Source organism: Pinus tabuliformis, chromosome 2_1, assembly GCF_031772625.1.
Source record: "Pinus tabuliformis cultivar Carrire ecotype Pingquan chromosome 2_1, CPIR1, whole genome shotgun sequence".
NCBI classification, from domain to species: Eukaryota; Viridiplantae; Streptophyta; class Pinopsida; order Pinales; family Pinaceae; genus Pinus; species Pinus tabuliformis.
In genome coordinates this window covers 844,594,358-844,738,536 of record NC_142299.1, presented here as the reverse complement: position 1 = coordinate 844,738,536, position 144,179 = coordinate 844,594,358, and the positions used below count along the sequence as shown (strand labels likewise).

The 144,179-nt window shown below is 37.9% G+C and overlaps 1 protein-coding gene across 1 annotated transcript; it reads left to right on the top strand.

Annotated features, from left to right (window-relative positions):
* The first annotated feature begins 44,632 nt into the window (after positions 1-44,632).
* Positions 44,633-102,359, top strand: LOC149203291 (DNA-directed RNA polymerase III subunit 1-like). The gene is made up of 6 exons (XM_089400171.1): positions 44,633-44,784; positions 44,963-45,079; positions 45,307-45,374; positions 84,769-84,973; positions 101,335-101,537; positions 102,056-102,359. The coding sequence occupies exons 1-6, from the start codon at positions 44,692-44,694 to the stop codon at positions 102,105-102,107; spliced, it is 738 nt and encodes a 245-aa protein (XP_089256297.1). The 5' UTR covers positions 44,633-44,691; the 3' UTR covers positions 102,108-102,359.
* The last annotated feature ends 41,820 nt before the right edge of the window (positions 102,360-144,179 follow it).

Genomic DNA, 144,179 nt, shown 5'->3' with positions numbered 1-144,179 from the left:
TTGATGGAGTATCAACCTTAGTTCGAGGCACAATAGTAGGAGCACTTAGACGAGGAGGTTACTATATGTTTTAGTGAGCAGTGGGAGGTAGAACGATAGTTCACCAGTGTTTCCTTAGCATTAGCCCTGCATGAGCAAAGTGGGGATGACCTTGGCCTATGCCCGAGGTTGGATTGGATAGAGGTGATGAGCTGGTACACAGTTGGTGGGGCAACATTCATAGCTAGAGCTATAGCATAGCAGGAGCCATGGAGCATTTATGCTCCTTCTTGGTGGCATTGGGATCCAGGTATTGGAGGATCTAGTCTTGTTTCGATAACTTGGAGGCGTGACGTAGACCCGTGCTTTGTATGGGATCCGGGCATTGGGTCTCAGATGTGTTGGGCCACATATTTGGATTCCTTGAGGGCAAGCAATCTTGGGGTAGGAGGACTATCATGTCCCCATTTTTATTCTTCTTCATAGTACAACCAGGGTGGATTGCTAGTGTAGGGGATGGCCAGGTCAATGGAGAAGGTTTATGTCATTAGAGGTCCTGATGGAGTTTTTATGGGATTTGATGGCATTCACTTGGCATATTCCATCATCCGCACAGTTTTCCTTTCGTTTCGTCGCATTCCGACAACTTTCAAAAGCTAGCATTATTATGGAGCCTAACTTAATTAATTATGCTCGAGGTGGCGTTCTGAGGAGATTGATTGATGGAACCGAAACGAGAAGATCTACAGGATGGGATGCTGAGAAGTGACATCCAGTGGCCGAATAAAGTATGGTGGGCAATTTGCCATTTTCCTTAATTAAAAATGACTTTTATTAGTCATTTAAGTAAGGAAAAATAATTAATTGGGAAAAAGGGCCAAACGTGACTTAAGTGAAATAAAATAAAATTAAAAGGGTCACTTGATAAAGTCAATGGAGGAGCTTCTAGAATAATAATAAAATAATAAAATAAGATGCTTCTAGAGGCTTGAAGATCTATCTATTAGATCTATAAAAGAGGAGGACATTTGGAGATATCTTGGAGTTCAATTTTCTTTCTTGTGGATAGGTTTGAGAATGTGGTTCTCTACTTTAGTAGTATCCCCAGGACGGAAACCCTCGGGTAAATTCAGTGAGAGTGGGCGAGTGCCCATCTCTTCCCTTGGTGGATCCATTCAGGGTTCACAGGTTTCAGTTATTGATATTCAGTTGTTTGGAGGCCAATTGCGCCATTATTGTAGATCTATTTGAGGCCAGTTTTATCTCAGCTATCTCAGCTATCTCAGCAATTTTGTTATTCCAGCTTGTAAAACCCCAGTTTATATATTATAATAAAGCTGAGATTGTTTTCCGCTTATCGTGTTATGGAATTGCATGCATTTTATCTGTTATATTTTACATGGCAATCTTTTGTTAAGTGAATGATAATTTTTTTGAAGGGTTGTTCCAAATTTTCTTCATTTGGGACATCGCAAAATAATTAACACACTGCTGTTATGTGGCTGTTTAGAGAAGCCTAACTACCAGCACCTGCTAATAATAGAACACATGCTTACTGCTGTACATTGGCATAACAAGTAGAAAACAGTTGATCCTTTGTTTGCATGGTAGTACCCTCTCACTTTCCAAAAATAAGTTCTGCATCAAATTTCAATGCCTTCAGTGCACACCTGGGCAGCCTCTTGTGGGATGATCTGTAGCCAAGAACAGTAGAATTCCTTAAAAAATTCTGTTTCATAAACTCTAAAATGTTAAACCATTCCCAGATCTGTTTTAAGGCAAATTTACTGGATAACTGCTTTGGGAGGTGCAAGATAACTGGCTGATCTGCTAGAAGACTTTCTTTAATAGGCTGTTAGCATACTGTTAACTGACAAATATGTCAGTAAACAACTAACTACTAGAGACATAGTGCAGTCACATATATGGATGTCAACTCATAAAGTAGTGTGCACTTATCCTCAAAGTTCATGCCACCAAATTAGAGTGCCAATTGATCTCCCTTGAATCTCTCGAAAAAATTCCAATTACAAAGGAAGAGGTCGGCTTAGGGTTCCTCATTATGGAAAAGGTAAATAGGGTTTAGGTCTTATCTCACATTCAAGCTGAATGAAGAGTTTGAATTATTGAAAAATACCAACGTGCCAAGAGTTTTAGAATAGCAAGTATGCCAAATTCTCACTTGAAAATAACACACATTTGAGTTTCTTCAAATATACCAACGGGGTCACATTAGGGTTTTGGAGATGGAGAAGCTTAACATCAGTCCGACCTAGGGTTTGGCTCAATAGACAACCCTCTCAATGACTGCCACATGAAACACTGAAATACTTCTACTAGCTCAATTCAAACCAATTCATCACTGCACAATGTGCACATTGGAACAAGGAGTTCAGAACCCGTATCTACCAAAAATACTAATGCTAAATAGAGCCGTGCCAAAAATGGCAATGTGACTACTTAAAAATAGGAAAAACGGAAAATGAAGGGAACTGCTATGAGATTGCTGTCAATTATAACAGACATGAAAATAGCAGGATCTCACTTGTCAATTAAATAAGTCATTACTCTTTTTGTTTTGCTTGGAATCCAAATATATACTCAGAATCGACATGTGAGCTTTAAAACCCTAACTACTAAAAATAACAGTGTCATGAAAATGCTTGCATGTTGCCAAGAAAAAGATCATTGGCATCATGATCTCACAAGGATGAATAATATGTGATTTACTCAGACATTAGAACTTTGATGCCTGTTATCGATCCGATTAGCAGCGTTACTAAGGTCCTGGCAACCTGCTGGATGGGTACACATAGGGCATGGGCCCACTATCACCTCGGCCAACGCCCCCACTATTTAGGCCCAACAATCTCCTAAATTGCCCAAAGAGGAGTCCCTAAGATAACCCCAAATGATCCTAAACAACATCAGTGCCTTGTATGGGATCACTTGAAGTGGAGGTGTTAATCTCCTGGAACCACTTAGCTGTAAAAGATATGACTGTGCAGAAAAAAACTAAACAGTGGTTTTAGTAGCACCAAAACATAAAATATATGGCGTGTGACCTATGGATTTTGGCTTACAAAAAATAATCTAACCAATTATGCAATTAGTTTTGACTTTGGGTTATTGGTTGGAGAGTTACATATCAAAACAATTTGCTGCCCTATGTAGTAGACTGTAAAGTCTGCAAAAAATGCAGGGACAATAATCTATTTAGTCTATAACAACCACACTACAAGTGCCTAAGAATTTCTAGATTGCAAATCTAGCAGTGTCGAGAGATATGAGGGTAAATCTTGACACCTCCCCTCATCTTAAAATGGCTGAAAAGGGTAATTTCCAACAAACTGGAAATCGCTTTTGAGAATTATGGGTGAAACCCTCTTGGATAAATTCACCCAAAAATTTCCAGATTTAGATCTATGCTTTCAATGTGGCTGGAAATTATGTAAAATTTACTTTAAACAATGAAAATGCAGAAGTATAAGAGTAAATGGAAGAGGTTTGTTGATGGAATAACTCACTTGGATTGCATGAAACCTCTCTTTCGCTGCAGATCCCATCTATTACAGTCACGAAATCTTTAAATCTGTAATGCAAATGAGCTAGATACAAGTGTAAAATCTACTAGGAATGATACTTTACTTATTCTTTGTTAGACCTAACAATTTTGTGTAATTTTCTCCAAGGAAATGTTTCCTAACTAAGATAAATAATTTAAAACCAGCAAGCTAATTTATGCTAATTTAAAGCGCAAAAAATAAGAAGTTTTAGATTTCTAATAAAAGAGGTGGTTGTTGGGTTATACCTATGCTTTTACTTACCTTACCCTTGTTGAAGTGCAAAATTGAATCCTTAGGTCGATATAGCTTACTAAACACAAGGGAGTGGGTTTGTTCTTGAGCATAAATAACCCCCACTATTGACTTAATCTCCATGATAATTTTCGAACCCACTTAGGAGCGACCTCTCTCAAAGTGGCTATTAAAAATGTAGCGAGAAAAGGTCTTCTGGCTTGTGCCTTAGCCAGTGAAGACCTCAAATTGTCCTTCTCCTAGCATGAAAGCGTGCTCATGAGTTAGACTTCAGTTAAGATGGGTTATTTCCAGTTTACTAGAATAATCAAGTTAACATGCGTAGAGTTGAAGCTTCAGTTAAATATGAGTCTTCATTAGTTTAAACTTTAACTACAGAAATGAGGTGGCAGTCAGAAGTTCAATTAGAGCGATTTAGTCTTCAATCTTGATTTAAGGAAGGACAAGTTAAGAACTGCAGTGTTGATTGGAGAGAGAAAGTGTATCACTCTCGGTTAACTCGCTAATCAGCAAGTCGAGTTCTAAATTTGAATTGGGTCTCCTCGCATTTTCAAATTGGGCCTATAAAGAAGAGGACGAAGGCACAAGGAAATTCATTGTTTTGTGCACAAAGATTTGTGACAAGACAAAGCTCACGAGTTTGTGAGAGAGCCTTGATTATGGAGAGCACAAGAATTGTGTCCTAAGAAATAGGAGGCACAAGTGTGTTAGGATTTAGGATTTAGGGGCCCTTTGTGCACTAGGAAACAAGGACCTAGTGCATGGAAACCAAGCAGAAGTGAGTGGGTTTTGCAGAGCAAGTAAAGGAGGCAACAAAGGAACATTTGTGTGCTAGAGGGTCGATATCAAGCAGGATCTAGGCCAATCGAGATCAATTGTATCAACTGAGATTTGCATGAGAAGTAGAACGCTTTCTCAAGAGAGACAAATTTCCTTGTAATAGATCCAAGTGCTCAAGAACAATCAATAAAATAGCCACATCAAACAAGTAGGTTTTCCCTGTTGGGTTTCCTGAGAAAAGTAAGTGTTAGTTTGTGCATGCATTTTTATCTCTGTGTTTTTATTCCACTGCTTATAAGTTGTTAAGAAGCTCTGTATCTTGGTGAAAGTTAACTAGATTTTAGTTTTTAGATATTCATCTAAGTAGTTGTAGAGTTTCATGGAAATTTAACAGTGGCATCTCTAATCGTCAAATCTTGTGTGATGAATACAAGATCCTGCATAATCCAAAGCTCCCCATCGAAATAGTTTGCTTGCTTGGATCAATTCACTTGCAAAACAAATTGGCAAAGTGGGGTTGCACCCTAGTTTTCCCCTTCTATGTATACCCTCAATGGAAAGATCCGTTAATCTTATCATGGTTTTACTTATTGCCAAGAAAATTAAATTAACACTCGAATAGTATATATATCAAGAAAAAAAAGTAAAAAAAAATCTTTCTACACAATTATATATAGAATAGCCAAAATTTTGCAATGATTGCTCTCTTTTATTATGATGGCACCAATCTCAAATGACAACAACAACCTCATAAACAAGGGGAGGCTATCCTTTATAGAAAAAATTATAACAGTTAGAAAACAACTAATTGATGGCTAGTTTTGACTCTCTGTCAAGAAAATATTTTACTAATCGTCCACCTATTGGAGACTTACTAAATAATTCATGAAAATTTACAAAATAATTTTTAATCCATCCACTAGGGTGTCAATTTGGACAAATTTCCACAGATTAGCTTAAGATTCCCTTTGCTCATGGTCCACGATGGTCATGTTGAAGAATGTAACTAGTGTCAGTCTTCATAACTGTATTTGAGTCATGATGTAATGTACTTATCAAAAGAAAGAAAAATAATTTTTTATTATGAAAGAAAAATTATTTATTAGCATGGTTTTCATGGTTTTTTGTTTTATTTTTTGGTCAAAGCCTCCATTGTAGGCTTCTAGGGTTTATGTGACCAGCCCTAGTCCTTGTCATTATTTAGTAGACCCTTCTTGGGCTTTGTAAAACGAGAAAGAATTTTTTTTTGTGTCAAAGTGTCGTTTGTGCCTCCTCCACCAAGTCGGCCTAAAAAAGGAGCCAGAAACCACTATAAATAATCAACTACTCTACTCATTTGAAAGAGACACACAATCAAGTTCGATCTACAGTTGCAGGTGAAGAGGAGTGTGAAATACCTAGTAGAGCAAACAAATACGTTAGCAAAGAGGAAGGAGCCCTAGAAAAGAAGTTTAAAGACCATTTTCTCTCTCTTTTGACTCACATGTGTGAAATTCTGAATCTATAAGAGGGCCAAAGTTGTAGGTCTGCAATAGGGTCGAAATTCTGAAGCTGGAGGGCCAAAATGCTGAGTTGAAGTACTTTGACTAAGATTGATTATTGAAGTTTATCTATCATCTTAGGAGGCTGAGTTGGTGGATGAAAGAAGTTTAAAGACCTTTTTCTCTCTCTTTTGACTCACACGTGTGAAATTCTGAATCTACAGGAGGGCCGAAGTTGCAGGTCTGCAGTAGGGCCAAAATTCTGAAGTTGGAGGGCCGAAATTCTGAGTTGAAGCTGGGTTGAAGTAGTTTGACTAAGATTGAATATTGAAGTTTATCTATTCATCTTAGGAGGTTGAGTTGGTGGATGAAAGGAGGATCTTTGTCTAGGTCTAAGGTCTTGGATTGTCTCAATTTGATTTGAATCTGATAGTGGAAGAGTTTCACTGGGTTTTCCCTTTCATAGGGGTTTTTCCCTGGACGAGTGCCAAAATATGGTGTCATTGATCTTCATGTTTTTGATTTGATAATTGCTTGATGAGAAGAAGATAAAAGAAGAACATAAAGAACGTTAATAAGAACATAAAAATATCACAAGTGATTGTCAAGACAAGAAAATCTTTCTGCCTTTCTGATTTTTTAACGAGTCAATAGTCAAAATAGTAGGCTTAATTGGCTCAACATCCCACTTGTTTGGTCCATGATGAATTCAACTTGGTCCTTGGAGGAGTGCGACTTGATGAAGGAATCTGAATTGGTCATTTTTTGAAATTTTTTATCTTGCAAGTTACCACAACTACTTTCTTGGTCTATTTTTCAACATCTTGGTCCATCTTCCTTCTAATGGCTAATTCGACTTGACCTTTTCTTTTCAAGAAATTCAACTTACCCACCCTTCTGCTGGATCCTCAGTGCCCTTGCCCTTCTAGCAATTTTGGGACTGGGGTATTACTCTGCTGGTCCGTATTTGTACCAGGTTTTTCTTAGAATTTCCATATCTTTTAGGGCATTTCCACATCCTTACCCTCTATGCTATGTCATCACCTCCATGTGCTAGTCCTCTAATGCCCTAGCTAATCTCTGAAATATGACATATGGGTATTGTTTGTCCCTTCGCACTTATCACTTTTGACATAATGCATGTCTAATTTTACCCAACACTGTGCTTGTTCTACCCCCTTTGAAAATTATTTTGACTTGTTGACCATGTTTAACAAAGTTGTAACTAGCCACTACATGCTTTGATTGGAAAAATTCCACGTGGTGTGGAATCCTCATTAAATTGCATAATCTGGGACCAAGTTGACTTGTTGACCCCCGAGGTCACTTTGTATTGGGAATTATGACTTTCCTTGGGAAATGTTAAATGTCGTCCAAGGATACTACCATGCTCTTAGAGCTTTCATAAGGATTACTATATCAAAGCCAAGGCCACCTACAGATTCAATGGACCCTAACCTTTGGAATGACATAGGTGCGCCTTGACGTAGGCTGTATTGTTCCATACATTTTTTATTATGCCTAGAATTGCAGGCTCCAATAAAACAATGAGTACACAAGAGAGTTTACCTAAGGCCCTTCAATCCTATACAGGACGAGAGTAACTCAAAATTAAACTTCAAGGAATCAACCATGGTTTGACAGAGTAAAGAAAATAACTCAATGACAAAGACACAGGTCTAGGATATCTAATATAGGGCCTCACATGGTTTTTACATTGCTTTTGACTTGTGACTTTGGGCTTACAATGGTGGTGAAAGATGCTCCAAAACTTTTTATGTATCCTTTTTGACATGTAAGGTAAAAATTTCCAAAAGTTAGAAAAATACTAAAAATAGAAATTTCCCTCAAATTTGGTGGATATGCCTCTAAAATGGGCTTTGTTCTTTGTGAAACCTGATGCAAATATCATTGAACACTAATTTGAGGAAAGCTAGCTAGATCTTAATCGTCTAGTTGTATAGGAAAATTTGGAGGTTAACAAATAGGATAAATGATTATCATGGAATGCGATGTTGTGTATGAGTATACATTGAATGATCAACTGCTTGAACCAAGGTTACTTGGGAGCGGGAGCGTGAGCGACATTTTCAGAAGTTCTCGGTTTGGATGCGATTTCGGGAGCGTTTTTTATATAATATATATTTTTTGTATTTTGATGCATATATGTCAACAAAAGCATGTAGAATGATGAATTAGATATAAAAAACATAAAAGACATAAAAAAACATAGATTGAACGATATAACAACAATCATCTAGAAGTTATGATCTTCATCAAACATGTCCACAAGTTAGTAACATAATAACATACAACATATTGAGTCTCGTGATTCATCAATCTTAAAGTTTCAAGCTTTCCAAATTCAATATATAACATTTATCATCATTGATCACCAAAGTTGTACTTGTAAGCTAAGTGTAACCATTACAACAAATAATATCTAACATGAAATGAAATGAAACAACTTTCAACTTTCACGAAGCATCATAATCATAATTCATTACTAATGAGTTATAATTGCCAACTTCAAACTTCAAACTTAAACTGTCATATATTGTTTACAAAAAATATCATAATAAATATGAAAGAGTCAATAGTTGAAAAAACTACTAGAAACTAGAAAAGACAAGTAAATCTATTATCTATTGCTAATGCTTGGGCCTCTTGCCACCACGAGAAATGTCTAACTTTTTAGTCTTGTTGGAAAAGCAGGATCTTTGTCATTAATATCACCCTCTAAGCATTAATATCCAGAGGTATCTTTGTCATTACCTTTGGATCCGTATAGGGATCTTTGTCATTAATATCACCATTTAAGCATTAACATAAGATAGAAAAGGCATAGCATGTCAAGTCAAGATTTTGTTTGAGTGATGTGTACATTTTTAGGAGGGTCATGAATCATGATAGAGGAGTTCGACAACCAATGCCACTAACATCAAGATACATAGAGGGATTGGTGCTCTTGATTAAATATGAGTTCCATACCCTAATACATGACAAAATCCAATGGAAACATTGCAATCCCCCCAATCCTGAAATCCTAAAAAACTAATAAGTTTGTTTGATTTTGAATGAAATCTAAAATTCTACTTTCTCCATATGAAAACCAATGAGGTCGGAACCACTCTCAAACATCCCGAGTCATTTCATGTTAATGTTAAAAATTTAAGTAAAAGGATGAAAATGAAGATTAAGGAGAATGTCACTTTTACTTTAAGAATTTAACATTACCATGAATCGCATATCAAAACTAGGGCCATAGGCTTGATCATTAGGCTGTCCCACTCAAAATTTTTTGTTTCTTTGAAAAAGAATTGCATTTGGAATATTACTGTAAAACAAAACTTGCAAAAAAGATTAAACGCTCCCGAAAAAGTAGGGAGCGTTTTTTTTTGCCGAGAGCGCGCTCCCGAAAAAATAGCGAGCATTTTTTTTTTGCTGAGACCGCGCTCCCGAGTCGCTCCTGCCAAGAGCACAAATTGGGAGTGGGGCATGAGGGGGGGCGGGTACTCCCCCGCAACCCTGGCTTGAACAAATGCATTTTAGAGATGTGGCTTTTGATTATTATTATTAGTATTATTATAGGTTTGTTTATGTAGATTATGTCACACATTGACATACATGGGTAACCCTAGGGTAATATTTTTTCTCCTATGATGCAGCTTGCCAGCCAACAACTCCTATTAAGATCCACAAATAACCAACCTCAAATGCCTCTCATCCATTCTTTAGTCAGTGAACTCATTAATCTAGTCTACTCATACGATGATAATGGCTCATCTATTGTGAGGTACTTTAGCCATTCTTGCATTTAAGTGTTGTCATTTAATGTTTAAGGAACTTTAGTATAAATCACAAGTTAAAATTGTATTGTACACTTGTTAATTTTAGATAACAGTGGTATGTTCTATGCTTAGCACAATTTACTTCAATGTTCCTTTAACAACGCAATGACAATTTCCAATTATTTCCAGTAGCATTCACATTGACAGTAAATGCAGACGCAATTTACTTCAATGTTCCTTTAGCAGGCCAATGACAATTTCCAATTATTTCCAGTAGAAAACACATTAACTTAATCACATTGACAGTAAATGTAGATAGAACATAAAACAAGTGCAGAAGACAAGCCAAGACTAGAGGACACAAGATTTGGCGGATGCCAAGGAAAAACCCCAATGTGGGGAAAACCCTTTGATCAAATCTTCTTATTATTATTCAATAGTTCAGTAGAGAGAGAGAGAGTACAAAGATCAAATTTACTTGCCCAATACACAGTCAAAACAAGCCTGTCAAAATCAGCAGTCAAAAGTAGTCAACTGCAGCCCTGACTAGAAAGTCAATGCTGGTCAAATCAACACGAAAATGTCCTCCAAGCAGCTCAGTCAACAACAGTCCAATTTAGCCTTCAAAGAGAGTCAAAGTTAGCCCAAAACAGTTCGGTCAAACCCAGTCAAAGGAGAGAGCAACATTGCTGTAATTTTCTGCAGTCAAATCTGAGGTCAATGCAGAAGTCAACCTTGGTCATCCTGCCTGAAACACCTTGGTTTCTGTGCCCAACAACTTGGCCTAGAAAAATCGGAATTATGCCCTGAAAACCGATGTCAAACTTGGTCAAATGAGCCTTGGTCAATGCTGGTCTGATTCTCTAAAATTTTGGCCTGTCCTTGTCCTGAAATTTTCAGCCTCCTATTACATGTGCGAAGAAGAGAGAGAGGCTGCCCAAGCTGTACAAACCAATCAAGAGAGGAGAGGGAGATGAATGATGTCCAAATGAGGAGAGAGGTCACTCCTATATATACAATTCGTTGAGAGTTAGGAGACACATCCATTGGGCTTCTTGAGCCCTACATTTGATTGAGGCCAACCTTGACAATTTGTGCATGAGAGAGATAAATTCAAAATTCCACTTCTGCTTGTCGGAATGAGATAATCTTTATATCAAAATTGGACCTCTCGAAAAGAGGAATCCAATGCAATAATCATCTCCATCATATGAGTTGTGCTAAGGTTGAATTTGGCCCTAGTTGCTAATTTTAACACTCCCTCTCAACTAGGGAGAATTCCAGCTGCCAATCCATCTGTTATCATCATGTCATCCTGTCATCATGTACCATCTTTGTCATCACTGCTATGCTCTGCACTGCTCTGCTGAACCATGAAGTAATAATGAAGAAGTGATTGAGAGTGAATCATAAGACCTTACCACTCTCCATTGACAAAAGTCAGTCCTTGATCCCAGATCAAGTTGTTGAACACCATGCATCCTAGTCATAGGGAGTACAACAGTACACGATGCATCCATCGGTAGTGCTATGGTCCCTAACCATCTTTTCCCAACTCATTGGCCAGATGAGAGGTACTTCCCATGAGCCCCAGACTCCATGGGTAGGATGTGCGCTGGGGCATCGGCAGGAGAAGGTGAACCACTCATCCTGCTCATATGCCATAGGAGAAGGTGAACCACTCATCCTATGCCTATGTTGCAGGAAACGTGGTATAGAGGTCCGTTTCCGTATGAAAACGGGTACAAAACGCGGAAACGTGTTTGGTACGGCCGTGAAATGCGTTTCTGGCCATACTGCCATGTTTCCTGAAATGGAAACGTGGCCAGTACGACCGGAGACGCGTTTCAGGGCCGTACGACCCACGTTTCCTCATTAACTTGTGTTTTTTTTAATTTGTTTTTTAATTTACTTTTAGGGTATGTTAGTGACTTATTGTTGCTTCTAGATGCGTGTCTAAAGTTATAAAAGTGAATTTTTGCCATAGTGTTGATATGCAGTTCATCAGGAAGTTTGAGGGATATGCAGTTCATGGTAATGTTAAATTCTTAAAGTAAAAGTGATATTCTCCTTTATTTTTCATTTTCATCCTTTTACTTAAATTTTTAACATTACCATGAAATGAATCAGGATGTTTGAGAGTGGTTTCACCCTCATTGGATTTCATATGGAGAAAGTAGAATTTTAGATCTCACTCAAAATCCAGCAGACTTATTTGTTTTTCAGGATTTTAGGATTTGAGGGATTGCAATGTTTCCATTGGGTTCTATCATGTACTAGGGTATGGAACTTGTATTTAATCAAGAGAACCAAGCCCTCTATGCAGGGGGAACTCCCAATAATCAAGATCATGTAGGGTACTAGGGTATGAAACGTGTATTTAATCAAGAGCACTAAGGTCGTTCGACTATGTAGGAGGAGACTCCCAATAAAATAGTGGTCCTTCTAAGGAATGGGATGTGAATGCAGGAAAATCCTGATTTGGATCTCTCTCTTGTAGCGTTATAGTCTTTATTGTACTTGCAACCTCATATATTAATATAAATAAAGGCTGATTTTGAGATTTGGATATATAATAAAGGTTGCTTTTGGATATTCCGATATTTTTATTTTCATTATGTGATCATTCATGAGTAAATGTGATGTAAATTAAATCTTAATGTTTAAGTGTAATAAATTATAATTTATCATTTATGCTTTATGATTGCGCATATATATATATATATATATTTAAATATTTTCAACATATATATATATATATATATATATATATATATATATTTAAATATTTTCAACATATATATATATATATTCGCGTTTCCCCGTTTCCAAAATTTGGGGAGGTCGCGTTTCGTATCGCTTCCCGTTTCGGAAACTCATACCCGTTTCCCCATTCCGTGCAACTTAGTCCTATGCATATGTCAATCGTAGGGGAAGATGAGCCACTCACCCTACATACATGTGTCTGCAATCGTAGGGGAAGGTGAACCACTCACCCTACACCCATGTCAACCATCATGTGGTATCACAGGGGAAGGTGAACCACTCACTTGTACATAGCGCACCAGTAGGGGAAGGTGAACCACTCACCCTATGGTCACTCATAACTCCAAGAAGTACCCCAAACGAGCTCCTAGAGCTCAGTATTCAACTCATACGTGACACTCATATGAGGGTTTTTCAACGACTCTAAGTCTCTCTTGGAAGGTTAAGAATTTGACCTTCCCCAAGGGCTTTGTGAGAATGTTTGTGACTTGCTCATCCGTCCTGATGTGTTGGAGCCTTATTGCTGCCCATGGTACCATATCCCGAATAAAGTGGTACCTGATATTAATGTACTTGGAGCAGTCGTGGAACACGAGATTCTCTGGTAGGATAATCCCACTCTGGTTGTCGCAGAAGATCATGGTGGTATCTAGCACGTGATCAAACAACTCACTGAAGATCTTTCTCAACCAAAGAACTTCACAGCAAGCCATACTCGCAGCAATGTATTTGGCCTTGGTGGTGCTTAAAGCAACCGATTTTCGCTTCCTGCTCATCCAACATATTGAAGCAGGCCCCAAAGAGAAACAACACCCAGACGTGCTCTTACGATCCACCACATTGCCAACCCAATCAACATCTGAATATCCATGCAGCCTCAAATTCCTGGTAGTGTATCTCAATCCTTAGTGGATTGTGCCCTGGAGATATCTCAAGACATGCTTAGAAGCAATTCAATGAATGTGATGAGGCTCAACCATAAAATGACTTAGCGTGTTCACATCGAAGCATATGTCAGGACGAGAGTTGACCGAGAACATTAGGGCCCCCAGAAGTTGACAATACTCGGAAGGATTCACTAATCCAGGCCCAACAACACTTCCACATAGCTTCTTAAAGTTGAGTTCCATCGGAGTAGACACAGACTTGCAATCCATCATCCCACATCTCTCAAGCAACTTCACAATGTATTTTCCTTGAGAAAGGAAAATCTCACCTAGCTTTTGCCAGACCTCCAGTCTTAGGAAGTAGTGCATTAGTCCTAGGTCCTTCATCTTGAATTCGGAAGCCAACTCCCTCTTGCATTGATGAATGAGAGGGTCATCACCTGTCAGAAAGAGATCATCCACATAAATGACTAGAATGAGAGGCTTGTCCTTTTCAACCTTGAAGTATAGGTTCGGGTCAACATCGGTCTTTGTAAATCCCAGCTTTATGAGATAGCTATCAATCCTCTCATACCAAGCCCTGGGGGCTTGCTTCAACCCATAGAGGGCTTTCTTCAACCTGCATACATGTGTCTTACGATCTTGAACTTCGAACCCCTCGGGTTGTTCTACATAGACTTCCTCTTTAAACGAGCCATGCAAGAAAGCAGTTTTGACATCTGTCTGGTGTAGGCTCCATCCTTGTGAGGCAGCAAGGGCTATGATCGAACGGATGGTGGTATATGGGGCAACTGGTGCGAATATCTCATCATACTCTACTCCTTCCTTTTGAGCTAAGTTGCACTGAAATCAGTGTTGTTAAAATCGCGATAAAATCGCGATTTTATCGGAAAATCGCGATTTTTTCCCCTTCCCGCTTAAATCGCGATTTTTATACGAAAAAATCGCCTATTTTTTTTTGCCGATTTTTACTGAAAAAATCGCGCTTTTTTCAAAAAATCGCGATTTTTTCGAAAAAAGCGCGATTTTTAACGAAAAAATCGTGGGGGCTCAGGACAGCATAGTTTTATAACTTTTTTTGGGTTTTTTCATGCAATGTTTTTTGAAAGAAACAAATAATTTTTGAGTGGGGTGGCTTAATGATCAAGTCTAGGCCCTAGTATGGATATGCTATTCATGGTAATGTTAAATTCTTAAAGTAAAAGTGACATTCTCCTTAATCTTCATTTTCATCCTTTTACTTAAATTTTTAACATTACGATGAAATGACTCAGGATGTTTGAGAGTGGTTCCAACCTCATTGGATTTCATATGGAGAAAGTAGAATTTTAGATTTCATTTAAAATCCAGCAGACTTATCAGTTTTTCAGGATTTCAGGATTGGGAGATTGTAATGTTTCCAGGTGACACCACCTGCCTGGGCTACCCCTGCCACCAGTAGAGGACATGGTCTACCTCCTATAGCTCCTACTTCTAGTTCTTCAACGTCTAGATCACATCAGACTCCACTGCCATTTCCACCTGCACGGGCACCAGCATCTACATCTAGAGGGAAAGGGAAAGCTGTGGCATTTTCTCGCAAGAGGGGCAGAGGAAATCAATAGGATTAGACTTTCATTTTATTGTATATGACATTATGACATGATGAGATACATTATCATATTTTTTGTTGATATTTTGAGGCTGAGTTGGGACTTACTATTCAGGACATGATTCAATGTTATGTGTGATTTTAGCGCTAGAAATGATATTAAACATCTTATATATTAGTTTTTTTATCATATTTATGTGTCAATGTATTTATTTTATGTTGTAGATGGTTTAGATATTAAAAAAATTGAAAAAAAATGAAAAAAAAAGAATATTTTTGTGCCAAACGCTTTTTTCCCGCTTTTTTCCGCTTTTTTCCCGCTTTTAACGATTTTTTCCGCTTTTTTCCCGGCGCCGATTAAATCCTGCTCGCGCTTTGTGCAACATTGACTGAAACGGATACAGATATGGGGTTTGAAACGGATACGACAAATTTTCAAAATATTTGGATACGATACGACAAGAAATGACACACACACACACACACATATATAACAAAATAAGAATTTCATATTACCATTCATATTTTAGAATCTAGATTATATCTAAAAATACATAATCAATTATGATCTATGATAAGAAGAGGTTGAAAATATCCAAGGTTGATCCATTTGTAAGAAAGGGAAAAACATAACCCAAATGCTAAAATGCAAACAAATGGCAAGGGATATAAAGAAAGCAAAGGCCAATTATAGCTTGAGCTTTACCCCCTATTATATAACAACTTTTGTCCTAAGCGTATCCATATGTATCAAACCTATAAATGATGAGGAACTCTCAGTGAACATCCCTACCTCATGACGTGATAAAATGCCCATCATTGAAGGGGTTGTTGAAGAATCTAGGGCAATGTAGATAATGAGATTCTTCTTCTCATGATAACTATTTGTGAGTTATTTAACTTCTTAGCACAATCTTCACTTGTTATTGTTGGACATTGGATAAACCAACGCTCCCGATGTGTTTCATGACATGGACTAACTACCTCTCGTGGATCCTTATCTCTGGTGATGTGATCATTGACTAAGACCTACGGGTTTCGGTCTAACGGCAATCGTGATTCCCAACAAGTGGTATCAGAGCGTAGGTCACGAGTTCGATACACACGCAACTCGTGTTGGGGGGAGATTGTTGGAAATTGGATAAACCAACGTTCCCCGTGTGTTTCGTGACATGGACCTCGTGGATCTTTATCTCTGGCGATGTGATTGTTGACTTACACCTGCGGGTTTTGGTCTAACGACAATTGTGATTCCCAACAAGTGGTATCAAAGCATACGTCACGAGTTCGATACACACCCAACTCATGTTGGGGGGGAGATTGTTGGACATTGGATAAACTGACGCTCCCCGTGTGTTTCGCGACATGCACTAACCGCCTCTCGTGGATCCTTATCTCTGGCGATGCAATCATTGACTAAGACCTGCGGGTTTTGGTTTAACGACAATCGTGATTCCCAACGATTATTATTATTAGAGTGTGTCTTCTTAGTTCATCAAATAGCCACCAAAACAAAGAGACAAGAACACAAGATGTTTGGATTTTGCCAGGGCCAAAACCTCTCCCTCTTGGAGAGGAAAACCCAAACAAAATTCTTCTTATAGAGATTCCAATTGATGAATACCAAGACCATGACCCTTGACTTATGATGCCACTCCAAGACCAAGACACCAATCCTCTTCTTCGTTGCTGTTGAGATCATCATCACTGCTGCTTCATCATTGTTCCATCATCACTTAGATCATTGCAACCTTCTCACCGAAATCATCTCTACAACACCATCATTACTGTTACATCATTATTGCACCTTGTTGCACTACCACCGAGACCATGATTGTGACTGGGATCATGACTATATCTAGAAGGTATACCGAGACCGTATGATCATTGAGATCCTCTTCATCATGAGTACACCAAGACCGTGAGAGAGTGATTACTGTGACTGTGTTTACAGTATATATGCCGAGACAGAGTGTTGAGATCATTCTTATAATTATGTCGAGACTGTGAGATAGTGACTGCGTTCTTTCTTGTATCGAGATTATCATTACACCGAGACTGTAACTGTGCTTACGAAGTTTTAGAGACCTCTGAAGTTGTGTCCTCCTATAGTGCAAATTGCAGACCCCTGTACGCATTCGAAAATTATCCCGTGGCAGACATCCGAAAATCTTAGACAAATATGAGTTATGTGTCTCTATTTTGCGCAGACCCTAGCTGTGTATATATAGTAATTTGTCCTCCATATTGAGCTGGCATGACAGTGTGAAGAGGTGTGTCTGTTAATGCAAGCCGACATGATTTATATTTAGTTAATTTGCTGCCTGACTTCTTCAAGAGGATTGTGCTCGTCTTTGGAGGGCAATTGTATACTCGTATATATATTTTTCTCATGCACAAGAAGAGCTTCATCCATGACATTGACTCTTTGACTTTCTAGAAGCAGTTAAACATGTGCTTAACCTATTCAATGAGTAAGAAACTCATTTGTATAAATGAAAAAATAATATTTCTTTTCTTTTACAAGTACAAAGATCAAAATTACATTTATGAAGACCGAACCTACTTACACTTTCTTTAACACTCCCTCTTAACGAGGGAGGTATTCATAATGTTATATGGTCATTCCCAATCTGAAAAATTTCTCATAAGAAGAATCAGATTGGTAACTTATCTGTATAGCGTCATAATAACCAACATTGTTTCCACAATAAGGCCTTGACTGACAGCTCTATCTTTCATTAGATCAAAGCACAATGTTGGCAAGATCAATGTCTATAGACACCTTCATCATTGTCTCTCAAGGTACATACCCACCCAAGTGTTCACTGAGTATGACCTTCTAGGACTATTCTTATCTTGGGTTCCCAACCCTCAAAGAATATTGGTCCTCTTGCCTACTCTTATCTTGGATGCCCTACACATCCTCAAAGAGCATCAGATGCCAAATGATTATCCAATCCTTCCATTCTTTCTTCCCATGTGAATACCAAAATGTTGTGGCTATCTCTCCCTCTCAATTAGGGAGGATATGCCCATTCCTGTAAAGGAATGTACCCAAGTTCTCTCCGAACAGAAACTTGTCGAAGCTCCCTCTTAATTAGGGACTTGTCAGAGCTCCATATTAACTAGCGACTCTCCTTTTCATCAGCAACTTCTTCTTCGTGGGTCCTTCAGCTGCTTAATCAATTTCTTTCCTTGATGTCATGAAATTTAGTCGAGCTTCTTCCTTGTAGGGCATTAGCCATCCATCACTTTCCTTCTTGGTTCGTCATGTCATTCCTTTCTTCATGGAAAGTGGCCTTCTTGATACATATCTGGAACCTTCGTCATATGGCTACTTCTTCCTCATCATGTTTCTTTCAGGGATTTCCATCCACCACATGAATGCTAGTTGTACTTGTACTTACAACTCTTGTTCCAATAGCCTTGCATGAACTCATCCAAATATTATTCAAGAAATCAAAACATAACATTAAATCAAATAGTACCTTACGAGATGGCTCTTCATCATGACATCTTCCTGTAGGTATCAACATCCTGCATACATGTTGACACATCTCCCAAAAATATCCATTGTCAAGGGTCTTCATCTTTTTAAGACTTCCATCAGAGTCTTCATATCTTTCTGGGAGATTTCGTAGTTAAATTTTCTTGGTCTTTTGGATGTTGATTGCCTTCATCATGGTTGCATATCTCATGATCTCTTCCTTCCTGACACATTCCATTCCCAGGAGCTTTCAAATAGAGTTTCTTAATTGTAGTCAACCACCTCATACTTCATGTGAGGACATATTATGTTGATTTCATCTAGTGTGATTTATGCCTTCCTACATCCTTTCAGAGGAGGAGATCCTTTTTCTCTTGATCATGCTTCTCAAGATAGAAGTAGTGATCCATGTTACCTGCAACCATACGACATGACTTTATAATATTAAATACAAGCATACATACCTCATTTTACCTTTAGGTCATCTAGGCTTCTTCCAACAGCTTCCTTGATTGAAAAGATCTTCAATCCCTTGATCTGCTTCATTTCTCATGTCATCATACCATCATCTCATGAATTCCATAAGTTGGATTTCCTGATGAAACACTTGCTTCCTCTCTAGATTAGTGAACCCTCCATTGAGGATTCCATCAGAGAATCTTGAGGATCTTGCATATCCCCATCTGGCAGATGTTTCTTTTTTAACTTGATGTATGATGAGCATTGTCCTTGATGATTTCTTTCTTTCCTTTAATGTCCAATGAGGTTCCCAAGAGCTATATCCTTCATGTTTGATTGTCATGGATTTTGTCCTTCATGATTCCCATGGTGATGTCACAAGCTTCCTTCAATGTAGATCTTGATCCTTTTTCTTTGATATCTTCAACTTGCTTTGATGTTCTTTTTGAAGCTTGATCATTGAATGTCTCTTTCTTGCCCTTCCTTTGACTTCAACACCTTAGCTTTGATTCCATGTTGAAGAATCTAGGGCAACGTAAATAATGAGATTCTTCTTCTCATGATAACTGTTTGTGAGTTATTCAACTTTACTTCTTAGCACAGTTTTCTATTTTTATTATTATTAGTGTATCTTCTTGGTTCATCAAATAACTACCAAAACAAAGAGACAAGAACACAAGATGTTTGGCTTTCTGCTAGGGCCAAAACCTCTCCCTCTTGGAGAGGAAAACCTGCACAAAATTCTTCTTGTAGAGATTCCAATTAACGAATACCAAGACCATGACCCTTGACTTATGATGCCACTCCAAGACCAAGACGCCAATCCTCTTCTTCATTGCTATTGAGATCATCGCTGCTGCTTCATCATTATTCCATCATCACTTAGATAATTGTGGCCTTTATTACTATTACATCATTATTTCACCTTGCTGCACTACCACCGAGATCTTCATTAGAATATCACGAAGACCATGATTGTGATTGGGATCATGACTGTATCTAGAAGGTATGCTGAGACTGTATGATCACTGAGATCCTCTTCATCATGAATACACCAAGACTGTGAGAGAGTGATTACTGTGATTGTGTTTATAGTATATATGCCGAGACAGAGTATTGAGATCCTTCTTATAATTATGTCGAGACTATGAGATAGTGACTGCGTTCTTTCTTGTACTGAGATTATCATTACACCAAGACTGTAACTATGCCTACGAAGTTTCAGAGGCCTCCGAAGTTGTGTCCTGCTGTAGTGCGGATTGCAGACCCTTGTACCCATTCGAAAATTATTCTGTGGCAGACATCTGAAAATCTCAGACAAATCTGAGTTCTATGTCTCTGTTTTGTGCAGACCCTAGCTGGGTATATATGGGTGACCTCCCGGGAAGTCCTGGTTACCGGGTGCAAGCCCTGGAAGTGATGATTGATGCTATGTGACTTATTTTACTAGTTTCAATCCGACTTCTTCACCCCTGTGAGCATCACCCAATGCAATGAGTGCTAAGTGGACTATTCAAAAATCATGAGAAATTAGTCAGTTACGACTACCTCTCATGGAAATGGTCATAGATGAATGACTTACTTAACGCAATTGAATGAATGATATCTAATATAATGCACTGCGAAAACCCCCAATACTTAATATTCCAAATGCAATTTTTTTCAAAAAAACAAATAAGTTTTGAGTGGGGCAACCTAATGATCAAGCCTATGTCCCTAGTATTGATATGCGATTCATGGTAATGTTAAATTCTTAAAGTAAACGTGACATTCTCCTTAATCTTCATTTTCATCCTTTTACTTAAATTTTTAACATTACCATGAAATGACTCAGGATGTTTGAGAGTGGTTCCGACCTCGTTGGATTTCATATGGAGAAAGTAGAATTTTAGATTTCATTCAAAATCCAATAGACTTGTCAGTTTTTCAGGATTTCAGGATTGAGCGGATTGCAATGTTTCCATTGGATTTTGTCATGTATTAGGGTATAGAACTCATATTTAATCAAGAGCACCAATCCCTCTATGTACCTTGATGTTAGCGACATTGGTTGTCGAACTCCTCTATCATGACTCTCCTAAAGATGTACGCATCACTCAAACAAAATCTTGACTTAACATGCTATGCTTTTTCTATCTTATGTTAATGCTTAGAGGGTGATATTAATGACAAAGATCATGATTTTCCAACAAGACTAAAAAAATAGAAATTTCTCGTGGCGGCAAGAGGCCTAAGCATTAGCAATAGATAATACATTTACTTGTCTTTTCTAGTTTCTAGTAGTTTTTATAACTATTGACTATTTCATATTTATTATGATATTTTTTGTAAACAATATATGACAATTTAAGTTTGAAGTTTGAAGTTGGTAATTATAACTCGTTACTAATTAGTAATGAATTATGAATATGATGCTTCGTGAAAGTTGTTTCATTTCATTTCATGTTAGATATTATTTGTTGTAATGGTTACACTTAGCTTACAAGTACAACTTTGGTGATCAATGATGATAAATGTTATATATTGAATTTTGAAAGCTTGAAACTTTAAGATTGATGAACTGTGAGACTTAATATGTTGTATGTTATTATGTTACTAACTTGTGGACGTGGTTGATGAAGATTATAACTTGTAGGTGATTGTTATTATATGGTTCAGTCTATGTTTTTTATGCTTTTTATATCTAATTCATCATTCTACATGCTTTTGTTGACATATATGCATCAAAATATAAAAAAACATATATTATATAAAAAATCACTCCCCGAATCGCTCCCAAACGAGGAGCTTTTGAAAATGTCGCTCACACTCAGGCTCCCCGTTTTCGCTCCCACTCCCAAGTAACCTTGCTTTGAAGTAAACAAGTGATCTACATGAGTACTATTGTAGGTTTGCTATGAGTAAGATACTCAGTCGTGTCAGGTCTAAGGAAAGTGCACAAAGTAGGAAAGGAGATCCAAATCAGCTAGATTGAGGGCAGATATAAGGCTTGATCTGCTGGATTAGTTTCAATGTAATTGTTGTATATGTAATTTCCTCGAGGGCCATTATCTTAGTAAGGGAGCTCGAGTAGGTTCTAAGAAAAATTTAATGAAGAAGTGTTGATTGGGCAAAATTTGTGTATAATATGTTTACTTTGCATGATCTAGTTGCTGGTTTCATGAGTCTGGTATGCTAGATTTGTTTATGGTTAGACACATCAGTGTGTTTCATTTCATCAACTGCGTAAAGTTAATAGGAATCTATTACCAACTCTGGTGTGTGGGGGGTGTGTGTGTGTGTGTGTGTGTTTGCACTGAGTCTAGTGCCCACTGTTAGGGTCCTATAATTTATAGGATCTCAAGGTGATTGAGTATTTTATCTTAGATATCTTATATTGTAAATAATTATCAATCTACAAATGATTTCCAAAAGAAAATAGAATAAAAATGAAAAAAGGTATAAACAGAAAAACAAAAAAAAAACATTGAAAAAAAAGAATAAAAGATAGAACCCCATCAAAGAAAGAAAAACAAAAAGAAAATAATACTAAAAGTGTTGCAAATTTAAATGCCACTACTGATAGATAGTTTTCTTCATGATTGATAAATAAAGGTTGTGTGCAGCTTGTTTAAAATGCCACAATGACTAGTTATTTGTTTAATCATACAATATAATCATGGTTAAACATGTTTGAATTTCTGTAAATTAGATTAGAGAATAAAGATTTGCCAAACAATTTAATCTTGGTAAATCAGTAGTTAGGTAGAAAATGACATTGGTTCAACTGTTTAATCTGAATCAATAGGAGAAATAAGTGATAGGATTTAAGTAGTTTTTTATTTTTCATAAAAGAAAATAATTATGGGTTTGCTAGTCTAAATGCACCCCTTTAGAAAAAAAAAATGTTAGCTTAGTTAAAGGGTAGGCAGGAATAGTTTGGTTTTATAAATGTATTTATGTGCCTTTTACCCTAAGTCTCAGTGACATTATAAAAGAAAGGCACGCTGGGATAATGTATATTCATGACATGTTTTATAGTCCAACTATTATCCTAAGTTTCAAAAGCAAATATCAAAGGCGCATATGGACAAAAATTTGTTTGTCGTTTATGGTTAAAGGGGCTGCAATCAAACACATCGGGATCCTCCTACCTCTCAGATCGATGACACTCATTTATTTTCGGCCCCCACTCAGTCAATTCCCGGCTGATAACATCCATGAGCAGTTTCTTAGATTTCCAACAGAATAAGTGTTTAATTACACTTCAATTTTAGTTTATATGTTTCTATATTATCAAGCAGACAGGTTCAGTTTTTCCATGCAGAAGCTAGATGAAGAGGGAAACCAACAACTTGTAATATTTTGGACTTCTTTGGTGATGAAAGAACATCAAGAATTCTCCTATAAACAGTTTATTGAAGAGTTTGTTCACCCAGCTATGAATATCCTAAACAGCTCAGCACAACCCAGAATCAGTGAAGACATCAAAAGGATTCTACATTTGACAGATCAGGATTGGAGACTGGTATTTATACCAGAATTACACTGAAATCAGAGTTTATGGATGCGAGTTAGCACCATACAAACTCCCAAAATACCTCCCCATGAGGATTTTTTCCCTTGAATATATCAGACAAATGCTAAATTCAGATGATATTCACTTTGTGGTGGCAAAGAAGAAGTCCCAGTTTCGGATAAAGACATAGGTGGGCCCTTTCATATGCAATACCAGGTTAGCAGGAGAAGAAGCAGATAAAATCCTTAAAGAGATGAAATTCAGCTTGAGTTTCACATGGTCTTATGACCCTTGGGGTATCATTTCTAAGCTGAGAGTAGAAAACAAAACTACTCCATATATCCATACCTCAAGGCCTGAGATAGAGAAATATGTGAACCAATCAGAATGGGTAGAGAATACATTACAAGAAGCTGAAGAGCAATTGTTTTCTACTTCAAATTTACAGACTCCCACTCCTCAAGAGAAAACAAGTAAAAGACAGAGAGAGGAGGGATCATCATCAACAACAGGTAGTGAGGCCAAGGATTTCAGAATCAGTTACAGGAAAAGAGCTAAGATGACTCCTAGGACAGATGCAGAAAAGGAGGTAGAAGATCAAGCTGCCATCATAATTGGAGAAACACCATCTACAAGCAGCAAGTTTGTTACATCTCCTACTGGACCTTCAATATTACACGGTAAAAAAGAAATAGAGCTAGCTTCGCAGGATGTCCAAGGAGAAAAGGAAAAAAGTATTTTTGACAGGTACCGAGAGATCAAACTTAAGAATGAAATTCTTAAGAACAACACCTACACTCAGTTTTGGAAGCAGAATTCCAGTTCATAGAGCAGATTATTATCAATTTTTGATACAGAACAAGGAAAGATGCAGATGGCCTTCCTTGAGGCCCAAATTCCACATCCTAAGACACCAGTAGATTACAAGAGCACAACATTTGAATTCAGCACCAAAGATATCCATCCCATTGATCAAATGGAGATGCATAAACAAACTGGTGAGATGATTTCCTCTACCTTAACTAATATTGCCATGTCATTGTCAAAGCTGCAGGTTTCATATGCAAACATTCAGTCCCAGTTAAAAATGGAAAAGGTATCTTCTTTAGCAAAGGACAATAGGATCAAATATTTGGAAGATTTGGTAGTCAAGATAGGATATGATCCTAAAGATATAAATGCTGCAGAGGAGATCATCAAGAAGAAAAATCTTGACATTGCAACATTGAGAAAGCAGCTGAAACTGCTAGCCACAGAGGATCCCTTGACTAAAGATATTGAAGAAAATGAGACACAGAAGGCTGACATGATGAAGTTAATCATAGAGAAGAATGTTCAGATCAGACAAATGGAGGTAGAAATGGAGAAAATGATCAAAGAGAAAGAACATAGTCAAAGGGTAGCCATAGTCCCCCTGGATGCTATACCCATCACTCAAGTCCCAGCTACAGGAACAACAACTACAACTTCTTCAACTCAAGCTACAAGTGTTGAACAGGTGACAAAGACATTGGAAAATATGTCAATCTAGTCAGAAGAAATTAATAATTTGCATGGGCAGCTCAAAGCTCTGCAAGAACAGAAAGCCAGAACTGAAGCTTCTCATTTAGTTGAAGTACAAAAGTCACAAAGGCTGCTAGAGAGGTTACAGAGGGTGGAGAAGGATACATCAATTGGTCAAACCTTGGCCCAAGCCAAGGAAACCATTTGGATGGGTATTCTAGACTCCATGAATGAGATTTGGCCATGCATCCAAATCATTTTTGAACAAAAAGAACTAATACAAAAAGCCACTGAAACCATTGTTGAAGTAAGGGAAAAGTTGGGAGACATGCCTACAAAAGCTTCCAACATCATCAAATTCCTGAATTCAAAGAATAAGTATGAGCTTGAAGAGATAGGAATTAGTGACAGGACTGCCACCATCTTGGAAGTCAAGAAGGTTTTGACTAAAATAAATCTCATTAATCAATTAGAAGAGAAATGTGAAACACTGGAGTTGGGAGTAAATAGATTCTTCAACAAGATTGAAACATTAATTCAGAAAGGATTTCCTAGCATATATGTGATTAATGACAAACTAATTACTCAAGAAGATTATGTTATGAAGATGAAGGAAGTGGCCAGAAGCAGTATTAAATTCAGTGGTATAAAAGGCAACATGACAACTAGAGCATTCTTAGAGACAATGGGAAATGACTTCTTTATCCAACATGAGGTAAAACATATCTTCATAGTAAAGCCAACATTTGCAAAGTATATTGAGGTTGATGAGATTTACTGAAGGGTAATTAAGTTAACCATTCCAGATGAAAAAAGGTGGGAGGAACTATGTGATTTACTGGATTAAAAAGCAACTCGAATGCAGTAAGAATATCAGCCAACACATCATGGAACACAACATAGTTATAGGCTGATTTAGCAACCGAATCCACCAAAACAGAGCCACCTCTTCATGTAGTTGTCCACCTTGCCTATGATTCTGCAAAAGATCGATTTTATTGTTTAGGATAATGCTAATAATACACTGTCAGTTGAGACAATGATTTTGTAATTATTTTTATAAATACTTCATAGTTTGAAGTATTAAGGGTTGATTGTTGAATATAATTTCCTCTGTGAATTGTAATTTTCTAAGTTGCTGGAAGCATCAATAATACAAGGACATTCTTCACAGGATTCATGTGGTGTACGAATTGGTGATGTTTTTCTTCTGTTCATGTGTTTAATCATTGTCTCTTTTCTCTGTCATAGGAGATGTTATACAAAACACCGTATTCTGGCTGTTAGTAATTTATATGTTTTCTGCTGAAGTCAAATTAAGGAATTCTTCATTGCTCCTTAATTTCTACTGAATCTTACTTTTCTTCTGTTTCATAATTCATTTAAATTCTGAAAGATCCAACTAGTGAAACCTAGTTTGCCCTGTGAAACTCCTTCAAAATTTGATGTAGATCTAGTTAATCTTTAGACTCCATAGCCCAATGGAATTATAACAATTTAATCAACCAAACAATCCAATCAAAACAATCAGTACAGTAATAACTAGCCTAAAATTTACACCAAACATAGCTAAAATTTACAGAGAGATCCCTCGCTGAAGCTAGTAGGGCTAGATCCTAGCTTCCAAAGTGGTTTTGATGATGCCCTATGTGTTTACTCCCTCAACCTCAAAAATACATAATGACAACACCCACAAAATCTAACAAATATATCATGGGAAACCCTTTTGAGAGAAAACACATCTGGAAGGTGAGGTCGCTTCGTTCTCTTTCTTTGAATAGAAAATCACTGCAATGTTGAAAATGGTTGTTATTGATGTCAAAGGATGTCCAACTAATCCCCATTTGGATAACCTATATTTTAAGGCATTTTTACTCCAATTACCTAGCTCAAATGGGAACATAGAAAATATGTTTAGAAAGATTATTCTTAGACCTTTCCTATGATATATGACATTCCTTCTAACTCCTCACGGTTGAAGAGAAATGACTTTTTGAATATTTGTCATACATTCTGCTAGTCAGCCTAGCTAGTGGATAAGACGCCTTAGCCAATGGACAAGTTGATCCTACCCTAGACCCTAGATGCACTAGAAATAAGCATATGAAGTAGCACTTCTAGGTATCGCTCAAGCATTTGGATTTGTGTTTAAGAGAGCGAAGGAGTAGTCCTGAGGTTCATAGCTTAGGAATCAGCAAGAGGTGAAATGAAGCTGAGTTGGAGAAGCTTTTTGTGAAGATTTTTTGGTATAATTATGGGGAAGAGTTTATTTTTTGTTTAAAGCCTATTTGTTAATTTTTCACAATGTTCTATGTTGTAACAATCACTTAAACAATTTCTTCTTCCAGTAGCATTCACTTTTCAAATTTATATTCAATCACCTAATAACAATAAGCAACTGTAGACAAAACAATAAACAATATGCATAATAGACGACAACCAAGATCAATGAGACAAAGATTTAGGTCAAAGAGCATGGTAAAACCTCACAATGGGAAGAACCCAACCAAATTCTTCTTAGATATTCAACAATTGTTTAACAAAGAAATAGTACATTCGTCAACAAGTTCAAGTCAATGCTTTGACTTTTCAAATCAACAATCCAAAAACCAATCATTGATGAGAGATAAAGTCAAATTTGGTCATAGTACCAGTCTACAATTTTTACCCTTATGGAAGTACAATTAACAACAATCAATGACTTGCCCTAACTAGTGAAGGTCAACTGTCGAACTTGGTCAAAAAATTTCGGTCAGGACAACAATGAAGGCAACCTTCCTCAACCAAACCTAGTTAAAACAGATCCAAAAACTTTCTGCAATTCAGTCAAATCCCACAGTCAACCTGCGGTCAAACCCTAGACAAAATCTACAGTCAAAGCTAGTCAAATTGCCCATAACAATTCGATCAAAATCTCCTTTGGCTCAACCTCCAAGAGAAATAATGTTTTTTGTCAAAGTAGCTCCAACAATCCAAAGTCAAATAGAGTCAACGTTGGTCAAAAGGGGCCCGAAACAAAAAGTCAATGAAAGTCGAACATAAGCTCTTCTCTGTCCTTCACACGCGTAAACTTGATTCCGCAATTTCAAAAGATATTGAACCATTTGATGAAGATGTGATGTGTTGGATTATGTATCCAAGTGTGGTCAACGAACTCATATTTATATGGGTTGGAGGGTCAATTTCTCTGTCTAGGTCGACTTGACCTTTTTCATGTTGACTTGTCATGTTGACTTGGACCAACATAATAATAATATTTTTCCATGTGCAAATTTGATTTTTCTCAAGTAGAAGAGGGATCCCCTTAGGGGTTGTTGGGCTTCTTCGAGGAGGAAATTGTTCCCTCAACTGCCAATTTTCAACACTATTGAGGCCAAGCTTTTTTGTATTTTCAACATTACGAGTATCACTATGTATTTTCAACATACGAGTACAAAGAAGTAATGTTTGTGGCCTGTAGGCTACTATACTACATAAATCCTCTCTGTGTACTCTTTCTCTATCCCTCTTGGCTACTCTGCTAATCAATGGAGCAAAATGTTCTCAAAAAGAATGTAATCCCTTTTCCTCCTAGTGGCCTCGTTATAACACAACTTGATACCCTACTACTGGTTAGGTTTGACTCCTTCAACTCTTAACTAGAGTTACAATATGGACTGTTCTAGAGTCTTATTCATCATGATCATGTGGATAGCCACTTTTCCATTAATAATGGGGGCCAGTATGGCATCCTCTCGAATTATGGAGGTAAAAATTGGAAGGTCAACTTCTAAGTGACATACAAATTTTGCATACAAACTCCGATTGAGGCAATTCTTGCATTGTTGGAAAGGTCTATGTGTAGTATAGGAAGAAAGGGTGTTGCACTAAAGTGGCAAATTTTTACCCCGAAAAAATGCCTTTTGATGCCTCAACATGCTCCTAGATGGTTTTAAACACCAATTTGACAAAATGGGTCCCGACAGTAAAAATGGTCTATGAGCTGATTCCTCCATTTTCTCCACTTTATAAGCATCGAGATGGATGACAAACAATATAATGATCCAATTTGCATCAATAAATTACTTGGTTGGTGCTTGAATGCTATATACTTTATATTCGATTTCATGGAAAAAGTACTAAAAGAGTTCAACCAAGAGTCCCCAAGAATTTCATCAACTCCATTGGTATGTATGATGTCAAATTATCATTTTTGGGAGTATTGATTGATGCCCAATTCTAAATTATTAATCTTATCATTATGCTTTTGCTGTGAGTTGTTTTTAACCTCATTTGAAATTTGTAATCTACTTGCCAACTCTATATCAATGTAATTTTATTTGAAAGAGAGGTTGATGGCAATGCTTGCAGGCTCATTCTCCTCGCTAGTAGGTGTTGTTGCCCAAATTGTATAGGAAAGATGCGACAATGCTCAGGACGGGGGTTGTCACTCTGATCCCTGCCCTCTCCGTTCTAGCTATCTCCCTACAACATGCTATGGGGTGTAGTCCCTATGGAATGTGAAGAGGCAAGACCCGTCAGCAACTGACAATTCTGGGAGACACAATTGAATGGTCTAGCAACTTGGTTAATTTAGCAAGTTTAGAGATTTGATTAGATTATCTTGAAAGACCGTTGCCTTAAATGGAGTCAAAATACTTGCTTTATGTGAATTATCGACCAAGCCACTAGATGAACAATTGTTGTTTTAGGATGTGTTAGGTCCCTATACTACTAGTGTAGCCCCTTATTGCTATTAGTGCAAACCCCTTATTGTATTATTGTGCCCATGTAGTCCTCATGTTGTTATTATTGTGCCCCATAGAAGCCCACTATTGTTATTGTTGTGATGTAGGCTCGGATTATATTGGGACCACTTAGACTCCTACATATAGAAATGAGGTATTGTCATTTGTATCATCCAAGAATTGTTCATTTGTGTAATGCAGGGGAGGTTTCCCCCTCGAAGAGGCTGATTTTGAAGTCGTTGATCTATCTTTTCTATCTTTTTGTGAGTTGGTTTCATAACATTTGGTATCAGAGCCTTGGATTCTAGGGTTTTGCTGCTCCAAACAGGGCATCGTGGCATTTTTGTTATAACTTTTTTTCTGTAATGTTTCAGAAGCTAAAAAAACTCATTTGAGAAAAAATCTTTTTGAACCTCAGGTCCGAATTTCAGATATTTTCTCGCTACATTTTCGAAGATATGATCCAAGGAAGTTAGGGTTTTTGTAGGATCCTTAATTATATCTCAAACAGGTGACTAGGGAAAATTGACATAATTTTTTTTTTCTGAGCATCAGATTGAAATTTCATAAGTTGCAGAAAGAGGACAACCTGTAGTTTTCTGTGTATCGGTTTCAGGTCCTAAGGTCGAAACAGTGACACATGGCACTTTGTACAAGTTTTTTGTACTGAATTAGTCTATAATCAAGCCATTGTGGGAGTTTGGCATAACTCTTCCTTGGTGAATCCAATCTTGATCAAACTTGCAGGGTTAGAAAGAGGACTCAGAGGGCTACTGCAGGACGCAATTTCAGGCCTTGGAGATCCGAAATTACAAAGATACAATAGATTCAATATTGAGCTCCTACAAAGTGAAAAAAGATGTGTAGTTTTTTAAAAATTTTGCATAAGTCTGATTTGAAAAATTAGTTTGAAGGAATTCAAAGGGCATAGTGAAGCATTATTATCATTAATTGATGTCCGAAGAAAGAAAATGGAAACACCTAGTAAGCAACCTGAAAGCTCTAGCATGACTCATGAAGAAGAGGAATAAATGCAACATGATATATCAAAAATTACGAGACCAAGTGCAACAAATTTCACTCTCATAAAAAGTAACAAAAGCTAAGATGGATGGTTTAAAGAAAGACATGGAAGATAAGATGGATGGTATGAAAGACAACATTGAAGATTGGAAGGAAGGTTTGACAAAGTTACTACAAGGAAGGCTTCCTAATGGTGAAAAGGTAGTAGAGAAAATGCATAATGAGAACAAAAGAAATGTTAATCATGATTCTAAGAATGACAACATTGAAGATTTGAAGAAAGATGTGGAAGGTTTGAAGGAAGGTTTGACAAAGTTGCTACAAGAAAGGCTTCCTAATGGAAAAAGGTAGTAGAGAAAACTCACGATGAGAACAAAAGAAATGTTAATCATCATTTCATAAGCTCTAACATTGGAATAAAGACCCACCAAGTTCCAAAGATTGATATAAGAAAGTTTGATGGCAAGGATCCTGTAACATGGATACTACAGATGGAGCAATATTTTGATCTCCATAATGTGAAAAACACACAAAAGGTATGCATTGTAACTTTATATTTGCAACCCAATCAATTTGATTGGTATCGATGGTTTTGATCTCGTAAACAAATTGTCACTTGGGCAATTTTTACGGAATAAATGATAGCACATTATGAGGATACAAAAAGCAACACTTTTTTTAGCCAATTGATAAATCTCAAACAAAAAGGTTTAATGGTGGAGCACATTGAGGACTTCCAAAAATTGAATATAAGGGTAAAAGATATTACAGAGGAGCATAGGATTGATGTGTTCATAGGGACATTAAATGATAACATCCAACATGAGGTTCGCATTTGGGAACCTGATTCATTGGAGAAGGCATTCAAGTTGGCAAGAAAAATTGAAAGCAAAATTATGGCAACAAGGAAGCCTACCAATCACAACTATAAAGATGGAAGTGTTGTTGTCCCTAGCCTTCCACAACCTACAAGGTTGACATCACTACAATTGGAAAAAAAAGAGCAAAAGGGCTTTGTTACAGTTGTGATAGCAAATACACTAAAGGTCATAAGTGTGCTGAGTATTGAAATTTCTAAGTCTAACCCGCTAGAAATCCTTCTTGTATTATCTTGTTTATTTCTCCTACTTGTTTAATTACTTAACAAGTTATTTACCATGTAAATACTGAAAATAAACACAAGTACAGTATCAATATCTACAGATCATCAACTAAAAGAAAACAAGCACACAAGTGACACTGTTATTTTTGGACCAATGTCCCTGGAAAAACCCAATGCAGAAAAATCGGTGCAACTATTCAGAGGCTTATATTATTATGCAATTTATTTGAGTACAACTAGGTGCCTAAATTGGTTCACCCGACAGAGAAAAATACACGGCAGCAATACCTCTATATTCAGAAACAGGTATTCAGAAAATCTATCCCAAGAAACTCTCTCCGACACAACTAAAGCTTAGCACTGGCCCTTTTGGCATTTGCGTCAACCTCCTGCTGACCTGCATGAGCCACAGGACTCTCTGCGTCAGGCCTCTAGGGCATTGCGCAACCTTTGGGAGCCTCTGTGTCACTTCCTCTGCCCTCTGCATGGATGAGACAGTCTCTTTGGGCTCTGTGCTACCTCTGCTAGGCTCTGCATAGCTTGGACTGACTGCTGCTCTGGCTCTCTCCACTTCTATGTAGGTCTCCCAGTATTGTCCCTGCATCTCTGCCCCTCGCTGTTGATCATTGATTCACCTTTGCTTAGCAATCCCGCTCTAGCAAAATGAATCACTGATCACTCTAATGTTTTCTCCAACTGATCCTCAAGCCTCCTCTTATACTTTTCTCGTTGGTCTATCAATGACCAAGATTAAATCTCTAATCAACGACTAAGATTAGATTTGGCTTGATCCATGACTTTTGCAACCTTGTAACCCAACTTTATATTAATACCCATTAATATTTTATTTTTCCGAAGTTTAGACTTAGGAACTCCATAAAATATTAATTATTTTAATATCTCCCGACCGGTTAGAATCTGCCCAAACCATTTCTGGGTCTTGGAGATCTCATGTGCTTTAGCTTCTCCACCAATTTCATGGCTAGAGCACATCCGATGCTACCCCAAATCAACACTCCCTCTTAGCGAGGACTGTGCCCTAGTAATTCTCCACACTGAGCATCACTTTGATTATCTGGCATCGGTCCCTGTGCTAATGCTAGGCCTTCCCGCCCAACATCCTCTACCCTGCTGCATCCTGTACTGCTGCCCATGGCCCTGCCACTGCCACTGCTACATTCGTACGACAACTCCCTCTGCATTTGTGCTGCTGCTGGTCCATCTTCCCAGCACTGCATCTGCACTGCATCCCCTCTCATCATGCTACATCGTGCTACTACATACTGCTACTGCACTGCAACTCAGTTATTGAGAAGTAATTAACTGATCCACCCAATTCTGACATCCATGTCAGGCTAGAGACACTCCCGATGCTGAAGCTCCCTCGGTCGCTAACAAGAGCTCCCTCTACTGATCTCTGCGCTGTTGCAACAACTCCCTGCATCTTGCACCTTTGCATGCCTCTCTGTGCCATCCTGCATGGGTGCAACACTCCCGTGCCTATCGCACTGTTGCAGCCTGCTAGCCTCGCACTGTCTGGGGACTCCTGCACTATAACACTCTCTGCTGCTTCATCTGCATCCGTCTCTACCCGCATCCACCAGTCCTGCTACTCCTCTTCGGGCCTCCCGTAGCAAGGTATAATCCAAGAGGTTGGGTACCTCAAGGATCCTGCCCCTCATCGCCTGTAGTCCGTCTGACTATAGCTCGATGTCTCCCCACTTCTTCTCAAGTGGCACATGAGCACTCATGGCACAATCATCCTCCTTCTCAACTTCCTTCTCTGCCTTTGCAGGCGTTGCCTTTGAGTCTGAAGCCTCTCCCTTACTCTTCTTCCTAGGACACTGGTTCACAAAATGACCCAATTCCCACAATGGAAGAACTTGACCTTGGAGAGGTCCTTCTTCTTCCTTTTCTCCTACTTTCCCGCAGATGCTAGAGTCGCATCCTCTTCTTCCTCCTTCTTGATCCTGACCCCTTTTCTGCTACTTCCCACCTTGGTGAACTGTCTGATCTCTTCTTGACGAAGAGCCACCCATAGTTCTTCCCAATTTGGAAGACTCGTCCTGCCTAGTGTGCTCTGGACAAATACCCCCCAATCCTCGGAAACTACGTTTAGTGCGGTCCTTACCATCAATTCCTCATCCGGTGTGGCCTCTATGTAAGTTAGTTGGCCATAGATCTTCAAGCGATCAATGAAGACATCTGTTTGCTCTCCCTTTTGCATTTGGTATGCCCTTAGCTGATTCTCTAGGAGCATCTTCCTCTGCACAGAAGTATGTTGGTACAATGTCTTCAAGGCATCACATATCTCCTTTGTCGTTTCCTTCTCGACAATATGTGGTACCACATGATCCTTGACCCCATCAAGGATGATGCACTTAGCCTTAGCCATTGCCTCCTCGTACCTTTCATTAGCTACCGGGTCAACTAGGATAGCTATCACTCTCGTGACAAAGCCCTTGAGGCGATGTATGTCTAGAATGGACAAGATCTTGGCCTTCCAGACCACAAAGTTGGATGCTTCGTCTAGCCTATCCTGATCTCTCAGCCCATTCACGGCCATCTCATTGCTCTTCTTTCGACTCCTCCGAGTCTCTCTACTTCCCTCCTGGAAATCCTCTGTTCGACTCCTGTTGAGTCTCTCAACTTCCCGTTAGAAGTTCTTGGTTTGGCTCCCTCCGAGTCTCGATTTTGCTTCTGGAAATCCCTTTGCCAACGTCAAGTTGCCCCACTTCGATCGTCTGTGCAACTGCACCATTGATTCAGATTCCCTGGCTAGAAATCCGCCTCACCAGCAACTCCCTCAAACCTAGTCTTGCCTTGTTAGGTACTGTTCTGACCACAATACCCCACCAGCTTCGTTCTACAAACTACCCACAGCCTCCTATGCCCCAGCAACTGAAGGATTGAGCCACTTGGCTCTGCGCAATCCCGGCACAGGCAAATCAGCTCCCCCAGCCAACTGCGTCAGCCCTCCTGGCCTTTGCATGGCTCTGCGTGAGCCTGATTCTGCCTCCCTTAGCCTCTGCGCTGCCTTTCTCTGGCCGAGAATGATGACGCAGTCCCTCTGTGTCATTCCTTCTTGTGTCGCCTTCTGCAAGGATCAACTCTGTCACTCAGGATAGTGGAATCTGCTGCAAATGCTCTGCTTGGCTGATGCCTTCAATTTCCCTGTGATCTGCAACCACGCTTTGATACCATGTTGAAATTTCTAAGTCTAACCCATTAGAAATTCTTCCTGTACTATCTGGTTTATTTCTTCTACTTGTTTAATTACTTCACAAGCTATTTACCATGTAAATATTGAAATAAACACAAGTAAAATATCAAACATCTACAGATCATCAATTGAAAGAAAACAAGCACACAAGTAACACTGTTATTTTTGAACCAATGTCCCCAGAAAAACACAATGCGGAAAAAACGGTGGAGCTATTTAGAGGGTTATATTATTGTGCAGTTTATCTGAGTACAATTGGGTGCCCAAATCAGCCCCACCCGACAGAGAAAAATACATGACAAAAATACCTCTATATCTAGAAACAACTATTTAGAAAACCTGTCCCACGAAACCCTCTCCGACACAACTGAAGCTTAGCGCTAGCCCTTCTGGCCTCTGCATCAGCCGCAGGACTCTCTGCGTCAGCTTCTGAGGCACTGCGCAGCCTCTGGGAGCCTCTGCGTCACTCCCTCTGCCCTCTGCATGGATGACACAGTCTCTCTGGGCTTTGCGTTGCCTCTGTTGGGCTCTGTGTAGCCTAGACTGACTGCTGCTCTGGCTCTCTCTGCTTCTGTGCTGGTCTCCTAGTATTGTCCCTGCCTCTTTGCCTCGTACTCACTACCCCTCGCTGCTGATCACTGATTCACTTTTGTTTAGCAACCACGCTCTAGCAAAATGAATGACTGATCACTCTGGTGTTTTCTCCAACTGACGCTCAAGCCTCCTCTTATACTTTTCTCGTTGGTCCATTAATGACCAAGATTAAATCTCTAATCAACGACTAAAATTAGATTTGGCTTGATCCATGACTTTTGAAACCTTCTAACCCAGTTTTGTATTAATACCCATTAATATTTTTTTCCCTAAGTTTAGACTTAGGAACTCCATTAAAAATATTAATTATTTTAAGATCTCCCAAACTGGTTAGAATTTGCCCAAACCATTTTTGGGTCTTGTAGATCTCATGTGCTTTAGCCTCTCCACCAATTTTCATGTCTAGAGCACATCTGATGCTATCCCAAATCAACACTAAGAATAAATTATTTTACATAGATTGTGAAGAAGAAGAAGAAAAGGAACAAGAAACATCAAAAGAAGAGGATACACACCAGGAACAAAGCCTAGAGAAAGAAGAAATGAATCCGACCATATCTTGTAATGCATTGGCCAGAATAACCACTCCTAAAACTATCAAGATAGAAGGACATATCAAGAAGAAAAATGTAATAGTGTTGATTGATTCGGGCAGTACCCATAATTTTATTCATTGCAAGATAGCGAAGGAATTGAATTGCTTCCTATATCCAGCACCAGAGTATCAAGTGATGGTTGCAAATGGAAGAACCATAAATTGCTCTGGAAAGTGCCATAATATCAAGCTATCCATGGGAGAATATGTGTTGAATAGTCCAATGCTTTCCATTCCAATGGGTGGTGCTGATGTTGTACTAAGAGTCCAATGGCTACAATCTTTGGGTACAATAACTTTTAATTTTCAAGAACTTTCTTGAATTTTTTTCAGAAGGAAAGGAAGTTGAATTAAGGGGTATCGCAGGGAAACCGAGAAATATAATCAACTCTAACGGCATGACAAAGCTTCTAAAGAAAGAACAATGTGGCATAATTGCACAATTATGTTCTCTAGAGTTTCCCACGTCGAAATCATCTATTTCTCCAGATCTCCAAAAAGTCTTGGACAATCATTCCAAGGTATTTGAGACTCCCAAAGGCCTCCCACCTATTCGTGATCATGATCATGCTATTTATTTGATTCCAGGAAGTGTTCCTTCAAACATCAAGCCTTACAGATATCTATATGGACAAAAGAGTGAAATTGAACATATGGTTGCAGAAATGCTAGAGGCTGGTATAATTCAACCTAGTCAAAGTTCTTTCTCTGCTCAAGTAGTATTGGTGCACAAGAAGGATGGATCATGGCACATGTGTCTGGATTATAGGGAGCTCAACAAGCTCACCATTAAAGATAAATTTCCCATTCCTCTCATTGATGAATTATTGGATGAATTGCATGGAACAATTTACTTCAGCAAGTTGGACCTTTATGCAGGATATCATCAAATCAGAATGAAGACTGAAGACATTTCGAAAACAACATTTAGAACTCATGAGGGACATTATGAATTTTTGGTCATGCCTTTTGGCCTTACCAATGCACCTTCTACATTTGAAGGTTTTATGAATTCCATTTTCAAACCCTTCTTCAGAAAATTTGTGTTAGTATTTTTTGATGATATACTAATCTACAACAAGCCTTGGAAGGATCATGTTCAACATGTTGATAGAGTGCTCAGACTATTGGAGGAGAAACAATTATATGCAAAACCCTCCAAATGTTTCTTTGGAGTACAAGAGGTGGAATATTTGGGTCATATTGTATCTCATGAAGGTGTTAAGGTATACCCCCAACAACAACAAGTTATCCAACTCTTAAAGGATAACCTCACAACAAGTTCTCCAACTCTTGGCACATAATAGGATGAAAAAACAGGCAGATCAACATTGCAGCGAAAGAAGTTTTGATGTAGGCGACTGGGTATTTCTACGGCTACAACCATACAAACAAATGTTCCTCAAGCAAGCTAATAAGGATAATAAATTATCACCAAGGTACTATGGTTCTTAAAAGGTGTTACAAAATATTGGTACTATGGCATACAGATTGGAGCTTCCTGCATCTTCCCGAGTGCCCACAGCTCTCCATGTTTCATGCTTAAAGAAGGTTATAGGTGACAAGCTCCCAGTTCAAACAATATTGTCGAAACTTGAAGAGAAAGAGAAAATCATATTGGAACCCGAAGTAGCCGCGGAAATCAGAACCCGACAGCTATGAAATCGATTAATTTCAGAGTATCTTATCAAGTGGAAAAACATACCCCCTGAAGATTTCTCATGGGAGGAAGAGAATTTTATACAGAAGCATCCATAACTACTCAAGCGTTGAGGACAACACTTTTTGAAGGAGAGGGGCATCTTAGGTCCCTATACCACCAGTGTAGCCCCTTATTGTTATTAGTGCACCCCCCTTATTGTATTGTTGTGCCCATGTAGTCCCCATATTGTTATTATTGTGCCCCATAGAAGCCCACTATTGTTATTATTTTTCCCTTGCAATATTATTGTTATGTAGGCTCTGATTATATTGTCATCCCTTAGACTGCTATATATAGAAAGGAGGTCTTGTCATTTGTATCATCCAAGAATTATTCATTTGTGTAATGTAAAGGAGGTTGCCCCCTTAAAGAGGCTGATTTTGAAGTCGTTGATCTATCTTTTCTATCTTTTTGTGAGCTGGTTTCATAACAGGATGTTTCACTATCTTATATGAAATACAACAACTAAAATCTAAGTGAAATGCAATATCTTGGTTTATTTTAAATTACATTTCTATCTAAATGAATCCTTCCTCTCAACTATTTTGAAGCTAGTCTCTAGTGTAGGTTGTGAGAGAGAAACCTAGGGGAAGATAGCAAAGGCTATATTAACGATGCCTCCCTTGGAGTTCTAACCACCTGATGCCTCCAGCGCTGCGGAGACTATGGCTCTGATGACTGCAAGGTCGCCGTATTAACCAAAAAAGAGGGTTTATACTTCGCAAGCTGGATGAGAAAGATGGTCCTATCTTTCTATCAACCAAGTTTATGCTTGGAGGTAAATTAATTGATGCAAGACTAATCCTAGAATGCAAGTGCAAAATATGAGTGATTACTCTTAAGGTGAAGTTGTTGAATGTCTTAAGTACTTTAGAGACAAGTTACAAATGATATTCAATTTAGAACAATAAAGTACTTAAAAATGTACAATGACAATCTTCACCAAAGAAAGTGCTCAATGAACAAAATAAATGGTGCCAGAAAATGTTGCCAAGATTACCAATAGATAATTGCTCATGAAATGACCATAAATGGACAAATTCAATGCTTCTTTCAACAATGCTAGAATGCCAATTAGATAATGATGATTAACAATAGAATTCCAATGTGCCAATTAGATACAAAAGAGAGAACTTAAATTCCTTATGAACACAATTAGCAATTCTTTAATAGATTACCTCAAGATTACTCTTATCACGATTAGGATTATCTATTAAGTGCTTTTAAGAGTGACTTGATTTGCAAGATTACAAACTTTTAGATATGAAGCACACTTGCAACAAGTTATTAAATCCACAAGAAACAATGTAATCAATTATCCAATTAATATGATAGCAATGACAAGCAGAGATGCAACAATGCTAGCTATGAATGAGAGAAAGAGAGCATTAATCCAGAATATGGTTCTTTAGACCAATAAGCCAACCTTATCAATTTAATCAACCTTTTAGAGCACTTATGTTTGTCAATGAGAATGTGAACAGTGATATGCCTATGCAAGAATGCAAATGGATGCAAGTGATACAAAAATGCAAGATGGGGCAACCAAGAGATCAATGATTGCAGCAGTAAGAAAAACACCAAATTTCACTAGAAAACACTTATTCAAGATGCACAAAGATGCAAGGAACAAATGCCAAATGAAAAGAGATGATTGTCAACAACTTTTGACACCACTGTTATGTTTATATCAGACCTTACACAACATATATTAGACCTTAGATAAATATGATAGCCTTCAAGAAATGACAAAATATGCCAAGAAATGCAAGCCCAATTAATGCCAATAATTTACCAATGATGAAATATGCTTGCAAGTTAATTGTTATGCCACTGTTAGGTGATTTTATTAGGCAAAGTGAATGAAAGAATTTCCCAAAACCCCAAATATATACAAAAAATTTCAAAACCGCAAAAACCCCAAGTGCTACAAAATAAAATGTTAATTTTTGATAACAATGGTATGTTCTATGCTTAAGCACAATTTACTTCAATGTTCCTTTGGCAACCCAATGACAATTTCCAATTATATCCAGTAGCAATCACATTAACTTATAAACATTGATAGTAAATGTAGATAGAACATAAAATCATATGCAGAAAACAAGCCAAGACAAGAGGATACAAGATGTGGTAGATGCCAGGGACAAACCCCAAGTGAGGAAACCTTTTGATCAAATTTTCTTTTTATTCTTCAATAGTTCAGCAAAGAGAGAGATTACAAATATCCAAAACAGATATGCCAAATCAGCAGTCAATGCAACCCTAACCAGAAAGTCAATAGTGGTCAAAGTTGTCCCAAAATATCCTCCAAACAACAGTCCAATTCGGTCTTCTAGGAGAGTCGAAATCAGCCCAAAACAATTTGGTCAAACCCAGTCAAAGGAGAGAGAAACACTGCTGTAATTTTCTATAGTCAAATCTGAAGTCAACCTGTCCGAAACTTGATTTTTGTGCCAATAAATGCAGCCTAGAAAAATCAGAATTTTGGCCCAAAAGCCGAGGTCGACACTAGTCAAATCCTCCTTAGTCAACGCTGGTCAATGCTCTGAAACTTCAACCTGTTTTGCCCCGGACAAACTCGGCCTCCTGCCACACATGCGAAGAAGAGAAGCTGCCTCCAATAATTTTACGAACCAAATAAGAGAACAGAGAGATGATGTGATGTGTGATGAGTGAATGTCCAAATGAGGGAAGGGTCACTCCTATTTATACAATTCGTTGAGGGTGAGGAGACCCATCTATATGGCTTCATGGGTCTACATTTGACTAAGGCCGACCTTAACAATTTTGTCCATAGGAAGAATAAATTCATAATTCCATTTCTGCTTGTCAGAATGAGATGATCTTTATATCAAAATTGTACCTCTTTGAAAAAAGAATCCAATTCGATAATCATCTACATCATATGAGCTTTCTTAAGGTGGAAGTTGGCCCTAATTGCCAATTTTAACACAAAACAAGGGTTACAGTAATTTACAAATATTTACAAATTAAAATTATCAACTCTCATTAGCTAATTAATTCTTTGTAGCCCAAGGTCAAATAAAAGATTTTGAGAAATTTTTAAATAAATTTTATGGATGAATGATTTGGAAAGATAGACCAGCCAAAACCCTCCTGCAAAATAATTCACCACAATGAAAGCTTAGAGCCCAAACAAGGTTGGCTCTTCCCCATAGTTTGTGAACTTGGAGCCCAAGGACCAGCGTACCTGTAAATCTCTATTTAATCTCAAGAGAAACTATTAGATTATATAGTGAATCAGATCACCTAAGATAGCTCGTACTAGTAGAATGTTCTTATCATCGAAAAATGAAATAACAGTGAAATATATTCAGCACAATATAGGATAAACACATAGCCAACACATACCACAGATCAACAGATACAAGAACACCATGAACTGAACCCCAAAGTCTTTCTATTATGAAAAAAATGTTTCCAGCAAAGCAGCAACTCAGTACATGTGTTACAAAATTACCTCATCCAAAGATGGGAAATAGAAGCTAAATGGCTTCCTTATATAGAGAAAACCCCTCCAAGTGGAAAATAATGGCTAGTTGGCTTGATCCTCATCAAAATAATCTTGATCGTTGAAAATAACTTGATCATTTTTCAATCTTCATCATTGGATTTTTATTTTTGAGGAAAAATTCGAATTTCTCTTCAAAACCATTTTTTATTAATCTAAAAATTAATATTTTGGATTAATTTCCTCAAAAAATTGACTTTGACTTAACCACCAAGGTCCAAGGGCTCAAATTTTCTTAAAATATCCATTTTTCCCTTGGTGGAGGACCTCCAAAATTTGACTTCTTTTTGACCCACGAATTTTTTATATTTTCCACTTGGAGAGAAATTAATTTCTCTGTTTTTTGACTCAAAATTGATTAATTTTTTGGCTTAGGATTTTTATTTAATTTAGCCAAACATAATAATTAATTGACTCTAAAGGGGATTAATAATTTTTCTACCCTCAAATATTTTAGCCATAGCTTCTGATAGCGAGGGATCATGCACTAAAATATTTTTACATCAAAATATTACAATTAATTCAACCCTTAGAAGGGGAAATACACATTCAGACCAAACCCTCAAGACATTACCCAATTCTGTGACACAATATGATCTATTATGAAACCAAGTGTGCTTATAATAAAATAATATAGCCATGGTTTCTGATTGCAAGGGACCATGCACTAAAATGACTCTTAAACACACTTTTACATCAGACTCAATAAACACTAGGACTCACTTAAGACCTTGTCAATGAATTCCACCCTAGCTTTGGGGTTTACGCTGGAAGAAAAACTATGTTGATTAGGTGTGTTTACAAACACACATAATTCAAGGTTAAAAAGCTTTCTAGGATGAAATCCTTTGCCAAAATCAGAGACTTACCTAAGTGTTGTTACATAATTAAATGGTCATACTAGTATCATTTATAATAAACTCTGCAGAAATTGGGCTTACAAGGATGAATGACGACAATTGATGACTTTGATCCTCGAAAATTTTTCTCCACTTCTTTGTACTTTGCTTTCCTGGATTGTTAACAAAGTGTGGCCAATAGTGTGAAAATTTGAGAATCCCCGAATGACTACTACTACAAACTAATATTACTTCTCGTACTTGTTAATCCATGCAAGTTATTTACTGTGTTCTTCTGTAAATATCAAAGTAAATACAACTGCAACCTTCACAATTTTAAATAATATGTGGAAACAAGAATCTGAGCAAAAAAGAAATAACACACAAGTGACACCGTTATTTTTGGACCAATGTCCCTGGAAAAACCTAATGTGGGAAAACAGGTGCAACAATTGAGGGTTTGTATTAATAAGCAGTAATTTCTGAATAAAATCTTTGGATGCCTTGTTGGCTATCCAATACAGAGAATCTAACTGACAAAGAGATGAGTGAGATATACCTCACACTATCATTGGTGATCCAACTACCGAATGGCTAGCCCTTAATTGCCTCTGCGCAATCACTGCGCTGCTCTGTGTCACAGCTTCTGGGGACTGCGTCACTCCTTTGGCTGATCGATTTGCCTCTGGAACTTCGACTTTCTGCCCTCTCGGTCTCACACCCCGACTTCTGGCTCTGGAACTCGATTCTCCAGCAAATTTCGGATCTCCTCTCAAGCTCTACGCTGCCTCTGCGTGGCCCTATGCTTCCCAATGTGGCTCTGTGCTGCCTCTTCTGGATCTCTCTCTTCCTTCTCTGCGATGTATCCTCGGATCAGGGAACTCTCCAATCAGAAACTATCTTTGCCTCTCACTGCAAGAAATCACCTCAATCTCTTATCGAGCAATTGCTGCACTGCTCTCTTCAGAAATCAATCTTTTGATCTCTTACTCGATGTATCTTCCAAATGCCCATCAAGCCTCTTCTTATAATCTTCTCGTTGAGAACCAACGGCCCCGATTAGAGTCTAATCAATGGTTTATATCATTTTGGCTTGATCCTCGTCTTCTTCTAGAAGTTTCACCCCCAGTTTAATTAATACCATTTAATTATTTTAATTTCCTAAGTTTAGACTTAGGCCTCCATTAAAAATAATTATTTATTTTAATAAAACCTTCTTCGGGTGGAATTTCCCAAAACGATTTCTGGGTATTCTGGAGTACATGTGTCCTAGCCTCACTGCAAATTTTGAAGCTTATAGCATATCCGATGCTATCAGCAATCAACAAATAGAAGGCACTTAAAATTGTTCGGTTTGACAACATACTCGGAAATGAATTGAATGTTTGTTTTTGTTTCAGCTTGAGTGGGATTACAAATTAGAGTGATCCTTTGACTTGTCACTTGAATTTTCCATTTTCCTTTGATAATCTGAAATACTTTTCCTTTGGTGATACTATTTCTCTTTTGTACTTTATATATTGGTGGTCATATATGGGATATGACTGCTCTTTCTACATGTGTAGTATTGCTGGGGTATATAAGAGGCTCTCGTCCTGCTTTTCATATATGTATGCTCATGGCCTTGTTCTTATCATTAATACTAGTTATTGAGATATGGTATTAGGTCTGAACAGTGGGTAGTTATATGCATGGCACATTCATCCTTACAATGTTGAAGTAGCACCTTGTCCCATAAAGGGACACCCACTAAACTTACAAGATTGCCATTTTATAGACATTGCTATTGATAGAAACACATTCCTTTCCTAACGGTCAGCATTCATAGGTAATTTTAAAAACCATACATGCCTATATTCCTAAATATAACAGGACCAAAGGAACCCTTCCGTATCCTTTATTAAGTGCACCTACCCATTTCCTAATAGTAAATACATAATTATTTTTCTAGTTAAGCTGCTTTATCTGATCATCCAGATTCCAGATAAGTAGGTAAAACTTTTGGCAGTGAACTCCTTTCCTTCCTTTGATGGTAACGTTTCAAGTGACTAATAGTTGAATATTGTTGCATGAAAATTAAGGAAAATCCTAAAGGTATACAATTGATGATGTTTTTGCGGTGCTTTATTTTGCTAGCAATTTATCATATATTGTGCTGTATCTAATTGTAAAGATCCTATTTTCTGAACATGGATGCCTGTTATAGAAATCTATATTCTTATTTATCCAAATGCTCTTGATATAGGTTGCTAAGAGCATAAAGACAGTATTGAGACCTGGACAAGCATTTATATCAGTCAAGCTAGATATGAAGAGAATTGAGTCCCTACAGCTTGACATTTCTGCTTATACTGTGGCAGAAGCTATTTTGGTCACTCCAAAAATGAAACTGAAGCAGCAGGTTTATTCTTGTTTACATTGTTTTCTGGTGTTGAAGATTTAATTTCGGAAATATTTATGGAAAATCATTGGCTTTCACTATTAGACATGGAAAACCTTGATTTCTAGTTGTTTACAGATGAGTTACTCATTTAGATATGATAATTATATGTCCGGTTCTAAAATGAGAAATCTTGCAGCACCTTAGGGTTCTGGACCATGAGAAACTGGTGATTTTTCCACCTGAAGCAGATAGAATGAAGCTTTACTTTGCTATGCATTTCTTGAGAAACATGCTTCCAAAGGTTATTGTGAAGGTCAGTGAAAGAAATGTTATAGTAATTCTTTGTATTCTCATTATAATGTCTCATTTTCTACAAAAATGACAGCTTCCTTTCAAAGATGATAACTTTTTTGCAATTCAATGTCTATTTTTTATCGTTTCTTCCAAGTATTAAAGTTGTCAATGATATTTTCAACAGTTTGACCTTTAGGGTTATGTCCTATAACTTGGGTGGCTGTTTTCTGTATTTTTCACTTGCAGGGTATTTCAACAGTGGAGCGTGCAGTCATTAACCAAGATAAGGGCAAGTACAACCTGTTGGTTGAAGGGTAACGTTGCATCTCATTATTTATTTCTGTTCAGTATTTGCGCAATCTTGCTGTACTTTGTCAAACTCTTCTATCAGTTTTTTAATGGCTATTTGTTGACAAATATTGCTAAGTGTTTGTTCCAATATGTGATAAAGTTGTTGACATCTTAAATAGCATTTATTTCTTATAGTATTCATGCACAATGAACCTTATTGCTCTCTTCCTTGCAATTTCTGATTGTAAATATCTTTTGCTTCATGAAAGGTTGGGACAAGTAGCATCATTCTGATCTCATACCTGTTATGACTCAAATTATCCTTTTAGGAATTAGTCTCTAAGTTTCTTGTACTGTTATGAACATAAATATGTATAAAATAAATATAATAATAATGATAATTAATTAATACAATATAATTAATAATCATGAAAAGACATGCCCCAAAGTACATGGCTATTAATGAAAGAGCACTCTGCTGTAGTATATACACGGGTCCCCACTGTACAGCAAATCATCTTATTTTTTACTGCTAATTACTTATTTCGTGTCATAACAAACTTTGTTCGTCTCATTTGATATTGGATCCAATTCGGATCCCGGCCATTGACACACTTCTTCTTAGACCTTGTCTGACTTGGCATTTAGCCATAGTCATTCTTTTGGTCAAAGTTTCTCTGCGGTTCTGGTTGTTGACCATAATCAGACCTTTTGCCAATTTTTATTGAAAAATTTCTTATGCAAATTAAGAAGCTTAAGAAGGATAAGAAGTCACTGGAAAACAAAGTACAACTACTGATCGAATGGGAAGCATTGATATCTTCAGATGTGAAAATTCAAGTTGAATTAAAGGGAACAACTATAGATCCCATTAATCTCATAGTTCAAAATGACCCCAATCCAATTGAAGTGGAGACATACTCAGATGTTGTAGTGCAAACAACAGAAATTTCAAGTGAAGAGCCACTGTGTGAAGATTACAAGCATGATAAAGGAAAATCTTATTACAAGAACTCATTATTGACGTCCACATCATAAGAGTAGGTGCATTAAACAGTCAATGTATCAACATCACTCATAAGGAAAACATTAACCCATCTCTAGAAGAATATTGATACTAGTACTGTCAAGTCTCATGATAATAATTCATCTTGGAAATCCTATATGCACAACTTTCCATAGAACATTGAATTGGGATGGTTAGATCATTTTTCCGTTCAACAATTTTGCTTATCAATCAGAGGTTCATATGATATTGTATCATCAAAGATGATAGCTTCAAGAATTGGGAAAGATGCAAAGAAATTGCACAACAAAAAAACAATATCAAGCCTTTTTATCAATATGCTTTCAGGACAAAGCATTTTTAAGGGGAAGAAAATGTTATGAACATAAATATGTATAAAATAAATATAAATAATAATAATAATAATAATACAATATAATTATAATTATGAAAGGATATGTCCCAAAGGACATGGCTATTAATGAAAGGGAAGTCTGCTGTAGTATATATACAGGGCCCCATTGTACTATCAAATCATCATATTTTCTACTATCAATTACTTATATACAATTTACATATTGTGTACACGAATTTCTTTATATTGCATACATTTTGAATATTTTGTCTGATAACAAACTTTGTTCATATCATGTACAAGCAAACGAGGGAAAGTGCCCTTGTCACCACAGAGTCTGTGTCAGTTCTGAGTTAATGTTTTTCAAACTTGAGGGGTATTCCTAAGAAATTTGCAACTTGGGGATTTTATGAAGTGATAGCTATTTTAGTCAACTTAGGTGATGGGGAGAATAAAAAGAATTTTTGTAGGGCAATTACAGGTTTGACTCCTTGATGCACAAGAATTTTAATATCTGAATCTAAAACCAAAAGAAAGCTATCATAAATGGAATTCTCATTCATCAGACATTCACCATAAATCAAGGACATAGGAGTCAGGACCAGTGTTGTGAGACAGTGAGAATTGGCAGATTCATGAGTTTTGCCAAGTCTTGCGTGAAATGAGTATTCATCGAAATTTCAGGGTAAAACTTTGTCAGGATTCAATGCTCACCATGGATTTGTTAGACTTGTTGGACTTGCTAAAACTCATGAATACTTGCCCAGAACTTGCAAGTATGATCCTTGGCAGGCAAACAATGTTTTTCTGATTGTATTGATATATTAAGGTTGTGTAACATCAATTGGAATAACCTTCGGGTTTAACCATTAAATTATAGAACTGATGCTTTCAAGAATTAAGAAAAATATATTGTTGATGTAAAATGGCGAGTCTTGTTATAGTGTGCGATTACTGTGAAGCTAAGTTAACAGGATACAGATATGGATCTGCTGGAATTTCGAAGTGCTAGGATCCAGATAAATGAAATTTTTAAAAATAATATAATCTATAATTTAATTTTTTATAATGCAAATATGTTGATTCTTGACAAGTTTTGCAACAGATTGCAGATTCTATAGAGAATTTTTTGGGATTTCTACAAGATGCCATTATCGAATAGAAATTTGATAATATTTACATGTTCAATTGTAAGGCATAGGGCAGGGCCTGTTTCCAGTAGTAATGAGAATGCTTTGATTATTGTTTACCACACACACTGTGTTTCTTATAGATTTAGGATTAGGATTGCATAACAACTTTTCTGTGCATGTATCACTTTGATTTTGATTTTTAGAGATATGTAAGTACCAATTTAACGAGTGTCAATATACTTTGCTGGGAAAGTAAACTAGATCAAAATTTAATATTTGGCATTGCATGTACTTTAGCTCCCTGTCACCCACCAAAATTGTAACCCTATGGGAGAAAGCTTTTCTCCTATCTTGGACAGCAAACCAGCCAGTAGCCCGACACATTGCTCAATGATGATTATATGCCACATTCGTCTACCATTTGCATGGGTCATTCACCTCTTACCATCCGACATTCCTCCTAAATGAAGATGTACTATCACTCTAATAGATACTTTAACAATTTTGCAATCAAGTGCTTTTACTTAATGTTTTGGGCATTCTATCATGGATAAAGGGGTGATCTAGATGATTGACCAATCGTGACTGTAAACTTGTTCTCTTACCTTACCAGGGGGGTTAGTCTTTAGCCCTAGTCCAATTGGACCTCCAGTAAGGCCTTAGTGTTACAAGAGGGGCACTACTTGGGAAACTTGGATTGAAATAGTGTGTCCATGACCATTCCATATTTTAAATCTTGCATCATTCGCTTAATACCACATCCATCCTTGGGGTTAACTGTCATTAGTTCATTGCGATTTGGAACTCATACATCCACATCCTTGAGTAGGGCCAAAAAACTTATCCTTGGGAGTTGATGCAGCTACAAGAATGATAAAAGCATAATATGGCTACAATAAAAGAAAAAGAAAAGTTAAAATGGGAAAGATGGTCCGGACATAATTAGCATGTGTATAAAATCCTAGCATGAGCTCTACCCTCCTCATTAGCCATCACTCAGTTCTTGAGCTCTAGATGCTCCATCTCATCATAAGGATCCCTTACACATCCCAACCCCGATGAGTGATAAATTGACTCATCTTAAAGGGGTAAATAAATGCTACATCATAACAAGCAAGCTTGGACCCTTGAGCTATGCATCATATAAAAGCATTACCAAAAAGTAAAAGGTGCACCAGAGGGGTGGAAAAAGTAGGCCAAAGAAAGGGGTAACTCATGCCTCCACGATTTCTTCCCCCATTACATCTATACACTCAGAATGTGGACCTCCATTAGTTGGCCCCTTGGCCATGGCACTTAGCCATGAAGTCATTCCCCTTCGTTGCCTCCTATTGTCACTACCAGCTATGAATTGAAGGGTTAACCTTGGAAATGACACCTCTCCTTAGGGGATGGAAGTACCTAATAGAGTTGATTACGTAGCCACCTTTACAAAGATAGGGAACACTTTTATGGGACTTGGTCTAGTTAGATATTTGAAGGTAATCCCAGCTCGAAGTATTGTTATGCCCTTAATAGCTAATTATGGTCCACTTTGATGTGCCTATGCTCATTGCCCCTAATGGATGGTTTCTTTCACTTGAGTTTTGCATAGAGCAATTGAGGCCTCGAGGGCATGCTATTCCACTCATACTCCACATGATTCCCAGGTCATGCTAAACTTCTAGACAACATGATGACCTCGTAGATGAAGCATTTCCCTACAATGCATGAAATATGTGCACCTGGGCTTGCCAAACCAAACTAGACAATTCCAGGTGAGAAAAATGCTACCCGGATGCAAAAGAAAGGCTTCTACTCAATGTTTTGCACTGGCCCTAGAAATTCTGCAACTATTGGCTGGAAGAAACCCCTGTTTGAGCCTCCAAAAGTTCTCAGAAAATTCTACCAAACTATTCTTGAGCTCTCCACCAAAAACCCAAAAAACCCAAAAAGGGTTTGGGCAAATTCTACTGACCACCTGTGACCCAAATTTTAAGCTCACTCTTCCCCACTGGTGGCCAAATAATTCTGCTGTTTGGAACACCAAAAATCCCCCAAAAATTCTGCAAAATTAGGAGCCAACTCCTTGAGTCTAGTCCATCAAAACCCAAAAATGATTTGGGCTAATTCCGACCTCCCGAAATTACCCAAATTTGGTGCTATGCCCTCCTTGACGGATTCTGCCTCCCCCACAAACTACAACTAATGAATATGTCACAATCCCTCCTCAATTAGCTGTAGAGTGGCCTTGCAAAATTCCTTTGGAAAATGTGTGTGAAATCCCTTCTCAAGCCCAACACAAATGAGATGACTACATCCCCACAAAATTTGCTTGGCAACACCACTGCGCAGGCCCTAAAAATGTTGGATTTGGCTCTCACAGGAGCAACAACTTCCAACTCTGAAATTCACCCCAAATGTTAGTCCACCCTTAGTGAAATTTCTCCTAAATTCGTTGGCCAAAATTTCCTTTGAAACTCCCTCAACTCAGTGGAAGGACTTCTGCCCCTGCATCCTCCTGGAATTTCGGGCTGACTAAAACAAGAGCTGATTTGTCCCACAAACTCCAACAAATGTCTATCCATTAAGTCTAAAAATTTCTCCTAGAGTGGCACTCTGAGTTCACCGAGGAAAGAGATGAGATTTCCGCTTGAAAATCTCCTTGTGCTAAGTAGCACTGGTAGTCTTGGCTAAGCAGCTCAAGAGTACTCTAATTCTAAAATTCAAAGTGTCAAAAGCCCCCAAAATGAGATCTCACCTCTGATTTCTAGTCAGCCATCCCACATGCTCCTTGTGGGCTCCACCCATCGAATTCCCTCTCTCACCCAATTCAGATTCCTCTAAGGGATGCGTATTCCCTTGGAGTGGCCCCCACTCTCCACTTCCCATTGAATTTCCTAGCTTTTCCAATGTTTGGGGTTGACACCTTTATAAATTTTCCTTTTTCACCCACTTTTCCTAAGTTTATATGTGAAATATTAATTAACTGCCAAAAATTGCAAAATTTAGAACTCCCTTGGAAAAATTATTAATTGGGGACATGATAGTCCTCCCCACCAAAAATTGCTTGTCCTCAAGCAATGCCTGAACAAGCGCCCTCTTTATCAGCTTACCCACATGGCTACTGCAAATGATATCGGGGTCCCAAATGTGCCACTAAGTCATCCTTGTCCCCAACACTCTCTTGTCATTGTGAAAATTTCAACTACTGAAATCCTATTGCAGCAACTGGTGTTATTTCTTCTAATTGTTAATTAATTTAACGATTTGTTTGCTACAACAAATATCGAAATAAACACATTGCAACCTTCACAAATAAAATTATGCAGAAATCACACACACAATGAAAATGACACAATTATTTTTGGATAAATGTCCTTAGAAAAACCCAACTTGGGAAAACCAGTGCAACAATGAGGGTTTTTATTATTAAGAAGCAGTGAAATCTGAGTACATTAATCTGGATGTCGAATCTGGCAATTCTACAGAGAAAAATATTGGCAAAAATCTAGTGAGGAATTTTCCTCACCTCACAGCAAAATTGGGCTCTGAAGACTGGCCTCTAAAACCCTTTGTGAATTGCCCCGCGTCACCCTCTGTGTGGGCTCTACACAAGCTCTAATTCGTACGGTCTGGATCTCAAATTGATCTGCCTCGTCTGCTTGCTACTGACTCTTGAAACACTTTTGCAAATCGAACTGCCTCTAGAAGCTACTGCGTAGTCCCTATGTTAGCCTCTCTGTGGCTCTTCTGCCTCTCTGCATATGCACTCACTCTATCTGGAAAACTTCCTCCAACGTCATTGTCTTTACCCCTCACTCACTACTTCGATCTCTGGCTCTCTTCGATCACTGACTGTTGCTACTTTGGAAATCGATCTGCCAAGGAAATCAAACTGCTCAAGTGTATTCTCCATCACCACGTCGACCTCCTGTTATAATCCACTATTGGAGCACCAACGACCAAGATTAAAAATTAATCAATGGCTAGGATCATCTCTGGATCGATTCGTGTGAGTTTTTAGACTATTCTCACCTTATTTCAATTAATATTGATTAATTAACCATATTCCCTAAGTTTAGACTTAGGAAATATTTAAAAAATGACTAGTAATCTAATTAAGGCACTTCTAGGTGGAATTTCCAGAAACAATCTATGGGTTTTGGAGATCTCATGTATTCTATCCTCTCCACCATATTTTGTGGCTAGAACACATTTGATGCTACAAAAACTAACACTCCCTCTTAGTGAGGAATGTGTTCTATTGTTGCACACCCTGCTACAACACTTTGTCTCTGTATCATCTCCTGTCATGCTGCTGATGTCTAGCCTCTGTGACTGCCTGCCACTACCCATTGCGCAACTCTGATGCTGCACCTGTGTTGCTGCTAACTTTGCTGTACTTCTGCCAACTTTGCATCTGCAACTAAAAAACATCCAAAATACTAAATCAATTGTGTTCAGTATGATGCATCTCTCACCCGAGCCTCTCGCTGCTACTAGCCTCTGCATTGTCTCTAAAGAATCTGCGTTGCTGCTGACTTTGCTTTGTGCCACCTGCACTGCTGCCAACTTTGCACTATGCTCCCCAGTTTGTGATTGCTACTAGTCTCTGCACAGTCACTCTGGTATCTGACTACATCTACTGCCATTGATCCATCTTGCTACTGAAAACTTTGGGCCCCCTTGCCTAATATTGATCCATGAGGTGGACTCCTCAAGGACCCTTCCCATCTGTAGCTTTGGGGCTACAACTCCAAGTCACCCCACCTCACTCTTGGAGGTATATTGGTGAACATCGCAAAGTCTTCCTCCAACCTGGAGGACAGCCTATTGATCTCTGCTGAAGCTACTTCTTGTTCCAGCTTCTCTTCCTTGTCCTTCTTTCTGAGAGGACATTGGGTACTGTAGTGACCGAGCTCACCACACCTGAAGCACTTGACCTTTCGTAGGTCCTTCTTCTTCTTCCTCTGTTCCCCTTGCCACTAACTGGAACCCTTAAATGTGAGGGCCACATTCTCCTCCTCCTTCAACACCTTTTGTCTGCTGCTACTACTGCCACTGATAGATCTCTTCAACAGAGCTCTTCTCAACTCCTCCTGTTGCAAATCGGCCCACATCGTGGCAAGGTATCTCTGCCCAAGATACTTTGTACGGATACCTGCCACTCCTCTGAGACACTATTGAGTGCCAATCACACTAGTTTTGTGGGTTAAGGCGCTACCCCAACAACTGCAAGCTAGTTTTAGACCACCTGAATTCTGGTGAGGAAGGGATCTATGCCTTCCCCCTTCTGCATCGTGATACAACATGGAGAGAGCATCCCACATCTCTTTGGATGTCCCTTGGCCAACTATGCGTGAGACTATATGATCTCGGACTCCATCTAAGATCAACCTTTTCGCCCACGCCATTTCTTTTCGGTATTCCTTCATCTGATCGCATCCTTGGGAGCTGCCACTACATTATCAATGTAGGCTTTCAGGTCATATTCATCGAGAAGGAAGGACATCCTTGCCTTCCACATGGCGTAGTTGGAAGCTCCATCCAACCTATCCTAATCTCTAAGCCTGATAGTGGCCATCTTTGAAAAATGTTGAAAACTCCCTCTTTCCCTGCGCTCAGCTACTGCTTTGTTACTTGCACTCCCTCCTGGAATGTGTGGCTTTGCTCGCTGATGCTGCCAATCTGCAACTAGAAATTCAAACTTCCGAGACTAGAAGTTCCCTGAGAAAGACTTTCCCTCTGCTGCGTGTGCTTTTCTCTCTTCCACCCGACGCTAGCTTTCCTCTAGCAACCTGCTGCAAAACCCTCTGCATCCAGCCAGAAATCTAGCCAATGAAAAATCTGAGCTGCTCCCTCTGCCTCTGGAATCACTCGATCTGGAAAAATCAAAAAGTTTTTGCCTCTTAGAAAAATCAAATTTCCACAAGCAACTCGACCCTCTGGCGAATGGTTTGCACTGCCCCTGGGAATTTCGGCCTGCTTCTCTTACTCAACAACGAAATTCCTTCTTTTGCTTCTGAGCTCTCCAACTCATCAGTCTCACTTTGATAACTTGTGAAAATTTCAACTACTGAAGTCCTATTGCAGCGACTGGTATTATTTCTTCTAATTGTTAATTAATCTAACAATTTATCTGTTATGACAAATATCGAAATAAACAAACTGCAACCTTCACAAATAAAATGATGCGGAAATAAATAGCGCTAGAACTGAGAAAATACTAGCACACACAATAAAAATGACAATTATTTTTGGACAAATATCCCCAGAAAAATCCAACTTGGGAAAACCAGTGCAACAGTGAGGGTTTTTATTATTAAGCGACAATGAAATCTGAGTACAATAATCTGGATGCCGAATCCGTCAATCTTACAAAGAAAAATACAGGCAAAAATCTAGTGAGGAATTTTCCTCACCCCACAGGCAAATCCAGCTCTTAAGATTGGCCTTTGAAACCCTCTACGAATTACCCTGTGTCACCCTCTGCGTCGGCTCTGCGCAATCTCTAATCCATACGACCTGGATCTCAAATTGATCTACCTCTTTTGCTTGCTACTGATAGTGGAAACGCTTCTCCCAACCTCTATAAAATTCTTTTGCCACCGGAACTCTAAAACAACTTCTCGAATTTGGAAATCAAACTGCCTCTAGAAGCTACTGCGCAATCCTTGCGTTAGCCTCTCTGTGGCTCTTTTGCCTCTCTGCAAATGTACTCACTTGATTTGGTAAACTTTCTCCAACGTCATTGACTCTGCCCCTCACTCACTACTTCGATCTCTGGCTCTCTCTAGAAATTGACCGCTACTAGTTTGGAAATCGAACTTCTCAAGTGTATTTTCCATCACCACATCAACCTCTTGAGTCCTCTTATAATCCAATGTTGGAGCACCAACGACTAAGATTAAAACTTAATCGGTGGCTAGGATCATCTCTGGATCGATCCGTGTGAGTTTCTAGACTATTCTCACCTTATCTCAATTAATATTGATTAATCAACCATATTCCCTAAGTTTAGACTTAGGAAATATTTTAAAAACGACTAATAATCTAATTGAGACACTTCTAGGTGGAATTTCCAGAAATGGTTTCTGGGTTTTGTAGATCTCCTGTATTCTAACCTCTCCACCATATTTTGTGTCTAGAACACATCTGATGCTACAAAAGCTAACTGTCATGAATGAGTCCCTCGATATTAGGATTCAAAGCCATCTTGATCAACATGAAGCACCCGTTGCTCCACTCATTATCCAACTTGTTATAGGCACTCGAAGCCCTCCGCATAACATTAGTAAATAGAGCATCATGATCATATAAAGTCCTGTCTATCTCCACGTGCATATGCTCTACTAAGTCATCCATCTCATGTACTCCAAGGGTGGCACCTAAAGTTACAACCCGATCCCTGTGGAAATAAATCCTTTCCCACACAAACTTCCCCTAAACTACCCTTGTTGATCATCCCTTTATGTTGGTGAAGTCCCCCATGCTAAAAAAGAGTCACTAAAATCCAATGGAAGGTTGGAATGATCTCCCCTTCTCAAACCTAGCTCACTCCCAAGGGTAGATGAACTGTTAAGAACTGTGATACTAGGGTCCCATGCCCATCGTTGGAAGGAACTGTCCTGCAGACCCTGCAACACTCCAGTCACGACTAACTGCCTAACATGCTTGTACCAGAGCGTCATCTCCTGCAACTCTCGGCCATAATATATATGATGATTGAGGTTATGCCCAACCTGCCAAGGGGACTCAGCAATGCCCCCGCCTATCACTCCGTGGTTGGCCGCAATCCTAAACAACCACCTGCCTTGCCATATGGTGAAAACCTTGGTGATCCCCCATGTGTCAACCTGATAATGAACTGGATCATTGACTATCCTTACCGTACTCACTAAATAGTGGAGTCTCCCCACGTCAACTGGATCCCAGGATCCCATAACCATACTAGAGGTCCACAACTCCCAATTCCCACTGGCTGCTGTTGTGACATGCTGCTAGTTGCTAGGACCCATCTGTGCCTTGTCTCTGGCCCATGTATGTATCCCATGGATGGGCATCCAGAATCAAGAATCTATCCCGCGTATGATGAAATTCTTTGCTCCTGCCAGACTGCACAACGAAATCTATTATCCCAGCTCCTAACGATGTATTCGGGTACTGCCTGGAGCCTAGGCATCCTCCTGCTAACGAGGACTATCATCCCCTGTACCTCATGCCCACATAACACCTCGGGCTATCCTACTAGAAATGTCCCCTGCAGCTCACTCATGATCACCTCCCTAAGTGTGAACTCAAGGGTGGAGCATATACTACCTCCCAAACCATGCACTCACTAGCCCTCTACCTATCAGCTCATGCCCTGACCACATGCCACCGTTGAGAAGCCTCTCTCTGGACACTTTGTGCCCCAACTAACTGTCTTGAGTGAGCCTTCTACATCCTACTGCCCGAGATGAAGGCATCAAGGGACAACATCCAACTCCGTTGTGCCTGCAAACAATGTGGAAGTGAGACTGGCGCACAAGTCCCCATGGATATCATCAAATGATGCTCATTTGCATCCTCATCGATTTGGGGTGAGTTACACCCATCGTCATGTCGGTCGCCTCTATCAGGCGGTCTCCCTGGAGGTGACACTCCAAAATCCCAATGGGTAGCATCACACATCACTACCTATGGCCAAGCATCCCTGTGCTCCCCTGCATACAAACGTGTATCTTTGTGCCCCTTGGCACACGACTGCACCCAATTGCACCCCTTTGTGCACTGTTGGACACCACTACCAACTATCATATCATCCTGTATCAGTCGGTACCCCTCCTGTGACAATGTAGTTGTTGCTCCATGTGGAACCTCAAGGTGGTGTGAATCACTCCTACTCCACAGTGTAAGCTCGCACAACCTGACACTCCACCATACACCTCTCTGCTCCTCTCCAGAACACTGAACTCTGTGGTACAAATCTGTGCACCACTGAACACCTATGCCAACTGCTGCACCACCCTGTATCATCGGCCATCCCACATGCATCAATACATCCACGACTCCGCTAGTGACCCCACCATGATGTGGGCAACCCCTCCTCATCTTCCCTAGTAGACCTGAGTGGTCTATCTTCTCACATGCTAACGAGGATGACACTATTGTGCCTAGTGTGCAATGTGCCCATGAGAGAGCATTGTCTCTATACAATGCCCCGTTTGGTGGCCTACTGATGCCACCTCCTCCGGCCAGCCCCTGCTAGAGTATGCTACTCTCCCTGTGACTCCATGTGCATCCAACATGCCCAAACAACCCATGGGGTTGGCTCGTGAACCGCTTGGCTACTAGTGCCGATTGGAACTCCCCCAAGGAATGAGTGTGCTTAGTCACTGAGTTCACTGTCCCATTGATGCCATAGCCATCCTGCATCCCAGATATATGATAGGAAGCCCCACCTAGATCCCAGTGCCAACCTGGGCCTCCATGATCCGAATTTAGACAGGAACGCAACAAATTACAGAGAACCATAAATACAGAGATGAGATAACCATAAATACTGAGATGCAGCAGAAATAATACTTCATTTCATTACTGTAAAATATTGAAATGTGCTTACAAACAGAAATGGAAATAAATCAGCTAGGGCGATGGTAGCTTATCTCTGAGAAGAGATGTGGCGGCTACATGCCTCTGAACTGTTCTCAACTGTGTTACAATGAGGCTCAAAGGCCTATTTATTGTTGAGAAACAATGGAAAACCCTTAACATTCCAAAACCTAACCCTAGAAGATGAAATGCCAAATTGTGGGCCCCGTTTGGGTAAATTGGTACATCAATTTCCCGGGGTCGTAACTTTGGCATATGATCTCCGTTTGACGTGTACAATAGCTCGTTAGAAAGATCTATTCGAGCACTACCACTTTGGGAGGCAGCATCCGTCCATGGACCCATGTTGCCCCAGATTTCCCAAAAAATGTCGTTTAGGGCCTCAAAACGGCTCCGGAAGTTCAGGACCCGAAAAACTGCTAAAAATAGTAAACTGTGCTAAGGAAACTGAAAAAGCTGGAAGAGATAGTTGTGGGGGTCCAAATGGGATAGGTGGGTAGCCACCAACATCCACCTGGATCATTCCTCCCCCCCTTAGGAAGCAATGGTCCCCATTGCGTTGAGTTCCTCCATTTGCTGAACTTGGTCCCTGGTGAGCTGTTCTGCCATCTCTGATGTGTTCAGAAATGGTGGGAAGCATGGTCGATGACGGTCCACATTGATCACTTGGTGCAAGCGAAGGAATGGAGGAATGTTATGCTTCAAAGCATTGTTACCCGTAGCCTTGGTACTGGTGTAAGGACCATGTCGGAGTGGTCTGAGTTTCTGATGGGTTCTGGTAAGGCGTTCTCTCTGCAGATGCAACCAAACTTTGTCGCCCACCTGAAACTTGTGTGGTACCCCTGTGGGTGAGGAGAAGTTGTTCCTATGTCTTGTCATGACTGTATCCCTTTGCTGCTGCTGCTGCATGGAGGAACCCTTCGTGGGGGTCATGGATGTGATGACAATCTTCCCCTTACTTTGGGAGTGAACCAGACAGATGAATTTCTTGGTCTGGGAGATGAGCTTGCTGCCTTTCTTAGCGGTGATCAAAGATGTGGCGGTAGGTGGGGCTACCTCCGGTATCCTGTATAATGAATTATTCAAAGAAATAATGACAGCACGAGGCCTGGACTCATACACAGCATGTCGCCTCCACAAGTATGGTTGGCCTAGTATGTTGCCTCCACAAGTATGGTTGGCGAACTTTTAGATCTCGTCCTTCGTGAAGCCACCCGATACTGTACGGCTGCGGGTGTGGTGTAGTCGGTAGGCCCAACCGCTTCACGACCTCTGTTGAAATGAGGTTCTTTTGGCTGCCACTGTCGACAATGAATTGCAGCGGCGAACCCTTCACCCACATCTGTGAGTGGAAAAGGCGCTCCCCCTCTTCTGGATCTGCAGGTTCATTCTTCTGGATCTTGGCAGTGGCAACAATGGCACTAGGATCTGCATCAATGATCTGCTTCCCTTTGCCATTCCCCTTGTTAGGTTCTGGCTCAGGGTCAGAACATGCATCTGATTCCGAAGCCTTCAACTCAGCCACCAGCAACTGCTTGGTCCGACACTCACTGGTGTTATGAGTGGGACTCTTGTGGAACTCACACCACTTTCCTGTGTCCTTCTTCGACTTCGTGGTGTTGTTCTTTTCTTGCGGCTTCGACGGGTTGTCTTGGGTCACCCCGCCTTGGCTTTGTTCTTCGGGCTTCGGATTTGCAGATCCAAAGTCTCGCTTCTTCTGTTTGAACTTTTGCTCGATTTTGACAGCGTATCGGTATGCTGTGCCGAGTGAGATGTTCAAGAACCCCATTTCTTCTTGGATGTATCTGTGTAGGCAGCCACGGTATTTGAGTACCAGATGCAGCTCAGAATCTTTAATACCCAACTGTGTGCGAAGGGTATGAAAAATGTTTGTGAACTCTGGAACATCTTGGTCTCGTCCCTGCCGCAGTGTGGTCCATTTGATGTATTTGTCCTAATAGCTTCCGACAGGGTAGTACTGCTCCTTGATGGCATCTCGGAAGTCATTCCAAGTGGGTGCGGCTGAAAATAGTGAGCCTGTACTTTCATCCTTCTGCTCGCAGTAGGTTTCCCACCAGTCCTTGACGTGGGGGGCTGCTTTGAGAAGAGTGAAAACAATCTTTTCCCGACTTGAAAATTCATGAACAGAAAAATACCCATCTAGTAGATTTAACCATTTACCTACGGCATCTGCGTCTATTTGACCCTCGAAGATGGGGATTTCAAAATTAACTTGTACCTTAAACGGTGTGGCATTTCCAGAGTCGCTGTTGGAAGCCAATGTGTCGCCTCTGGGTAGCCGCTGAAGGATCTGTGCAAAGTTATCCATCATCGCGTTCCTTTGCCGCTCGAGCGCTTCTTCAAGCAAGATTTTGATAGGATCTCCTGCCCCCTCGTCTTTCTTCTCATCCGCCATGGGAGGCCGTCGGGATTTGCGAGGCTGGTCTTGCAAAGGTTCGACCAGTTCAAGCCCTAACTCCTTATATCCCGACCTCGTTGGGGACATGCAAAGAAAAACAGAGAAAAAGCAGACCGCTCTGATACCACTGATCCGGATTTAGACAGGAACGCAACAAATTACAGAGATAACCATAAATACAGAGATGAGATAACCATAAATACTGAGATGCAGCGGAAATAATACTTCATTTCATTACTGTAAAATACTGAAATGTGCTTACAAACAGAAATGGAAATAAATCAGCTAGGGCGATGGTAGCTTATCTCTGAGAAGAGATGTGGTGGCTACATGCCTCTGAACTGTTCTCAACTGTGTTACAATGAGGCTCGAAGGCCTATTTATTGTTGAGAAACAATGGAAAACCCTTAACATTCCAAAACCTAACCCTAGAAGATGAAACGCCAAATTGTGGGTCCCGTTTGGGTAAATTGGTACATCAATTTCTCGGGGTCGTAACTTTGGCATATGATCTCCGTTTGACGCGTACAATAGCTTGTTAGAAAGATCTGTCCGAGCACTACCACTTTGGGAGGCAACATCGGTCCATGGACCCATGTTGCCCCAGATTTCCCAAAAAACGTCGTTTAGGGCCTCAAAACGGCTCCGGAAGTTCAGGACCCGAAAAACTGCTAAAAATAGTAAACTATGCTACAATTTAGGAAACTGAAAAAGCTGAAAGACATAGTTGTGGGGGTCCAAATGGGATAGGTGGGTAGCCACCAACATCCACCTGGACCACTCCAGCATCTCCAGACTCCAATGTCTAAGAGCTCCTGTTGAGCTTCACTTCGGACTACGATCATCTCTACAAAGCTAGTCCACTCCGTCGGGTACCAACTAAGAATCTCTCGCCATCCAACCCCAAGGAAAGGATCAAATGCAAGAAGACCCGTACACAGAACAAGCCCTCCATCTTGCTCATGTTGCACCCTGCACAGCTCATGTTGCCTCATCTCGCTAGTCTAGTCAACACATAAAATTTGACTAGGTAACATTGCCTCTCTCCTGCCAATGTACATAGGTAACCTATTAGTAACCCATCTATATATTCTCGAAGAGGGTTGCTATGACATTCCAAGGTGTACCCCTCTAGCTATGTTACTAGGGAATCCAACTGTTCCCCAATGCAAGTTAGTTTGGCCACTGACTCAGCACAAACCACTCTCATGCCCTCTAGCTCCTCATTTTGTTGCAGAATGGTCTCTCGGACTGTCGTGGCCTTCCTTTCAATTCTAGAAGGTTAGCCTGGAGCTGTCGAAACTGTTGTGGGAAACTATCATCTGTAAACTCAGACACAACTTTGGATACCCCTGTGTCTCCTGGCCCCTCATCAACCTGCTATAGGTGTTCATCATATGGAAGCTCTGTCACAGCTCTGGGTGCCTCATCAACAGATACATCCTCAACAGATGGCCCTACAAGTGTATGCTCAACGGTCTCCACCAAGGTGCCAGCTGAAGCTATCAAAGGGATCTCCAACAAGGGTGACACCTGCGTCACACTAGGTATGTCTACATGCTCCTCGCACTCTTGTGTGCCATCAACTTCATGCTCAATCTCCTCCTCAGGCTCCTGACATCTAAAGTCCGGTCTCCATCAACAGTAATGCCTCCTAGCTCCATCCTCTAACTGTCCTCCTCGATGCTCCTCAAGCGAGAAGGCCCTCCTGATCCAAGGGTCCAATGCTTCGTACTCATCAATCCTATCCACGAAGGACCTCCTCAAATCTACAAAGGTGTTGGGTTCCCTCCCCTTCTCTGGTTCATCCAGAAAATGAGGCATGCTAGGTTGGCTAGGCTAGCCATGGGTATTGTTTTGTTGGACTGCATGTGCATGCACATGGCTTCTTTGTTGGGTATGACTCAATGTCCCCATCATTTGTTGCATCCTCTCTAGGACTTGTTGGTTTTGCCTCCTCAACTGTCGGTTCCGCCTCATCATCTTCTCCATGATCCCCTGTGTACTCTTCCCCTTCTGTGTCATTAGAGTGCCCATAAATTCACAAGTCACTATGCATGCATGGCCAAAACGTCCATGATCTTGCTAGCTTTCCCATAGCTGGCGAAGATCATGCTTTGATACCACTGTAATGTTCCAAAAGGGAAATAACAGTGATAACCAAAGGAAAATACACATACAACACAAAAATATTTAAATAACAATCAAACACCAACAAATTTACACCAAAATTGCACCAAAATTCAACCATTTTATTATATATGGAAAAGAGTACAATGCTTGAAATGTGTGCACCTGGGTTTGCCAAAGAAATCTAGACAATCCTAGGTGAGAAAAATGCTACCCGAAAGCAAAGGAAAGGCTTTTCGTCAATGTTTTGCACTGGCCCTAGAAATTTTGGAACTGCTAGCTCGAAGAAACCACTGTTTGAGCCTCGAAAAGTGCTCAGAAAATTCCGCCAAATTAATCTTGACCTCTCCACCAAAAATCCAGGAAAAACCCAGAAAAACCCAAAAAGGGTCTGGGCAAATTATATTGACCACTCAGGACCCAATAAGCTCACTCCTCCCCACTGACTGCCAAATAATTTTGCTGTTTGGGGCACCAAAACTCCCCCCAAAATTCTACAAAATTAGGAGCAAACTCCTTGAGGCTAGTCCATCAAAACCCAAAAATGATTTGGGCTAATTCTGACCTCCCACAATTACCCAAATTTGGTGCTACACCCTCCTTGACAGATTTTGTGTGCCCCACAAACTACAACTGCTGAATATGTCACAATTCTTCCTCAATTAGCTGTAGAGTAGCCCTGCAAAATTCCTCCGAAAAATGTGTGTGAAATCCCTTCTCAAACCCAACACAAATGAGATGAATAAAATGCCACAAAATTTGCCCGACAACACCTCTACGCAGGGCTGCAGGCCCTAAAAATGGTGAATTTGGCTCTCACAGGAGCAACAACTTCTATCTCTGAAATTCACCCCAAATGTTGTTGCACCCTTAGTGAAATTTCTCCTAAAGTCGCAGGCCAAAATTCCCCTTGAAACTCCTTTAATTCAGTGGAACGACTTCTGCCCATGTGTCCTCCTAGAAGTTCAAACTAGCTGAAACAAGAACTGATTTGTTACACAAACTCTAGAAAATCTCTTTCCACTAAATCTGAAAATCTCTCCTAGGGTGGCACTCAATCCATCGAAGAAAGAGCTGAGATTTCCGCCTGGAAATCTCCTTGTGCTAAGCAGCACTGGTAGTCTTGGCTAAGCAGCTCAAGAGTACTCTAATTCAGAAATTCAAATTGTCAAAAGCCCCCAAAATGAGAGTCTCACCTCCAATTTATAGTCAGCCATCCCTCATGCTCCTTGTGGGTTCCACCCATTGAATTCCCTTTCTCACCTAATTTGAATTCTTGCAAGGAGTGTCACAGGACACGTCCTCCAAGGTCCCGTGTCCCGTATTTTACGTGTCGGACACGAAAACGGCCCTAAAACATGTCGAAAACGTTTTTCATCTTGTCCTGTAAAATGTTAAACGTATTCGCCAATTTTCGTCGTGTCCTGCATCTCGAAAACGCGTATTCCATTGATAGAAAACATTGCCTGCATAAGCTGCAATTTTTTTTGAAAGAAACAAATAATTTTTGAGTGGGGCAGCTTAATGATCAAGTCTAGGCCCTAGTATTGATATGGTATTCATGGTAATGTTAAATTCTTAAAATAAAAGTGACATTCTCCTTGATCTCCATTTTCATCCTTTTACTTAAATTTTTAACATTACCATGAAATGACTCAGGATGTTTGAGTGGTTCTGACCTCATTAGATTTCATATGGAGAAAGTAAAATTTTAGATTTCATTCAAAATGCAGCAGACTTATCAGTTTTTCAGGATTTCAGGATTGGGAGATTGTAATGTTTCCAGGTGACACCACCTGCTCGGGCTACCCCTGCCACCAGTAGAGGACGTGGTCTACCTCCTATAGCTCCTACTTCTAGTTCTTTAGCTTCTAGAGCATAGCAAACTCCACTGCCAACTCCACCAGCATCAGCATCTACATCTAGAGGGAAAAGGAAAGCTATGGCATTTTCTCGCAAGAGGAGCAGAGGAAATCAATAGGATTAGACTTTAGTTATTTTCTTATGTGCTTGTAAGTTGTACATGAACAATGAACATTGAATATTCAAGAATCAAGACCAAGCATATCACATTCTAATTTCTAAATAGTAAATTTTGATTCTATTTATTTTTTTAAAGTGAACTATGAACTTTGAGAAGTAGTTATATTTTAATTTGATTAGATAAGCTGCAACCTACAATTTAATATGGATAAAAAACTATATTTCGGTATATATATATATATATATATATATATATATATTTATTAAATATATATAAAACGTGTCTCCTGTGTCCTGTTTCCAGGTCGCTGTGTTTCATATTGAATACTCGTATTTACGTGTCCTCCGTGTCTCGTGTCCTCGTGTCAGTTGACTTAGGTGTATTCCCTTGGAGTGGCTCCCACTCTCCACGTCCCATTGAACTTCTTGGATTTTCTAATGTTTGGGAGTGGCACCTTTATAAATTTCTCTTTTTCACCCACTTTTCCTAAGTTTATATGACAAATATTCATTAACTACCAAAAATTGCAAAATTGAGAATTCCATTGGAAAAATTATTAATTAGGGAAATGACAGCTTATTTGGGCGCATAGGGTTTTGTAGCAGTCATTGTAGCAGAATCAACATCGAGTGGAAGAGGAAGCACACACAGAGGGAGCCTCGAACTATGTCATCTGGAAGGCTAGGATGTCCTTCCTGCTAGATGAATTTGGCCTAAAGACCTATGCAAAAAAAATTGTTGTAGTATTGACCGATGTAGATCAACATACAAAGTTCACGAAAGAGATGGCAAAGGCGAAGTGGATGATCTTGGATGGAGTTTGCGACCATATAGTCTCGAATATATCTGCTAAGAACACTACCAAGGAGATGTGGGATGCTCTCGCTCAGCTATATCAGAATCCTTCTGAGCAACGAAAGATGTTCTTGCAAGAGAAGCTGAGAAACATCAAGATGCAGAAGGGTGAAGGCATAGATCCCTTTCTCACTAGAATTCAGGAAATCCAGGATCAACTTTCAACAGTTGGGGAGGTGCCTCAACCTACAGAGCTTGTGCATTTGGCCCTAAATAGTGTCTCAGACAATGTTACTTGGGAGCGGGAGCGAAATTTTCAGAAGCTCCTGGTTTGGGAGCGAATCCCGGAGCGATTTTTTAAAAATATATATATTTTTTATATTTTTTAATTTTTGATACATATATGTCAACAAAAACATGTATTAGATATAAAAAAACATAAAAAAGCATAGATTGATCATTGAACCATATCACATCAATCATCTAGAAGTTATAATCTTCATCAACCATGTCCACAAGTTGGTAACATACATATTACAACTGCAACATATTGAGTCTTGTGAATCATGATTCATCAAATTCAATCTTAAAGTTTCAACTTCAAGCTTTCAAAATTGAAAATTCAATATATAACATTTATCATCATTGATCACCAAAGTTGTACTTGTAAGCTAAGTTTAACCATTACAAGAAATAATATCTTAGATATTTCTAAGTTCTAACTGTTAACGTGAAATGAAATGTTATAAAATGCATTATGAATAATGAAATGAAATGAAACAACTTTAGTCTTTCATGAAGCATCATATTCATAATTCACAATCATTACCAATGAGTTATAATTGCCAACTTCAAACTTCAAACTTTCATTGTCACAGTCATATATTGTTTACAAAAAATATCATTATGATATGAAAGAGTCAAGAGTCAAGAGTCAAGGACTTAAGACTCAACAATTATGAAAGCTAATAGAAACTAGAAAAGACAAGTACACTGTAAATCTACATGTGGCCCTTGCCACGAGAGTCTCCTATATGAGCAGGTCGTGGTGGTCTTCTAGGAGTCTCCCACACAGATCGACGACCAGAACTAGAAGGCACATGCCCTCCACGTGAGGGTGTAGATGGAGGTAGCGACAGCAAAGGAACAAGACTCAGAACTCGAGCACTGCTACTAGATGGTGGAGGTGGCATGGCTGCTTCAGCTGCTTCATGTTCATCCCTTGTAAGTTCCTCTTCCAGTTCTTCAAGATGTATAGTGCCATCCTCCAAATTGTCATCCTCTGGGTGGTTGTCCCAAATTTTATATGTGGGATCCTCATAAGCCTGATCACAGTAATGACTCAACAACCTCAAGTTGTAGTGCACATAAACCAAGCTTTCTGCCCGGTTTTCATTGAGTCTGTTTCTTTTCACATTATGTATGAAGTTGTAGGTGCTCCAACACCTCTCTGCAGAAGAAGTATTTACAACCTATGATAGAACTTTTTTTGCCAATTTTGGCAAAAGTCCCTGGCCGCCATATGTTTCCCACCATGTGAGAGAATCAAATCTGTCTCTGTCTTCCATTGCATGGAAGGTACCAAACAAACCAGTGCCATTGAAGTATCTGCCTATTTCAAGGTGCACAGCTGCACATTCCTCCCTGTCAGGTATCAACTTTTCTAATGCATCCAAATATCCTCTAGTTACCTCTGCATCTAAATGGGGTTTGGTCCTAATCCCACCCCCTGGTGCAGGTTGGCCCAACCAAGATGTAGAGTAGTATTTTGGCGTAAGGATATATGCCAAGCAATGTAGTGGAAGATTAAGTTTATTCCACCGTACACACACACAATCGTGAATCAGTTTGTACAAGTCGGGATCTTTGTTATGAACAGTATCTTTTATTTGCCCCAACATGGTATCCATCTGCTCATACACCTCGCCAATTACTGGTTTATCTATATCTGCAAACCGAATCATGTGATAAATGGGCTTGGTGAAATCCAATACTTGCCTCACATTTGACCAAAACATACCATCAAGAGCGGCCTCCTCCACCAGTTCAAAACCTTGCCTGTCAGCTGCATTTGTAGCCCTTTCCTTTAATACTTGCTAGTGTGGACTTGATACCATGCTAGCCAATGACTCTCTTACCTTCAAAAGGTGCCTGAAGGTGAGGTAATAGCTACCAAATCTAGTCTTCGTAATCTTCAACAACTCCAATCTTGAGTGACTGCCGAAAAGGCCATGGGTATTGCTATGATTTGTAATAAATTTTATCATTTGTTTGCCTTTCTTGTACAAATCACCAATCCAATTGTATTGTGCATTTTTGTTCTTAACAACATCATGCATCAAAAGGTTCAATGTGTGAACCAAACACCCAGACCAAAATATGTTGGGGTATTTATCCTCAATAATCGCTCCCGCTGCCTTACAATTAGGAGCATTATCAGTGATGACTTGGATGCCATTGTATGGCCCAATACAGTCAATTGTTTCAAGTAATGCTTCTGCAATGTTGATGGCGGTCTTGAACTTGTCTGAGTAATCATATGCATTTAGAAAGATGGCACCACTAACGGACACAGCAAGAACCCTTATCAATGGCTTGCCTTTTACATTTGTCCATCCATCAGATACAATGGACACCCCATGGTCAGTCCAAGAACTTGTCATTCTATTCAAAAAATGTGATATTTTTGCTTTTTCATGATCAAGTCCAACGGTTCTTGCCTTGTCATACCTAGGGCTCTTGTATCCTTTAGGGGCATCATTTATGGCAGAAACCATTTCGTGCCAATAAGGTGAGCGAAGAACATTGAATGGTATCCCACATGCATAGAGAAACTTGTAAATTTTTGAATCCACATCATTCCTACACCCCTCATCAAGGAAATCTGATATGGTTCCACGCCTTAAAGCTGGTGACCTTGTGCCTCCATATCCACTGCCTTGGGAGGATGCTGAAGGAGTTCTTTGTGCTCGTGATTGTGAGCTTGGTTCAAAGAAACCCCTTGATTTTTTAGATTTGTATTGGGCTTCCCCCTCTTCCCTTATGTATTAGGCTCTATCTGCTGCTGACATAGCTGCACAAGTTTTGATTCCTATTTGTTTATCTCCATCCCATGGCATTTTCCCACAAAGGTGTTTTCTGGCATGGGTGTATGAACCTATGTAATTATTGTTGTAATGGGGGCATTGAAATTTAGTGGTTCCACCCCCTTTCCCTGCTTCAAGCCTGTTAACATATTTCCACAATGAGGTTTGGTCTTGTTTAGTTTTTTGAAAGTCATGTTCACCCTCCTCCAGCTCCTCCTCACCGGAGTTTTCATCAAATCCACTTTCTCCAGCTTCTTCATCCCCCTCTTCATTTTGGCCCCTCCGTTTCCTACTCTCCAGCACCATAATAACTAGAAAAGGGACCAAGAAGAAGAAAATGCCAAGAAATATAACTAGGTCCATGATGTTTGATATTTGTAGGCTTTTGAATCTGCAAAATTTAATGGGAATGGGAATGAGTCTTGAGAAAATTAAAAATGTATTTAGTTTTACTATTTATTAATTTAATTTATTTAGATTCATGATTCATTTACTAAATAAGTTATACATTTACTAAATTACTAACTAAACTAAACTAAATTACTAAATTACTAAGTAACTAAAGCCTAAACTACTAAATTAATAAGTTACTAACCTCCTTGCAGGCTTGCTCCTTGCTCCTCGGTGCTCGCTCCTCGCTCCTCCTCACTCCTTTGCTCAATCTCCTTGGCTCTCCTCAACTCATTCAAGTCACAATGAAATACAAAATGCCCCCCAAGCCCTTTTAAAATATATATATATATATCTATATATATATATATATATATATATATATATATATATTTATATTAATTTTTTTTGGCGTCCGCGATCTTTTTTCACGCATTTCTCTCCCAGTGTCATGCGCGTCGCTCCAGGGGCGAAAATTAAAAGCTCGGGAGCGATCGCTCCTTGATCGCTCCCGGGCTTCAATTTTCACAACGGGAGCGACGCTCTCGAGATCGCTCCCGATTTTGGCAGGGAGCGGAAATTTGTTTATCGGGAGCACGAGAGCGATTTCGGGAGCGCGCTCCCGACCCGCTCCCGCCTAGAGGGCGGATTGGGAGTGGGTTTGCAGGGGGGGGGGGCGCTCCCCCGCAACTCTGGTCTTAGAGGAATGGGAAGTCTTTGTCCAAAGCATCTTGGGACAAGACACATTACCAGGGTGGGACAAGATTTGGTCAGACCTGTAGTAGGAGGAGATGAGGCGAGCACTTTTGAAGACCTCCATCAGTGGAAGTAGCAATAAGAGTTCGAATGAGGAAGAGAATATGGCCCTTGCATCAAAAGGTCCCAATCACGGACAGGGGGAGAAGAAGAAAAAGAAAGACCTACTAAGGTCAAATGCTTCAGGTTCGACGAGTTTGGTCACTATAGTACACCGTGTCCTCAAAGGAAAAAGGATAAGTAGGAGACGCCGGACCAGGCAGAGAAATTTGTAGAGCTAGACAAATTGTCCTCTGGGTTGGAGGAAGACTTCGTGATGTTTGCAACTATACCTCAAGGAGTGAGGTGGGGCAATATGGAGTTATAGTCCCAGAGTTGCGTAGAGGTTTGGGAAGAGTCCATTGAGGTGTCTTCCTCATGGACCATTACCTTGCTATGGGGACCCACAATATTCAATAGTAGGATGGATCAGTTTCAGTTGATCTAATCAGAGTCCAGAGTGACAACTGCAGACTAGTTGCAGTCAAGTGCTGAGGAGCACAAAGCAGTGTTGATAGCAGAGCAGGAGGCTCAGTAATAGAGTCAACAACAACACAAATTATTTAGTGGATAGTGTAGAGGCTAGTAGTAGTCAGATGCTCAGGAGACAGATGCAACACAAAGACACAGTTGGTTCAGTATTGCGAATGCTTCTTAGTTGCAGTAGTTGGAGTAGCAACAAGAACAATTGAGAGGGAGTTGCAGTGCAAATGCAGAGTTGGCAACATTATATCAATATGAGAAATAACATAGATGCAACATCAGAGTTGCACAATCGTTGGTGGGTAGTGGCAGGCAGTCACAGATGCTAGACATCAACAACGTGTACAAACTACAAAGGGTGTTGCAGAGACAGGGTGTTGGAGCAGTTCAGCACTAACACCTTCCTCGCTAAGAGGGAGTGTTAGTTTTTGTAGCATCAAATGGTGTTCTAGTCTCGAAAGTTATCAAAGAGGCTAAGAAACATTAGTACTCCATAACCCAGAAAAGGTTTCAGGAAAATCCACGTAGAGATGCCTTAATTAAGTTAATTAATCAATAATTAAATTTTTCCTAAGTCTAACTTAGGGAAACTGATTAATTAACAGGAATTAATTAAGGAAGGTGAGATTTCTCTAGAAACTCACACGGATCGACTAGGAAATAATCTCAGCCATTGATTAAGTTTTAATCTTAGCCATTGGAGTCCCACAGTGAGATTATAAGAAGAAGTCGATGGGTAGATGGAGGAACACTTGAGATCGATTTCCTTAGGTAGTTCAACTTTCCAAAGAGCAACAAAAGTTTGCCGTAAGAGCTCTAGCCAAAGAATGGAAGCAGGGACAGAGAGGGGAAGAAACAGTGAGTTTGAAGGAAGTCATCTAGGTCCAGAGAGTAGCTTGCAAAGACGTAGGGATAGCCACATAGAGGCTGATGCAGAAGTCTCTAGAGGGCAATTTGATTCAGCTGGAAGATGGGTTTTTTTAGGTGCTAGTGGCCGAAAGAATTTCCAAAGGGCCAAGCCAGAGGCTTCCAGACAAGTGGTGGTCAGTCAGAAGCTGATCAGAGGTAGTTCCAAGCCAGCCAGTTTCAGGCCTGCGTAGAGTTGATGCAGGGCCTGTGCAAAGGCAGTCATAGAGCCAGTTCGATTGGCTTGATTGAGCCAGGATTCCTTGTGGGGGTGAGGAAAATTCCTCACAATATTTTTGCTAGTATTTTTCTCTATAGGATTGGTAGATTTTGACATCCAATTATTCTCAAAATTTCCTCACTATTGCTTAATAATAAAAACCCTCAGCTACTGCAACAGTTTTCCCAAGTTGGATTTTTCAAGGGACTTTAGTCCAAAATAACGGTGTTATAGTTTTGTGTGTGCGCCAGTATTTTCTTAGTTTCCAGTTTGTCTTCCACAATAATTTTATTTGTGAAGATTGCAGTGTGATTAGTTCGTTGTTGTCGTAGCGATAAACTGCTAAATTAATTTATAATTAGAAGAATTAATTCCAGTTGTTGCAATAGAATTTCAATGGTGGAATTTTAATAGGTACATCCTTCAATTGGTAGGTGTCATGTGAAATAATGATGGAACGAAGTGGGGACAAAGGGAAGGCTCCATGCCACATGCCATGGTACATCGGTAGCTATGATAAGGAGATCCCACACCTTGGGTATATGAATGTAGGGAGGGAGCACACGTGGATGTATGAGTTACGCCAACCCTTGTTTTTAGCCCTTCTTCATTTGCTTTCTTCCTTTTATTGATTTTTCTTTAGTTTATTGCTCGGGGCTGCAAGGGATGATGTTGAAGAAAGTATAACTAGGTTCGGTCTTCATAAATGTAATTTTGATATTTGTATGTATACAAGAAAAGAAATATTATTTTTGTTATATTTATCAATGAGTTTCTTGCTCATTGAAATAGGCCTAGCACATGTCAAAGTGCTATAGGTAAGTCAAAGAGTCAAAAGGAAATGTTGAAGACCCTTAAGGGCATGTGACACCATGTATATTTATGTATTAGAGTCAAAGATATCCCTCCAACCAAAGTCACAAGTCCTCTCCATGCAATGACATCACCAAAGAAGCAAAAATGAAGTGGAAAAGTCAAGTCGGCCTAAAGGAGGGACAATCCTCTATATATAGAGGTTGTCCACTCCTCCAACGACAAGCAACAACTACCTCTAAAATCAACGAAGAAGATAGCCGAGAAAAGGGTGAGAGAAGTCGAGCATAAGGAGCCTCTAGTGCAACGAAGAAGGAGACTAAACCGAAGTTTAGAGGGCTGATTTAAGGGTGAATTATAGTCACACGTGCGAGAAAAGGACGATAGTCTGCGGTCACTATAGCAACAATATCACAGTCATATATTTCTCTTTGTTTGGGCTAGAAACTTAGGCCTATAAGGCCTCCTTCTCAAGCGAAGAAGAGGCTCTCCCAAGCGAAGGTAAAAGGAGTCAAATACACAAGGAAACCTCCCACACGTGCGAAAAACTAGGGCTTCAGTGTTGTCATATCAAGTTTGCAACTACACATCAAGAAGGTGCTCGGTTGGTCAAGAGAAGGAAGGCATATCCATAAGTGAAGGACCTCACTAAGGATCAAAGATGAAGCATCTCTTCTAGAGCTCACATAACAAGGTCTATCACCAATGTCCAGAAGGAGGACAAAGTGTTGGGGAACGATGTGCTGGAAGGACGAGGACGAAGTGTCGAGAAACAAAGTGTTAGAAGGAAGAAGGACTTGACTTGTGCTTGGAGGATATTCTTGTCAAGGGTCTAGGGTTTGGCATTGATCCATAGAAGCTTAAGAGAAATTTACGAAAGGGTTTTCCTCTCTAAGAGAGAGAGGTTTTGCCTTGGCAGAGAGCCAATATCTCGTGTTCTTATTTCTTGTGTTTTGGGAGCAATTTGATGAAGTAAACACACATACAATTATAATAAGAGAAGAAGATCAAGCTAACAAGTTAAATTGAAAAAGTGTTTCACAAACTGTTAGCAAGTCTAGAAGAATCCTACTATATCTAATTGCCCTAGATTCATCAACATTGTATCGAAGCTAAGGTGATAGATCAAGGAAAGGGCATCTCAAGAACACTCATAAGATGACACATCAAGGAAGGACATCTCAAGAACATCTACAAGATTGAAGCTTCAAGCCAAGAAGTCTCAAATACATCAAGGACAAGAAGGTCTACCATCTACTATCCATCAAGGAAGACTACTAAGCAACAAGAGAAGCCTTTCACGCGATCCATCCAAAGAAGGGACTACACCAAGTTACATCATCTACAAAGGAAAAAGCACTACAAGTCAAGCCTCACTCTCCAAGCATATCTCATCATCAAGCAAGTCTATTTGAAGGAAGCAATTTGAAGATTATCAAGATCCAAGAAGGCAAGCCATCAAGTCTTCAAGAAGAAAGCAAGACTACTACATCACAAACTCTATCAAGTATATATGTCCCCTCTTGAACATACATCAATATCTTTTTGCAAGGAAAGCAACAAATTGGTTGGGACCACTAACTTCCTTGCATGGAAGAAGAGAATTGATTTACTTCTCAAGGAGAATGAACTTCTAGACCTCATCAAAGGGAATATCGCTATCCTTGTTAAGGAACAAACTGAAGCCCTAGGCAAGTACAATAAGGATAACATAAGAGCTCAAAGGATTCTAATAGAATCTATCAAGGACTCTCTCATTCCTTATGTTTCCAAATTTGAAACATCAAAAGAAATCTATGATAAACTAATAGAGCTATTCTCGGTAAGCACAACTGGAGAAGTGATATCTCTATGAAATGATTTGTACAAAATGAAGATATCAAAGGAAGGAATAGCTCCCTACTTCATGAAGATCTCTAAGATGAGAGATCAACTTCAAGAACTAGGAGAAGTCATGTTTGACAGAGAAATGACAACTGTAGTACTCAATGCTCTACCTGAGGATTGGGGCAACTTCACATCAAGCATATATGCCATGAAGGAAGCTACCCCACTAAGTGAACTATGGTCTCTATGCAAGATAGAGGAAACTAGACTCAAAGCAAAGGATGATGTGGGATCAAAGGAGCAAGCATTTGCTACCATGGCCAAGAGAAAGGGAAAATTTGGCAAATTTGGTCCACGAAGAACAAGCAATAGAGATATGTCCAAAGTCCAATGCTTTGGATGTCAAGAATATGGACACTACAAAAGGGATTGTCCCAAACTTAAGGACAACAACAACAAGAGAAAAAGAGAAGAATCTCACATAACTCAAGAAATGAAAGAAGAAGACAAGAAGCAGAAGAAGGAAGATCCTCCGGTTCTCTACTATGACTAAGTCAACCTCTTTACTTAAGTCTTCTTTCAAAGTTTTGAGTAGCATAGGAGCATATAAAGATAGGATAGAATGCATGGTTAAGTAGCATCTTCTAGAATATAGGAGCATGGTGTAGATATAGCTCAAGATATTCATATAGAAGAAGCATACCTATTATAGGACCTCGTCCACAATGAAAGAATAATTGATCATGATTAAGAATCTTTGAAGGCCTCTATCATCAGAAGGAAGAAACATTTGCAGGATAAGGGTCTTCAAGATCCTCTAATAGAATTTTCAAAAGAAGGTTGATAAATAAGAGCAAATGTCTCATTGGAAGTCCCATTCATGGGATTCAAGAAAGGATGATATGTAGGCAAGAAAAGATGAAGCAAGAAAGGCTACACCAATCAAGAAGAACCGTCAAATGAGGCCAAGATGATCAAAGAAAAATCAAGATGAGGTATGTATCCATCAAAGTTTAGTCATGTCATCATATTTATTATTGAATCATGGGAATAGTTCTAAAACATGATCAAGTATAAAAGATCTCTTTCACAGATGACATGCTCGAAAGCAATCGCTACAATCCAATGAAGGTCAACGTGAAGAAGTATCCTCATAAGGAGTATGAGGTGGTTGACTAAACATACATGAAGAAACAAATAAAGAAAGAGATCAAACATGTGAAGAACACCATGGCCACAAAGGATCATTATCTAGTAAGATCCATTAAAGACATCTCTCGAAAGAAGGCATGACAACACTGACAAAGAAAGAAAAAGATCAAAAGACCCTTGACACCTATGAAGGCCTTGGAGATATTAAGGTGCAGATAACTGATTCAACTCTACAAAGATGTCATGATGAAGAAGCCATCTAAGCACTATTTGATGTTGAATTAATATCAGGATGAATTCATGAAGTGCTACTAAATCGAAGTATGGGAACAAGCAAGTACAACTTAGCATCTATGTGATAAATATTTCGAAGCATAGTGAGATGACAAAGGAGTAACCAGATGACGAAAGAACTTGACATATATCAAAAAGGCCACTTTCCATGAAGGAAGCAATGACATGAAAAGCCAGGAAGGAAAGTGATCAATGGTCGGTGCCCTACCAAGAAGTTAAAACAAAGACTTCATGACATCAAAAGAAAGAAGGAGATCAAGCAGTTGAAGGACCCATGAAGAAGAAGTTGTTGATGAATGGACAAGTTCGTAGCTAAGAGGGAGTTCTAACAAGTTGCCAATCACAAAGGAGCTTGATCAAGTTTCTGGTCAAAGGACTCTTGGGCATGTCTTCCTCAATTAAGAGGAAGAGATAGACACAACATTCTTGTCTTCACTTGGGAAGAAAGAATGGAAGGATTGGGTAATCATTTGGCATCCAATACTCTTTGAGGATGTGTAGGGCATCCAAGATAAGAGTAGGCATGACAACTTTGACAAAGGAAGAAAAAGATCAAAAGACCCTTGACACCTATGAAGGCCTTGGAGATATTAAGGTGCAGATAACTGATTCAACTCTACAAAGATGTCATGATGAAGAAGCCATCTAAGCACTATTTGATGTTGAATTAATATCAGGATGAATTCATGAAGTGCTACTAAATCGAAGTATGGGAACGAGCAAGTACAACTTAGCATCTATGTGATAAATATTTCGAAGCATAGTGAGATGACAAAGGAGTAACTAGATGACGAAAGAACTTGACATATATCAAGAAGGCCACTTTCCACAAAGGAAGCAATGTCATGAAAAGCCAGGAAGGAAAGTGATCAATGGTCGGTGCCCTACCAAGAAGAAGTTAAAACAAAGACTTCATGACATCAAAAGAAAGAAGGAGATCAAGCAGTTGAAGGACCCATGAAGAAGAAGTTGTTGATGAATGGACAAGTTCGTAGCTAAGAGGGAGTTCTAACAAGTTGCCAATCACAAAGGAGCTTGATCAAGTTTCTGGTCAAAGGACTCTTGGGCATGTCTTCCTCAATTAAGAGGAAGAGATAGAAACAACATTCTTGTCTTCACTTGGGAAGAAAGAATGGAAGGATTGGGTAATCATTTGGCATCCAATACTCTTTGAGGATGTGTAGGCATCCAAGATAAGAGTAGGTAAGAGGATCAATATTCTTTGAGGGTTGGGAACCCAAGACAAGAATAGTCCTAGAAGGTCATAATCAGTGAACATCCGGGTGGGTATGTACCTTGAGAGACAATGATTAAGGTGTCTATAAGTCATTGGTCTCGCCAACATTGTGCTTTGATATTATGAGAGATAGAGTTGTTAGTCAAGGCCTTGCTATAAACAATGTTGGTTACTATGATGCTATAACAGATGGATTGCCAATCCAGTTTCTCTTATGTGAATTCTTCAAGATTGAAAAATAGCCAAACACCTTGTAATGATCTATGAATACCTCCCTAGTTAAGAGGGAGTGTTGAAGAAAGTGTAACTAGGTTCGGTCTTCATAAATGTAATTTTGATATTTGTATTTATACAAGAAAAGAAATATTATTTTTGTTATATTTATCAATGAGTTTCTTGCTCATTGAAATAGGTCTAGCACATGTCAAAGTGCTATAGGTAAGTCAAAGAGTCAAAAGAAAATGTTGAAGACCCTTAAGGGCATGTTACACCATGTATATTTATGTATTAGAGTCAAAGATATCCCTCCAAGCAAAGTCACAAGTCCTCTCCATGCAACGACATCACCAAAGAAGCAAAAACGAAGTGGAAAAGTCAAGTCAGCCTTAAGTCAAGTCGACCTCAAGTCGGCCTAAAGGAGGGACAGTCCTCTATATATAGAGGTTGTCCACTCCTCCAACGGAAAGAAATAACTACCTTTGAAATCAATGAAGCAGATAGTCAAGAAAAGGGTGAGAGAAGTCGAGCATTAGGAGCCTCTGGTGCAGTGAAGGAGACTAAACTGAAGTTTAGAGGGCTGATTTAAGGATGAATTACAGTCACACGTGTGAGAAAAGGAGGGTAGTCTGCAGTCACTACAACAACAATATCACAGTCATATATTTCTCTTTGTTTGGGCTAGAAACTTAGGCCTATAAGGCCTCTTACTCAAGCGAAGAAGAGGCTCTCCCAAGAGAAGGTAAAAGGAGTCAAATACACAAGGAAACCTCCCACACGTGTGAGAAACTAGGGCTGCAGTGCTGTCATATCAAGTCTGAAACTACACATCAAGAAGGTGCTCAGTTGGTCAAGAGAAGGAAGGCATCTCCATAAGTGAAGGACCTTACTAGAGCTCACATAACAAGGTTTATCACTAGTTGCCAGAAGAAGGAGGACGAAGTGCCAAGAAACAAAGTGCCGAAAGGAGGATGAAGTGTCGAGAAACAAAGTGTCAGAAGAAGGAAGGACTTGACTTGTGCTTGGAGGATATTCTTTTGAAGGGTCTAGGGTTTGGCATTGATCAATAGAAGCTTCAATAAGAGAAATTTACGAAAGGGTTTTCCTCTCTTAGAGAGAGAGGTTTTGCCCTAGCAGAGAGCCAATATCTTGTGTTCTTGTTTCTTGTGTTTTGATAGCAGTTGGATGAAGTAAACACACATACAATTATAATAAGAAAAGAAGATCAAGCTAACAAGTTAAATTGAAAAAGTGCTTCACAAATTGTTATCAAGTCTAGAAGAATCCTACTATATCTAATTGCCCTAGATTCTTCAACAGATGAGAGCATGCTATGTATGATATAACAGTGACTATCCCCTTAAGGTGGGGCAATTCATCGCTCACCAAGGGTTGGGAGTCTGGGACATGCATGGGTTCCTTAATGATGCAATGGCCACCCATAGGGGCCCTAGGAACCAAGGTGATGGCCATAATGATAAGGGGTAGAGCTCACATTTAGCTTTTTCCCACATGCTAAATGTTATTGTCCCGACCATCTTTTGCATTTTGTAGTATTATTTCCTTTTGTATGTTTCCATATTATGCTTTTATCTTTATTTTTAGTTGCATCAACCTTCAAGGCATCGTTCCAGGTTCGACCCAAGTTGTGGACAAGGGGAAGGGGATGCTAACACCTTGTGGATCCGACGAACAAATGTGGACCCAAATAGAAAAATGTGAAAAGGGCTTGTAATGAGTGGAGGGGAGTGAGATATATGGTATCGGGAAGCAGGACCACACAACCAAAATCGGGGTTTCCCATGTATTGTCGTTCCTAAAGCTGATAGCCAATAAAGGAGATCCCACAGGACTAGGATTCATGATTAACCCGTAATTGAGGTACAGGAACAAAACTATAGTCAAAGCCCTTCCTCTTTCCAAGTCACCCAATAATCCATACCCACGTGTGCCCAAGAAAAAAAAGCATAATTACCTAATTACATAATGAAAAATCATACCTTTAGGATTGGATGGCCCACCTACAAACATACGATCAAGACAAAGGAACGAGGAGACATGATGGTGGCTCAGGTGGCGGAGATAAAGTGGCACATCAAAGTTATCAGGTGGCTGTCACGGGCTATTGCTACAGGCTGAAGGAAGATACATTGGAAAGGAAAGCTCTCCAAAGTGGTACTCCACTTTTGGTGGGCTACAAGAGGGAAAGGGGGTAGAACCACAAAATTTATATGCACCCATTGTCATAAAACCTACATAGGTTCCTGTACCCATTTGAGAGAGCATTTTTGTGCGATCATGCCATGAGATGAAAGTAAGATTATAGGAATCAAAACCTATCTACAAGTGCTAGCCAAAGATAGAATCAAATACAAGGAAGAAGAGGAAACAAAAAAAATCCAAAAAATCAAGGGTTGGACATGAGAGTTCACAATGAATGTTTGGTGGTCGATCTCCATTCCCTAATGCTAGTGTATTTTTTCCTTCACATTCATGGCATAGAACAATATTGGATTTGCTTGACCAAGGTTGGAATGAGATGGATGAAAAAATTACAAGTTTTTCTATATGTATATAGTGTACCATTCAATGTTCTTTGCTCATCCTTTTGGCATGAAATGGTACAAGGCATTGATGGTGCTTGTTACTGCAAAATCTAGCACCTTAGTGCCAAGCCTCACTAATCAATCTAGATTATAAGCAACCATGGGTTTAGTCACCATTGTCACCTTAGCAACTATTCCCCTACTATTTTGTGGTCAGATACAATCCTCACAAGGGATGCTTTGCTAGCAGATCTTAGGGATAAAGTAACCCAGTTAATTTAAGCAAAATACCCCTTTAGATTTCTACTACAAAATCTACCAAGGATAGATATTCAAAGATTAGGGTTTTAGGTGAGATAAGGTATAATTCCAAGATGGTTAGTTCAAATTACCATATGGCTAAACCTAGAGGGCTTAGTAAGGCCTAAAGAATTTGATGCATGAGCTTGTAATATGTATTTAGTCATGTGTTACTTTGACTTTTCTTGCTTGCTAAGTTGCAAAATGATTGTGGAAATGATGGTCAAGAAAATAGATCTTAATATCTTGTTATTGCCACACCAAATCCATTTTAGGAAAGGATGAGAGAGAGTTTGATTCATTTATTCACTTAAGGCTATTAAACAACTTGTACTTACATAGTATGACATGGAATCCATTTCAGACATATCCATGTGTGATCTTATATGGATCCATGCTATATCTGGATTTTGTTCCAAATTCAGATCCGTGATGTATTTTTATATGAATCCGAAAAATATAGAAATCTAAAACTTTTCAATGAGTATTTGGGGAAGGGGGGCAAGGATCTAGTAACATAGGCCTACCTAAAAGTAACTTGGGTCAGTCTTATGGAGCACCTCATGCCTAAACATCAATATTATGCTAATCATTTTCTCCATATGAAGAATGGCTTCAGTGGCACCCCAAGATACCACAGGTAACAATTATCATTCATTTTGAGCAGAGTTGCGGGGGAGCGCCCCCCTCGAACCCACTCCCGAATCGCTCTCCGAGCAGGAGCGGCTCCGGAACGCCTCAGGGGCGCGCTTCCGAAATCGCTCCCGGAAAAAAATTTCCGCTCCCTGCCATTTTCGGGATCGTTGTAGGGAGCGATCGCTCCGTCGCTCTCGGAGCGAAATTTTAAGCCCGGGAGCGATTACTCCCGAACATTAAAAAATCGCTTCGGGAGCGTTTCGGGAGGCGCCGGGAGCGGCGGAAAAAAATTCCACGGACCCGAAAAAAATTAAATTTAAAAAAAAAATTTGTTTTAAAAGCCCAATGGGCTTAAAAAAAATTCATTATCACTTCATTGAGTTGAGTTTCTTGGAGAGCAAGAACAAAGGAGCAAGGAGAAGCGAGGAGCAAGCGCCAAGGAGCGAGGAGCAAGCCTGCAAAGAGGTAAGTAACTTAGTAATTTAGTTAGTTTAGTTAGTTTAATTTAGTTAGGTAGTAATTTAGTTAATTTAATTTAGTTTATTTAGTTTAAAAATCATGAATTTAAATTAAATTAATTAATCCCAATAAATTAAATTAATTTGCAGATTCAAAACCCTACAAACATCAAACACCATGGACCTGGCTATATTTCTTGGCATTTTCCTCTTCTTGGTCCCTTTTATGGTTATTATAGTGTTGGAGAGTAGGAAACGGAGGGGCCAAACTGAAGAGGGGGATGAAGAAGTTGGATAAAGTCGAATTGATGAAAACCTCGGTGAGGAGGAGCTGGAGGAGGGTGAACATGACCCTCAAAAAACTAAACAAGACCAAACCCCATTGTGGAAATATGTTAACAGGGCTGAAACAGGGAGAGGGGGTGGAACCACTAAATTTTATTGCCCCCATTACAACAATGATTACACGGGTTCATACACCCATGCTAGAAGACACCTCTGCGGGAAAAGGCCATGGGATGGAGACAAACAAATAGGAATCAAAACTTGTCCAGCGGTGTCAGCACCGGATAGAGCCAAATACGTAAGGGAAGAGGAGGAAGCCCAATACAAATCAAAAAAATCAAGAGGTTTCTTTGAACCAAGCTCACAATCACAAAGAACTCCTTCAGCGTCCTCCCAAGGCAGTGGATATGGAGGCACAGGGTCATCATCTTTAAGGCGTAGAACCATATCAGATTTCCTTGATGAGGGGTGTAGGAATGATGTGGATTCAAAGGTTTACAGGTTTCTCTATGCATGTGGGATACCATTCAATGTTCTTCGCTCACCTTATTGGCACGAAATGGTTTTTGCCATAAATGATGCCCCTAAAGGATACAAGAGCCCTGGGTATGACAAGGCAAGAACCATTGGCCTTGATCATGAAAAAGAAAAAATATCACATTCTTTGAATAGAATGACAAGTTCTTGGACTGACCATGGGGTGTCCATTGTATCTAAAGGATGGACAAATGTAAAAGGCAAGCCATTGATAAGTGTTCTTGCTGTGTCTGTTAGTGGTCCCATCTTTCTAACTGCACATGATTACTCAGACAAGTTCAAGACCGCCATCAACATTGCAGAAGCATTACTTGAAACAATTGACCATATTGGGCCATACAATGTCATCCAAGTCATCACTGATAATGCTCCTAATTGTAAGGCAGCGGGAGCAATTATTGAGGATAAATACCCCAACATATTTTGGTCTGCATGTTTGGTTCACACATTGAACCTTCTGATGCATGATGTTGTCAAAAACAAAAATGCACAATACCAATGGATTGGTGATTTGTACAAGAAAGGCAAACAAATGATAAAATTTATTACAAATCATACCAATACCCATGGCCTTTAAAGCAGTCACTCGAGATTGGAGTTGTTGAAGATTGTGAAGACCAGATTTGGTAGCTATTACCTCACCTTCAGGCGCCTTTTGAAGGTAAGAGAGTCATTGGCTAGCATGCTATCAAGTCCACATTGGCAAGTATTAAAGGAAAGGGCTACAAATGCAGCTGACAAGCGAGGTTTTGAACTGGTGGAGGAGGCCGCTCTTGATGGTCAGTTTTGGACAAGTGTGAGGCAAGTATTGGATTTCACCAAGCCCATTTATCACATGATTCGGTTTGCAGATACAGACAAACCAGTGATTGGCGAGGTGTATGAGCAGATGGATACCATGTTGGGGGAAATAAAAGATATTGTTCATAACAGAGATCCCGACTTGTACAATCTGATTCATGATTGTGTGTGTGAACGGTGGAATAGACTTAATCTTCCACTACATTGCTTGGCGTATATCCTTACACCAAAATACTACTCTACATCTTGGTTGGGCCAACGTGCACCAGGGGGTGGGGTTAGGACCAAACCCCATTTAGATGCAGAGGTAACTAGAGGATATTTGGAAGCATTAGAAAAGTTGGTACCTGACAGGGAGGAATGTGCAGTTGTGTGCCTTGAAATAGGCAGATACTTCAGTGGCACTGGTTTGTATGGTAACTTCCATGCAATGGACGACAGAGATAGATTTGATACTCTCACATGGTGGGAAACATATGGCGGCCAGGGACTTTTGCCAAAATTGGAAAAAAAGGTTCTTTCACAGGTTGTAAATACTTCTTCTGCAGAGAGGTGTTGGAGCACCTACAACTACATACATAATGTGAAAAGAAACAGACTTAATGAAAACCGAGCAGAAAGCTTGGTTTATGTGCACTACAACTTGAGGTTGTTGAGTCATTACTGTGATCGGGCTTATGAGGATCCCACATATAAAATTTGGGACAATCACCCAGAGGATGATAATTTGGAGGATGGCATTGTACATCTTTAAGAACTGGAAGAGGAACTTGTAAGGGATGAAGATGAAGCAGCTGTAGTGGCCATGCCACCTCCACCTCCACCATCCAATAGCAGTGCTCGAGGTCCAAGTCTTGTTCCTTTGCTGTCGCCACCTCCATCTACACCCTCACGTGGAGGTTCTAGTTCTAGTCGTCGGTTTGTGCGGGAGACTCCTAGAAGACCACCACGACCTACTCATACTCCTGGAGACTCTCGTGGCAAGGGCCACATGTAGATTTACAGTTTACTTGTCTTTTTTAGTTTCTATTAGACTTTAGTTTTCATAACTGTTGAGTTTTAAGTCCTTGACTCTTGACTCTTGACTCTTTCATATCATAATGATATTTTTTGTAAACAATATATCATTGTGACAATGAAAATTTGAAGTTTGAAGTTGGGCCTTGGAAATTATAACTCATTGGTAATGATTGTGAATTATGAATATGATGCTTCGTGAAAGACTAAAGTTGTTTCATTTCATTTCATTATTCATGTTTCATTTTATAAATTTATAACATTTCATATCATGTTAACAGTTAGAAGTTAGGACTTAGAAATATCTAAGATATTACTTCTTGTAATGGTTAAACTTAGTTACTTAGCTTACAAGTACAATTTTGGTGATCAATGATGATAAATGTTATTGAATTTTCAATTTTGAAAGCTTGAAGTTGAAACTTTAAGATTGAATTTGATGAATCATGATTCATGAGACTCAATATGTTGCAGTTGTAATATGTATTTTACTAACTTGTGGACATGGTTGATGACGATTATAATTTCTAGATGATTGATGTGATATGGTTCAATGATCAATCTATGTTTTTTTATGTTTTTTATGTCTAATTCATCATTCTACATGTTTTTGTTGACATATATGTATCAAAAATTTAAAAATATAAAATATATATATATATATATATATATATATATATATATATATATATATATATTTTTAGAAAATCGCTCCCGGATTCGCTCCCAAACCGGGAGCTTCTGAAAATGGTCACTCCTGCTCCCGTTTTCGCTCCCACTCCCCGCTCCCGCTCCCGCTCCCAAGCAACATTGATTTTGAGATTTTGGTTGTATAGCTCAAGGTTGGCTCTTATCATCTTCCTATTGAGATATATTGCCAACTTGAATATGGGAAGGTTGCATAGTAGACTGTCCAATGCATAGCCCGAGACCAAAGATAATTTATTTCAGTGCTCTGTCTACTATAAGATTCATGGTGAACTTACCTCTGTTTTCAGTGAGTCAACAGAGTTGATGAGAACCTTCATATAATACGGCGATTACAGATATCTTGTGTTGTTCATTTGAGAAGCCCTTCATCATAAACAAAGCTTCTTAGAGATAAACATAACCATATTTGTTTCCAGTGAATGATTACATCCTACTTTTAGCCTGAGGGCATGAATTGTAAATGACTTAGTGATAATGTTACAGTTCACTTCTACAAGAGTTGTTTAATAATGTCAGTTGCAGTGGCCTCATCCAGCAAGGAATCATACTGCGATCTCTTTTTTCTCTCAGTGGCCTTGAATTTTAGGGGATATTGTCCACAAATTTGAAGCTAGCAGAACTTGTTCATCCTCCTGACATTATTTACAGGATGATTACCTGCAGTTTTGGTGTCAATGTCTCTCTAAGTTTATTACCTGATGAAAATTCTATGCTCAACAGGTAGCAAGCAAAATCCAATTAATAAAATAAATTATGGATTCCTATTTGTGCATTCTCCACGTTTCTTTTTTTCTAAAATAAAGCTCAGTTGATGGATGATTAATCAGGTTGTCAGTTCATTGAACTAAATTATAATATTTTTTTGAAGGTAAGAACTTTTAAGGATGAAATGTTATGGGTCAACATTAGAATATTCTTATATCTAGTGTTTCTTAATCTTATCAATATGAGTTTCAGAGAAACTATTTTAGGTTTATCCTTCTTTTACTTTAAAAGTATGTTATGGACTTTGTGGGAGGCACTCCGGTTCGTATCAACTAGAAGGAGAGTGATGTATATTATAAAACTTGTTTTCTTTTATTGGCCCTCTTTGCTTTCTTTTGAAATAATATGTAAACACTTGTGGATATACAAAAGTAGAAACTGGAAGGGTGGTACAATTCAATTCCATTCATGGAGCAATATGCATTTTGAAAGTTTATACAATTTAATTCAATCTTTAAATGTTATATAAGACCAATTACTAACCTTGGCATGATAAGTTGCAAATTGGAATATTAACTAATATCAGTTATTTTACAATCTGCAGTACAAATCTTGCAGCAGTCATGGGTACAGAAGGAGTGGATGGGAGGAATACCAAAAGTAATCATGTTATCGAGATTGAAAGAACACTTGGAATAGAGGCTGCCAGAAGGTGTATCATTGATGAAATACAATATACAATGGCAAGTCACGGAATGAGCATCGATATTCGCCATATGATGCTTCTGGCAGATGTTATGACATTCAAGGTATGAACTACATGATAAGATTTTCTCAGTCAAACTTGTGCAGGCTTTGTTGCTTTAAAATGCTTGATAGCAGCCTACAAAACTCATATATATTTGTTGTTATGACTAGCTATTTTGTATTCAGTTTCACTCTCATATGCTAGTTTTCTCAGCAAATTCTAATGTGAAAACATCTTCAAGCTTAGCATTTGCTTTTGTTCCCTAAATCATGCCAACTTGAAATGAATTTGTACGAAAAATTGAATTCAACACACCTCATCAAAAAATTAATGACATTTCATTTTTTATAATTCAGGTACTATGTACATCAGCATAATAATCAAGTCGCTTTACAATTTAGTTTAATTTAATGACATTTCAATTTGTATATTTCAGGTGCTATGTATTTCAGCATAAAAATAAAGGCACTTTATGACTTAGTTTAATCTGTACATTAGAGTTGTATTAATGACTTACAGGGGTCATTAAGCATTTATGCATCTAGGGTCTATCTCACTCCCTTGTTATAATGAAATGGTTGCTCCCATGATATGATATCTAAGAAGTATTTCTCAGTTTCAAGTTCTCTTGTGTTCTTGCTTGGTTTATTTGTGTGTTCAATTTTCATAATAAAGAGTTGAATATATGGAAATTAATTTGCTCCACAACATGTTGTCTAGCTTGGGGGGGAGGAAGTCAGCTGGCAGCTTTTACTATCTTTTTAGATAAGTCCAAGCATATTGAGATCAAGTATCACTATATCCGGGATATGGTGCAGAGAGGAGCAGTGAGGCTCTATCACATCTCCATTGGTGATCAGATAGCTGACATTCTTACCAAGCCTTTACCGAAAGGAAAGTTCTTGGTTTTTGTTGATTTGGGGTAGCATCGGATGTGCTCTAGCCACGAAAATTTGTGGAGAGGCTAAGGCACATGAGATCTCCAATACCCAGAAAGGGTTTGGGCAGATTCTAAACAATTCGGAAGATATTAAAATAATTAATATTTTTAATGGAGTCCCTAAGTTTATTAATGTGAATTAATATAAAACTGTGTTAAAATGGTCCAAAAGTCATGGATCAAGCCAGATCTAATCTTTACCGTTAATTAGGGACTTAATCTCGGTCATCGATTTGTCAACGAGAAAAGTATAAGAGGAGGCTTGAGGGTCACTTGGAGAACACACTAAGAGATCAAGATTTCAACTTTCTGGGGTTGGGTTTGCTGAGAAAGTTGAGAGAGTGATCAGAGTTGCGACTGAGGGGCAGTGAATACAGAAGCAGAGATGCAGAGATAACACTGGGAGGATTAGCACAGTAGCCGGAGAGAGGGATGCAGAGCTAGCCAGGGCTCTCGCAGAGGCAGCCAAGAGATGCGCAGTGCCTCAAAGGGCCAACGTGGGTGTCGTAGAGAGCTAGAGGACTGACGTAGTGCCTCTAGAGGCTGACGCGGGCCAAACCAAATTGACGCTGGGCTAACGCTGGGCCAGAGAGAGCTGACGCAGTCCCTAGAGGCTGACGTTGGTGTTTCATGGGGCAGATTGGCGCTGTGGAGCTGTCAGAGTGTTTATCTGGGGTTTCAGCTAGAACATCTGTCTCCGACTGAGAGGTACTACTACCGAGATTTTCTCTGTTGGGTGAGCCGGATTTGGCACCCAGATTGTATTCTGAAACTGCTTAATAAATCAAACCCTCAGATAGTTGCACTGGTTTTCCCATATTAGGTTTTTCCGGGGACATCATTCCAAAAACAATGGTGTCACTTGTGTGCTTATTTCTATTTCCTTCAGTTGATGATTTGTAATGTGTTGAGCATGCATTTGTATTTATTTCCAGTATTTACATGGTAAATAACTTGTTAATTAACATAACAAGTAGGTAGGAATAAATCAGTAAAGTGCATGAAGGGTTTCTAACGTGTCAGACTTAGAAATTCCAACATGGTATCAAAGTGTGGTTGCAAATCATAGGAGAATTGGGGACATCAGCCGAACAAAGCAGCAGTAGCAGAAAACAACTATCCCGAGTGACAGAAGCAGTTCCTAGCAGAGTAGCAGCAAGGAAGGGGTGATGCAGTGCCTGTGTCATCAAGATTGAGCCAGGAAGAGGCAGCACAGAGGCTGAGGGAGGCAAAGGCAGGCTCACGCAGAGGCCAGGAGGGCTGATGTAGTTGGCTGAGGAGGTTGATTTGCCGGTGTTGGGATTGCGCAAAGCCTAGGAGCTCTAACCTTCAGTTTGTTGGGGTTTAAGAGGTTGTGGGTAAGTTGCAGAGTGGAGCTAGTGGGGTACTGTAGTCAGAACAGTACCTAACAAGGCAAGGCCAAGGTAGAGGGAGTTGCTGCCGAGGTGGATTTCTAGCCAAGGAATCCAGATCAGTGTTGCAGTTGCACAGACGATTGGAGAGGGGCATCTCGACATTGGCAGAAGGGTTTCCAGGAGGGAAATCGAGGCTCAGAGGGAGTCATACCGAGAACTTCCAGGAGGGAAGTAGAGGAGCAGCGAAATGGCACTACACAGAGTAAGAGACCAAGACAGATTGGACGAAGCCTCAAACTTCATAGTCTAGAAGGCCAAAATCTTATCCGTACTAGACAGGAATTGTGTCAAGCACTTCGCCTTGAGGATGATAGCTATCCCAGTTGATCCAGCTGATAACGACAAGTACGAGGATGCAATGGCGAGGACTAAGAGTATCATCCTTGACGGGTTCAAGGATCATATAGTGCCACATATTGCTGAGAAGAACACGACACAGGAAATGTGGGAGGCCCTTGCCAAGTTGTATCAGCATACTTCCATGTAGAGGAAGATGCTACTAGAAAATCAGCTGTGATCATACCAGATGAAGAAGGGAGAACAGATCCACCCATTCCTTGGTCGATTGAAGGAAATCTGGGATTAGCTGACTTCCATAGGGGCAACGCCAGATCCAGAATTGATGGTGAGAACAACCCTGAACGCAGTCTCAGAAGACTAGGAGGCGTTTGTCTAGAGCATATTGGGCAGGGTGACCCTTCCAGATTGGGAGGAAATGTGGATTGCTCTTTTCCAAGAAGAGATCAGAAGGTTGAGCAAGGCGGGAAGCAGCAGCAAGGGGATCAGAATAAAAAAGGATGAGGAGGAGGATGTTGCCCTAGCATCTGAGGGAAAGCAGGAGAAACGGAAGAAGAAGGACCTCTCCAAGATCAAATGTTTCCACTGTGGGTAGCTGGGTCATTATGCGACCTAATGTCCAAGGAAGAAGAGTAAGGGAGAGGCCTCCGAGACCAAGGCAGTGCCAACAAGGGCAGAGAAGGAAGTGGAGACAGACAATGATTGTGCCATGAGTGCTCATGTGCCACTTTAGAAGAAGTGGGGAGACATCGAGCTGTAGTCAGGAGGACTACAGGCGATGAGGGGTAGGATCCTCGAGGTACCCAGCCTCTTGGATTAGACCTTGCTACTGGAACCCCAAAGAGGAGTAGTAGGACTGGTGGATGTCAATAGAGACGGATGCGGATGGAGCGATAAAGGGAGCCATAATGCAGGATACCCAGGACAACGTCAGGCAGCAGTGCAAGAAGCACGGGAGTGTTTCAGTAGTGCAGGATGGCACAAAGAGGTGTGCAACAGTGCGAGATGCATGGAGTTGTTGCAGTAGCGCAGAGGTCAGAGAGGGAGCACGTGTTAGCGACCAAGGGAGTTTCAGCATCAAGGGTGTCTCTAGCCTGACAGAGATGTCAGAGTTGGGAGATTAGTTACTTACTTCTCAGTAACTAGGTTGCAGTGCAATAGTTAGCAGTGACAGTGTTATGGGCAGCACGATGCAACAAGATGAGAGGGAGTTGTAGTACGGATGCAATAGTGGCAGTGGCAAGGCCATGGGTAGCAGTACAGGATGCAGCAGTGTAGATGATGGGCAACAGGCCTAGCATCAGCACAAGGACCGATGTTCGATGATCAGGGTGATACTCAGTGAGGAGTATTGCTAGAGCATAGTCCTCGCTAAGAGGGAGTGTTGATTTGGGGTAGCATTGGATGTGCTTTAGCCACAAAAATTGGTGGAGAGTCTAAGGCACATGAGATCTCCAATACCCAAAAAGGGTTTGGGCAAATTCTAAACAGTTTGGGAGATATTAAAATAATTAATATTTTTAATGGTGTCCCTAAGTCTAAACTTAGAGAAAATAAAATATTAATGTGAATTAATATAAAACTGTGTTAGAATGGTCCAAAAGTCATGGATCAAGCCAGATCTAATCTTAGCTGTTGATTAGGGACTTAATCTCGGCTGTTGATTTGTCAATGAGAAAAGTATAAGAGGAGGCTTGAGGGTCACTTGAAGAACACACCAAGAGATCAAGATTCGACTTTCTGGGGCTGGGTTTGCTGAAAAAGTTGAGAGAGTGATCAGAGTTGTAGCTGAAGGGCAGTGAATACAGAGGCAGAGAGGCAAAGATAGCACCGGGAGGATCATCACAGTAGTTGGAGAGAGGGATGCAGAACCAGCCAAGGGTTCACGCAGAGCTAGCCAAGGCTCACGCAAAGCCAGCTAGGCACTGCACAGTGCCTTAGAGGGCCAGCGTGAGTGACGCAGAGGGCCAGAGGATTGACATAATGCCTCTAGAGGCTGATGCAAGCCAAGTCAGAGTGACGCTAGGCTAATGCTGGGCCAGAGAGAGCTGACGCAGTCCCTAGAGGCTGACGTTGGGGTTTCGTGGGGTAGATTGGAGCTGTGGAGCTGCTAGAGTGTTTATCTGGGGTTTCAGCTGGAACATCTATCTTCGACTGAGAGGTACTACTGCTGAGATTTTTCTCTATTGGGTGAGCCTGATTTGGCACCCAGATTGTATTATGAAACTGCTTAATAAATCAAACCCTCAGATAGTTGCACCGGTTTTCCCGCATTGGGCTTTTCCGGGGACATTAGTCCAAAAACAATGGTGTCACTTGTGTTCTTGTTTCTATTTCCTTCAATTGATGATCTGTAATGTGTTGAGCATGCATTTGTATTTATTTCTAGTATTTACATGGTAAATAACTTGTTAATTAACAGAACAAGTAGGTAGGAATAAATCAGCAAAATGCATGAAGGGTTTCTAACGTGTCAGACTTAGAAATTCCAACAATTTTTAGAGAGCAACTTGGACTTATGGGCATTACCCTTCTGGGAAGTGGTCACAACTGATTGAGAACACTGAGCTGCGTTTCCCCCCTGTCAGAGATCACAGGATTAGGGAATGATGTCGGAAAGCTCCTGAGGATGAGGGACCTCTTGTGTAGTATGTGCCACAAGTGTAGGCCTCAGTATGCATCCGACCCACAGTCTGGGATTTGGGAAGAGCCACCTATCTGTCCAATAGGTGTAGTGAGACTTGTTTAGGTTGCAGGTGTTCCACTACTTGACACTTGGTTGTGTTTGATTCTTGTCAGTGTGACTTGTTTGAGTCTTGTCTATGTGATGTCTGTGTTCTATTACCTAATTTTTGAGATGAAAATTGGCTGAGTGTAATCTTTGTCTATGTGACATGTGATGTTTCTTTCCTTTCCAAATTTGTGTCAAGTGAATGATTCTTCTTTAGATTGTGACTTCATTGTTACAAATGTTTCATAGCAGAGTTGAGTTGAGATGAATGAATGAGATCAGAGGATGTAAATATCTTTGATACAAAAAGAAATTCCTCCCTAGCTAAGAGGGAGTGTTAAAATTTGGCGGCTTAGGGATGAATTTTTCCTAGAAGAAATCATATCTTTCAACTATGTTTGCACCACCTATAATAAAATTTCATTTCTGACAATTCTAATATGACTTTCCAAGAATAGTAAGTCATGTCTCAATTTGGAAGTGACTTTTCAAAAATAGAAAGTCATGTCTAAATGATCAAGGATGATCTTGACATATGGAATCCACTTTAAAATCAAATCAATCGTGATTATACAAGTCAAAAATTAATATATTTATGCTTACTAGTATTATTATTATTATTATGATACTATTATTTATAAAATAGTCTAAAGTCATTTACCTTTAATGGATTACTAAAAAACGAATTCTCTCATGGAATAAGTAAATTAAATTGAGAATCTCTTACTTGGAAAATCGAACCTCTCTTTTGGAATAAAATAGTAACTCCACACTCAAGAGAATGTAACTCTCCCTCACAAATTCAATGTATGACAAAAGTGTAACTCCTCATTAAATGCACTTGTAACTCCCTCATTCAACTCGATTTGTAGCTCTCACCAAATATTCTCTCGTATGTAAGTGTAACTCTCTTTCTACATAATTCTAATTGTAACTCCTCAAGACAAGTGTGTGTCTCTCTCTATTCTTGGGATGAGTTACACTTCTTCTCAAGTAACTCTTCCCTCATGGAATTCAATTTTCCTATTATTGGCTCAAGGCATGAATTCATTTTGTAACTCCTCTTCTTTTTCATGTATTTAAGCAAGAGTGAGTGAGAGTTGAGAGTAACATGTTCATTGTGAAGAAGGAGAGTTAGTGTTGAGTGTGTGCAAGAGAAGTGTGAGAGCAAGTGAAGAGTAAGAGCAAGGGAAGAGCTAAAGCAAGTGTGAAGAACAAGATTTGATCAAGAGAAGGAGATCTTCAAGAAAAGAGCAAAAGCACTTCAACTGCAAGTTGATCATACATTGGTGACTTTATTCATTCTCATTCTCTCTCTCTCTCTCTCTATACTCTACTGAACATTTGAAGAAATCTAATAGAAGAAGAATCATTTGGGTTTCCCCTTGTGGGTTTTTCCCTGGTCATTGGACTTATAACTCTAAGTGTCTTATATTTGTGCTTCGTTGTCTTCATATGATCCTTAAGTTTATGTTCCATCTACAATTTTTGATCTAAAAAGTTTAAAAGAAGAAATCTACATTCTAAGTAATTGCAACAGCATAGAACATTTACTTTTATGCAAAGTACATTTAGTTCCATTCAATTTTTTCCAAAGTACATTCATTTTTCTGAAAAGTACATTTCGCTTTCTGCAAAGTACATTCAATTCCATTCAATTTTCTGCAAAAAACACTCAATTTTCTACAAGTTACATTCAATTTTCTGCATAAAACTTTCAAGTTTCTACAAAGAATTTTTAAATTTCTGCATAGAACCTTCAGATTTTAACAAAATCATACTAGTCATTGAACCAATCAATCCCCAAATTGTGAACTAGACTAGAACCGGGAATAAACCTAGACCAAATAACAAGTCTATAAAAATACATAAAATATTTAAAAAAAAAGAAAAGAAAAAAACATATATATTCATGTGCATCCATATGAATCCAAATCATTATACACAAATATGCAAAGTTTATCATATATAGAGCAGCTAAGGGTACATATAACCAAAATAACACAGAGTGCAATCCATCTTTGGACCAAAATTACATCAACAAAGAGGCTCTAAATGATCTCTAGAGTCCAAAAAAATTCTTGCTACAACAAATAACTACATATCATTAAATTCATTACCTATATTGGGATCTTCGTCATCAATATTACCCTTTAAGCATTAAAATAATATAGGAAAAACTTAGCATGCAAAATTAGTGATTTTGCTTGGCTAAAGGGTACATTTTTACTAGGGTCATGATAGAGAAGTTCAACAGTTAATGCCACTAATGGCGAGGTACATAGAGGGCTTGGTGCGCTTGATTAAATGCTAGTTCCATACTCCCATACATGATAGACTCCAATGGAAACGTTGCAATCTTGAAATCTTGAAAACCTTAAAGTTCGTTGAATTTTGAATAAGATCTAAAATTCTACTTTCTCCTTATGAAATCCAATGAGGTTGGAATCAGTGTCAAAACATCCTAAAACAATTATTGATAATGTTAAAAATTTAAGTAAAAGAATGAAAATGAAAGAAAAAGAAGAATTTAACATTACCATCAAATACATAGCATTAGTACGGCCCTATGGTTGAGTACTAGACAGCTCCACTCATAAATTATTGTTTAAAGAAAAGGAAAACTGAATTTCTTGGGTCCTTAGTTATTTTGTACAGAGGCAAGTTCTGTGAAAAATAGTTTAGTTCAGTTAAAAAAGGTTTGTTCGGTACCAAACCGGATCGTTCCATACAAGAATAGTACCTAATGGTTTTGTACTTAACCAACATTTTCTAATTCGAGGCACTTGGTTGGATCGGTTTTGCCTCCAAAGTGGTTGGACTGGTTGGTTCTGGTCCGGTTCTGATAACACTGGTTGGGACAAGGCATTGCCATTTAAGTTGTTGAGGTTCAAACCTCTATGCATGTGGAGCCCCTTGTTATGTGTATGAGGGAATGTGTTTGAGCTCTTGAGGTTGGTTTCCCTTTGTCATCAAGCGATTTAATATATTCGGACTAGCAAAATTGGTTTAAGTGGACATGAATAGATTATTGGATATTTTGTCGTTTTTTGCTAATTGGGGTAAGAAATAATATTACATTGCGAAGAGAAAGTAGGTTGTGAAATATTAGTTGGTGGAGCAAATGTATAATTAGGCACTTGTGTAAACTTATGGGGTTGAGTAATAGGTGGGATAAGATTTAGTAGGAAACTGGGTGGGATTTCCAACAAGATCGGTTGAGCAGTGACATTTTTCGACATGTCCTTCAAATCCTGGACTGCAACTGTAATATCCCTTTCTAAATTATTTTGGAACGGGATTAATTCTATATTTTGGGGCCGATTTTGGAGGTGATGGGGCCCATTCGATGTTTATTAGGAGATTAGACTTAGAAAAAGTTATTTTGTTGTGGTTAAATTACACATGGGGGCCACCCACACTAGGGAAAGACGCACTTCCTAGTTTGGTTTGCATGAAGGTGGTTAAGTGAGGGCCCACGATGGAGGTAAAATTGGAGGGAAAAGTGCTCCACGAAATCTATATAAGGAAGGTAGCTCTCCTCATTTCAATCATCTTATTGGAGTATATCGATTTCTCTTTGGTTGCTCGAGTTGCTTAGCCAAGTCACGAGTTGTTTAGCACGAGTTCTTCAAGCGAAGAGCTCATCCTTTCTTTGAGGGACTTCGAGTGACACCCTAGGAAAGTTTTCTTCATTTCTTCAGGAGGAGGATCACATTGTGATTTCCAGCAGTAGCATTCCCTTCCAGGTTGTGCGTATTACTAGAGGACGCAGTGGAGAGGAGGCCGAGTTCATTGGTGGTGCTTAGCAGTGGAGATTTGACGTGAGATTTTCCGGAGAGGAGGCTAGGGAGGATTGTCAGCATCTAGGAGAGTTTGGGAGCTAATTGAGCTTCTGGCTTGGCAGTGTGACTTTCGCACTACTTGGGCTAGTGTAGAGGCAATGTGTGGGAGCTCATTTGGTGGGTAGAGTATCAGTCCTTGAGGCTGAGATTTGTCGTGGAGGTTAGAGGAGATATTTGGAGTGGTGTTTGCTTCCATTTTAGAGCTTGGAGGAGGAATTTGTGGTCATTCCTTGCAGGTCGTATTTCTAGAGCTGTTTGGAGGGCATGGGCCATAGCAGTGGTCGAATTTGGGAGGTCAAAATCTGGCCAAACCATTTCTGGGTTTTTTTGGGTTTTGGCCAAGGAGTTTTTGGCTCGAGTTTCATCACTGGGAGACAACGCAGAGCATTAGAGGAGCAGTTCTTTCCAGCATTGAGATTATTGTTTGACACCTGAGTTCCGTCAAGCTTGCCCTTGAGGCAAGCCTAGGTGCATTTTCCGCACTATTTTTTTTGCTCCACTCCATTAATAAAATGGCTCAGCTGGTTCACATTTCTGTTGTGTATTGAGCATTTATTGTTCATTTAATTTTTTTTTGTATGAATAACATTTTCTTTTGTATATCACTGTTTGTTCCAAATTTTATGCATTTGGGACATTACAATGGTATCAGAGCATAATCTTTGCCCAGCTATGGGAAACTAGCCAGAAGATTTGGAAGCTTTAGTTATGAGTGCACAGTGACAGGTGAAATCGAAGACAAACCCATGGCTCAAGGGAAATCTAGTATGCAGAAATTCTGGGGTAGAATTCACTGGGACGATGAACGAAATTGAGGAGGGTGACAGACCAAAACCATCCTCAACCTTATATCAGAGATGTTGGAGGTGAGTGGGCTGTGGGGATGCAACCATCTACATCATGTGGGAAAAGTCAACCAGATTAGGGCACCAAATCTCCTGAAAAGGAGCAGGCAAGACAAAGATAGTTAGAGGGTGAGACCAGAGAGCGCTTTTGCTGGTGGAGCCCTGGCTTTAGATATCAAGAGCCTGAGGAGGAGGTTGAGCATGATGTTGAGAGCCCACAAGATGGTGAGGAGAAAATTGATATACCCAGTGTGGCAAAAGAGTCTCTTTTATTAGAGACCTCTTTGATAGCCCTAGTTGACACCTTGGTGGAGAAGATAGAGCCTACACACATAGAGCCATTTGTTGAGGAGGAGCCACCCATGGACGAGATGCCAACAGTTGCTGAGGTATCTGAAGCTGTGACTGAGTTTACAGGCGATAGATGCCCACGACAATTCCACCAGTTTTAGGCTGACCTTCTAGCATTAAAAAGGAAGGTCGCATTAGTGCGTGAGGCTATTTTGCAGTAGAACGAGGAGCTGGAGGGCATGAGAGTGGTTTGTGTCGAGTCCACGGCCAAATTGACTCACGTTGGGGGGCGGTTGGATTCCCTACTGGTGCAGCTAGAGTGCACGTTGGAGCGTGAGAGCAGCCCTCTTCAAGCATACATAGACGGGGTTGGCAGCACTGTTAGGTTACCTTGGCCCATTGGACAGAGAGAGACAGAGCTACCTAGTCAGATTTTATGTATTGACCAGGATAGCGAGATGAGACGACTTGAGTTGCACAGGGTGCAACACCCGAGTGCTAGGGTTGTTCTATGTGTGCGAGTTCATGCATTCGATCCCTCTCTTGGGGTTGGGTGGCAAGAGATTCTAAGTTGGTACCCGATGGAGTGGGCTATGGAGATGGTAGTGGACCCAGGTGGGGTTCATCAAGAGTTTCTAGGCACTAGGGATGCTAGAAGCCTCGACTGGCATTGGGACCTTGGAGGGACCACCTATCATTTCCCAGGTATACCAATTGACTACGACCTTGAGGGTATAGTTGACTTAGTAGTCGAGCGTGCACCTCCACTAGGAGAGTTTCGGTGAGCACCAGTGGCCATCTAGTTTATGGACAAGCTTCTTGGGTTGACTTGGTACGACGTTTGTACACAGGATCACAGGGTGATCAGCACTCTCGCAGGAGTTTGTCGGAGGAGGTAGCATTGGCAAGCCACCAGATGGCGCCTTGTATGGAGTTGGGGATTCTTCACTTTTGTGTGGGCCACAGAGGATGAAGAGGAGCAGTGCAGGGGTAGCATCACTGTTGACACATAGGGAGATTCACTTCTCGGATCCCTCAGGGAGGATTTGGAGTGAAGATCCATTCATTGGAGTGTATGATGATGCGACGATGGAGGTGATGGTACTAGTCGGGTGTGGGTCGATGCATAGGGACACAACTTTAGGCCACCTCATTCGGGGATGGGTAGGAGCATCTAGCGTGGAGCATTGGTCTGCAGATGGGCATGAAGAAGCATGGGGGAGTGCCTCACGTCGCATTGAGTACATACAGGGAGTGACTGGTGTAGTGACATAGGCGGGACACAGGACGATACAGGATGGCATAGTTGTAGCCAGGGGTATCCAGTGGTGTATAGGGACAGGTTGTGGCATACAGTGGCATGTCAAGGAATGTGGTGTTGCTTGGTGGTGTGCAGTGATGCATGGTGCGACGCAGCAGGCTCTTGGAGCGTTGCCTCCAAGGAGGCATATGGGCAGGGTCATTAGGTGTACCATTGGATGCAGCTCACCTAGGATCGATGAGGACATTGTTGAGCATCTGGGGACACCATGCTTAGCGGAGACAAGGCTTCGAGGGAGTTATCAGCAAATCCAAGGCGGAGAGAGTGTCGTCTGTAGGATCACTCTTGGGCATTCTGGCAGAATGTTGATCATACCGTTTGGGACATACTCGCCCATCATCCTCCAATGTTGCTTACAGTCACAGAGTGTTTGGTTGTTTCCCCTTAACACTCTCCATTTAGGCAGCAAGGTATGGGAGGCTCACCCTAGACAGTTGGATGAGACACCGCGTGCCATTAGTCAGGAGGAGACTCTTCAGTTGAGACCCTTGGTAGGAGCATGAACAGTGAGATACAGGCTTAGGGATGGTGTGGTTTGTAGCTGAGGTAGCATATATTCCACACCTGATCTCACACTTGAGGGACAGTGGATGGTAGACTTCGTCTACAGGAGGGTACCTAGACTCCAAGCAGTGTCGAGGTGTATCATTAGTAGTTGGTATAGCGGATTTCACTGCGTGGTCTGGCAGGAGCAGTGCAGGTTCACAGGCATGAGACCTTCTCCTTGTACTTAGGTTCCAGCCAGGGAATACATACAGGGATCAAAGATGAGGGCAAGATGGGTTCTAGCTGGTAATGATGTTACACAACGACATCCTGTGAGGAGTGGGAGTTATGAGCTCCCTGTATGTTTAGGGAATCCGAGGATCCAGTTGGCGGGCAGATCACTCCACTTTGTGACGAGCAGGGTCATGGCAGAGGATGCTCCAGTTCACTTTGGGTTTGAAACATGGGGGATCATTGAAACCTCCATTGCATGGCGAGGCAGACTTGTCCTTATATGGCTCAAACTTGAGATTGGCAGTGGAGGGGTAGATATTGGGATGATGGAGAGGCCTGGGCAGGATGAGCTTGACTCTCACCGATTTTTCACCACTAGGCCTTAGGAGGGGAGGATATTGTCTGCACACGATGGGGAGTATGTCATAGTCAGAGCAGTGCAGCATTAGCATGGTGGCACCACTCTGGGACTAGCAGGGAGTTGGGGCATCACAACTCTTCACAACTCAATAACCTTTAGGGATGTGCTGGCTACTACCGAGGGAGATCATACAAATCTTCCATTGGGCTTTAGCGAGTCACTAATGGAGCAGGGGACTTCTAGTACTTGCATCGGGCAGGATAATGAGTGGAGCGAGAGGAGCTTCATGTTGGACAGGATGGCCTGGGATCTTGGTATTGAAGGATTCTTTCATATCAGGATAGTGCAGAGGTTAGGCACGATCCAGTGGCACATCTAGGACCCTGGCACATTTTGCAGTGACAGTGGGGAGCAGCAGTTAGAGAGGATGCTTGCTCAGGCATTTCTTGAGGACAAGCAATTTTTTTTGGTGCATTGGAGGAGCTTGCCGGATGAGGATGCTACTTGGGAGGGCGAGCACATACTTGAACATCCAACACTGAAGTTGCTTGGGGACAAACAACATTTGGGAGGGGAGGACTACAATGTCCCTTCCTAAATTATTTTGGAACAGGATTAATTTCTATATTTTGGGGCCGATTTTGGAGGTGATGGGGCCCATTCGATTTTTATTGGGAGATTAGACGTAGGAGAAGTTATTTTGTTATGGTCAAATTACACATGGGGACCACCCACACTAGGGAAAGATGCAGTTCCTAGTTCAGTTTGCATGCAGGTGGTTAAGTTTTGCATGTAGGTGGTTAAGTGAGGGCCCATGATGGAGGTAAAATTGGAGGGAAAAGTGCTCCATGAAATCTATATAATGAAGGTAGCCCTCCTCATTTCAATCATCTTATTGGAGTATATCGATTTCTCTTTGGTTGCTCGAGCTGCTTAGCTGAGTCACTAGCTGTTTAGCACGAGTTCTTCAGGCAAAGAGCTCACCCTTTCTTCGGGGGACTTCGAGTGCCACCCTAGGAAGGTTTTCTTCATTTCTTCAGGAGGAGGATCACATTGTGATTCCCAGCAGTAGCATTCCCTTCCAGGTTGTGCGTATTACTAGGGGATGCAGTGGAGAGGAGGCCGAGTTCATTGGTGGTGCTTAGCAATGGAGATTTGATGTGAGATTTTCCGGAGAGGAGGCTAGGGAGGATTGTCAGCATCTAGGAGAGTTTGGGAGTTGATTGAGCTTCTAGCTTGGCAGTGTGACTTTCGCACTACCTGGGCTAGCGTAGAGGTAGTGTGTGGGAGCTCATTTGGTGGGTAGAGTATCAGTCCTTGAGGTTGAGCTTTTCCGTGGAGGTTAGAGGAGATATTTGGAGTGGTGTTTGCTTCCATTTCAGAGCTTGGAGGAGGACTTTGTGGTCATTCCTTGCAGGTTGTATTTCTGGAGCTGGTTGGAGGGCGTGGACCATAGAAGAGGTCAAATTTAGGAGGTCAAAATCTGGCCAAACCATTTTTGGGTTTTTGACAAGGATCCTAGATATAAATGTTTCAGAATTTTCTGAGCACTGGAAGTGGGTTTTCAGCCGTATCTTTGCAGCAGACATTGCAATTGCTAGGGATTGCACATTGCCTTTGGGGGGTCGATTTTGGGAGGTCAAAATTGGGCCAAACCATTTCTGGGTTTTTGTGGGTTTTGGCCAAATAGTTTTTGGCTGGAGTTTCATCACTTTCTGAGCACCGAAGGCGGGGTTTCTTGCAGCTCCTTTCTAGCCAATAATTGTAGTTACTAGGAGACAACGCAGAGCATTAGAGGAGCAGTTCTTTCCAGCATTGAGATCACTGTTTGACACCTGAGTTCTGTCAAGCTTGCCCTTGAGGCAAGCCTAGGTGCATTTTCTGCACTATTGTACTTGCTCCACTCCATTAATAAAATGGCTCAGCTGGTTCACATTTATGTTGTGTATTGAACATTTGTTGTTCGTTTAATTTTTCTGTGTATGAATCGCATTTGCTTTTGCATATCACTGTCTGTTCCAAATTTTCTGCATTTGGGACATTGCAGCAACAGTGATTGCTTTTATATCCATTCTGAGTTGCTCTACTTTTTCTTTGTTGTCATTCCTATTCTCATTGATTTCCATTGATAATTTATCTAGTCGAGAATTTAGCTATGCATCCATAACTATTTTGGAATTTTTTTTGGTTTTGCAGTTAAATCAGTGAAAATAAAATAGAGTGGAATTGGTGGCTTGGTTTTGTCAGACAGTGTATCTTGGATAGGCCCCTTCAAAATTCAATCCGATGAATATATGGTGATGCCTTTGATGGTTCTGGCTTAGATGTATGGCAGAATTATGAAAGCTAGCATAAATAGGAAATTTATCTAAATCAAAGCGAATATCAGTTAATGATAGTACATATTGTATTTGTTATTAATTGTCCCCAAATTTTATGCCTGATTTACTTCTAAATAATTACTATCCACAACCAATCCATGATTGTTATGAACTCATTATAACTTTAATCAACATTGGAAACAATGATGTCAAATTTATTGTTAAAATACGAGTGTATTTTATTCATCAATTTTAAAAAATAATTTACTAGGTTAAATAAATTTCCGGGTCATAAAAAATTGCTTGGGATACAAATCATATATGGTATTCAGAAAATTAACACCAAATACTGTAACTTAGAAAGCATCGAATCCCTAACACTGTGCCAACTACCCACTACTTGAATGACTTGACCAGCAACAAGAATGACTTGATTGACATCAGTTCAAGCGAGAACTACAATGAATATCAATAATATGATTAAAATATTCCAGAAAATGTTGGAAAAAATCTAAGTTATTCCTTTCACGATAACATCAACTACTCAACATTGGCAGGATTTTTTGTTCAAACCTCTGGCATTTCATTCCCTTATTTACAATTTGTCAAGATCTGGATATTCCAAATATTACAGGGATTGTTTATTGAGAACTAAGCTGGTGTTGACAAGATATTCTTGTTCACAACAACTCTTAGACACTTCATTTGCTATATTTACAATCAGTTAAGCTTCAAATACTCTTAAATGATACAAGGACTTCCCATCCAACATCAGTCATATCGACAACTTCAGCATTCGAAAATAAACCAATCAGATTGGGAGAGCTGCATCACTTATCATTATAACTCATAAAAAGAGACATGGATGTTGATATCAAAACCTTCTTGTGATTTGAAATGTTTAGAGCAATGTTGCAAACATATCGATTTTATCGTCATTTTATCCTGATTTCGCAATTTTTGGTCTGGCCGATGTTTGCTGATTTTTACCGATAATTTGGTGGTATGTTAATTTTTCCGATGTTTGCTGATGTGTACTGATATTTTTGCAATTTTTACAATTTTTTGGTTTTCCAGCCCCTTGCTGATTTTATCCCAATGCCAAAGTTTACAACATTGGTTTAGAGTTCAGACTAGGAAAGTGCTTTTTGCTAGTCAATCCAAAGCTTGTTGAGAAATGAGCGATCAAATTTTTAGGCTTTGTTGCTTTTAATCTCACACTGAAAATGGTGAGTTCTTGCAAGATGATTTGGAAGAATGAGGTTGCTATATCTGGCCAGTATTATACAGTTTTCCAATTTTACTGATTTACAATGTTTAATTGTGTTTAATCAGGGTGAAGTTCTGGGAATAACAAGGTTTGGCATTGCAAAGATGAAAGATAGTGTCTTAATGCTTGCATCATTTGAGAAGACTACTGATCATCTTTTTGATGCCTCCATTCATGGGAGACTTGATCAAATTGAAGGTGTGAGTGAGTGCATTATCATGGGCATACCAATGCCAATTGGAACAGGTCTACTGAAAATCAGACAAAGGTATTGTCGTTGCATTTTCATTTTTTTGTCGTACATCTCTACTGCAAAGTTTAGGAAATTGAAGCACTTTGTTGGTAAAAGTTTATCCTGGATTGAAGGTGTGAGTTAGTGCATTACTATGGTCATACCAATGCCAACTGGACTAGATTTACTGAAAATCAAGGGGTCTTTGCGTTTTAATTTATATCGTACTCCTATACTGCAAAGTGTAGGCAATGAAGCACTTCCTTCGTCAAAAGTCTTAGGATGGGAAGATACAGACATCAGTTACTGTCATCGTACTTTACCCATTAGGTCACATAGAGCCTATTCATATCCATTCAGAGTATGAACAGAATTGTCAGTCTTTTGATGGATTTTTATCTTGCAAAGGAATTTATGTTCTATGATCTGTCATGCATTACCGATCGCAGGCATTGAGTCAATATCAGTTCAAAACGTGCGTGCACTATCAAATGTTTCTTATTTATCTCTTCTTTCATATAATCATAAAAGTTAATTGAGTTTCTGTTTTGCAGGGTGGATCATTTACCGAAACTAGAGTATGGTTCTAATCCACTCATTTCATAGGGATTGAGAAAGAAGCTGTTGCTCGATCAGCGGCAATGGAATATCTTTAAGTTTGCGATAAAGTCCTGCACAGATTTCTTGACTTCCTTTTTGGTGTAAGTGGACAAAAGTGTCAGGCAAAGAGTTGGTGTTGAGAAAGAATGATCATTTTTCCAGGAATAGGGGTTTAAATTTCACGTCATTGTTTTAGAATATTCTTGTGGCACCTGATTCTGTATAAGCTGTTAATTTAACTGTACATGTAAATTTAAATATGTTTTAGAAGTTAAGAATTGCTAATACAGGTTGGGAATCTATTCCTTACCATCGGAGATATTTTCCATGCAATTTTCGATTTTCCAGAGGTGTTGAAGGCATTGTCTTCCTTATGTTTGTATGGTTAACGGAAAGGAGATGATGTACTCTGCATCTAAAGACATGCGAATTCGAATTCTCGGTTCACATGCATCTAATTTTCGACAAGAATACGAGTTATTGTGCACATATGTAGCCAATTAAATTAATTGGAAGTTAAAGTGGCAGAATAGAGTGCCAGGCATACCCGAAATTTGTTTGGAATATGGTCATCGAAGAAGCTTATTTGAAATCCATGTATCAGGAATTATTAAATTCATAAACATCAATTGATTGCCATGTGTAAGAGAATGGCTCATAAACGGTTTTTATATGTGATATAGGACTCATAAGCAATGATTTAACGAAATCAGTTATTTCAGTGATATAAGTTCTCCCTGATATAGACATACATGACAGTTTGGCTATGGTTCGTACAATGCTGAATCACATAATATATCAGCGAAGTTGTCTGAATAAATCAACATAAAGAAACAACCAAGATACCACTCATAAACAATGAGAACACATACAAATTGGACAACAATGGTACACTTCGTATTATACAAACATAAATGAAGATACCATATAATACTGATAGTTTAGTTCATTATGAGATGGTACAACACATCATTTCAACTCATTCAAGCACGGGCACACTAATTGCTATTATACCCTAGCTAGGGCATTCACCATCAACAATAAATTCTAACTAGCAATAACATAGCCCAGCAAGGTATCTTGCCAAGCTCACCTAGCTACATCAAAGGCTGCATAACAAGTTAGCATCACACAAATAGGTGCACCAAAGGGTCTTCCAATTGCATCACACAAGTGGCAAAGGAGATTTTCCACCTTGATTTTGACGCAAGCTTCACTAGCATAAGTGTTCCAAGTCTTTTGTAGGGTTCCATGCGTCGAAGATCACACTCAAATTTCAACTCTAGTGCTCTAAGTCTTCTCTAGGATTATGTTACATAAACCCTAGCACACAAAGTCCTCAACTCCCGCGTCACACAAATATAAGGACTACAAGAGGTATATCATGAAGATACAAATGTTCTAGTAGCTAGAGTATTTTCGAGATTCTTTGGGTTGTTATCATCCTTTATCTTCAAAATGATTTAATGTATGATGGCAAACTTTAATTTTCAAAACCTTATTGCGCTCTTCATTCATATTCACAAATTGTATGACCTAGAACTTGGAAATGCACCAATCCTATATGAAGAGCAAGATAAAACCAGGAAATGATAATTAGTAACAAGTTAGTTAATTATAGTGTGATGTGTATGCAATTAATCTCAAACCCAACTTCCTTGCAAGTTGTTAATACCATGATTGAGCTTTGATCGTTTTTAGAATCCCACACAAAAGTTCACTTAAGATAGCATGCATGAAAGTTGACTAGCCATGGCTCTTGCAGTGAATCCACTACTGCAATGGAGACACTACATGCTTGGAAGAAGATTTATATTGATGTCAGATCATGAAGCGCTGAGATATTTGTTTGATAAGCCCAAGTTAAATGCTAGACAAGTTAGATGGTTGGCTTTAATCGGTGAATTTGATTTTGAAATAAAACATATTAAAGGAAAAGAAAACTGAGTAGCAGATGCACTCAGTAGAAGTCTACAAGTAGCGCACTTGGCAGCGATAAGCACTTGTGTGTTTAACACCTAGGAAAGGATCAAAGAGGCATTAGCATGTGATGAGCATTTCTAGCATGTGAAGAAATGCTTATATCAAGAATCAAAAGGAGCAATGGGAAAGAGCTACAAGCTCATTGATGATGGTATGTTGTTGTTCAAGGACAGGTGGTATGTGCCTAGTGCGAATGACTCGAAGAAGCTCATAAGGGATGAGTTTCATAAAGGCCATACTCAGGTCATCCTGGCTATCAGAAAACGATAATAGACATACACAGATGAAGAAGGAAGTTGTTGAGTACATTGTTAGGTGCTTGGAATGCTAACAAGTCGAAGTAGAATGCAAACATCTAGTAGTATTGCTACAACTAATCCCAATTCATGAGTGGAAATGGGCAGTGATATCTATGGAATTCATTACGGGATTATTGAAGACAACCAAACAACATGATGCCATCATGGTTGTAGTAGACAAATTGAGTACACAAGCTCACTTTATAGCCGTCAATTCCAACCTCGAAGCCATTGACATAGCTCAGATATTCATGAAGGAAAAATTCAAATTGCATGGCATATCTAAGAAAATCATCTCATATTGGGGTGCCAAGTTCATTTCCAATTTTTGGAAGGCATTGTTTGCTAGTTTTGTAAGCCAACTAGCTTTTAGTACAACATATCATCGTCAGGCAGATGATCAAACCAAAAGGGTAAACATGATTCTCGAAGACATGTTAATGATGTATGTCATGCGACAACCAAAGAAGTGGGAAGAATTCTTGCCATTTTTTGAATTCACATACAACAAAAGGTACCAAGAGTCAATGAAGATGAGCCTGTTCGTATGGTCAGAAATGCATTACCCTTGTCAGTTGGGATGACCTAGTGAATAAAGTGGTCCTTGGACTTGACATGTTGAAACAAATGGAGCATGAAGTAATCAATATCAGGTGGAAATTGAAAGTAGCCTAGGATAGGAAAAAGAGTTATGTAGATCAGTAGAGAATGCATAAAGAATTCCAAGTGGGAGAGCATGTATATCTCCGCATCAAACCAAGGAAGAGCTCACTGAAAGTGGGGTCTTGTGCTAAGTTAGCACCTAGGTTTTGTGGACCATTTCAGATTTTGGAAAGAGTGGGACCAATGGCTTATAAACTAGCCTTACCACCTATTGTAAAGGCACACAATGTATTTCACATTTCTTTGCTTAAAAAGTATGTACATGATACTGATAATGTAATTGATTAGTTTGTGATGCAAGTGGAATTCGAGGGAGAATTTCAACTAGAAACATTGTGCATCATGGACTGGAGATAGATCATGATTCAAAATTGAGTAATAGAACAAGTCAAGGTACAATAGAAGCACTTTGGACCAAATGAAGCAACATGGGAGATGGAAGATAAAATGAAGGTACTCTACCCAGTTTTGGTTTAATGATTAAGCAAATGCAAGAGTTGTGGTTATAAAGCTTAGTTTTGTTCTTTTGCTTTCTAGTTACAAAACACTGAGGAAAATGTTCCTTTAAGGGGGTGGGGTTTGTAATAGTCCCACCTTTTTACCCCTGTTTTTGTATGTGTGATCAAAATTGTGAAATATAGCGTGGAAGCCATGACTAATTGAGACAAATCTTATAAACAATTAAAGTATTATTATTTTCTTGTAAATAATTAAAAAAATGTAATGTTGGGTGGAAGCGAGGGACACAGAGACCCAAGTCCGAGGGAAAGTGGAGGAGTGGGAGAGTGACAAAGTGGATTACAATGCCCCTCAACCTTGAAGATGGAGAAGGTGGCACAATTAATTGAACCACTTCTTGACATATAGCAGGAGATGTGATTGGACAAAGGGAGAGGGAGTGCCCAAAATTTTCTTTTACTTAGTAAGTTGGAAGAAGGGGGTAGGCACTCTCTTCGATAGATGAAGAGACACAAGAAAGGAAACAAAAAGAAAAAAGAGAAGTGAAAGTAGAAGAAAAAAGCGAACAGGGAAAAATGTGAAGAGGAAACAACTGAAGCAAATACTGGTGCAAGGAGAACAAGACTAGAGAGAGATAAGTCCTCGGACATTGGCCATGCAGTGCATGGAGCAATGTCGGAGTTGTGACTAAAACCTATACTCTGGATTTGGGATGTTATTCCCCACATTGATGTGTTTAAGGCCACCAAACTGTGTGTTGAAGCCTCACTGGTCAGTGGGAGACTTAGTGGATGACTAAATCACTATGGTGCTAGTTGTATAGTTATTAACCACCTGGATAGGGCAATATGAGTAACTATGGCGCTTGCTAGATAACTGATAATCAATTGGACAATGTATTGGAAACTCTTGTGGTGCTTGCAATGAAAAGACAACTAAGAGATCACATGGATAGTGGATTTAACCTAATGGACTAAGTAATACTCCGTTTGGATATTGGGTGAAGCCTTGTGATTGAACTCAAAGGAGTAAGTGAGTCATTGTAGCATTTACTACTAGAGGGTAGTTGAGAATCCACCTAGACAGTAGACTCCATCTCTTGAGTGTCTACCAAGCCTTGGTGTGAATTTTTTGCCTTAAGTGTAAATTTTCCTTGAGTAAGCATCCCCTTAGACATTGGGTTGAACTTAGGGGTGGTCAATTGCAAAAAAGTTGCATTGTAGTTGGCTTATGGTTGGGTGGAGAGTTGGAGTCCTTGATTTAGTTGCTAGCCATCTTTACATACTCAAATAAGTCAAATGCACTGATATAGTGAGTTATGAATTTTGTTGTTCCATGAATTGCATATGTATATATGAGCTCTTGTATATCACTTGATTAGTGAATATCATCATTATGCTCATGATTTGCATGATATCTCATAGGTTATGAGTTTACTAGATACATGGACTATGTTGCCTAATGTTATGTTCATGATGGATGTGAGAAATTGTGTGTTTATGCTCACTTAGAGGATTTCTAAGGCTTATGAATAAATATAGCTCAACTTGGTCAATGGACTTGTGATGTCTGATAGATACATTGTATTTCTTCTTGTGCAATTATTCAAATCAATGATCCTCATGTTGGAAAAATGATAAATCACATGTCTTTAAATGAGTTTAACTAGCCTGTAGTGGGGAAGTAGAGCCATATTCTTTCATATGTTGTTATGCATGTCAATTGGAGATTAAGGTCTTTGGACCTTAGGGCCACAATCCTTAATACATAGAGGAGATGTCTTGGGGCAACTTTTTTTCTTTGTTTTGTTGAACACCCCAACTTGGTGCTTCTTCTACTCAACGAGACCACTGGGGTGAAAAGACCACTGGTATATGCATATAAGCGTGTGGGAGAAGACCAACGCCAAGGGGTTAACGAAAAACCTCACCCCATCAGAACTAGGACTTGTGGGCCCCATCGGGTCGCCAGACCCCGAGGGTAGTTGCGTGAGCTTTGGTGTGGAGATGCTCGATGTCGATGGCCTGATTTCAACCATCGACCATTTGCCACAAAACTTACATGGGTGAGGAGGTAAGGAAACACTGATGTCAAGACATTGAGATATCGTAGACTGGTGGGCTCCACCTTGGGTCTCAGACCTTAGACCTCATAACTTGGAATTTTCTAATGGAGGTTAGAATAGAGGGAGGTGAGGAACCCTGATGCAAACATGCTAAGATGAAATGGGCCAGTGGGCTCCACATTAGGCACATAGTATAACGAAGTGAAGCACGAATCTTGGGTCTTCATTAGAGAAATTTTAATGTAAAAAAAGGGCCTCAAAACAAAAAATGTACAACAAAAAAAACTTTATAAGAACCAATAGGATTTAATATGATGATTTCAACCATGGGGATGATTCACCATTTTTGGAGTAAAAAGGTAAAAAACAAAAAAACAAAAAAACTTTATAAACTCATATTTTCAACTTATCTCGCTAAGATTTTACTCAAATTTCGAGCAGTGGCACTCGTTGGACGCAGAATTTAATTTTGCATCCAAGGAGTACCCATGTTGCGTACTTTAGATGGGCCTTACTACATGAAAAATGTGAAATACATGAAAAAACGTGATTGCAATCACATTTTTCGTGTAATAGGGTCCATCGAAAGTATGCAAAATGGGTAATTCTTGGATGCAAAACTAAATTTTGCATCCAACGAGTGTTCCTACTCGAAATTCGAGTAAAATCTTAGGGAGATAACTTGAAATAATAGTTAATTTGATGATGTAATCTAATCTTATTTTATTATATCCATTATTATTTTATAATATTCCATAGGAGGCCCATCTTAGACCTCAAAACTTCTCTAATGGGACTTAGGAGTTCAAACCTTACCGTTTCTAAACTGAGGTAGGCATAGAAGGAAGCGTGAGAACCTCATGTCGAGATGACGTGGCTTGGGGGTGATTTGGCTTGGGGGTGGACCCTATCGAGTTTGCAAGTCTCCGAGCCACTGGGATTTTCAAAGGATCTAAGTGGAGAGTTCGCGTAGAGATCGATGGTTCATATCGATCTCGATAATTACATGTGTTATCATTCTGTGGTTCACACCACACTTAAAGCAAGTTAAATCTCCTTTCAAATGGAGCAAAATCACTATGATTGGCTCGTGCATATGGAGAGAGGTGTCACCTTTTCACTTGTGAAGTTTGTGTTAAACTGCGTGCTAGTTAATTGGGTGAAATCTATCACCACCATTAAATCAAGGGATTATGCGCCTTCAAATCAATGGTTGAGATCGAGGGGCCCTCCTCGTGGTTGATGTTTAACGCGCAGGAGGGGTAGAGTTGGCATTAATGCAAACCAACCCATCCTTGATCAATGAATGAGATTAATCGAGCGCAACCCACCCCCCCCCCCCTTGAAGTTCAAAACCATCCGCGCTACGAACTATTTTGGTCAAGGTGATTTCATACCCCAACAGAACATACATTAGTGTAGGTGTCTTAGTGGATTACTAAGTGGCCACAATAGTGCCACATGGGCTAGGAAAGGGCCACATGAGTGCCACATGGAGATTCATGGACTGGCGTGGACTCTTTATATTAGGAAAACCTCTAATGAGCATAACTTGCGATCCATGATTCAAATCGAGATAAAATTAGTATCATTGAAAAGTTATTGACGAGCTGAACGAAATGGTGGTATTAGTTTAAGTTTTGTAGACCTTCAGAAAATGAGGTTTTATGATCCCACCTTCATAACAAACCTTGGAGGTTGGATCAAAATGAATAAGTAACCCCCTCGCATCCTGGGATGGTTAAGGGGGCGGGAGGTGGTTATTATAACAAACGGTGATCTCTTAAAATAACAATAAGTCATAAGCTAAACAAGAATCCACTCAATTGGTGAGGTAAAGAGTTTGACCCCAAAAAGAAAGGCTACAAAAAATGTAATATAAAAATAAAAGTGGTTGATGAGAAGAAAAATAAGAGGAAATATTCCTTCAAACAACCAATCAAGCATATATTAATACTTAATTAACTTTTTTATGCATCCTCTATTTCATTACATTTCCTTCTAGCTATTATATTTTGTTCCTCCTTCTCTATCATGAGTATAAGAACAAACATAAACATATACATGACAATAAGACTGTTATGAAACCAGCTCAAGAAAATGATAGAAAAGATAGATCGACGCCTTAGAATTCAACCTCTTCGAGGGGGCAACCTCCTTTACATTACATAAATAAACAATTCTTGGATGATACAAATGAAAAGACCTCCTTTCTATATATAGGAGTCTAAGGGGTCATAATATAATCAGAGCCGACATAACAATAATAATGTAAGGGCACAATAATAACAATAGTGGGCTTCTATGTGGCACAATAGTAACAATATGGGCACTACATGTGTACATCAATATAATAAGTGGGTTGTACTAATAACAATAAGGGGTTACACTAGTAGTATAGGGGTCTAACATGCCCCTCTCCTTCAAAAAGCGTTGTCCTCAAAGCTTGAGTAGTTCTTGATGCTTCTGTATAAAATTCTTGTCCTCCCATGTGGAATCTTCAGTGGGTAAGTTCTTCCACTTGATGAGATACTCTGAAATTGACCGATTTCATCGCTGTCAGGTTCTTGTTTCTGTGACTGCTCCAGGTTCCAATATGATTTTTCCTTCCTCTTCAATTTCTGGAAATATTGTTTGAATTGGGATCTTTTGCAACTTTTGAACAAGTAGCCATACTTCTTCATCCTTCTTCCATTCATCCCTTGCTTCGATTATCCAATTTGGTTGGATAATAGAAATAGCACAAAACAATGCTTCCACATCCTCATCCTTGAAGAGTCTTCCCATTCAGTAAGGTCGCCATTTTTTAAGTGCATGTAGTATTGCCAACATTTCATTCTCATAAATAGCTTGCTTGAGATGTAGCAGTAAAAATACTCAATCACCTACATCAAAACATTTTTCACTACGATGTTGATCTACCTGTTGTTTCGTTTGATTTTGCACCGAAGTGGCATTATCCTTTAAAAGTTGGGGAACTTGTTGTTGATGCTCCATGTGATCTTTCTCTGCTTGAACCTTTTTCTTCTTGATATGTCCTTCTATCTCTAGAGTTTGAGGAGTGGTAATTTCTTCCAATCCTTTACAAGATATGGTCGGATTCATTTCTTGATGCTCGATGTGTTCTTTCACTTCTTGAACATTTTTCTTCTTGATATGTCCTTCTATCTTGATAGTTTGAGTGGTAATTTCGACCAATGAATTACAAGATATGGTTGGATTCATTTCTTCTTTCTCGAAGTGATCTTTCACTTCTTGCACCTTTTTCTTCTTGATATGTCCTTCTATCTTGAGAGTTTGAGGAGTGGTAATTCTTGCCAATTCTTTATAAGATATGGTCTGATTCATTTCTTCTTTCTCTAGAGTGGGGTCCTGGCGTATATCCTCTTCTTTTGATGTTTTTTTATCCTTTGCTTCCTCCTCTTCATATTCTATGTAAAATAATTTCTTCTTAGCACACTTATGACCTTTAGTGCATTTGCTATCACAATTGTAACAAAGCCCTTTTTCTCTTTTTTCTTCCAATTGTTGTGGTGTAACCCTTGTAGGTTGTGGAAGGCTAGGAGAAACAACACTTCCATCTTTATAGTCATGAGGGGTATGCTTCATGGTTTCCATAATTTTTCTTTCCACTATGTCACAAAGCCCTTTTACTCTTTCCAATTGTTGTGTTGTTGCTCTAAAGAAGGTGTTGCTCTTTGTATCCTCATAATGTGTTATCATTTCCTTCGTGAAAATTGACCACGTAACAAGTTGTTTACGAGAACAAAGCCCTTCATACCATAAATATTGATCTGGTTCTAAATATGAAGATGCAATACATACCTTTTTGTAACAGTGGTACACCATGTAGATCAAAATATTTCTCCCTCTGAAGTATCCAATTTACCATATCCTTGCCATCAAACTTCCTCATCTTGTTTTTTCTTGATTTTAGGAGCTCGATCTTGAAACGACTGTAACTCTATACTTTTGAATCTTTAAGTCCTGAAATTGCGACCTATAGTAGCCCTCTGCGTCCTCTTTCCAATGCCACCAGTCTAATCCAAATTGGATTCTCCAAGAAAGAGCTATGCACAATCTCCCAAGATGACCTGATTATAGACCTTTCCAGAAGAGCGAAATTTTATGAAGTGCCACGTGTCACTGTTTCGACCTTTGGCTCTAAAAAATATATACAAGAAACTATAGTTCGTCCTCTTTCTGTACCTTCTTACGAAATTTCAATCCAATGCTGAGAGAGAAAGTTATAACGATTTTCCCCAGGTCACTTGTTTGGAATGTAATTCAGGAGTCTGCAAAAAGACCAACTTCCACAGATCATATCTCTGCAAATATTGTGCGAAAAACTCTAAAATTCGGACTCGAGATTTAGCGCGATTTCTTCTCAAAGGGGTTTTCTTTTTTAGCTTTTGAAACGTTGCAGAAAAATTTTTATAGCGAAAATGACACAATGACCTATTTGGAGCAGCAAAACCCTAGAATCCAAAGCTCTGATACCAAATGTTATGAAACCAGCTCAAGAAAATGATAGAAAAGATAGATCAACGCCTTAGAATTCAACCTTTTCGAGGGGGCAACCTCCTTTACATTACATAAATGAACAATTTTTGGATGATAGAAATGAAAATACCTCCTTTCTATATATAGGAGTCTAAGGGGTCATAATATAATCAGAACCGACATAACAATAATAATTTAAGGGCACAATAATAACAATAGTGGGCTTCTATGTGGCACAATAGTAACAATATGGGCACTACATGGGTATATCAATATAATAAGTTGGTTGTACTAATAAAAATAAGGGGTTACACTAGTAGTATAGGGGTCTAACAAGGACCCAACACACAATACAAACAATACAATATAAACAATCAATATGGATATGGAAGCACTTCCATACAAACAAATTTAAACAGAATATCACATGCAAGGTTACACTACAACTACAAAAGGCATACTTGGGATGGAATAGCGTTCAACCTATTATTATATATTGGGTACCTTGTCATTGATGTCTATAGGGAGAAGACTCTTTTCTATGAGGAGGATAGGATAGGGTGTAATCTTTTTAATTTCATTTGGATCTGCCTTGTATTTATGCATAACTCTCTAAAGATATTTCATCACCAATCTTCACATTCTTGTGAAGTAATAGGGGTAATGAATGTGTTGGAGGAATATTTTTTTATCAATATCCAAAGATCCATTGATTTAGAATTATGTTCAAGGCGACAATAAACTTTTTGCCCTCAGCTTTTCCTTTGATCAATGTTATAATTCTAGTTGACTTTTCCATGAATATTGATTCCAAGATATTTGTATGAAGTCACTTCCTCCAACTTCTTGTTTCCATATATGAAAGTATCGTATCCAATATTTTTGGAATTAATTATCATGACTCACACTTTGTTAGTATTAGCATTCATACCCATAATAGAGTAGAAATCCAATAGGATTCTCTATTTCTTGTCAAGATCATAGGAACTCCTTACCATAATGACGATATTATCAACATACAGAAGAGTGGTGACTGTACTGATGAGAGTTGTGTCTCATAGCCCGCTTCTTCCAAACAAACTTCTAATCTGTCAATGCATATGCCAAAAAGGGTAGGGACAAGGGACAACCTTAATTGACTTTTAAATTACAATTAATTTCTTCTAATTAGTTGTCAGATTTCTCAAGCTTCACAATAACATTCTCATACAACCTTGTGGTAGTAATCCTCAATTCGAAATGGACCTTTATCTCTTCTAATCTGTTCCAAAGGTTTACTCGATATTGTGTCAAAATATTTTCTTAAATCAATGAAATAAGACAAATATTAGTCTTATTATTATGATACTTCTTGACAACAATCTTAAGAATAACAAGGTGGTCCACAATTGAATGATATCTCATAAGCTCATACTATTATTTAGCTCTTTTTCTATGACTTTTTGGCCATAAGCTAGCCTTGCTTTTAATAACTCCACACATCATAACTAAAATTGGGCTAGTAATAACATGAAATATTTTCATCCCCACTTTTAAAAATAGGTACAATGAGTATCCATGGCTTCGAGAATTTTTGCTTCATTACTAAAATGAAGAGCTTGTGTATGTGAGGGATAAGGATAGACCCTCTAAATTTAAAGATTTCGGCTTGGTAGCCTTCAATTTCCTATACTTCCTCATTTTTGAGTTGATTCTCCTCAACACTTTTCCTTCCATAGAATAAAATCCATCCTCTATAAGAATCCATTCTCATGACATCTGCTAATCCATATAATTTTATTCAAAAGATCATGTTATTTTTTTCAAGTTTGTGAATTAATTTTTTCTACCAAAACTTCTTAGCATCATATAGGTGCAAAATATGTTCTTGCTTTTGATTTTTATAGCATATTTTTCCCTTTCTAACTAGGCTTTTGTATATATTCACCTTATCAAGTTTTAAGGGCTCATTAAAAGAATTCCTAATGGTTTTCCAAATAATTTTAAGTCCATTATCATAATAAGGGTTCATTATTTTATTATTCTTTCTACATGACACGTTGATCAAGAACTTGTTATTATTCTTTTTACATGACACATTGATGAAGAACTTGTTAATGGAAGTTGAAAGGTCATAAAATTATGATAGAGGTATTTGATGTTGTTGGAAGATTTAAATTCTTTAAGAAGAGATCAACTTTATTTTTTGTCAAAAATATATGCTTTTAATTATCACAAATTTTTCCATGAAGATTTATACATGGAAGAATGGTTTTGTGTCTGTCTTTCTTTCTTTGTTTCTTTTTGTTGTGAGGTAAACACACATGAGGGATTTGAACTGATGAACTTTTCACATGGACTGCCTTAACAATGCACCCATTCACCATCAATCCAAAGCCTCGTGGGCTACATGGAATAATTGTTTTAAAATAAATTTAAAATTATTATTATTATAATTTGTGCCAGTGTGTATCCTAGGTGATTGTGAGGTAGGAATGGAATGCTCCTCACCTAGATTAAATTCTCGCAAGTGACATGATGAATATTTACAACATCGACGATATATATATATATATATATATATATATATATGGAATATGCAACTTTGTACTTGTAAAAAAATCATATATTATATGAGTATTTTTTTCATGTTTAATATTTTATATTTTTATTTTTAATAAACTATTTTAAATTACTTAAAAAAACTAATAAAATGTAAAACTTAATTAGGTTAATGTTTCTCCAATATAAATTTAATTAACTATATTTAAAAATAAATAAATAATCATTATTTTTCATTTATTTTAAGTATAATGTTATAAAATATTTAAAACATGTTCGGTTGTTTTTTTATTTAAGTAAAAAAAAAATTAACTTAAAAAAAATTAAAATAGTTAAATTAAAAATAAAAATAAAAATAAAAATATTAAGTTAATTTTATTTAACTATTAAAATTAAAATTAAGTTTCCTTTGATAGTGTGGTCCATTTTGTGTACTTCTTTTCATAGCTCCCAACGGGGAAATACTATTCCTTAATAGTATCTTGGAAAGAGGTGTGGATGAAAACACTAAGGATTCCTCCTCGATTATTTTCTCACAGTAATTTTCCCACCAGTATTTGACATGGGGGTGGCTTTCAGGAGTGAAAAAGTAATATTTTCTCTATTGGAAAATTTATGGAGCGAAAACTATCCTTCTAGTAGATTTAACCATTTATATAGAGTATTTTCATTTATCTGGCCTTCAAATATGGGAATGTCAAAATTAACTTGTATGTTAAAAAGGGTTGTTCCTCTGAAGTAACTATTAGATGAATATGTTTTTCCCATTTGTATCTCCTGAAGGGTCTAGGAAAAGTTGTCCATTATCTCATTCCTCTATAGCTCAAAATTTTCTTTGAGAAAAAATTTGAAAGGATATCCTACTCCCTCGTCCTTATTTACTTCTTCCATGAGAAGTCGTTGGGGTTGGTGAGGATGGTCTTGCAAGGATTCAACCATTTTGAGCCCCAATTCCTTATACCCTAATCTCATTAGGTACATGAATAGAAAAACAAAGAAAGAGTAGAACATTCTAATACCACTAATCTAGATATATTAAGAAAAGAAATAAATTTATATTTAAATTAAATTAAATACATAGATATACAATGAAATTGAACTTCAATTAATAAAATATAAAATGTTGAAAATTGTTTCATGCAGAATGAAAGTAAACTAGCTTGGGTGATGGTAGTTTATCTCTGAGAAGAGATGTGATGGTTACATGCCTTCTATTTTATGTTACAATGAGGTTGTGATACATTTTTATCATGAACAATTAATGGGAAACCCTAAACATCCAAAAACCTAACTTTAGGAGATGAAATGCCAAATGGTATGGGCGCCAATGGTGTTAGATAGAACATTAACATCCCGAGCTCATAACTTTGGGATATGATTTACGTTTATCATGCACAACAACCCATTAGTAAGGTCTATATGAATAAAAAAAATTTCAACTGCAAACATGAATTAAAGAGACACATTTGTTTGTTTCCCCAAAATACAATGTTTATGACCTCAAAATGGCTCTAATAGATGGGGACCCTAAAACTGCCAAAAATAGAAAACTATCGAAATAGGAAACTATGCTAAAAAATAGGAAATTGATAGGGGTCCAAGTAGAATAGGTGGGTGGCCACCAATATCCACCTGAATCAATTACCTTTCAAAGAGAATACTAGTGGGAGAGAAAGATTAGTTGAACCTAGAAGATTAACAAGACACTAATAAGGGAATTAGAAGGTGAATCCTAACCTAGATTTCTTCAAATCCTTCCCGATAGTCAGGGGTGGAGCTCAGAGGGAATCAATACATATTTGGTTCAAGGTTGGGAGGATCATGGAGGCCTTTAAATTATTCCTAAAAATAATTCTATAAGTATATGATTGATTAAATAGTGAATAGTATAAATATGATTGTTATAAATGTGCAATAAAGAGTAGGATATATAATTATTGTAAAAGTTAAAGTTCTAAAATAATAAATTGTTGAAAGTAAATACCATTGTGGTTGAAGATAAATGTTTGTGTATTAGAAAATGCAATTATGCCTAGATAACCTTATTGTTGAAGTTAAATGGTTGTGAACATGCACAAGATACAAGATTTCTTATAGTCACGGGTAGTGGCAAGAGGATACTATGAATAATTCAATGAATAAACATTACAAGTGTAAAGAAAAATAAAAAGTATCAATCTAATTAGTTACATGATGAAATTTTTGAAAGGATAAGTATGGCCTACAAGGAGAGTCATATTTGTTTTTAAATAAATGAAAGTCTATATTAAATAACCATCTGAACCATAAATGGAATAGGAACATGAAACAATGAGTGCCATGTAAACATATATGAATACTCACTAAACAAATGTATAAGAACTTTTAAATTGCATCCAAGGGAACCAATTGTATAATAACCTCATACGAGACAAGAAAATACTTCGACAAAGGGAAGAAAGACCCATGTGCAAAACCTTTGTGCAATACTTAAATGCATAAGCTATATGGCATATTTCAATGGGGTTGTGCCTTTAAATAGTTTTCAATAATACAAGTATATCTACTACCAACCTAAATATGATAATTGTGAAACCCCAAATGGGAATTAATCAAAAGTAAGCAAGTGGGATGACATAGTATAAGGAAACTAGCAAGAATTATAAAAAAAATTATAGGCACGCGAAGTCACTAAAGGCGAACGAGAAACCACTAAAAGTATAGACAATTCTTCTAGAAATTTTTCCCTAAGTCCAACATGCTGCAAAATCATACCTGGTACTGGCCAACCCTCTGGGAAAATTCTTTGAAAGGAAAACAAGCTATTTTATAATGGTTTTATCACATATTATTTACCTGTAAATGGTCAGATAAGGTCACCATAACTATACAAAGAAAACAATAATTAATCATTTAATATTAATGCTTCGAAAGAAAAAATGAAATAGAAACAAAAAGACCTTTGTAGAAGACAATTTTTGGGACAGGGTTTGAAAATGTTAACTGAAGGAAAGTTGTTGACTAAACTCTGGAAGGGTCAGAACCACCAACAAATTTCCATAGAAATTTTGGTGCTGCAACTAAAGAAAAAGCCTACACATAGAGTGTAAAAATCTTTGGAGGGATCCAAGCTTCCATTAGTGTTTGTTTTTACTGGAAAACAATCCATAGGATAGCATTCAACTTCAAGGCGTTAAGTAATAATCAAATAAAATTTACAAGAATCGTGTAAAATATTACCATAGTCAAACTTGTACATCATTCTACTCATGTGTGTAATCCACTCTAGAGTATCAGAAGGTCCACCAAGGTAGATTCACCAATAGTTTGAACTTTCAAGAAATAAGGAAATAACCTATAGTTGCGGTTGGTTTGAATGTAGTTGTAGAGGTCATTCTCATCGCAAAGCCATCAACACAATTCAGAAATCATGATGGTGAGGTTGGGTAGGGTAGTTACCCAAATTCTTGCTCAAACAATTTCCATTGTCCATTAAACAAGATATATTTGCCATTGTTCAAACCAATAGTTAGCTACGGTTCCATGAGAGTGGCGGGGACCCAAGCCATAAGTCAAAAATCATGTGACGTTGGTCTAATAAAACTTCATAAGATCCACTAACGTTGAGCCACCAAGAATTTGACAATAAACCTTTCAAGAAACAAGGGAAAAAACTCTACTTGCAGTAGGGTTGAATGGAATTGTAGAGGTCATTCTCATCGCAAACCCATCAACGCACTTCAGAAATCATGATGGTGGGGTTGGGTAGCGTAGTTACCCAAACTCTAGCTCAAACAATTTGCATTTTCCATTAAACAAACTACAATTGACACTGTTCAAACCAAAAGTTGGTTAGGGTTCCATGAGAGCAGTGTGCACCCAATCCATAAGTACAACCCATAACCAATATATGAATATATATAAGTGTAATGAAAAAGAGGTATAAAGTTCCCAAAATTTGTGAGACTATGGCTTAGAATTCTTCTAAATGTATGTAATGCCTGAAAGTGATGAGACTAGGCCATATAATTATTCTAAATATAGAACACAACTACGAAGCCTAAAAGGTAATATTTTTATGGTATATGATATAAATTTAAAGGTTTATATATATATATATATATATATATATATATAGATAGATAGATAGATAGATAGATAGATAGATAGATAGATAAGAAGACTCAAGATTATCAAGCATCCCATTAAGTGGGAAGAATATTTTATTTTGTGGAGTTCGCCTACCAAAATGGTTACCAAACATCACTCGAATTGAGCCCAAACATCACTCGAATTGAGCCCCTTTGATGCTTTGTATGGAAGGAAATGTCACGTTCCTCTAAATTGGTGCCAACATGAAGATAGACTAAAGCTAAGGCTAGATTAGTTATAAGAATGGAAGAAATAGTAAAAATTATCAGATAGGATTTAAAAGTAGCTCAAGACAAGCAAAAAATTTACACATATCTAAAAAGGACACATAAAGGGTTTCAAGTGGGTGAACATGTCTAGGCTAAAGTAAGACATAAAAAGAGTTCCTTCAATTTGAGGAGCTTCTTTAAGTTGGCCCCTCAATTTTGCAGGCCATTTGAGATATTATCCAATGTAGTGTCAGTGGCCTACTATCTAGCACTACTAATTCATATTAAAATTCATAATGTGTTTTATGTGTCTCTCTTAAAGAAATATATACACAACCCAACTCATATAATTGATTGGCATGTTGTATAGGTCGAACCAGAATGAGAGTTGCAACTCAAACCACTGCAAATTTGGGACCGAGGGGAGATTATAATCCAGAATCGAGCCATCGCCCACATTAAAGTGAAATGGAAGCAGTTTGGGCCTTAGGAGGCCACTTGAGAAATGGAAGATGAGATGAGAAACAATATTTCCTATGTTATTTCAATGAGGATGGATACCTAGAAACACAAAGGACGATGTCCCTTTTAACGGGAGGGGAGATGTAATACCCCTACAGAAATTATTTTGTGTCTTTTTATTTATTTATTGGTTGGAAAAATAAAAACAAAACAAAACATGTGATGAAACATGTCGATGTAAAAAATATTGTCAACAAATGAAAAAAGTAATTATTTTTGGCATGTTGATGCTTGATTTGCCCTCCCTTTAGAACTGACTCTCTCTGTAGGTTTCACGTTGTGCTTCCCTTATCATATGACTTCCTCACATATTCCTATGATCAAAACTGTATGCTTAAATTTTTACGACAATGTGTTTATGTTTGCCTTACATTAAATATATTATTAAAATAATCATTATAACTTATAAAATCATTATTGCATTACACGAATAAGGATGACGGTCTTAAATTAAGCAGCACCTGGAAACCCTTATTAAATAAAATGAAAAAGCATTAAATTAATCTAATACTCCCTCTTAATAACATTTGATAAGTAAAAAAAATATTAAAAAATTAAAAATAAAAATAAAAATAAAAATAAAAATAAAAATAAAAATTACTTCAATTCAAACTAATTCATAACCAGTAACTCATTTATATAACATATCTCATAATTAAATAACAAAAAAGAAAGTTATATATCTTTATAATAATAATAATAATATACTAATAGATAAATAACTAATAATAAGAATAATGTTTAAATTGTATTAAATAAAAAAATAAAAAATAAAATTAAAAAAATAAAAAATAAAATAAAATAAATGAATAGTAAGTAATTAAAATTAATAAATAAACAGAAAATAAATATAAATAATAAAAAAATAAAAAATAAAAAATAAAAAAATAAATAAGAGAGATACAATTAAATAAAATAATATAATACAAATAAATAAATTAACACATAAAATAATATAATATATATAACAAACAAATACTTTCAGATATATTCATTAAAATCTAAAATTTAAAATCATAATAATAATATTAAATAAATATTTAAAAAAAATAATTAATTAATTAATAATTATGTATCATTCAGACATTATAAACTAAAAGATATCAAATAACAAGTAACTCATTTATACAACATATCATATAATTAAATAAGAAAAAGAAAATTATATATCTTTATAATAATAATATTAATGATTATAATAATAATAATAATAATAATATTGTGAATATTAATTATTATAATAATAATAATAATATTAATATTAATAATAATAATAATAATATGAATAACAATAATATACTAATACATAAATAACTAATAACAAGAATAATGTTTAAATGGTATTAAATAAAAAAATAATAAAAATTAAAAATAATAATAATAATAATTAAAATAAATGAATAGTAAGTAATTAAAATTAATAAATAAACAGAAAATAAATATAAATAATAAAAAATAATTAAATAATTAAATAAATGATATACCATTAAATAAAATAATATAATACAAATAAATAAATTAACACATAAAATAATATAATATATAAAACAAACAAATGCTTTCAGATATATTCAATCATTAAAACTTAAAATTTAAAATCATAATAATAATATTAAATAAATATTTAAACAAAATTAATTAAAAAATAAATAAAATTAATTAATTAATTAAATTAATAATTATGAATCAATCACACCGACATTATTAGCAAAAAGATATCAAATATCTTTCTAGACAACTATTAATAGCTTCATAATTATTAGCAAAAAGATATCAAATATCTTTCTAGACAACTATTAATAGCTCCATAATTTTCAGGACTCTCTCTTCTCAAAATACAGATCTCATTGTCCTGATGATGGACTCACTTAGCTAGTCCGAAACATTGGTTTCATAAATTGTTCACAGGTTTTTCCACTAGCATAAAAATTAATAATCAAAACTAAATAAAAAAAAAACAAATTTTAATTATTAAAATAATTATTAAATATCAAAAAAATATAAAATAATAATTAAAATATAGAACATAATAATAATAATAATAAAATTAAATTAAAATAAAAATAAATTAAAATTAAATAAAATTAAATCAAACCTAATGAACAAAGTAATATAAATAAGCATAAAACAAATAAAAAATAAAAAACAATAAAATATACAACATGTAACTACCCTACTTCATGAATTACGGTACACATTTATTTATTGGAATGTAAGTCCAACATATATACACACTTACCTTAAGAACCACCACCCTCAACGAACTTTAACCTGCGTGCACACTCACGACCTTGGTACATTTAAGTCGTATACGTGCCATTGGGTCCAACCAGAGTCATTAAATAACTATCATAGCCTCAACCCCGATTATGACCATCTCATTAATCCCTGCAATAGTTTAAATTGTATCAGATCTGAGTTGCTTAAATTCCTTCTTTTTCAACTCCAACAAATTTCGGATTTCGTACTAAATATAATGAAATTTAATTTATATTGGATTTTGTATTATAATGAACTTTAATACATATAAAATATATTATTATATATAAGTTTTATACATATATTTCAACTAAATCTTTAATACATTGTTCCTATAATATGGAAACTTTATACAAAAGTTAAAGGGTTTTATCTAAATATTAAGTTAAAGAAATTTAAAATGTACGTGAAAATACAAATCTGAAGTATATAATTAAATGTAAAATTTGATATAACATATATTTTATTTTATTCAAATCTTATATTAATGATATTTAAAATTTATATTACCATATAAATCTGAAACTTATAATTAATTTCTATTTTATATTTAAAACTTAAAACATACATATATATTTCAGACTTTATTTTATTTTAAACTCAACATTTTTTTCCTGATAGTTGATTGGAGAGATTGTGTAACCAAAAAATATTTGTTACATAGGAGCTTCCAAGTAAATTGGTCAATGATCTTTTAAAATTTGAAATTATTTCAGGCACCTTCGAAAACCTAATTTGTTTCTTGCATCAAGCCTAACCCTAATCTAGTTGTACATATTTAAAAAACTAATTGATTATTGGTTTTATTTTAGATTTAATAGAAATGTGATAAGAAAAACAATTTTACATTTAATATTAAAAGGTTTTTGTTTCTTGCATCAAGCCTAACCCTAAACTAGTTGTACATATTTAAAAAACTAATTGATTATTGGTTTTATTTTAGATTTAATAGAAATGTGATAAGAAAAACAATTTTACATTTAATGCACATTTAATATTAAAAGGTTTTGGAAAGTAAATTTACTTTAAATATTTTTTATAACTTAATATTTTTTATATAGTTGGAAATATTTTACTAAATTTTTCCAATGTAAAAAGAAAATCGATTTCATAAAGTTACATGAAAAAATATTAGGGGAGGAATTACATAGAGTAAGTTTTTATTTATTTTTATTATAATATTTTTATATTTGAACTAATCTTTGTTTCTTCTTTTTCTTTTTAAGTAGAAAAAATAAATAAATAATTTTTAACTAACGATTTTGGCAAACTAAAATAAATTATAAGATTATGAATGAATTAAGCAAAGTCTTTATGTAGAAATCACATAAGAGAAATTTTTGGCCCACGTGTGTTTCGAACGAACAAGTGTGGTTCATCATTAGGATCACATGAAGAGGTTAACCATAGAAAATGTTTAAATATAGAGCAATTTAAAGACATAATTTCAGGTAATGGTTATATGTGAACAATAATATTTAAATTATGATATTAATTTATTAATATATTAAAAACAAATAAATCGATAGTTTAAAAAAAATATAGTTAAATAATGATATTATTTCATTAATTTATTAAAAATATTAATAGGTAAGGACTATATTAAATGGCTAGTTTTTGAAAAATAGTATTTAAATTAATTTATTAAAACCAAATATTACTAGTTTTTGAAAAATAATATTTAAATTGTGATATTAGTTTATTAAAATTACTATGTAACGGCTATATTAAACGTGTAGTTTTTGAAAAATAATATTTAAATTGTGATATTAGTTTATTACTTTATTAAAAACAAATATTAATAAGTAATCACTATATTAAACAACTAATTTCTGAGAAATAATATTTAATTTTTTTTTTTTAGTTAAGACTAACCTACGTACCCATGGGGGATTCGAACCGGTGACCTATTGCAAGGAGTGGCTTAACAGCGCACCCATTCACCGTCAATCCAAAGCCTCGTGGGCAGAAATAATATTTAATTTAAATAAAAATAAATAAATAAATAAAAATTCAAAGTCAAACTTTAAAGGAGAGGAGTAAAAAATTATAAAAATGAGTCAAGACCATAATCAAGACAAGATCATTTAATAAATAACTAATGAAAATAAAATAAACTAAATTAAAAATAATTAATGGAAAAATAAAAAAATAAAACAAAAATATACACAAGTCAAAAGAAATATATATATATATATATATATATAGATAGAAACACACACACATATCCAAAGAAAAGTAATCAATAAATAAAATGGGGTCAACAATAAAATATGGGGCTCAAGTGCATTAAACAAATAAATAAATAAATACTAAAAGGAGTTAAGAACGAATAGAATGATAAAATACATTAAAAAAAAACATGAAGGATCAATAAAATAAACTCTAATGAAGAATAAATCAACAACAAATACTATAAAAAGGACACCAATACCTACATAGATAAACAAACAAACAAAATAAATCCCAAAAAGGAGCCTAAAAAACTAGGACGACACGACAGGGACCCAACTTCTATTAATATTCCAACCATCATATATATTCAAATTATTGGTCTTTTTTCAATTTCTAGGGCCTCCCTCAATTTACAATGATGAAAATAACTAACCCTAGCAATGACTTGGACCTCCTCAATGCAGATGTGATGTTTAGATTTCTCTACATGCTCCGCCAAAGCAGAGGAGCCAGTTCTGCCATGCTTGATGTCATCAGTATGCTCACGAATCCTTTGATTAATCAAGCGAACAGTCTCACCAATGTATTCTATTCGTTCTTAACTCCTTTCAATATTTTTTTTTTATTCGTTTAATGGGTTTGAGCCCCATATTTTATTGTTGACCCCGATTACTTTTCTTTGGATATATATATATATATATATATATATATATATATATATATATATATATATATATATATATATATATATATATATATATATATATATATATATATATATATATATATATATATATATATATATATATATATATATATATATTTCTTTCGACTTGTGTATATTTTTGTTTTATTTTATTTATTTTCTTATTAATTATTTTTAATTTAGTTATTTTATTTCCATTAATTATTCATCAAATGATCTTGTCTCAATTAGGGTCTTACTCATTTTTATTATTTTTGACTCCCCTCCTTTAAAGTTTGACTTTGATTTTTTTTTTTTTTTTAAATTTAAATTGTATTTCTCATAAACTAGTTGTTTAATATAGCAGCTACTTATTAATATTTGTTTTTAATAAAGTAATAAAATATTATCACAATTTAAATATTATTTTTCAAAAACTACCTGTTTAATATAGTCGTTACATATTAATATTTTTAATAAATTAATAAACTAATATTATTATTTAAATATTATTTTTCGAAAACTAGTAATATTTGGTTTTAATAAATTAATTTAAATATTATTTTTCAAAAATTAGCCATTTAATATAGTCATTTACCTAATAATATTTTTAATAAATTAATGAAATAAATTCATTATTTAACTATTTTTTTGAAAAACTAGTCGTTCAATATAGTCGTTACTTAAGAATATTTGTTTTTAATATATTAATAAATTAATATCACAATTTAAATATTATTGTTCAAATATAACCATTACTTGAAATTATGTCTCTACATTGCTCTCTATTTAAGCCTTTCCCATGGTCTGCCTCTTCATTTGTTCCTGATGATGAACCATACTTGTTGGTTCGAAACGTGTCGACCAAAAATTTCTCTTATGTGATTTCTACAGAAAGACTTTGCTTAATTCATTATGGATCACAAAAGCTTGAATACAGAAATTATGAATGAAGTTGACACTAAGGAGGAAGGAATTAAGGTATTATCTCTAGAAATAATTTTAATTACTTAGCCATTTACACTCTAGTTATTGAATATTTCCATATATAAACACCCATTATTCATTTGACAGGAAAAGAATTGATGGAGGCCTTTGGGAGAAAATATTTGTGCTTTGGAGAAGGCCGATTACACATGTTGTAGAGACTAGATTCAAGAGGAATTTATAATACAAAATTATGCAATTTTTAATAAATAATTTTTTTCATTTTCTTTATTTATGTGCATTCTCCTTATTTACATTTCTTCCTTTTATTTAATTTTAATATTCTGAATAAGACTTGATCAATGTATAATTCACTTAAGACTTACTTGATTTGTTTACTCTTCAAGATATGCATATTATTTGGAGTGATTATATTAAGAGATTTCTTAGGTTTATTGTAAATTAAATATTACAATGCATGGAATTGAAAATTTATTTGCAATAATTCATTAAGAAATTACATAAATTAGAATATTCATTTTATTTCTCTCTTTTTGTTTTATTTATTTGGCGTTTACCAGTTAAATGTATGAAACTTATGATTTAACTTGATTAAATAGATAATTGTGTACACAAAAACTTATTTAATCTTTTTTAAATACATGTTTTTTAAAAAGACTTTAAATCTGATTTAAATTATATGTTGTAAGGTAAGGCCATGATGATATGTGTCATCAATTCCTCACTTGCGGTTTTAATTTAATTATCATAAATAACAATTTATTCTTTATTTCATTTTCTTAAGATTTATTTTCTTCATTTATTTATCTTATTGTGGTTTATCTCTATCTTGATAATTACTAACAAGTTGATAATAAGGGTAAACATTTTTAATTTGGCATAATTTTTATTGAATTCATTTATTGGTCAATATATATTATTGATGGAGTAGATGCATTAGTTATTTGTTTTATGTGTCGTGTATAAAGCAATTTAATACATGATATTGAATTTTTTTCTACCTACATTTAAATAAATAAAATTATAATCAAGATATAGAGATATCATAATTTTATTTTACTTCCTTTTTTATTTTTCTAATATGTGTTTCTTTTTTCTTTAATATAGTTTTGAGTTGTTTATTTCAATTGTGTACTTTATTATTTATTCTAACCATGGATCCTATATTTGCACATATGAATTTTTCCCAAAGCTAAACCATTAAAACTGTTCATTTCCTTATATCATTAGTCTCGCCTTATTCTTTGGTTTTAAAGAAATTTTATTTAATCAACATTAGTGTAGGGAATGTCGCTAAGATGAAGGGAGATTAGTCCCTTTCAACTGAAATAGGAGGATTCTTAGGATCCTCAGTGAATGCATTCTTGGGTTGTTCTTGGTTAGCAGGACAATCCGAGAACCGACATTCTTCTGGTGATGTTGCAAAGGAGGGAATTGACAAGGTTTTGGTTTCCTCATAACTAGATAAATTAGATAAGTTTGTGACCTACTGGTGAACAAGACCACAACAACATGCACCTTGAAAGTTTCAAGTATATATTTCTCTATTTTTTTTTTCACCAGGCAACTCCTAAAATATTTATATTATTATTATTGCTTTAACGGGTTTCTCTTGGACTTGCTTGGTATCCAAACTATCTACTAACATACATTGTTTATTTCCAAATTCCTGTAAACAAGGAAACTTTGAAGGTGAATCAAGGTTACATAACCATGAAGAAGAAAAGGTATGTGATGGTGTTTTCATTAGTTCTGGTGTTGATTCGTTTGAGGTTCATGGTTACTACTCAAAACTGCCCATGTATGATGAATATGATGATGGTTATTCACTTGTAGGTTGAGATTCATGGTCATCATACAACTATGATACTTTTAATACTAATAAGCATGATGAACATGCCATATATAACTAATAAGGAAATTGTATATGATAATTATGGACATGATAATATTATGATATATGAAAATGTGAATAAACTAAATCTAAACTTTATTTTAACTAATACACACTTATTTATCGCACCATATATACATCGTCTCTTTAATAAAACGTTCCAAACTACATAAGATTGTATTAACAATTCTTCTTCTTATGATGAACATGAATTTCAAAAATATTTATGTTGCCCCATAGTTTATGCTGGTATGTTTTCAGATTTCCCAGAGAGGGGAGTAAGTTATGAATACATTACAGATACATTAAGGTTAGAAATGTTCCATCATTTAAATAATCACACAAAGTATCATGACTTTGTGGATGATTGGATGGAAGAGGCATTTAAGAGAAAATCATCTTATCATTATGCAGATATCAACTCCTTTCTTGGGGGGAAACTGAGTAAAACATATTACCCTTACTTACAATTACTTAACATATTACTATTTTCAAAGCACAGAAGTAAGGGTTATGGTGTTGTTAAATAACTGGCCTAGTTACATTGGTTGTTTCATTTTTTTGAACAACTTTACACTTAAGAACACTAGTGTATATAAATTAATGTACCTAAATGAACTTACCTTACTTAGTTTAGAACGAATAAAGATGAAATTATTTACATCTTAAAGAATCCTTATGTGATCATAACTAGAATGGAATACAGATCTATGAGTCCTTAGTATGCACCACATTAAGTAGTTTGGAATACATATTTAGATACATTACTTTAAATTAAGGTTGAGGGGTAAGTATCCTTTTAAAGGGCTTAAATCGCAATCTGTCTAAATTGTCTCAACTTCATATCAAGCATCTTTGACCATATCTTTCTTTTCATACTACTTACACGTTGATACCAAAATGGATTGCATTAACTCATAAGTACTTAATTATAATCATAAGTTTTGGTTTTCATTAAATCCAATTGAAACTCTGGTGGAACTAGTTAGTTACTATCATACATGAGATATTTCCTAATCACCATACTACCTTAGGGACAAGAACTTATGTTTTCTTGTGGGGCATATTGGTATCTCCAGCGAATCTATATATGCTCGCTAGAAGTAGAGAAAGATAAATGGTGCAAGATTAACTAGTGTGTAATCCTCCCACTCCTTTTGTTGAAATATCTTTTGACGAGGTATGTTGATATCTCCACCAATGTTATAAACACCTATTAGAAACCAAGAAAGGTAATTGGTATTGGACCAAGTCCAATGCATAATCCTTCCATCTTATAAAAGTTCATATTTCCTAAAATAAATTCAAAGAAGACCTCTAACACGAAAAGTAAATAAGAATTCAGAAATTCCCTTGTCTCAAGATAGTGGATGACTCTGTTGGAGTATTCAATAAGCTCGTTGGAGGCAGAGTGACATATGGTTATGAAAGCTCACGTTAACGGGGTATGTTGATATCTCCACCAATGATATAGATACCTATTAGAAACCAAGAAAGGTCATTGGTATTGGTCATTGGTATTGGTATTCATGTCATTTGGGTCCAAAAGGAGTATTAAATAACTATCATATCCCCACCCAATGACCGTGTGATCAAACCCTCCAATGATTTAAATTTCATTGGGTCAAGTTACCTAAGTCCCTTGTTTTTCTACTTCTCCAACAAGTTTTAGGTTATGTATTATATATAATGAAATTTAATATATATTGGATTTTGTATTATAATGAAGTTATGTGTGTGTGTGTGTGTGTGTGTGTGTGTGTGTGTGTGTGTGTGTGTGTAACATTTTTATGGTTTTGGTTTATGAATTTACCTATTTCTAGACATTGATCTATTATTACATTAAATGGATATGAAAGTTATGATGAGACTTATGTGATGATGTAATTATTTTATTATTATTTGAGTTAATAAATAAATTGTTTGGACATATTCAAGAAAAAACACTAAAGCTTAGAAGACTCCTTGTTAATTTATAAAAAAAATATTGGATGTCAATTCCACATGATGGATCTTCCTTAAAAGTCTTTTAAGAATTCCTAGGAGAAAACAATTAAGAGAAATTAAATTGACACAATGGAAGAGAAATATTATGTCAATAACTTGGAGATAAATACTAAGTGGGGTGGAAGAAAACATTCTGGGAAAGAAAGGTATGCTTCAAAGACAAAGAAAATAATATTTAATAATAAAAAAAAAAACTAAAACAAAAAGGCTTAGGAAAAAAGCTGACAGATGTTAAAGTAGGAAGATGCTAAAAATATGTTGGGAAGAAATCTATAGAATTAACCACATTTGAGTCAAATGTTATTGATTCTCGAGGGCAAGGAGATCTTAGCTCAGGGGAAACTGGGAGAGGTAGTTCATGGTTTGGTGGAACGTTCTCAATTCCTGAACATTCCCCTAGACATTTTTACAGTTAGGGAGAATTTATGTTCTAGTCAATGTGTTTCTATTGGTAGGGATTAATTGTAGAATGCAGACTAAAATATGATGACATAAGTATTGGTTTCATGTACATATAAATTATTCTATGTTTGTTCAGTTAATGAGAAAATTGATAGTTGCAAGGTGATAGATTTGAAATTTTATATCTGATGATGGAGCATTAACTCGAAACTATCATTGTATTTTAGTAGACATAGGGGGTCTTGTGTTTTCAAGGAAGTTGGATTCCTATGTATGTAATTATTAATTTTTTGAGTGGTTAAAGTAGGAATTAATTAGATAAGTGTGAGGATATTTATAAATGGTCTCAAGTGTAGGAGAACATGAGTGATTAATGATGATGAGAGAGTTGGAAATCAATTGTAACCTGTATAGGTCTCATGATTCGAGGAACTAGAGAGGACTCTTAGGGATAATTAGGAGTTAAATGTGGATTTAGAATAATTTCAAGAGTTAGTTCAACAAATTAAGGATCTAAACTAGAATTAGTTCAACGGAACCTTTTTGTATAAAAGTAAGCCTAAAAGGCGAGAGAAAGTTAGTAAGTAAGTAGATAGAGGAGTATAAAACAAGTAGTTGGGAACTGTCAAAGAGTCAGATTATAAGCCTACGGGCAGGAGAAGAAAGGCCATTGATCAGAAAATCAGGCCAGAGAGAAAGACTCTTGTGTAAATACTTGTTTATTAATACAAACAACTTGATTTGGAGTTCATGTGTATGTATGGAGTAATATCATTGTAATATGTGTGAGAATTAGAGATTTTGTATCGTATATACATGCAGGTGGATTTCGGGCAAAATCAGAGGCGAAATATAGAGAAGTGTAACAGAACAAATTCCAATTGTGGTTGGGTAGAAGTTTTTGAGGCAGCTCCACAATTGTGATTATGGGTAGAGTTGTCTTAGAGATAACAATTCCAGCAAAAGAAGTATTAGGTAGAATTGTTAGACAGCAATAGGTTCGAGGAGAGAACCATAAAGCTTGTGTTATGGCTTTGTACACATGGACAATACAAAAGGAAGTCTTTAGTGTTACAATGAAGGTGGAAGAGCATAAAGATATGAGTGGAGTTAAATTAAGGAGAGAGTTGTGGCAGAACAGTGAAGGACCAGAACCCTGAAAGAAGCTGAAACCACAGAGGATATTGAAGAAACAACATAAAACCAAAGTAAAGAGTTGTGGGGGTAGAAGAGAACAAATTACCTTGATCGTGGTTGAAGTCCCATAGTGAATCATGACTTTTGATCCCACAATCAACATTTACATCACAGTCAACTGTGGTATTAAGTGAGTTGATAACCTGGATGCTAGTTGAAGGGCCACATACCGTAGGATTTAACAGCCTCCTTCATCCAACGGATATCGGTACGTAAAGAGATCGAGCTTTAACAACAAGGGCAGACCCAAACTTCTATAGATTGAGTGTTTATAATTCTCATCGGGTCTGAAAAGATGTTAAACGTCACGTAAATGTTCCACTCAATATTGTTGGGGACCATCGAATCAAGCAGATCTTGATCAATTGTTATAAAGTGTCGGCTTGATTTGTTGATTGGGAATAAGTACAACTATTGGATCGAAGGTAAGATCGACAGTTGAGAAAGATCGTGATAAAGAAATTGGGAAAGGCAGACCCAAAGAGGTTATAGGCGCAAATTTAAATGTATTTCAAGTCTGGTTGTGATCACATATCGCATGCAAAAGGCGATGAAGTCACATTATGGTTTGATGCGATATTGCGACAATCGTTGATTTGGTGAATGAAATCAACTATGGGGAAGGCAGTCACATATCACAAGTCAATAATTCCAAAGGCATACTCTATTGAGTTATAAGGTTTCGCGAAAAAGATTAACCAAGGTTGCCATAAAGGGTGAAGGGTTGAGTCATAAAGTCGCGATAGTAAAATTAATGAAGGATTAGATTATAGAAAGTCTAATGAAATGTTTCTGCATGAAGGTTAAATGAAGGGGCCTTAACCTTGGCTTATGAAGGTTTGACCAAGCAAGTCAATGGAATTCTTTGGATGAATGAGATTATGCATTTTTAAATGCATACTTTGGGCATAGCGGGTTTTTCCCTGCGTCAAAGTGGTATCAGAGCCAATTAAATCTCTTTTTAATTAAAGCAGAATTGTGCATAATACAAGTGTGATTGCAAAATAAACAGGAGATTAGGTTATTTGAATATGACAAGTAGAAGACATGACATAATATGAGAGTAAGTGGTATTCTTAAGAAGAGATTTCAGAAGCACAAGGAAAGCACAGTGATGTTTGTTTTCTTGAGGAAAGTGGAGGCTCACTCAAATGTGAAGAATGGATGGAGACTGCTTGTGAAAACATGCAGTGGCAGTGAACCTAAGAATCCAACTGTAGGTTGGACAAAGAGGATAAGAGGTTTCTGAGGAGGAAGCTGAGAAGCAAGCTTTTGAAAGCTTGGGAATGATCTTTGGTTTGAATAACATTTATACACAGGTGATAGCAAAGGAAGGTGAGAATATTGTAGAAACCTAGAGCAAGAAATGCTCAATTGGTTCCAGAGGAAAGAACGAGAGAAATGCTAAAAGACTGAGCTCAGAAGAGAAAATCTTAATGAGGCATATGTAGCAAGAAGGATACTTGTTACTGCAGAGGTATTGTTGTAGCTCACAAAGGCAATTCCACAAAGGATGTGGGTAGAATTGCTAAAGGATGAAGAAAGTTGGTAAGAGTTTCCGAGTGAAAGAAGAGGTGGTTAGAACATAGTATTTCAATTGTGATTGAAGTACAAGAGGACAGTTGTGTGCTTAAAAGGTGCAAATGAGTTGAAGACTAGAAGGAGCAGAGAGGAGTGCTCAAGGAGGTTCCAGAGAATAGAGAACCAAGTGTTGGCCAAAAGACCAAGTACAGAACAAAGCTTGGTGAGGTAAGTGGCAGCAAGGAGGACTTGTTGTTGGAGAGGCTTTAATGTAGCGCATAGTAAGTGAGTGAGGAACTCATGAATATAGATAGGAAGATGACTATTAATTGTCATAATAGAGATAACAAGGGTTCTAAGGAAGACCATAACAGAAGAAAAATGAAGAAGGAGAATGCCAAGGCAAATGGCAAGAGAATGAGCCAAGAGGAAATTGACGAAGAAAATGTTGAGATGAAAGAACAACTCAATGTATTAAGGATGATACTTGAGGAAAGCCAAAGACCAGGTTGGGTCTCAAAGAAAAAGGCAGTGAAATGGTCTGAGTTATAGAGAAGGCTACAATAGAGGCAAGAGAAGAGCTTGGTGGAAGAACTCAGAGAGGCTAAGTTGAAAATGGAAGTTTCCATTTGTAAACTAGAACAGGGTGAAATTCTAGGTGAAGATGAAGACTTGAAGACTAAAACTTCAAGTAAGACCGAAGGGTCACATGATTTTTAAATCTAATAATTTGGGTATGTTTGTAGGTAAAACATGTGAAGAAAGAAAATTTGTTGATATTATCGTAAAGAAGGAGGAAGAAGATAGGAAAATCGTAATTCTATTATGAAAGAAGATGAAATAGATAGGTCTCATGTAAATGCCTGTACACAATTGAGGAAAAGTTTTACATTTTAGCATATTGCAAGGACTCGAAGCAGAGGAAGTTTGACTCATGATGCTGGCCAAAAGCAAGAAGAAGTAGAGAAGGTGTTGCACCCTACAACAACCCCCCATTTCATATCATATTTATTTACTAAATCAATATATGAAATGGGTCCCTTTAGAAGTTAGTTGGTATCAATACTTCATTATTTGAAAAATGTCCGCAAACCAAATGAAGACATTATATAAAACCTTTTATAATCCCATTTTTGGTCAAATAAAACAATCTTTTATCATTGCGATAAAGCGATCGCAAGATCGCATATCGCAATGGCATAGAAAACACAAATAAGTGGCACATTGGTCTCCGCCGATGCGATATCGCTATCGGCTATCGGCGGTAATCTTTACAGAGTATTAAAACACCCCAACTCTTTCACCCTGATGCGATGAAATATCGCAATCGGCAATCGGCAGTATCCCATGCACAATAATAAGGCGCCCAGGTCATACCCTCGATGCGATGCGATATCGCAATCGACAATCAGCGATACACTATTTATGCACATTGTTATGCCCATTCACCCCGATGCGATGCGATTTCGCTATCGACGATCGGGATTTCAAAATTGTCAACGTAAGGATTTAAGTGTTCCCGATGCCCGATTACGATATAGCGCGGATTTCAAAAAAGCCATTAAATGGAGGGATATTATGATTCATTTATATTTAAAGCTTGATCTTTTAAGCAATCATTCACCCGCGCTCAACCGCCAAAACGTCCATAGCACGCTTAAACGGGCCATTTGGCCGAATAATGGTATAATGAGCCTTTAAGGGGTGGCAGGTCTTAAACGGCCATTTAATGTAATTGTAAGATCCTCCCATGGATTGTGTCTGCGCCCATTTTTAAAGCTAATCCCTTATTACGCATTTCTCGATATTTCTCATCACTTGCAAGTTTTCATTGCTATTTCTCTGTGTTACGTATATTTGCGCTTTTGTGAAGAATTCATCGAAAGGAGAAAGCTCAAGCAAGATGGGGAAGAAATCCAAGAAGACCACAGGCGCTTCCGCTACACGAGCTGCAGGACAAGCTCTCGTGGACAAAAAGAAGGGCTTGATATCTGATACTACATGTACAGGTCTCGTCAGAATTACTTGGCAAGGCACCTACAACCTGATTGAAGTCGAAGAACCAACAAGGACAATAGTCGAAGCTACTGCGGATCCTACTCGTAAGTCTGAATGTACTCTCAAGGATTTAGCCGACTCTTTCCTTCACAGAATAGCGACCAGGGAGAAAATTCTCCCATACACAGACGTAGTGCGGTGGGCGATTCAAGAAATCCCAATCTTGGATAGAACTTTCAGCACTAGAGACGGAAGAATCTTCGGATCGTTCAGGGCGGATGATCTAAGGCAAATGTATCATTTTCCCAAGCCAGAGAAGATATATAATAAGGCGTTCCTGGAGAAATTCGCAAATGAAAATGAAGTTGAATCCGAACCCATTCGGGATTGGAGACAAAATCCGGCCAAGCACAAACACGAATCTTCCGGTAAGTACTCAGTTGATTCTCTGGCTTCTCCTTATTGCTATGCTGGAATAATGATGTGTAGATTATGGGGATTGCATGACTCTGCTAATTTTACCATAGAAATGGTTCCTCTAATGGAAGCAGCATGCAACAATATAATCATGGATTGGGCCACCATCCTTTCTGACAAATTAGCACAAGCTGTGCTTGATTTTAGAAATCAGACTGTCGTCTCTGAAAGGAAAATTCCCCCATTCTATTACAGTGCATATATTTTAGATACATTATGTTTCAATTCTGAATTTCTCGTGCTCGGCTGGAGGTGGACGCCACAAGATCCCACGGCTATCCACATATACCATCAGAAATTATGGAAGTCCTCTTACAAGCACCATCTGTACCAAATCTGCAATGGCTTTATGGTGCCTATTCATTATTCTATTTTTGATAAACCCATTCCCAAGATTTCCTATCAAGCTTCGTTTGATATAACAGCGGTAGGGAGTTGGTTTGGAGAGGAGAGATTTACCTACATAAGAGTTTTCGGCAGCCAAGCCAACCCACATGTTCTCCCTTTGTACATACCAGATAAACTGCTAGCAAGAGAAATCGCTTATCAGATTACGGCTGAGAGTGTTACACAGACTCTCAAGAAAGAAAAGAAGAGGGGATGGCCCTCTTTTCCCTTGAGGTGTGGTGTCTATCCTTTGCATGATCTCAAACATGCAGAAAAGGAAGCCACAAATATTCAATCCTTAACTCTGGCGACTATCCCAAATAGGCCATATGATCCAAAGAAAGTTGCCTACAATGCACTAGAACAGGCCAAATTGACAAAATTTGAGCACAAAGAAGATATGTTTGACGACCTATTCGTTTCAGCCGAATCAATAGGTCAGGCTAAAGAATTCGCTCGAATGAAATATAATGATGAAGGGTTGATTGAGTTTAATAAGCTTAGAGAACAGAGGTTACAAACTTTGCCTCTAGATTTACTAGCAACAACCCCGGCGACATCATCAAGCGAGCCTGGTCGGCAACAGTCAAAGGAACCTCCAGTTGTAACAAAGGATCATAAGAAGGAACAGGATGAAAGGCAGAGAAAAGAAAAAGAAGAAAGGCAGAAGAGAGCATAGGAGGAGAAACAGAGGAAAGAGAAAGAGGAACTGCAAAAGAAAGAGCAAGAGGAAAGGAAAAAGAAAGAACAAGAGGAACAACAGAAAAGAGAGCAGGAAAAAGTGTGGAAGGAATCCCAAGCTGAAAAGGAAAAAAAAACCACCATTGATGTCAATATAGATACTCATATTGACCCTAAATTGCTCCAGGAGTGGAAGCAATTTGACTCTATCATCAGTGGGTTGGAATGTTCCAAGGATACAGACACTTCCAAGACAAACGATACATAGGACATCACTTCACCTCAGGTTCTAAGTGGAACCAGCGGCCCACCCATTTCCAAGGATGTTGAGGTAATACCAAAAGACCCCTCCGACCAAATCATTCTCCAGGTAGAAGATATTCCTCCCCTGGATGTTTTCTACAGCCCGAGGCATAAAGAAGTGGTAAAACAACAAAGGAAAAGAAGGAAGATTGATCAACCTCCCCTTTTCCCAGAACAAACTGTTACGGGCAGCGTGGTTTGGAAGGAGGAATTCGACCCCTCCGATGACCTGACAAAACTATCGCAGTATGCGGGAGCCTATTCGGCAGTGACAATCGATAAGGCATCAGAGGTAAGTCTTCTACTGAAAACCAAAGATCAAGAAATTTTCACATTACACGCAGAATTGGCTGAGACAAAGCAGAAGGCAGAGCAGGCAGAGCAACAATTGTTGACACAATAGCAAATGAACAGTCAACTAACTCAAAAATTGCAGGCAGAAAAGCAAAGGGTCTACCAAAGCGCGATCTAGAAACGGAAGGAATTATTAGAGGCATTGGCACAACTAAGGGTAGCAAACGAGCAAATGATGAAAACAAAGGATGAGCAAATCGCTCAATTTTCATCGCAGCTCGAAAAGATAAAGGGCGCTCCACAAGTGGTTGAGTTCAGAGTAGAAGCATTACAAATAAACACTGCATTAATATCTCAAATTAGGCTTCTGTGTCAACAAATCGCTCAGGCAGAGCCACTCTGTGAATTAACGACATCCATAAATCAGCAGGTAGAAAAGGCTAGAAATGAATTAGATCAAGCTGAAGAGATCATAATTGCATTTCTTGATTGGAAAGATTCTGATCAAGGGAGAGAAGCAAATTTGCCCAAGATTTCAGAAACACATAAAGATATACTTTTCACAGAATGGAACTCTCAGATGATGAAAGCAGAGAGGGCAGCTTCAAGATGTAAATCAACTTCCAGCAATTTGGTTGAACTAGTTAACAACACTCTCTACTTATCAAATATGATTTCCCAATGTACACCAGGAAAGTTGACAACAAAAAACACATTGGAGCAATCATGCTATCTCGATTTAGAGGAAAAGGGGAGATTAATCGCTGGGATTAATAGTTTAACTATGGAAGCATATTGGCTCTTCCTGGTAAAGCCACATACACAGAGAGCCGCCCTTAAGTGCCTAACAGATGCGATCGGGTATATAATTCCCGATATCCAAGATGCCACCTATGCCGCCCAGCTCAGTTCGCGCCTCAAAAAACCTCCTTAAGTAGAGCCAATGATTGCAATAAGTCAGCTCAGATTTAAAGGCAAGCAGCCTACCTGATGAATCATGCCACTAATTGCCAGATCGCTGAGGAAAATAGGATCAAAATTTATTGATACCGATTTAGTTGCATTTCAGTTTAATAGATATTTAGATTAATTTAGTATTTATGGACCCTTTCATTGTTTTGGAAAGGGTCGTAAAGTTTTGTACCAGACTTAAAGACTTAAGTTTGCACTATTGTGCTTCAGTCAATATTCTTTTATGAAACTGGACCAATTGTTCTTAATTTAACAAGGAGGATTTTTTATGCAATTGTGCACTATTGTCTTTGTTGAGAATGTTTCTGCGTTGAAGAAAGAATTACAAGTAGCGATTGATATCGGGAGTGTCAAAGCAGCTCATATGGTATTTCTATCTATGTCTGAATTCATTCCTGTTATGTGAATTGTTATTTGATTATCCTTGCTATTGTTGATTATATGCATGCGCTGTAACAACAGATCTACATTCATACCACTATTGGATGTTTTATGATATGCTTTCCTTTTAATCATGTATATGTCGATAATATAAATGATGAGTGTGGTAATATCGCTGTAATCACTGGGCTTAACTATTTAGGCACAGTAATCTTGAATGAATTAATATCTATGTCTGTTAGATGGAGTCATCTATATGCCTGTCTTTAGACACAGACCATCAAACGCTGCACTTAAAAGTTCAATAGATTCCCGGGATAGGTTATAGTTCTTGTATTCTTGTTAATAGTTTAGTTATTCGCTTACCGATAGCTTAGTTTATAAATCATCCATTCATCCCGTTTATCCACTTTTGGGAAACTGGTCCCATTATCCCCAGTCGGAGCCACTATTCCAAACGGAAAAGGAACTGTACTAAGGTCCGGACTGGGTGGTTATCCCCGATGTTGTTGCTGCGATTTTCGAGGCTTCAACATTTTTGGCGCTAGAAGGAGGGCCTGACTGTGAATGGCAAACAAACCCAAATCTGCAAGCCATTCTAAGAGTAATTCTCCCTCCAAATCCCCTCGGACTTCTCATTCGCATGCTGGTTCTCCAATATCCAAACAAGAAGAAGAGGAATCAACTACCACTGCTCAAACCCATCATACTCCAGAACAATTAAGTCTTGAATCACCTGAAGTCCAGTCTCTTATCCACAAACTTCGGAGCTTCTCGATTATCTGAGGTATCACAAAGCAGTGCGACTTCGCAGTTCAATTTACCTCACCCTCTCACCAGACTTCAGAGCGAAAAGCTCGGTATTGAACCCACTGAGTTCCCTTTACCCAAAAGGAAAAAGGTGAAGAAAAATACTGAAGGATCTGACAGTGAAGAGATTTCATCCATATCTTCCATTGCATCTTCCCCTCTGCAAAGTCAACCATCCACCCCCCCATTACATATTGTTGTTCACCAGGGATTAGAAGTTTCAACATCCCAACCTGCCCACTCCTCAGCATTACTTCCTTCCCATAGATCTGGAATTCCAACAGTAGTATCAACCACTGTTGCTATTACAATGGCAGATCCATGGACCAGACTTGGTGCAGTCAATATGCCTGCGCCATTGCATCCATTACCAGATTATCCTGAAAAATGGCTACCCAAGTTTAATCCAGATGATGGAACCCAAGTTGAGGAACACATCAATAATTTCATGTTATCAGTCAACTTGAAAGGAGTAACAGAACAAGATGTTGTTGTTAGACTTTTCCCTTACACCTTACAAGGATCAGTAGGATCCTGGTATTTCTCTTTACCCTCTGGTTCCATTACCAGTTGGAACACTTGCAAAGAGAAGTTTCTTACCAAATATGGAGATGATAGGTCTTTGGAAACGTTAATAAATGATCTCTCCAATCTGAGAATAGAGCATAGGGAACCAATTAAGGAATTTAATGCTCGCTTCAATAAACTCTTGAACAAAATCCCTACAGCTTCCAAACCAAGTGAACAAATTCGAAGCGAATGGTATATCACCGCCCTACCTGCCAATATAGCCATTTTTGTAGACAGGGTTGGGAAACCTATCCTAGCTGAAAACATGAGGGAAGCACTTGCTGTGGAAAAGCGCATTAATGCTCTAGAGAAGAAAGCTGCTCTGGAAGACAAAAAAGCCAAAAAAGTCTCTTTCAAAGATGACTCAAGAAAAAAACCCCAAAAGACCCATACGACATGGAGGGTTTACAAAAAGTCCTAAAAACTTTATCAAATGAAATGGTTGAAATAAAGAAACAAGTGGCCGAAACCTCAACCAAAAGACCCTTTAGGACTTATAAGAAAAATGAATCAAAACCCCCAAATGTCATATCTAATGCAGACTCAGAGCAAGAAGAAGAAGAGGAAGAGGAAACAATCACACCAACTGATGATGAAGAAGAAGTAGTAGAATGTCATGGAATGTGGGATTTTATACTCCCCAATTCCGATATTGATAATGAAGAAGAGGCGTTCCCAGTCACTACTAGGAGCAAAATTACTTCTGAACCTGTTCAGGTATCATCAAAGAAGAGGAGTGCAGGTGCCGTTACAACCAAAGAAAAAACACCTGCAAAGAAATCACCTGCAGCAGTTCCCCAAAACCAGCCTTCAACTTCTAATACTCCTTCAACATCCAAAACATTAGTCGTATCAGATTCAATGGAGTATAACATTGTTTATGACATGAAGAAATCTAAAGCAAACATTACTATGTTTGAGCTTAGTAAATTAAACCATCAGCAGAAATTACTTCTTAAAGAACTGAATGCTGTTTCCTCTACACCACTTCCCAGTGCAAAAGCCGCTAATGATTCAGGCCAACCTCCTCCAGGTATGGTTGAAGCTACCGATTCAGTTCTGATTGGCGACAAATCAAATTCTCATACTCCACCTTTCCTTCTAACCTACGAGATTTACAACAGAGACCTGCACAACAGGGGCATCATCTAACATAATGCCAGCTTCAGTTTGCTCTAAACTAAACATTGAACCCCAGAAGTCTACTATCCATATTGTACAGTTGGACAGGACCAAAGTGCAGGTTGTGGGAGAAATTAATTCCGTAACTATCAGGTTGTCTGCTGATCCCAGAGTAGTACAAAGGATTGACATCCTAATAGCCGATATACCTAAATTTTACGGTTTAATTCTGAGTAGGGATTGGTCCGAAAAATTGCATGGGTACATTTCCACTGATTGGTCACATATGTGGCTTCCCTACAAGGGCAAGCCAAATCAAATAAGGATCGATCGAGAGAAACATATGACCCATACAGTGACTGAATTTGAGCAAGAAAACCAACCCGTAGCGTTCAACAACAACATTTTGGGGAATTATTCATCAGAGTCATTCTTTGGCAACTTTGTTGCCCAACCATCTCCTTTTTCAGTCAATCATTTTACATCTCAGATTGAGAATTTTTCACAAACTGATAGGTCTAGATGTTTCAATGATGCTGAGAAAACTGTAAATACATTTGTTAATACCTCTTTATTTTGGTCTTTATATTTTGATGGCTCTAAGTCCAACGAGGGCTCAGGAGCAGGTTGCATTTTGGTTAGTCCACAAGGAGAAAAGACAATGTTGTCCTGTAGGCTGGAATTTGAATGCACTAACAATACAGTCGAATATGAAGCCTTAGTCCAGGGACTGTATAAAGCGATCGGTCTTAAAGTGCAATATTTGAAAGTATTCGGCGATTCTGAAATTATTGTTAAACAGGTGAGGAATGCAATCCATTGTCTTTCAAATCACCTCAAGCACTATCAATATCTAGTACAAGAACTTACTTCGCACTTTTCCGCATTCAACATTTCCTCCATCCCCAGGTCTCAAAACTCAGCAGCCGATCTCCTAGCCAATGTAGCTTCCAAGCTTCTACCTTTTGAAGACTACAGCCTAGATAGATTTTCCGTAGAATTGCTTTTTAGGCCTTCAATTCCTGACAATGTCACTAATTGAAGAGTATTCAACCATGATGAGGATATTTTACAATTTCTAGCTTCTGAAAAGTCCTATGACGATCAAATTATTGAGGAAAATGACCATGATCTACAAATGAAAGAAACACCTCACGAAAATTCAATTCCTAAGGCAGTGGTAAAGCTCGAAGATCTTTATGATATCAAAGACAGGTTTAAACCTGTAGCTGATGCAAAGCTCCAAAGTTCTACCCTTAGGTTTGAATTGATAAATCTAGGTACTGAGCATGCTCCTCAAAATATGAATTTAGGATTAGGACTTTCCTTGGAAGAGAAGGAGGCATTCATTAAACTGTTAAGGAAAAATAAACATGTTTTTGCTTGGAAATATGATGATTTGAAGACTTATGATACATCCATTATCCAGCATACCATTCCTATGCTTCCCGATCAGAAACCGATTCAGCAGAAGTTAAGAAAAATACATCCAAATTTTGAGAGCCAGATAAAATCGGAACTTAACAAACTCTTGAAAGCCAAGATTATTTTTCCTGTCTGACACTCAAACTGGGTCTCTAATATGGTACCAGTCAGAAAGAAAAATGGCGACATTCGAATTTGTATTGATTTCAGAAATTTGAACAAAGCAAGCTTGAAAGACAATTTCCCATTACCTACTATGGAGCAAATACTCCAATCAGTAGCAGGCTCTGAATTGATGTCCTTTCTTGATGATTTCTCAGGATATAACCAAGTTCTGGTTCATCTTGATGACCAGCTTAAAACCACATTCAGAACGAAATGGGGAACATATGCGTATCAGAAAATGTCGTTCGGACTTCTAAATGCAGGAGCGACATTCCAAAGAGCTATGGATATAGCTTTTAGAGGGTTGATTAATAGAACAGTAGTCGTCTATCTAGATGATATTACTGTATTCTCTAAGGAGAGGTATAATCATTTGCATGATCTAAATCAAATCTTTCAGCGTTGCAAAAGATATGGTATTTCTCTTAACCCTAAAAAGTCTTTCTTTGCTCTTGATCAAGGAAAGCTCTTGGGTTTTATTGTATCCAAAGATGGCATTTATATTGATCCTGATCGGATCAAAGAAATCTCTGAAATCCCTTTCCCACACAATAAAAAATCGATGCAGTCATTTTTAGGCCAGATCAATTTTGTTAAAAGATTTGTCCCAGATTTTTCTCAAATTATTTTGCCACTTCAAACAATGATTAAGAAAAATTCAGTCTTTAAGTGGGGATTAGCAGAAAAGGAAGCTTTTGATCTAATCAAGCAATCAATAATCAATGCCCCAGCTTTAAATACTCCAAATTTTTCTAATCATTTTACATTGTATACCATTGCATCCAACTTGTCTTATGCTGCAGTACTCACACAACTAAATGATCACAATTTGGAAGCACCCATTTCATTTTTTAGCTCAAATATTTAGGGTGCTGAATTGAATTACTCCGATGTAGAAAAACAAGCCTTCGCTGTATTTAAAGCAGTCAAGCATTATAGACCCTTCCTTTTGAAAACTCACACAAAAGTTATAGTTCCTTTCCCAGTAGTTAGGCAACTATTAATCCAAAAAGAACTGGGTGAAAAAAAGGCAAATTGGGTCACAGCGCTTCAAGAGTATGACTTAGAAATTAGGCCAGCAAATATTGTTAGGGGCCAAGGTTTTTGCAGGATATTGGCAGGAGCATCCAACATTCCAGAATCAAGCGATACATAGCAAACTGAAGAAATCAATAAGATAAGTGTTACTGATTCTGAATCTCAATATGCAGATTAAATCTTTTATTTAAAGAATGGTTATGCACCTCCAAACCTATCTTACAAGAACAAAAGGGCCATTAGGTTGAAAGCAAAGAATTTTACAATTATTGATGATGTGCTTTTTAAGCAGAATTATGATTCCATCTTATTGAGATGCCTTGAGAAAACTGAAGCACAAAAGGTTTTGCAGGAGTTACATGATGGACCAGCGGGAGGACATTTTGGAGCTGATACAACAGCTCACAAAATTATTCATGCTGGTTACTATTGGCCTACTCTGTTTAAAGATGCCCACGAGTATGTAAGGAAATGCCTCAATTGTCAAACTTCTAGTGGAAGACAACGTAAATCAGCTTTCCCTCTGCAACCAGTCAACATTGAACAACCATTTGAGCAATGGGGATTGGACATCATTGGGGAGATTACTCCACCATCTTCCAAACAGCATAAGTATATCCTTACCGCTACCGATTATTTTACTAAGTGGGTTGAGGCAATCCCTTTAAAGACAACAAATTCTGAAGCAATTATTGAATTCATAGATCAATTCATCATTACCAGGTTTGGTGTCCCAAATGCTCTTGTTTTTGATAATGCATCTTACTTTTCAGGCAATGCTATGTTTGATTTCGCTATTAAAAGAGGATTTAAATTAAAATATTCTGCTAATTACTATCCCCAGGGTAATGGTTTAGCAGAGTCTACTAATAAAAATCTGATCAAAATCATTAAGTGAACTATCGAACAGAATCATAAAAACTGGCACAAATCCTTAGTGTTTGCATTATGGGCTGATAGGATAACACAGAAAGCATCTATAGGATCTTGTC

What these genes read in the sequence shown, in the direction of transcription:
- LOC149203291 (XM_089400171.1), top strand. Translation starts at nt 44,692, where the DNA reads ATGAAGAGAATTGAGTCCCTACAGCTTGACATTTCTGCTTATACTGTG. An exon ending in AAATGAAACTGAAGCAGCAG is followed by an intron (nt 44,785 to 44,962) that starts GTTTATTCTTGT and finishes GAAATCTTGCAG; the next exon opens with CACCTTAGGGTTCTGGACCA. An exon ending in TACAACCTGTTGGTTGAAGG is followed by an intron (nt 45,375 to 84,768) that starts GTAACGTTGCAT and finishes TACAATCTGCAG; the next exon opens with TACAAATCTTGCAGCAGTCA.